Source organism: Mobula hypostoma, chromosome X2 (genome assembly GCF_963921235.1).
Source record: "Mobula hypostoma chromosome X2, sMobHyp1.1, whole genome shotgun sequence".
Taxonomy (NCBI): Eukaryota; Metazoa; Chordata; class Chondrichthyes; order Myliobatiformes; family Myliobatidae; genus Mobula; species Mobula hypostoma.
This window is the reverse complement of record NC_086129.1, coordinates 46,373,562-46,517,740: the sequence shown is the minus strand read 5'-3', so window position 1 is coordinate 46,517,740 and position 144,179 is coordinate 46,373,562. Positions and strand designations below refer to the sequence as shown.

The 144,179-nt window shown below is 43.4% G+C and overlaps 2 protein-coding genes across 2 annotated transcripts; both read left to right on the top strand.

Moving 5' to 3' along the window:
- The first annotated feature begins 25,155 nt into the window (after positions 1–25,155).
- Positions 25,156–112,448, top strand: LOC134340887 (uncharacterized). Its single transcript, XM_063038460.1, has 30 exons — positions 25,156–25,191; positions 26,195–26,378; positions 28,936–29,098; positions 33,695–33,883; positions 38,795–38,987; positions 39,563–39,702; positions 41,265–41,399; positions 42,366–42,577; positions 48,983–49,140; positions 51,610–51,828; positions 54,868–55,185; positions 63,063–63,473; positions 73,560–73,730; positions 75,523–75,680; positions 76,164–76,304; positions 78,807–78,948; positions 80,186–80,370; positions 83,084–83,209; positions 83,339–83,534; positions 84,144–84,300; positions 85,629–85,722; positions 89,663–89,914; positions 92,300–92,506; positions 93,484–93,666; positions 94,370–94,507; positions 95,880–96,059; positions 101,423–101,590; positions 105,060–105,227; positions 108,344–108,548; positions 112,396–112,448. Exons 1-30 carry the CDS (start codon positions 25,182–25,184, stop codon positions 112,446–112,448), a joined length of 5,256 nt encoding a protein of 1,751 aa, XP_062894530.1. The 5' UTR covers positions 25,156–25,181.
- An 8,476-nt stretch (positions 112,449–120,924) lies between these two features.
- On the top strand, positions 120,925–143,853 carry LOC134340886 (uncharacterized). Its single transcript, XM_063038458.1, has 6 exons — positions 120,925–121,095; positions 124,235–124,321; positions 127,786–127,932; positions 128,713–128,910; positions 132,618–132,721; positions 143,339–143,853. The coding sequence occupies exons 1-6, from the start codon at positions 120,925–120,927 to the stop codon at positions 143,529–143,531; spliced, it is 900 nt and encodes a 299-aa protein (XP_062894528.1). The 3' UTR covers positions 143,532–143,853.
- Positions 143,854–144,179: the final 326 nt, after the last annotated feature.

Sequence of the window (144,179 nt, the reverse complement as noted above, 5' to 3'; positions counted from 1 at the left end):
GAAGGCAGGGATGCTTTCAAGATTGATATAGATTTTTGTTTGTGTAAGGTACTGAGTTAGAATGGGTAAATGGGCCAGCTGTGTGGTATTAATGGTCTGACAGAGGAAGATCTACTGACTGCACAATCTTCTCCTCTCCCTTCCTTACCGTGGCTACGTTGGTTCTTTCTTTGTCGCATAGGATCTGTTTCATCAAGAGCATTCATTTGCCCATCTGGCTTCCAGTGTCCCCCTGGTTCTGCCTTCCCTCAATCCTGCCCTGCCGGCCAGTTCACCAGTCGCATGGGGGAATCCAGCTGTGAAGTATGCCCACCTGGGTAAGTGCTGATGAATGCCATTACAATGTCAGTCTTTTCGCTCATACCACTGAGGTAGCACACTAAGAAATCAGTCTCAGCTTGGGAATGAGTTCTGAGGGTTAAATTCTGGTGAGGAGTCTTCGATTTGCTGCATACACTGTTTCTCTTTCCATGGAGTCAGGGAGAGGATGCCAGAGAAACCCTCAAGCCCTGGGTTCACAGAGAATTATCTCCATTTTGGTACTCATTTGTACCACCACCAAGCCACCAAAAAAAACCCTCTTTCTAACATCCAGTAATCACTGAGCACACTATGAATGTGCATGTATGCTTTATGTACACTTGGATGAAGCAGGCCTGTAAAATTAATTTCTGGTGTATGCTCCCGTTTGAAAGCTTTTGGTGAGAATTTCTTGGTTTATTCTGTACCTGTAAGTACTTAGCATTTATCTATGTCCAGAAACCACTTTTACAGGGCAAAAAAAAATCTTTTTTTTAATCAGAAACCAGATTTTGGGATTTGAAAATAAAATCATGTAACATCTTGTGAAGAAATCTCATTAGCCCAAAACGCTAACTGTGTTACCCACTCCACTAACCAGGATATTTCCATCTGTTTCTGTTTTTATTTCATGGATGGGTTTGCAGCAGTACTGGTGTTTCCAGACTGATAGATAGATAGATAGATATACTTTATTGATCCCGAGGGAAATTGGGTTTTGTTACAACTGCACCAACCAAGAATAGAGCATAAATATAGCAATACAAAAACCACAAACGATCAAACAACAAAATGCAAACTATGCCAGATGGAAATAAGTCCAGGACCAGCCTATTGGCTCAGGGTGTCTGACCCTCCACGGGAGGGGCTGCAAAGTTCGATGGCCACAGGCAGGAACGACCTCCCGTGCCGCCAAGTGTTGTATCTCGGTGGAATATGGCCGGAGTCCAACAGTAAAAAGTTCAATATCCGGTTTACAAACAGGTTCCTCGATCGTAATATGACCAGGATTGCACCGTCCGTTGTTAACCAGAACAGTAAGCCCCCAACTCCTTTACGCTTACCACTCTCAGTGCACTTCCAGTCAGCCCGAACGGTCTGGAAGCCGTCCATGGAAAAGTTTTGGTCAGGATGTGTTGCAAATGTAATTGTAGCAGGTTTTCACTGTACCTCAGTAAATGGAACAATAATAAGCCAATTCCAATTCCGACTGAGAAACCAGTTCCTGTTATAACTCTGTAACAGGCCAAGCTCAATCTTGCCTCCTGTCTGAACAAATACATTCAAGACTGTTTCATACATTATACAGTAAAGGATAATATTTTTAGCACAAGTATTAACTTGCTGTAAATAAGTGCTCCACTGTGTAAAACAAAAAGAAATCTCTCTTAATTTCATTCAATACAAGGAGCAAATAATGAATACTCAATTTTGCTGAGGGGTCTTCAACCTGAAACATTAACTCCATTTCTCTTCCTGGTCTGTCTGTTTCCAACAACTTTTAGCATCACATCAGATTTCTAACATCTGCCTTGATTTACTTTCATGCTGAAGCAAAGCCCATTGTAATTCCAACCACAGGCAATTCCCTAGTGCTCCCATATATTTGCAGATTGAGTGCCCAGAAGCATAAGAAAATGTCTGGAAGGGCTGTTATTAATTCATAGCCATAGTCTACCTGGCAACAAACCTGGGATTCCATCGGTAGAGTGTAATTCTATAATAAAATCAAAAAACACAGGAAGTCCTCAGGAGGTCAGGTAGCATCTGTAGATAAAGAAACGAAGTCAACGTTCCATATTGGTAAACTTGCATTGTTAGTCAACAAAACTAGTATAAACTTCAAGGTAACTTTTAAGCTTCTGAATATGATAAAAATTCTTTCACTGCCTTTCAGGAACTCTCTGAGATTATCCAGTGGTTTTTAAACAGAAGTTGAATTACTTGATCATTGCATCCAGAGAAACTGTTGCATATGATCACTGAGGTTGATGGGACAGCATCTGGCCTTATTTCTCACCAGAGAGCTGATAAAGACATCGGTAATTATTGGTACACCCAATTCCAATACAGTAAATTCTGTCTTAATAACAGTAAAACTTTATTAGGTTAGCTTTACTATTTGTCACATGTGCATCAAAAAATTGAAGCATACAGTGAAAGGCATCATTGGCATGAGACCGAGGAGCTGCTGGGGTAGTCCACAAGTGACATCGTCATAGGGACTAACATAGCATGCCCACAACTCACTAACCCTAACCCATACATCCTTGGAACGTGGGAGGAAACCACAGCACCCAGAGGAAACCCATGTGGTCACACGGAGAACATACTAACTCCTTACAAACAACAGCGGGAATCCAACCCTGATCACTGGCTCTGTAAAGCATTACGCTAATGTTAGCACTACCATAGCGGTGTAGAACAGGAAATACTCAGCACTGTTTCTTTTAGATCCCCCCATTGATACTGCTCTCTCTTTTCTTTTGAAATGAAGATTCTCCTCTATGCAAACAAAAGCCCAGATGATGCTGATTATGAAATTACTGAGGTTGTTGTTTTTCTTTGATGGTTAGCCCAGTTTTGGTATTTAGTACATGCTTTCCCCAGGCCAGTGATAACAATTGGAATCCAATGAATATTGGGCTTGGTATAACAGAATTGACAGCTATGAAGCAATTAAAATGTTTTAATTTCATTATTCATGTTTCATCAGAAAGATACAGGCAACAGCAGATGGTTCTGTCACTCAGAATGAGTCACTATTCTAGGTGAACAAGTTACTGGAAATGAGTGAGTCATTAATCTTGCTCATTATACTCAAAGGTTATACATCCATCCTGGGAATGATATTGTGGCTGGGCTCAGATTGAGCTGTTACACTTGGACCAATAAGCCAGCCTTTGTGTAAGTAAAGTAGCAAATAAAATCCAAAGTCAAAATAGCAAACACTTGCTATTTCTATTATAGGCATCCATTAGTCTCATGAGACCATGGATTTGCGCCTTGGAAGGTTTCCAGGGCGCAGGCCTGGGCAAGGTTGTATGGAAGACCAGCAGTTGCCCATGCTGCAAGTCTCCCCTCTCCACGCCACCGATGTTGTCCAAGGGAAGGGCATTAGGACCCATACAGCTTGGCACCAGCGTCGTCGCAGAGCAATGTGTGGTTAAGTGCCTTGCTCAAGGACACACACGCTGCCTCAGCCAAGGCTCGAACTAGCGACCTTCAAATCACTAGACGAATGCCTTAACCACTTGGCCACGTGCCAACAATAGTATTCTATATACTAATATATCAGTGTATATATAATTACTCCTTAGTATTGGTCCTTACTGTTATATAGTAGAAGATAATCATCATTATGCGCCGTGTTGTATGATGTGGGTGATCATGGTCTTTGGCCATGGTTGTTCTTGGCAAATTTTTCTCCAGAAGTGGTTTGCCATTGCCTTCTTCTGGGTAGTGCCTTTACAAGACAGGTCACCCCAGTTATTATCAATACTCTTCAGAGATTGTCTGCCTGGCGTCAGTGGTCGCATATTCAGGACTTGTGACGTGCACCAGCTGCTCATATGGCCATCCACCACCTGCTCCCATGGCTTCACATGACCCTAATCGAGGGGGCTAAGCAGATGCTACACCTTGCCCAAGGGTGACCTGCAGGCTAGCAGAGGAAAGGAGCACCTTACACTGTGGATTTTCACAAATAAGATGATGTGAAGTGTTTTGTGCTTAAGAAAAGCCATGACAACTCATTTAATGTACTCCAAACTCTGAACAAAAAGCATAGTAACAGTACTTTATGCAATTATGTCATCACATTAGAGCAGCCTCTTAAAGTGAACCCCAACTCAATGTCAAATAAGAGAAAATCTGCAGATTCTGGAAATCCGAGCAACACACACAAAATTCTGGAGGAACTCAGTAGGCCAGGCAGCATCTATGGAGAAGAGTGCAGTCGATGTTTTGGGCCAAGACCCTTCAGCAAGTCTAGAAAAACAGATGAGAAGTCAGAGCAAGAAGGTGGGGAGGGGGAGGGGAGGAAGAAGTACAAGGTGGTAGGCGATGGGTGAAAATGGGAGAGAGAGGGGTGAGGTAAAGAGCTGGGAAGTTGGTTGGTGAAAGAGATAAAGGACTGGAGAAGGGGGAACCTGATGAGAGGACAGAAGACCACGGAAGAAAGGGAAAGGGGAAGAGCACCGGAGGGAGACGATGGGCAGATTAGGAGATAAGGTGCCCGCCCAGTTATACTGCTGGACATTTGATTGCACCATGACATAGCAAACTCTGTACGAACAGGGATGCTATGTGAAGCAGTAGTGTAGGAGAGGCCATATGCGAGTGACCTCCTGCATGGCCAGCCAAGCCATGATCCTGCAGCCATCACCTACACCCAGAAAGGAGAGGCTGTGGGAGATGTTTCGCCTTCCTTAAGTGAGCAGGACATCCAGCCACAGGACTTAACCGTACCCACGATATATTTTAGTATAAATATACTAATATATTAGTATAAGCGTACTTCTTTCTGTGCTCCTTGCTGCTATTTGCTCTGACCTGACTGCATTATTTATGAATGGCTAAACCAGTTGAAATGTTGTTTTCAATTGCTTCCATTTGCATTGCCATGCTTTAAACACTGGGCTGATATTTGGTCTCAGTCCATAAGTGGTTGCAGCAATAATCTTCATCGAGTTATTTTTATTAAAATTGTTGGACTGATTTTTAACAGAGGTAGCATCCCTCCCCAACCCTGTCACCCTCATCAATTTTATTTTGATTGAAGTTACATCTGTCTTGAAAAAAATGGATAACAGGCATCTTTGATGTGAAACTGAGTGAAGAGGCCCAAATAATCTCCCTACTTAAAATAACAGATATAAAGCAAGACTGTACTTTAATTGTAGCTTGTTCTAAAGTGCTTTAGCAACATCAATGTATAAAAATGCACATTCCTGCATTAACAGGGTTTGATAGCAGAATGCCCGAGATAATAAACTTTAGATGAACTCAGTATAATGTAAGCTTCAGGATTGATGTGCAGTACATATTTAATCTTCTCATTTTTATCTTATAGCTTTTACTGCCTGCCAGTAACCTTTTCACCAAGGACCAGGCAGCATTACTACAGGAAGTGTCCCGCAGGGTATTACTGCCCACCTGGAACAGGCAGAGACTGGCTTCCATGTCCTGCTGGTACCTACAGCAACCGTAGAGGCCTTTCAAAGGTAATGCCTAGTGTCCAAGCTAGAATGATTTACCAACAAACAGATTGCTCAATTTCCAACAAGTCTGTCACCCCATTTATCATATCATGGAACTCATAGAGTCATATAGCATAGAGACAGGCCCTCCGACACAAATGGTCCATGCCAACCAAGATGCCCCATCCAAGCTAATCCCATTTTCCAGCCTTTGGCCCATAACCTTTTCAGGCCGAGACCCTTTCAGGACTCAGTCCTTGAACCTGGTGGTACATGGCTTCAGTCTTTTGAGTGTTCTACCTGTTGGGAGAGGGGAGGGGATGAGTGGGGTCTTTGATTATGTTGGCTGCTTTATTGAGGCAGCGAGAAATATAGAGGGGAGACTGGTTCCTGTGATGTCTCCACAACTCTCTGCATTTTCTTGCAGTCACATGCCGAGCAGTTGCATATCCTTCCTATGGTGTATCGATTGAGGGTCAACAGGGGCATACCAAATATCTTAGCCTTTTTGAGTTCCTTTAGCACTGGTTTGGTGTTGGAAGTGTCCTTCAACTGGAACTTGGCACTTTGTGAAAGGGAAGTGATTTGATTTTTGCGAAAAGCCCGGGTGAGGAATGTCACTCGTCTCAGTCACAATCTTTGAGCAAAGCTCCTTCCTATATTTTATCCTCTTATCATTTCAGTCTAGTGGTGATGCAGATGAACAATATGGGGTAACTTACATAATAAGTTACAAGGCAGTGATTGATGAAGTCATCAAGGGAAGAGGTGTGAGCAATGGAATGAATAGGAAATAAATGTGACTGGAGCAGATGATTTTAGTACAATGACAAGATAAAGTCATGGAGTCACAGAGCACTATTACACAGAAACAGGCCCTTTGGCCCATCTAGTCCATACTCAACTAATATTCTGCGTAGTCCCATTGACCCCCACCTGGACCCCTCCCATTCATGCACTTATCCAAACATCTCTTAAATGTTGCAATCGAACTCATATCCACCACTTTCACTGGCAGCTCATTCCACACTCTCACCACCCTCTGAGTGAAGTAGGTGCCCCTCGTGTTCCCCTTAAATATTTCACCTTTCACCTATGACCTCCAGTTCTAGTCTCACCCAATCTCAGTACAAAAAGCCTACTTGCATTTATCCTATCTCTATCCTCATAAGTACACCTCTATCAAATCTCCCCTCATTCACTTACCCTCCAGGAAATAAATCTGAACCTGTTTACCTTTTCCTTGTAAATCAGGTCCTCCAGTCCCAGCTATATCCTTGCAAATTTTCTCTGTACTCTTTTTTTTGTAATTCAAATTTTTATTATTATTTATTCTTATTTTACAAAGCAGCACAGCATATCACAGAGCAGATACAGTACAGCATACTTACACAGCCATTCCATGATAGGGAAACAAGTAAAACTTAGAGACAGAAAGAAGTTCTAATTTAAGTTTAAATTAACATACAACCAAAATTGATCCCATGCATCTTGCACTTTTCCCTCACTGTTAATTCTTCCCAACATGTGTTCATATGATGAAATTTCTCAGTCCATGCCTTCACAGTGGGACATCTGGGTTTTTTCCAGTTTTGTAATATAATTCTTGCAACTGTGATGAGACCCACCTTTAAAATAGTAAATTTGTCATTGTTTACATTAGGTATCATTGTCCTATCACCCAAGGGACAAAGCCATGGGCACAAGGGCAGTGTGGAACCCGACCAATTCCCCAACAAATCAAGAACTTTACACCAAAATGGATGAACTATGGAACACTCCCAAATCATGTGAAAATATGTGCCCACCTCATTTTTACATTTCCAGCATAAATTATTATCATCTATTCCCATTTTGTAGAGTCTAGTTGGTGTCCAATAATTATCTGTGTACTATCTTATACTGAATAAGTTTCCCTCTCGCTTCCCTAATATGTCTACCCACATTTGATAAAATATTTGATCACTCATTATCTTCAATATTGCTTCCAAGATCCTTCTGTCGTACTGCTTCTGCCATCCTATACTATTTCACTCAAGGAGTGTGTGGAGTACAATTCATAAAGCCTGTAGAATGTCACATTTAAACCAGTTATACTCCTCTCTCTGGAATAACTCTGAGATATGCATTGGGAAAAGAATGGCGTACTGGAAAGAATGGAAGATTAAAGGTGTAAATACAGCAGGTGATCTCTATGAGAATGGGATTTTTATGTCATGTGGATTTACCGAGGAAATATAACTTTGTAGATAAAAGGAATTTTTGGAAGTATTTACAAATAAGACATCGCATTAGTAGCATATTCAAGAACGGTGACCCACAAAGTAACCCTTTAACTGAATACTTTACATTACCACAGGAAGCTCATAACGCATCAGTGTTTTATAAAATGTTCAAGCATTCTGTGGGTGAATCGTGTAACAATCTCAAAGCAGTGTGGCAGAAGGATCTCTGTACTCTTTCAATCTTATTGAGACCTTTCCTGTCGATAGGTGACCAGAACTGCACTCAATACTCCAAATTAGGCCTCACCAATGTCTTATACAACTTCAACATAACATCACACAGTAGAAAATCCTTAAGGTTTTGACAATGTACAAAACATCAGGTTTCATTCAGTAATTAAGAGGGAGGGGAGACTTGGAGAAGAAGCCATCAGAAGACCTGATATTGTGTCCACAAGGCTTCAGGACTGATAAATGTCGTGTTTGGAAAGACTGTCTGCCTTGAACCATTCTCCTGCAGGTGGAGCAATGTAACATCTGCCCAGCTGGGTTCTACTGCGACTCAGAAGGTGGGACCAGCACCACAGGACCATGTGCCCCTGGATATTATTGCCAGAGAGGGGTCAATGTACCTCAACCTACCATCTCCTCCAGGAATGTCACTGATGAATCCACATTCAGTGGCCATACAGGTGGGATAAATCATGCACAATGCACATATTCCAAATTAGACATCTGAAACAATACACTGCATTCATATCTGGTGGTTTATGTAAATACAGTATATTTTAAGAAAGACACAGAGCATCAGACACAACATTCACAGGCAAAAAGTAAGTGAATCATATATTGTACACAATTTTTACATGAAAGAACACATTTAGAACAAAGTCCATTTTGGTGCAAAGTGATCAAGGCATTCATAGCAACACACACAAAAAAGTGTTTTAAGTGTTACTGAACTATAGTGATTGAAGTTGTGTTAGTTGGTTCAAGAACCGAAAGGTTGAAGTAGCCTGCAGTAGCTGTTCTTGAACCTGGTGGTGTGGGACTTCAGGCTTCCTTACCTCTTTCCCCAATTGCAAAAGGTGACATGGGCTAGATGGTGGGGATCTTTGGCATTCCTGAGACAGGGCCTCCTGTAGATACTACAGATGCCCATGATGTGTTGGGCAGAGTCCACTATTCTCTGCAGTTATCCATAATTTATAAATTTGTTGTTTAATTCTCACAGGCTCTGGAGGGATATGTCCCAAAGGGCATTTTTGTCCCTTGGGGACCACCACACCACTGCCCTGTCCAGCTGGCAAGTACCAAGATACACAAGGGCAAAGTTCCTGTAAGAGCTGTCCATCAGGTGAGAATTGTTCTTTGAGTTCTGACAAAAGGTCAACAGCCAGAAGCATTAAGTCTGTTTATGTCAAATTTCCAGTGCCTGCAGTATTTCTCTTTTGAGACATTGCCCTTTGTAAAGCATCCAAGTATCAGTTTTTCAATGATACATATATCTTTGTTGTGAACTTGCTCATGTCAATAATGAGTTTTGTTAAAAGCAGTGGAAAAACTTGGGCTGTGAATTGTAAGTCAAGTAGAACAGGGGTGATGGCCCTTTATCCAGTCCATGGGGATGTGCTACAATAGCTGAGAGCTGTGACTGCAGAGGGACCTTTGGTTTGCCAACACCTTTGAATGCCAAGCAAGAGAAAATCTGCAGATGCTGGAAATCCGAACAACACACACAAAATGCTGGAGGAACTCAGCAGTCCAGGCAGCATCTATGGAAAAAAGTACAGTTGACGTTTCAGGCCGAAACCCTTCGACAGGACTGGAGAAAAAAAAGCTGAGTAGATTTGAAAGGTGGGGGGAGGGGAGAGAGAAACGCTGGCAATAGGTGAAATTTGGAGGGGGAGGGATGAAGCAGAGAGCTAGGAAGTTGAAGTGTGAGTCTATTGGGGTCATATACTGCGTTCGGTGCTCCCAGTGTGGCCTCCTGTATATCGGCGAGACCTGACGTAGATTGGGAGACTGCTTCGCCAAGCATCTGTGCTCCGTCTGCAGAACAAATGGGATCTCCCAGTGGCCACCCATTTTAATTCCACTTCCCATTCCCATTCCGATATGTTCATCCATGGCCTCCTTCACTGTCAGGATAATGCCACCCTTAGGCTGGAGGAACAGCACCTTATATTTCGTTTGGGTAGCCTCCAACCTGATAGCATGAACATCGATTTCTCAAGCTTCCAGTAATGCCCCCCACTCTCCCCCCTTCACCATTTCCCATCCCCTTGTCCCTCTCTCATGTTATCTCCTTGCCCGCCCATCGCCTCCCCCGGTGCTCCTCCCCCCACACCACTTTTTCTTTCTTCATGGCCTTCTGTCTCTTTCACCAATCAACTTTATCCCTCCCCCTCCAAGTTTCTCTCTCCCTTCCCTCACCTTTCAAATCTACTCCTCAGCTTTTTCTCTGCAGTCCTGCTGAAGGGTTTCGGCCTGAAAATTCAACTGTACTTTTTTCAGACATCCCACCTCTCCCGGAAGTTCCGGGAGTCTCCCGCATATGAATAATGGCTCCCTGATGCCCGCAAATTATATACAATATTACGGAAATCAATTTTTTTTGAGATCGAGCGAGAGAAAGCAAGCGAGAACGAGAGAGCGCGCGAGTGAGAGAGAGACAGCGCGAGAGCAAGCAAGCAAGAGAGAAGGTAAGCAAGAGCGCGAGAGAGAAAGCAAGCGAAAGCGCGTGAGTGACCACGAGAGCGAGAGCGCGCCGTGGCAGAGTGTTCCAGAAAAAAAAGAAAATATAAAACGTACGTCACCCCAGACTACACTGAAGTGTACCCCTGCCTAATAGGGGTCAAAATAATGACAGTGTTGCTCGCTGCACTGTTGCAACAGTGACTTTTCTATTGCCCATGGTGGGTTAAGACTGTAAAAGACATGTTGAGGTGAGTTTAACAGGTGTCATTTGTTCATTAGCATAGCTAACGTTATTTAAACTAGCTGGCTGGCTGCTAAGGAGCTACTCTATTGCAGACATCACACCTCTCCAGGAAGTCTCCCGCAAATTGATGGTGCTACCTCCCTGAAATGAGCTTTTGCAGGATGGGACGTCTGTTTTTTCCTGGCCTGCTGAGCTCCTCCAGCATTTCGTGTGTGTTGTTACCTTTGAATACCAGTTATGTATGCATGACCCAGGTCCCCCAAGTGACCTTGATTGATACTCATGAACATAAAACTAAGAACAGTACAGTACAGTATGGGCCCTTCGGTCCTCGAAGTTGTGCCGACCTTTTAACCTTTCCTAAGATCAATCTAATTGCCACATAGCCCTCCATTTTTCTATCATCCATGTGCCTATCCAAGAGTTTCTGAAATATTCTTGATGTATTTGTCTGCACCACCACCACAGGCAGTGCATTCCACATACCCATCACTCTGTGTGTTTTTAAAAAAACACACAAAACAAAACTTACCTCTGACATCTCCCTATACCTTTCTCCAGTCATCTTAAAGTTAAGATCCTTGTATTAGCCATTTCTGCCCGGGGGGGGGGGGGAATTGTCTATCAACTCTATCTATTGCCTCTTATCTTGTACCTCTCAATCAAGTCACTTCCCATCCTCCTTTGCTCCAGAGAGAAAATCCTTAGCTTGCCCAACCTTTTCCTGAAGACATGCTCTCCATCCAGGCAGCATTCCAGGAGAAAAGACATCCATTCATTTACCAAATCAATGAATGAAAGAAACATGTGTAATTGATCATCTGTCAGGATCCATCTTCCTGGAACTATGAGTAGGATGCACATGAGAGCTACAGGCTATTTGGCCCACTGAGTCCTTGCAGAAGGTGTGAAAGGTAGCAGGGTCCAAAAAGCAGAGGGTGAACAGCATGATAGGAAAGGAAGAGTCAGATGGAAAATGCAGGAGGAACTCGATAGGTCAGGCAGTGTCTTTACGGGGAATAAACAGATGACATTTTGGGCCAAGACCCTTCATCAGGAGTGCAGAATCCCTGTGTTTATAATAGAAAATACATAGGCTGACAGAGAACTATCTCTCACCCTGATGATAGGATGTACTGTACATGTAAGATGAAACAGAAGGGAATCCGTTACCCTAATGCTGTTCCCATGGCACTGCTCATAAGCGTGATATTCCCATCTTGTGATAAAACTCCTTCCTGGCTCCACTCCCCCTCTCCTTCTCTTGCTTAATTCTCAACTCTCCCACCTCCCTTTGCCCCAACCTACAATCTGCATTTTATCCTCGTAAAAGATGGTGGTCAACTTTGTCCATGTTTTTGTTTGATATTAATGTAAACTCAGGTTTAAAATGATACAAAAGGAAATGTGTGTTGGCCAAGTGTAATTGATTTATTATTGTCACATGTACCAAAATACTTTTATAGATCATCCGTACAGATCATTCCAAAACATAAGTACTTTGACATAGTGCAAAGAGAAAGTCAATAACAGAATGCTTGGAACATATCCTCTCCTGTACCTCATAAAGTGGCCACTGAGTGTATGTTCATGGTCTTCTGCTGCTGTACCCATCCACTTCAGGATTCAACATGTTGTGCATTCAGAGATGCTCTTCTGCACACCACTGTTGTAACGCATGGTATTTAGACCATAAGATCATAAGATATAGGAGCAGAAGTAGGCCATTTGGTCCATCGAGTCTGCTCCTCCATTCAATCATGGGCTGATCCAATTCTTCCAATCATCCCCACTCCCCTGCCTTCTCCCCATACTCTTTGATGCCCTGGCTAATCAAGAACCTATCTATTTCTGCCTCAAATACACCCAATGACTTGGCCTCCACAGCCGTTTGTGGCAACAAATTCCACAGATTTACCACCCTCTGGCTAAAGTAATTTCTCTGCATCTCTGTTCTAAACGGAGATCCTTCAATCCTGAAGTTGTGCCCTCTTGTCCTGGACTCCCCTACCATGGGGAATAACTTTGCCATATCTAATCTGTTCAGGCCTTTTAACATTTGGAAGGTTTATATGAGATCCCCCCTCATTCTCCTGAACTCCAGGGAATACAGCCCAAGAGCTGCCAGACATTCCTCATACAGTAACCCTTCCATTCCTGGAATCATTCTCGTGAATCTTCTCTGAACTCTCTCCGATGTCAGTATATCCTTTCTAAAACCAGAAGCCCAAAACTGCACACAATACTCCGTGTGGTCTCACGAGTGCCTTATAGAACCTCAACATCACATCCCTGCTTTTATAATCTATACCTCTAGAAATGAATGCCAACATTGCATTTTCGTCTTCACTACCAACTCAACCTGGAGGTTACCCTTTAGGGTATCCTAACCAAGGACTCCCAAGTCCCTTTGCATCTCTGCATTTTGAATTCTCTCCCCATCTCAACAACGGTCTGTCATTTATTTCTTCCACCAAAGTGCTTGACCATACACTTTCCAACATTGTATTTCATTTGCCATTTCTTTGCCCATTCCCCTAAACTATCTAAGTCTCTCTGCAGGCTCTCTGTTTCCTCAACACTAACCACTCCTCTACATATCATCGGCAAATTTAGCCACAAATCCATTAATCCCATAGTCCAAATCATTGACATACATCATAAAAAGCAACGGTCCCAACACCAACCCCTGTGGACCTCCACTGGTAACCAGCAGCCAGCCAGAATAGGATCCCATTATTCCCTCTCTATGTTTTCTGCCGATCAGCCAATGCTCCACCCATGCTAGTAGCTCACCTGTAATTCCATGGGATCTTATCGTGCTAAGCAGCCTCATGTGCAGCATCTTGTCAAAGGCCTTCTGAAAATCCAAGTACACCACATCTACTGCATCTCCTTTGTCTACCCTGCTTGTAATTTCCTCAAAAAAAGATTGCAGTAGGTTAGTCAAGCAAGATTTTCCTTTCAGGAAACCATGCTGGCTTTGGCCTATCTTGTCATGTGCCTCCAGGTACTCTGTAATCTCATCCCTAACAATCGATTCCAACAACTTCCCAACCACTGATGCCAGGATAACAGGTCTATAGTTTCCTTTCTGCTGCCTCCCACCCTTCTTAAATAGCGGAGTAACATTTGCAATTTTCTAGTCATCTGGTACAATGCTAGAATCTATCGATTCTTGAAAGATCATTGTTAATGCCTCCGCAATCTCTCCAGCTACTTCCTTCAGAACCCGAGGGTGCATTCCATCAGGCCCAGGAGATTTATCCACCCTCAGACCATTAAGTTTCCTGAGCACCTTCTCAGTTGTAATTTTCACTGCATCTACTTCACTTCCCTGACACTCTTGAATGTCTAATATTCTGCAGGTGTCTTCCACTGATGCAAAACTCGCATTCAGTTCCTCTGCCATCTCTGCATCTCTCATTACATATCTCCAGTGTCATTTTCCATTGGTCCAAATCTACCCTCAACTCTCTTTTACCCCTTATATATTTAAAAAAGCTTTTAGTATCTTCTTTGATATTAGTCACCAGCTTCCTTTCATAATTCATCTTTTCCTTCCTAATGACCTTCCTAGTTTGCTTCTGCAAGTTTTTAAAAGCTTCCCAATCCTCTATCTTCTCACTAGCTTTGGCCCTCAATCTTTTGCTTTTACTTTGGCTCTAACTTTATTTGTCAGCCACAGTAGTGTTCTTCTTCCTTTCGAAAATTTCTTCTTCTTTGGAATATATCTGTCTTACACTTCCCTAATTTTTTTCGCAGAAACTCCAGCCATTGCTGCTCTGCTGTCCTTCCTGCTAGTGTCTCTTTCCAGTCAACCTTGGCCGAGTCCCCTCTCATGCCATTGTAATTTCTTTTAATCCACTGTAATACCGACACATTGGAATTTAGTTTCTCCTTCTCAAATTTCAAAGTGAACTGGATCATATTGTGATCACTGTTCTCTAAGGGTTCCTTAACCTTAAGCTCTCTTATCACCTCCGGATCATTGCAAACACCCAATCCAGCACGGCTGATCCCCAAGTGGGCTCACCAGCAAGCTGTTCTAAAAAAGCCATCCCTTGGACATTCTACAAATTCTCTCTCTTGAGGTCCAGTACTGGCCTGGTTTTCCCAATGCACTTTCATGTTAAAATCCCCAACGATTATCGTGACATTGCTCTTCTGACATACCTTTTCTATCTCCTGCTGTAATTTGTAATCCACATCCCAGCTGCTGTTTGGAGGCCTGTATACAACTGCCATTAGGGTCCATTTATCCTTGTCATTTCTTAACTCAACCCATAGAGACTGTACACCTTCCGATCCTATGTCATCCCTTTCTAATGATTTAATTTTATTTCTTATACACAGGGCCACACCACACCCTCTGCCTACTAACCTATCTTTCCGATACACTGTATATCCTTGGACGTTCAGCTCCCAATGGCAGCCATCCTTTAGCCAAGTTTCAGAGATGGCCACAACGTCATAATTGCCAATCTGTAGCTGAATTTCAAGATCGTCCATTTTATTTCTTATGCTGTGTGCATTCAAATATAACATTTTCGGTCAAGTATTTGTTGCTTTCTGTTTTAACTGTACCATGTCTCTATTGCCCTGTAATTCATCCCACTGGCTGTGATTATGCCTCATCACCTGCCTGTCCTTTCTATCATCTCTTTTGCATGCTATCTTTGATTTATTCCTGTTTTCCCCTTCCTCAGCCCAATCACTCCGGTTCCCATCTCCCTGCCAAATTAGTTTAAACCCTCCCTAACAGCTCTATTAAACCTGTCTGCTAGGATATTGGACCCCTTTGGGTTCACGTGTAACCCGTCCTTTTTGTACAGGTCGTACCTCCCCCTAAGAGGTCCCAGTGATCCAGGAACCCGAAGCCCAGCCTCCTAAACCAGTCTCTCAGCCACGCATTAACATGCCTGATCATGCTATTCTTGCACTCGTTAGCACTGAACACAGGCAGCAATCCTGAGATTGCTGCCCTGGAGGTCCTGCTTTTCAGCTTCCTACCCAACTCCCTGAAATCTCTCTTCAGGACCTCCTCCCTTTTTCTACCTATGTCATTGGTACAAACATGTACCAAGACTCCTGGCTGTTCACCCACTCCCTGCAGAATACTCTGCACCGGATCTGAGACATCCTGTACCCTGGCACCTGAGAAGCAACACACCATGCTCAGTAATTTGGGTTACTGTCACCTTCCTGCCAGCTTGAACCAGTCTGGCCATTCTCCTCCGACCTCTCTCATTAACAAACAACAGGAATTCTGCAGATGCTGGAAATTCAAGCAACATACATCAAAGTTGCTGGTGAACGCAGCAGGCCAAGCAGCATCTATAGGAAGAGGCGCAGTCGACGTTTCAGGCCGAGACCCTTCGTCCTGACGAAGGGTCTCGGCCTGAAACGTCGACTGCGCCTCTTCCTATAGATCTCTCATTAACAAGGTGTTTTCACCCACAGAACTACTGCTCACGGGATATTTTTTGTTTCTCACACCATTCCTTGTAAACTTTAGAAGCTATTGTTTGTAAAAATCCCAGGAGATCAGCAGATTCTGAGACACTCAAACCAACTATCATTCCACACTCAAAGTCACTTAGATCACATATCTTCCCTATTCTGAGGTTTGGTCTGAACAACAACTGAATCTTTTGATCATGTCTGCGTGCCTTTATACATTGAGTTGCTACCACATGATTTGCTGATTAGATATTTGCATTAATGAGCAGGTGTGCCTAATACAGTGGCCTCTGAGTGTAGAAATTTGATCCTGGGGATTTGTACTTCACTTCAAACAATGCATTTTTGTAGAATGCTGTGCGTGTAGGAGCTGACATGATAAGATGAGAAACTCTGTGTTCTAGGTTATTACTGCAGTATAGACTTGCCCCATTTACCCTGCCCTGCTGGTTATTACTGCCCAGAGGGCTCTTGGATTCCAGTTGAATGTCCAGCTGGCCATTACTGCCCTCAGGATATTGTTGTCGGCCATGAAGGTTCCAGATGGGGTAAGCACATTATAATTTGACTGAGCTTATTTCACATTAAATATGAACTACTTTAAAGTCTAATTTAAAGCAGATAAGATGGTAGACAAGTGTCCATGATCAGATGGAACAGAATGGGTATTTGGCCCAGGAGATTTCTGAACAGTCCATGAATACTATCTCTTCATTGTACTATTTATTTATTCTTATAAGTTATAGTGACTTTATATCTTTGGACTGTACTACATTTAAAAGACTTTAGGATATGAGCCAACATCGGACATATGGGATTAGCTTAGTGGGCACCATGGTCAGCATGAATGAGTTGGGCTGAAGGGCCTGTTTCTAACGACAAGTTTCATGTCACCTAACTTACTTGCTGCCTATTACGCCGCTGGTGTTTAGAGCAGCAATGAAGTTCCTCCATCTCTGTCTGTACCATCGGACACAGATATTGCTATTTCCGTAATGATTATTTTTTGACCAGTCAGGGTTGTTGGTCCTGAGTTGAAACCCCGAACCTGGAGGACCAGTGGACCACTCTTATTCTGGCCTGTACCCTTTGATCTGTTTAGCATGAGTGACCCTACCAAGAGGCAAAGCATAAAGCCCTGACTCCAGCCAACATAGCTCTCCGGGTCATTGTGGCATGCAAATCTCCAAGGTTGTGGTCCGCTTGGAAGATGTCACCTAAGTCAGTGATAATAAATCTGATTCAGAGGAGACTTATCTTATTCTATGCCTTAATTTGGTTTACCACCACAAAGGAACTGTGTATATGTACCGGCAAAGAAAAATATTTAGCTACAACACTGAAATAGTTTTAATTTTTTGTCAGTCATTGGTGCTATGAAGCCGGTGAAATGCCCTCTGGGTTACCGGGAATACAATGGATCCAGTAGGAACACTTTCAACAACACTTGTGAGCCTTGCCCAGCTGGTTACTATGGGAACCACAGTGATCGTCGGGACTGTGTGGAGTGCCAAGAAGGTGTGGTCTGCCTTCAAGGAGCTATCACCACTGACCCGCCATCAACCATGACACTGTATGAGATTACAGCAGTCAGATCTTACATATGTCCAAAAGGTGGGTCCATTTTTGAAGAACAACCTTCCCTTTCAACTGAACAATAGTATCTGATCTAGGATACAATGCATCAATACAACTGAAGTTACTTTCCATTATATTTAGAGAGTTTGACAATGTGAATATTTGGGGAAAAAACATGAGCCTTAATTCCTGTTATTCATTGATACTATTTCACATAACATGCTCTCCTGTAGCTCACAAAGGCTTCGAGTGGATGTGGAAAGGATGTTTCCTACAGTGGAGGAGTCTAAGGCTAAAGGGGCACAGCCTCAGAATGGAAGGATGTTGCTTCAGAAGGGGTTAGGAGGAATTCCTTAGCTAGAGGGTGGTGAATCTATGGAATTCCCTGCCACATTATCTGTGGAGGCCAATTTGAAGAGTTCCTGATTAGTAAGGGTGTCCAGTCCAGGAAATTCAGGAGGAAAATGAAATGAGGTGTATACAAGTATGGGAAGTGGACATCAGTTCCCAAACTTTGCAAGTGAAAATAGAAAGATCAGCTTTATCACATGTACATTGAAACAGTGAAATGCATCGTTTGTATCAATGACCAGCACAGTCTGAGGATGTAAAGTGTTACGCTATGCTACCATACCACCCTGTGTATAATTGGCTGATCTGCCTTACGAGCATTAGCTCTTTTCCTCTGAATTTCCTGGATTGCCTACAACAAAAAACTTTCTAAATATTGGCCTTGAAATACCAATGTATCATATTTAAGTACTTTATAGTAGGCAAGGGCAGACTCCTTGGACAGGCTGTTAAAAATATTAGCAAATCCACAAGACAGTGTTCACAATGGTAAATATTTTAGCCAGAGGTAAAGAGCTAATGCTTGTAAGGCAGATTAGGCAATCTTCTGATCAGCAAAATGAACTTGGCGAACAGATGGCCCTTGCAACGGAACTGATTCCAAGTAATCCACTATGCCAGGAATATCAGGAATAACTGCTTTTAGAATCTCTAATCTCAATCCACGTCTTGAGCATTCTAATGACCATAACATATAGGAGCAGAATTAGGCCATTTGGCCCATCAAGTCTGCTCAGCCATTCTCCTGCCTTGTTCCCATAACCTTTGACACCCTTAGTAATCAAGAACCTATCAAATAGGCCTCCACAGATAATGTGGCAGGGAATTCCACAGATTCACCACCCTCTAGATAAGGAATTCCTCCTAACCCCTTCTGAAGCAACATCCTTCCATTCTGAGGCTGTGCCCTCTGGTCCTAGCCCCCCTCCCCACCCCCCCATAGGCAACAACCTTTCCACATCCACTCGAAGCCTTTCAATTTTCAGTAAGTTTCAATGAGATCCCCCCTCATTATTCTAAACTCCAGCGAGTACAGGCCCAGAGTCATCAAAAGATCCTCATCCGTTAGCCCTTCCATTGCCAGGAATATTCTTGTAAACCTCTTCTAGACCCTTTCCAACACCAGCACAGTCTTCCCTAGATATGGACCCAAAACTGCTGGAACACACTGTAGATAAAAAGGATGAGAAGAAATCACTTGCATGGGCAATATAGGTGCAGCAAAGCTGGCGGGGTGGTTTTTAAATGGGGAAAATCAATCACTGCTGCAATGGAATGGATAGGTATGAGTGAACTTACTTACAGCCCCTATTTTGTAGAGAGTGTATGGCCAGGCAAGGCCATTATTCCTTAGAACATAGGTGAATGAGGAGCAACTTTATTGAACTGTTTAAAACAATGAGAGGCACTTGGATAGGTACATGGAGGGTCCAATGCAGGAAGTTAGGACTAGCTGACTGGGTACTGTTTGGCATGGACTAGTTGGGCTGAAGGGCCTGTATCTGTACTGTGCTGTCTCTGACTCCGTGACTCTACTGTCCATTTTCACCCTCAGATCAGTGGAAATCTAGTGGGCTGGTTTGAATCTGAAGCTTTTACCCCATTAGATGTTACATTCCAACAAAACTCTCCAAAATCACAGCTCAGGTCATTCAGTTCAGGCTCATTTAGGGATGGTTAATGTGCTGTCTAAAGAAAATTTCAGAAGTGTCAGAGGCCTTCAGAGAGACATATGAACATGCAGGAGATGGAAGGAACTGGATCACATGCCAGCGGAAGAGACTCAGTTTAATTTTCATGTACAGACATAGTGGGCTGAAGGGCCTGTTTTTGTGCAGTAGTTCTATGGTTTATGTTCTAAAATAGATTTGTCAGAAATATAAACTCATTAAAGGTTCACCTTCTGTGTAACCATTTGCAGGTCACCACTGTCCTAAAGGGAGTGCTGAGCCAATTCCTTGTCCTGTGGGCACTTACAATCCCAGTGAGCGAGCAGGCAATGTGGAGAGCTGTCTGAGATGTCCCATCAACTACTTCAGCCATTTAACAGGGCAAGCTGCATGCTTCACCTGTGGTTCACAGGCCGTACAACCTGAAGAAGGTTGCGACCGTTGTATCTGCCTTCAGTCTGATCAGATATTCCAGGTGAGGACGTTACTTTCATTCTTGGAGAGATCACCTAACTGCCATCCACTGTTCACTGTGTACTTTGAATGCAACACACCCACCCAGTCACTACTAATTTGTATAAATCCAGGAGGTGCTGGGAAGGCAAGACGCCAGATTTAAAGACAAGTACTATGTTTCAGTGACATCCATTTTAACAATGGGCTAGGCTGTAGTTCAGAAAGTTTGCAACCTCTCTGTAAAGTTAGTAAAAGTCGTGTATAATTTATGTTTCTCTTGTGAATGCTTGTTATATGATGCTAAGTGTCCTTGACACTTCTGCAAGTGAGTTTGTCATTGCATCTGTGCATCCCATGTACTTGTGCCTACGTCAATAAACTCAATGTTGGCTTTGACTTCTGAACTATTTTGAGATCAGATCACAGAAGGCCAGCCCAAGTATCCCTAGTCAGGTATTTGCTGACCACCCTCCTCATGTCTCTACTGGTTCCTTAAGCCTGACTTCTTGTACATAGGTTTATACCTAAGTTTTGAACTGAAGTCCTTAACTTTGACCTTTTATGGAAGTAGAGTAATCGGATTACATCAGAAAACATGTTGTCAAATAGCACATGAGCCCCTGTTGGAATTGGAATTGATTTATTATTGTCATATGTACTGAGATTCAGTGAGAAGCTTGTCTTGCATACTGTTCATACACATCAGATCATTACACAGTGCATTGGGGTAGAACAAGATAAAACAATAGCAGAATGCAATTTTTTCCTTGTGCTGTTACATTAAAAAATAAATGGATGATGTGCTTTTGTGCATTTAAGTAATGCATCTGACACCTAATCTTTCTCAGCCCAGTGACTCACAATGTGTGTGTGCTGCAAGACATCAGATGGTATCTGAAAGAACAAGAGTGTGTGTCGGAAAGCTGTATGATATTTGTCGAGAGGGAGCCAGCAGAAATCAGGATGGGGCTTGTCTCACGATGAAGGAGTGGGAGGAATATTGTTCGCTAAAGGTTAGTATCACAGAAGGAAGGTGCCATTATCCACAAGATGCCCCAAGGTGCCATGCCATAGAAGAACTTCAGCAATTCTAGATACCTGATAAAACTGGTAAGCAAATTTCACACTGCTTTCATCTCAATGACCGGGTAATTTGTGTTAGGGGAAATAGAAGTTCACCAGGAGATCTTCCTTTGAGAAGTAAAACACTGCTGATGCTGAAAACCTGAGAAAATATAAAGTGCTGGAAATGCTCGGCAGGTGAAGTAGAATCTGGAAAATTACATGTCACATTAATAATCTTTCATTGGAACCGTTCCAGGTCACTGGCTTTCCATCAGAGCTGTAACCCGAGAAGTAAATTTTATTTCTATTTTCCTTTGATTGACCTGCTGAGTTTTTCTTCTGCATTTTATTTCTGCCTTGCTTTGAATGCCACCCTGAATTTGTTATAGCCACCCATAAGGGCAGGTGTGGGCTCGGTCACCGAGGATACTCACCTGGAGCATTTCCTTCCTTGTCTTCACTTCCAAATCAATATGGAAGTCAGCGTATTCCACCGAAGTAGGAGTGGTTAGTGGGTTCACTTATAATTATCGACCATAGGGTGCCGGTTCACAGCTTATTAACATATTGTTTCACTTCACTGTGGAGGACCTCAGCTCTAGAATTCACTCCCTAAACTTCACCACATCTTTCTCCTTCTTTGTAACTCTGTAAAGATGATCATTGCCAGGAGATTACAAAATCATTCAGCTTAAAATGCTGTTTGATAAGCTGTTGTGTAATATCTTGGGATAATTTACTGAGAGCACTAGGCAAATTCAACTTATTGTGTGGACTATTTCATTTGAGAGACACTCTGTGGTACTTGCCCACAGTGTCACCTCGGACCTGAACAGTCCCTTACTGTATGGCTTTCCGAGCGATTATTTGCTGTTACATGCTGTGCTGTTTTGGCCACTCTTATGTCATTAGTTATGGGATGTTCCATTACTTTCCAGGTTTGTACTTCCCCTGCAGATTACCAGGGCTTTGATGGAGATTTGGGCCTTTGCTGCTGCCGGGTTGAATCCTTGGATTCCGTGTGCGATGAGCAATGCAGACGGTTCCAACGTAGAACACTGCAGGCAGTCTGCAACAGAGCACCTGGGCTTCGCATTACCTACAGAAATGATTTGAAGGTAACAACAGAGCATCTAAATGGAAAGTACATTTAATAGAGACTTTTAAGAGATGTTTAGACAGACACATGATTGTGAGGAAAATGGAAGAATATCAATATTGCTTAGGCAGGGTGGATTAATTTAGTCGGCCGTTTGATTACTAATTTATTTGGCTTGTACAACATTGTGAGGTGAAGGGCCTGTTCCTGTGCTGTACTGGTCTAAGTTCTGAGTTCTACGGTTTATGGTTTATTTATTTAGCAACACAGTGCGGAGTAAGCGCTTCCAACTCTTCAAGCTATGCCAACCCAGCACCTCTCAACAACCCTGATTAACCCTAACCTAATCACAATGACCAGTTAACTTTCCAGGTAGGTCTTTGGACCGTGGGAGGAAAGCAGAGGACCCGGGGAAAACCCGCGCATTCCACACGGAGGACATAGAGAGACTCCTTACAGAACAGCACCGGAATTGAACTCCGGAATGCCCCGAGCTGTAATAGCATCGTGCTAACCACTACGCTGCCGTGGTGCCATGGTTAGCTGGGTTAACAAGTCAAAACAAGGATTAGGCATTTGGACTGTGTTTAATGTTTAACCAGCAACAGTGAGCAATATAACTAGAATTACTCTCAGTTCCTGTGCTTACAAAGGAAGGGGGGGGAAGCCAAACAGAGTTTCCACTCACTCTATGGGATAGGATTCCTTCTCATGGCCACAGGAGTAATCCAGCAGAGGATATGGACTCTCTTAGAGAACCTAGCACACAACTCACTTCAAACCTTTACATCCCACTGGGAAAATCCATCCTGCCTCTGCACTATGAACATAACTAGGTATCAAGTAAAGATAGAATTAGACTTAATCCTTAAGTGGCTGAGGCAGATACAATAGTATAATTTTAAGAAGCACTTGAATAGGTGCATGGACAGCAAGGCTTAGAGAGATATGGACTGAACCCAGGAAACTGGGACTAGCTGGGTGGGCACTGTGTACATCGTCAACTCATCGGGCTGAAGGGCCCGTTTCTGTGCTGTATTTTTCTATAACTATGTCTCTGATAAACAAAGTTAGCTATGCATTGCCCAATGCGAATGTTGGAAATGGTTAGCTGCTTCAACCCTGGCAGGGACCAAGGAAGCTCTTGTTAAGTAAGAAGTTAACTCTGAGGCTGACAAATACTTTGGCTTACAGGTTGACATGCCTTTGAGCCACATTCGTAGGATCCTGAACATCAGAAATGTCCTGGAGCAGAGCCAGTGCCAACCACATCATAACGTCATTCAGCCTGTGTACCTAGTCGAGATGTCTGGTGAGACCTCATTACAAGTTCTCAGGCCTTGTAAAACAAAAACCAACAGATGTTCTCAAAATCACCTGCTAGATTGTACTCCTTCCTCTTCTTATTCTCTTCCTCCTTCCAGTCTTGATAAAGGGTCTTGGCTCGAAACATTGACTGCTTATTCCTCTCCACAGATGCTGCCTGACTGACTGAGTTCTTCCAGAATTTTGTGTGAGTTGCTCCAGATGTTCTCAAAATTCAACTTTCAAAACAGAGAAATAAAAAAAATCTTCATTGTGTTTGCCAATTTCCATTTATCCCGGAAAGCTCAGAAACAAATAAACAATCATGCTGTCTGATACATCAACGACTACCACAATTGTCATTTACAGAGTAGTAAACCATACTTAAATTAAGAAGTATTCATTTGTGATCAAATGCTTATGTTCTTGCCATTGTGTTGAGTGTTGTAGGATGAAAACAATGTCCCTCGTCCAGCAAGCAACACTTCCGCATTATATGTACTTTTACCTGAAAGGCTGTCAAAATAAAAGTTGGTTCAATGCAGGTAGTGCTGAACTTACTCACAATCTAACCAAGTTGGGTCATATTTAATCTTAAAAAACACAAAGCAGTCTAAATTATATCCCAATCCATTATTTCTCATATCTTATTAAAACAGGTAGTCTCTCTGTCAGTGTGAACATCAGTGATGATGCCTATTGTCCCTCTATAGATGCAGAGTGGAGAGTACCCTAATTGATTCATCACAGCCTGGTATGGGAACATCAATGCCCTGGAAAGGAAGACTACAAGAAAGTGGTGGACATAACCTAATCCATCACAGATAAAGCACTCCCCACCACTGAGCACATTTATATGGAGTGCTGCCATAAGGCAGCAGCATCTATCATCAAAGACCCCACCATTCTGCTGATACTCTCTTTTTGCCGCTGCCATCGGGCAGGTCCCATACTACCAGGTTCAGGAAAAGTTTCAACAATCAGATTCCTGAACCAGTGTGGGTAACTTCACTCACCTCACCTTGCAAGTCAGGCTGACTTGCAAGGACTCTTTACAACTCACGTTCTTTGTATTATTTTTTATTTGCACTATTTGCCCTCTTTTGCACATTGGTTGTTTCTCAATCTTTGTTTCTGTATAGTTTTCATAAATTCAAATGTGCTTCATTAATTTTTCCCATGAATGTCTGTACAAAAATGAATCTCGGGGTTGTATATGGCAACATACAGTATATGTACTTTGATAATAAATTTACTTTGAACTTTGAAAGCTCTCTCCACACATGCTGCCTGACCTGCTGAGTCTCTGCAGTATTTTTTTTATTTTAGGTTTCCAGCATTTGTATTTTTGATATGGATTTAATATGTTTGTGAATTAGGATGCTTGGGAAGATAGCAAGTAATGTTCTTGCTTTATTGTGTTTTACAGAGAAAGGTTTCCTGGGTGTATATGACCCAGATCCCATAAAATTAAGGAGCTTGCTGGAAATCAGTTTGGCTCGACATCCATCATTGGACTTGAAGATGTCTCCAGGTAATTGTGCCTGTGACAGACTGCAGACTTGCCCTGACTTTGACATTCTCTGTACTTACTGTGTCCTCAACTTTTTCCATCAATGCCTTTTAATGAGCCTCAGCGTATTCATGCTGTTGGACAAAAGATACATTTATCTTCATGTTTATTCGGCCATGACAATCTGCCACAATGTTGGTTGTGTAGTTATTTACTGCCAGCCAGTGGACAGGCATTGATCATGTGGTATCGCTTACAGTCTACACTTGCTGACCAGGTTATGATAACAACCTAATCAAGACCAGAATAAAGACACAAGGTGCTTAAAAAAAACTCAGCAGGTCAACTAGCATTTGGGGAAAAGGAAACAGTTAACATTGCCAGTTAATGCCCCCAAAACCTGGAGAATATTATTGTTATTTTATTCATTGTTCTGAAAGCCTTCACATGCAGAGGAACATTCCAGTTCTGACGAAGGATCATTGACTTGGAATGTTCACTCTGTTTCTCTTTCCACAGATGCTGTCTGACCTGCAGAGTATTTTCATTGCAGATTTCCAGTTTCTGGAATCCTCAGGTGGCATCCAATATTAAGGACCCCCATCACCCAGGATATGCCCACTGCTCATTGTTATCATTGAGGAAGAGGTACAAGAGCCTGAAGACATACACTCAATGTTTCAGGAACAGCTTCTTCCCCTCTGCCATCAGATTTCTGAATGGACAATGATCTAACCCAACAATTTTTTTGCTCTTTTTTCCATTACTAATATATACCACTGTATATGTGTACACAGTATATGTGCGTGTGTGTATGTTTTCTGTATATTCTTATTGCAATTGATAGGTTTTTCATGTATTTCAATGTACTGCTGCTTCAAAACAACAAATTTCTCAACATATGACAGTGATATTAAACCTCAGTCTTTTTCACATTCAGATTTACATTAAAAACTGAAGAAATGTATTCTTTGGTATGTAGATCCATATTGAGGTTAATCTCGAAGTGCTTTGTAAATTTTAGGAAATGCAACCAGGCACGTGACATCTGCCAGCCTCAAGGACCCTGAGACTCAGGAGTCAGGTGTTCACCAACTTTTTGTTAACGGCACATTGTTTTCTGGCATCTTCAACCCCACCGCCTGCTTCCACACGGGAAGCATCGTCCTGTTCACGGTAATCAGTGAGTATTACCCTGTGTATGACAGGTAAGTACAATTCTGCTTCTCATTACATAACATGGTTCCCACAATATACTTAATCCAAAAAGCTCAAAATATGTAATTGTGTGAAACTTACTACCTTATGTTAGGCACTAAAAATTACTGACCATGAGAATATTGTTGTTTAATACCACAATGGGCTTTTAGTATGTCCTTCAAATGTATAGGAATAGCTCAGTGGCATAAACGGAAAGAAGTGAATTAATCCAGTAGCTCAGAAGCCAGCATTTATCCCATGGGCTAACTGTTCTCTACCTGCACTGTGTAATCCTTTTGAGTAAAACCCCTCACCTGGTTCCACCTATCACCTATCAGCTTGTACTCCTTCACCCCCCCCCCACCATCCACCTTCTTATTCTGGCTTCTTCCCCCTTCCTTTCTAGTTCTGATGAAGGGTCTCAGCCAATACAGCAATTGTTTATTTCCTTAGAATAAACAGTCGATGCATCAATGGAAGCAGGTCAAGCAGTATCTATGGAAATAAATAAACAGTCAGCGTTTTGGCTCGAGACCCTTCTTCAGGACCTCACTTTATATGATACTTTTTCACTACTTCTGTTCATCCCAAAGTGTTCTACAGCCAATGAAATGCTTTAATGACAGAAACACAGCTACCTATTTGAGTGTAGCAAGATCCAACAAAAAGGAATGTAATAATGTTCAAAAAAGTCTGTTGACTGAGTTAAACATTGGTAGGTTTCTGAGATAACTCCATTGATGCTCTTTGAAACAGTGGCATGAGATCTCTTACATTTGAGGACATCCTTGTTAAGGTAATTTGGATCCTGGGTTGAATGTTTATTTGCGAACAGCGACTGCCACAATGCATCTGGGAACATAAGCATGGAACTGGGTGTTCAAGTTTCATATCAGGAGCTGAAACCAAAAAAGACAACAGATTCTACAGATGCTGGAAATTTTGAGCAGAACCCACAAACTGCTGGAGGAATTCACAAGTCAGGCAGCGTCTGTGGAAAAGTGTACAGTCAACGTTTTGGACTGAGACTCTTCAGCAGGGTTCCCTTCCACAGATGCTCCCTGACTTGTTGACTTCCTTCAGAGTTTACGTGCATTGCTGAAACCAAACATCTTTGACTCTGAAAATGGTATGTCCACTCCTTGTCAGGTTTTAATTGATGTTAAGATTGGGAATGCATAGAAACAAAGAAATCTACAGCACATTACAGGTCTTTCAGCCCACAGTGTTGTGCCAACCATCTAACCTACCCTAGAAACTGCCTAGAATTTCCCTACCACATAGCCCTCTATTTTTCTAAGCTCCATGTACCTTCCTAAAAGTCTTCTAAAAGACCCTATTGCATTCCACACACCCACCAATCTCTGTGTGAAAAACTTATCTCTGACATCCCTCTTCTACCTACTTCCAAGCACCTTAAAACTGTGCCCCCTTGTGTTAACCATTTCAGCCTTGGGAAAAAGCCACTGGCTATCCACACGATCAACGCCCCTCGTCATCTTAAACACCTCTATCAGGTCATCTCTCATCCTCTGTAGCTCTAAGGAGAAAAGGCCGAGTTCACTCAACCTATTCTTATAAGGCATTCTCTCCAATCCAGGCAACATCCTTGTAAATCTCCTCTGCACCATTTCTATGGTTTCCACATCCTTCCTGTAGTGAGGTGACCATAACCAAGCGGGATCTAACTAAGGTCTTATATAGCTGTAACATTACCTCATGGCTCTTGAACTCAGTCCCGCGGTTGATGAACAGCAACACACCATACACCTTCTTAACAACACTGTCAACCTGCACAGCAGCTTTGAGCGTCCTATAGACACATACCCCAAGATCCCTTCGATCCTCCACACTGCCCAGAATCTTACCATTAATACTATGTTCTGTCTTCAAATTTGACCTACCAAAATGAACCACTTCACACTTATCTGGGTTGAACTCCATTTGTCACCTCTCAGCCTAGCTCTGCATCCTATCGATGTTCCGCTGTAACCTCTGACAACCCTCCAGACTATCTACAACACCTCCAACCTTTGTGTCATCAGCAAACATACTAACCCACCCTTCTACTTCCTCATCCAGGTCATTTATAAAAATCACCAAGAGAAGGGGTCCCAGAACACATCCCTGCGAACACCACTGGTCACCAACTTTCATGCAGAATACAAACCATCTACAGCCACCCTTTGCCTTCTGTGGGCAAGCCAATTCTGGATCCACAAAGCAAGGTCTCCTTGGATCCCATGCTTTATTACTTTCTGAAGGAGCTTTGCATGGGGAACCTTATCAAATGCCTTACTGAAATCCATATGCACTACATCCACTGCTCTACCTTCATCAATGTGTTTTGTTACATCCTCAAAGAATTCAGTCAGATTCATAAGGCATGACCTGTCCTTGACAAAGCCATGCTGACTATCCCTAATCAGATTATATCTCTTTGTGTCAAAAGGTGTTAGCATGATCTCCCCAGCTCCAGGACATTGTCAAAGGCCTCAGGGGATAAATCAGAAAATGGATAAGTCAAATGTTCAAAATAAAAGCAAAGTACTTTCTTTTTTCTAGTGTAAATCTTTACAACACTGACAGCGACTTTGACTGGGGAGCATTCCGTGACCTTGTGAAGAAGATGGAATTTGCCTCAAACTCATCCTGGCTCTTTATTTATCGCTTCAACCAACCTGGTGTTCATGTCTTCCAACTGAGCAGCAATCCTAACAAGAAAATGGTGTGTGCCTATTTACTAATCATAATCCTTCCTTGGATTCAGGTTTGCTCAGAATCCTTAATGGTGTAAAGATGTCTTCTGCTACTGTAGCCCATCCACTTCAAGGTTCGATGTGTTGTGGACTGGAGATGCTTTTCTGCACACCGCTGTTGTAATGCGAGGTTATTTGAGTTACTGTCGCCTTCCCATCAGCTTGAACCAATCTGGCCATTCTCCTCTGACCTCTCTCATTAACAAGACACTTTTGCGCACAGAATTACCAGTCACTGGATTTTTTAATTTGTTTTTCACACCATTCTATATAAACTCTGAGACTGTTATGTGTGAAAATCCTGGGAGATTAGCAGTTTCTGAGATACTCAAACCACCCCATCTGGCACCAACAATCACTCCATTCTTCCTCATTCTGATGTTTGATCTGAACAATAACTGAGCCCTTGACCATGTCTGCATGCTTTTATGCATTGAGTTGCTGTCACGTGATTGGCTGGTTAGATATTTGTATTAATAAGCAGGTGTGGTCATTGAGTGGATATTTACATCTCTTAGGAATTTGCTGTGGTGTGACATGCAGCAAAAACAGCAACATACAGGAACTAGAAATAATAAAAGTATATAAAAATAAAAAAGCTATATATAAATAAAAAAGCTAATAAATTTAGAGGTTGAAGGATCTGGGATAAAATATGCTTAAATGAATACCAGCATGTAATCTCTAAGTAAACAGCATTGTAAAAAGTGATTTAAAGTTTCTTCAGATTAACTGCCCGGGAGCAGAAACTTTTCAGATGACATGAAGCTTTGTTTTAATAGCCCTGTAGCACTTTCCAGAAGGGAGCTTTTCGAAAAGGGAGTTTACTGTGTGAGAAGTGTCCACTGTGACTTTTTTTCTGCTCGCTGCTTTGTCCTGGACGCACACAAGTCCCGAGTAATGAGTTCAGATAAAGCAATGCCAAGTACCAAATAACCTTCACTCCACACTATGCCAGTATTGTGGCATACCCTGCCATAATGAGGTAAAAATGATGCTTCCATTTCCCAAACTCTCTCATTTCAGATCTTTCTCAATTTAATTTTGACACAAGAGGGACGGCAGATACAGGAACCTGGCGCAAAAACCAAAGCATTAACAATTGTTCCCAACCACCCCCTCCCACCGCCACCACTAGAGCTGCTCAGTCCACTGCATTCCTCCAACAGGATATTTTTACTTGGCATTCAGGTTGAAATTTTAATGTCATGACATTCCCTAAACTGTTGTGTTTTAGACAATACTGCAACATGAAACAACATAGAAAGGTAAGAGACTAAATTCTTTGTCAAACAGATGTGTTCTAAGAATAATCATGTATTTCCATTTTAATCTCTGCACACCTGATTATTCAAGTGAGGTAACTAAAAATATTTGATATCTAGAACAGCACAGTACAGGTCCTTTGGTCCGTAATATTACGCCAATCTTTAAACCTACTCCAAGATCAATATAACCCTTCCCTCTCACAGAGCCCATCCAACATCTTGCTGTGCTGTACTGTACTTTCCTCCAATCACCTTAAAATTACGCCCTCTTGTGTTAGTCAATTCCACCCTGGGAAAAAGTCTCTGGCTGTCCACTCATCTCTGCATTTTATCATCTTATATACCTGTATCAAGTCACCTCTCATCCTCTTTCACTCTGAAGAGAAAAGCCCGAGCTTGCTCAACGTTTCCTCATAAACTATGCTCTCCAATCCAGACAGCATCCTGGTAAATCTCTTCTGCTCCTCTCTGGGGCTTCTACATCCTTCCTATAATGATGTGACAAGAATTGAACACAATGTTGTGTTGGTACTGGGTTCCCAGTCCACAAAGCTGTAAACTCAAAGGAGATTTTAAGCCTTATCTGGTATAGATATCTGCAGGTTCCTCACTATAGGGAGGTTATATCGTATCCACCTTCTCATCAAGGACTAGCTTATTTCCCTGTCTAGCCAGTGCAGCCAGGTTTAGCTGTCTGAGTGGTGGGCTCCCCCTCCCTGCCAAGGAGGGACTACTCTCAGCTAACAAAGTAGTTTCAACATCATCCATTTATTTTATTTTTAAAGACATACATCTAACTTTTGGACAAGAAGCTCTTAATTCACGTTTGACACTCGCAGAGGATTTCTGATTTATAAAAGATTTCAGAATTACAAAAGATTTTAAAACAACAAAGGATTTCCAAACACTGGTACAATTCTTATGAACGAGAAGAACATTCCAACAAGTTACAGATGAATAAATTATCCGTCACAGAAAACAAAGGTTGAGGAATGAATTCTAGTTCTTCATTCTATAACTCCTTTCTGTCGCTCTTTTGTCATTTGGAACAATCCCTAATGTGTTCTAATATTTGTACTATTTTCTGCTCGATGACATCATTGTAAAGAACAAAATTGGTTCTCTTGAAGATCAGAATGGTAATCTGTCAGTCGCTCGGCATTCAAGATGAGGTAGTAAATTGGATTAGAATTGTCTTTGTGGGAGAAGCCATAGAGTGGTAGTAGATGGTTGCTTCTCTGACTGGAGGCCTGTGACTAGTGGAGTGTCACAGGGATCGGTGCTGGGTCCTTTGTTGTTTGTCATCTATATCAATGATCCGGATGAAAATGTGGTAAACTGGATCAGCAAATTTGCATACAACACCAAGACTGGGGGTGTACTGGACAGCGAGGAAGACTGTCAAAGCTTGCAGTGGGATCTGGAAAAATGGCTGACAAATGGCAGATGGAATTCAATGCAGATAAGTGTGAGGCTTTGCACTTCAGTAGACCAACTAGGGTAGGTCCTACACAGTGAGCAGTAGGGCACTGAGGAGTGCGGTAGAACAAAGGGATCTGGGAATACAGGTCTATAATTCATTGAAAGTGGCATCACAGGTAGATAGGACGTGAAGAAAGCTTTGGCATATTGGCCTTCATAAATCAAAGTATTGAGTACAGGAGTTGAGATGTTATATTGAAGTTGTATAAGATGTTGGTGAGGCCTAATTTAGAGTACTGTGTGCAGATTTGGTCACTTACTTACAGGAATGATGTAAATAATATTGAAAGAGTGCAGAGGAAATTTACAAGGATGCTGCCAGGTCTGCAGGGCCTGAGTTATAAGGAAAGATTGAATAGGTTCGGACTTTATTCCCTAGAACATAGAAGATTGAGGGGAGATTTGATAAAGGTATATAGAATCAGGAGGAGTATCATTCATTTGTTATGTGCTGTGTTGTATGGCATGGGGGATCATGGTCTTGACCATGACTGTTCTTGACAAATTTTTCTACAGAAATGGTTTGCCATTGCTGTCTTCTGGGTAGTGTCCTTACAAGACAGGTGATCCCAGAGGGAAAGAGTGCCTAACACCTCCTATGGTAGAGACGTATCTCCACCCCACCACCCTGTGAGGGGTATTAAATGTAAGCAGGGTTTTTCCACTGAGGTTGGGTGAGACTAATACTAGAGGTCATGGGTTAAGGGTGTGAGGTGAAATGTTTAAGGGGAACATGAGGGGAAACATTTTCAATCAGCGGGTGGTGAGAGTGTGGTATGAGCTGCCAATGCAAGTGGTGGATGTGATTTTGATTTCAATGTTCAAGAGAAGTTTAAATAGGTGCAAGAATGGGAGGAGTACAGAAGGCTATGGTCTGAGTGCAGGTTGATGGGAGTAGGCAGTTTAAATGGTTCAGCATGGACATGAATGTTTGAATACATTTGACGAACTTGATCCCATCTAGTCCTTTTATAGTATGGGAATCCCGGTCAATATGTGGAAAGTTAAAATCACCTACTATAACAAACTTGTCACACTATGCTCGACCTTTTGATTCCTGAATTTGTCTGAGGTCTTAACAATATCTTTCTGCACAACCTCTCCACTATCTGTTCTGGCACTCTGGTTCCCATCCCCCTGCGACTCTAGTTTAAACCCCACTATGCAGAACTAGTAAACCTTCCCACTAGGATATTAGACCCCCTCCATTCAGGTGTAAACTGTCTTTTCTGTACAGGCCCCACCTTCCCTGGAAGAGAGCCCAATGATCCAAAAATCTTACGCCTTCCCTCCTACACCAACTCCTTAGCCACACGTTAAACTGTGTGATCTTCCTATTTCTGGCCTCACCAGCACGTGGCACGAGTAGCAATCCTGAGATCACAACCCTGGAAGTTCTACCCTTTAACTTAGCACCTACCCCCCTGAACTCACTTTGCAGAACCTTGTCACTCATCCTACCCATGTCATTGGTACCTACATGGACCAGGACCTCTGGCTGTTCACCCTCCCACTTAAGAATGTAGGGGTCTCGATCTTATTCTTGTCTAGGGTTTTATAAAGCTTTACCTTGCGTCTTTAAACTTAATACCCTGACTAATGATGCCATTTTAACCACCCTATCAGTTTGCTTGGCAACTTTGAGGGATCTAGGGATGCAAACCCCAAGATGCCTCTATTCCTCCACACTTTTTAACAATCCTCTCATTAACCCTGTATTCTGCCTTCAATTTCGACCTTCCAAAGTGTATTAAATAGATACAATCCTGAATTTCTGTTTGATGAGAAATCTAAATGGACTAATCTCTTTCTCAGTATGTCCGAGTGATGCCTGTTGGTGGCCAGTGCTATGAAGAGGGGCCCTTCTTCCCCACCAGCCCCAGCAGCTTTATCCGCATGGGCATCCGCAGGGCCCAAGACCTACACTTCAATCCTGATTGGTTCATTATTTCCAGTTTACTGGCGGCAGTGATGGCAACAGTCGGTATCTGTGCAGGATTGATGGTGAGCAACTGAAACTGGTTTAATTATAGCTTGTTCCACCATTCAGAAATTTTGGTTCTCGATCTCATTGCTCTAACACCATTGGGCTACATTTCTTTTAATGTTACCTTAACAGGTGAACTGCATGTGTGTAATTTATTCACTTTTAGTTCAGAGACAAGAGACAGCAGAAGCAGCAAACAATCTGACAGACAAACTCAGCAGGTCGAGCAGCAAGTGTGGGAGGAAAGGAATTGATACTTAAAAGTTTAGCTTTATTTGTCACATGTACATCGAAACTTCGAAACATTCAATGAAAGTTGTTACTTGCGTCAATGATTAACACAGTCCGAGGAAGTGGTGGGGGCAGCCTGCAAGTGTCGTCACGCTTCCGGCGCCAACATAGCATGTTTACTAAGCCTGACTCCTACGTCTTTGGAATGTGGGAAGAAACTCTGCAACAATTCCTTTCCACCCACAGATGCTGCTTGTCCCGATGGCTTCTTCCAGCAGATTGCTTGTTGCTCCAGATGTAGTTAGTATCATTCAGTATAGTTCTAATCTATTTCTGCTGGAATTCAGAGCCCTTGGGAAAGCAAAAGTTTATAGAGCACAGTATAATACAGTATCGCGCAACAGACTATATCTTCTGTTATCTCACCGCTTCCCACATGAGCTTCTAATGAAATAAAGTGATGTCAATTTTATAAAAGCCCATTCTAAAAAAAACTCGTAGCAAATGACTAGGTGTTAATTAGTTGCTATGATACAGAAGTAAAAAAGATTAGCTTTATTTGTCATGTGTACATCATAACATGCAGTGAAATTTTCAGAATGGCAGGCGGTGACTAGTGGGGTACCGCAAGGCTCAGTGCTGGGACCCCAGTTGTTTACAATATATATTAATGACTTGGATGAGGGAATTAAATGCAGCATCTCCAAGTTTGCGGATGACACGAAGCTGGGTGGCAGTGTTAGCAGTGAGGAGGATGCTAAGAGGATGCAGGGTGACTTGGATAGGTTGGGTGAGTGGGCAAACTCATGGCAGATGCAATTTAATGTGGATAAATGTGAAGTTATCCACTTTGGTGGCAAAAATAGGAAAACAGATTATTATCTGAATGGTGGCCGATTAGGAAAAGGGGAGGTGCAACGAGACCTGGGTGTCATTATACACCAGTCATTGAAAGTGGGCATGCAGGTACAGCAGGCGGTGAAAAAGGCGAACGGTATGCTGGCATTTATAGCGAGAGGATTCGAGTACAGGAGCAGGGAGGTACTACTGCAGTTGTACAAGGCCTTGGTGAGACCACACCTGGAGTATTGTGTGCAGTTTTGGTCCCCTAATCTGAGGAAAGACATCTTTGCCATAGAGGGAGTACAAAGAAGGTTCACCAGATTGATTCCTGGGATGGCAGGTCTTTCATATGAAGAAAGACTGGATGAACTGGGCTTGTACTCGTTGGAATTTAGAAGATTGAGGGGGGATCTGATTGAAACGTATAAGATCCTAAAGGGATTGGACAGGCTAGATGCAGGAAGATTGTTCCCGATGTTGGGGAGGTCTAGAACGAGGGGTCACAGTTTGAGGATAGAGGGGAAGCCTTTTAGGACCGAGGTTAGGAAAAACTTCTTCACACAGAGAGTGGTGAATCTGTGGAATTCTCTGCCACAGCAAACTGTTGAGGCCAGTTCATTAGCTATGTTTAAAAGGAAGTTAGATATGGCCCTTGTGGCTACAGGGGTCAGGGGGTATGGAGGGAAGGCTGGGTTCTGAGTTGGATGATCAGCCATGATCATAATAAATGGCGGTGCAGGCTCGAAGGGCCGAATGGCCTACTCCTGCACCTATTTTCTATGTTTCTATGTTTCTATGAAATGTGTCGTTGACGTTGAGGACATGCTGGAGGCAGCCTGCAAGTGTCACCATGTTTCTGGCACCAGCATTCCATGTCCACAGCTCACTAACCTTAACGCATATCTCTTTGGAATGTGGGAAGAAACCAGAGGACCCAGAGAACCCTAACCTACGCAGTCACGGGAGAACATACAAACTTCATGCAGTCACTGACAGGAATTGAACCACAATTGCTGGCACTGTAAAGCGTTACGCTGACCGCTATGCTACAATACCACCCAAAAGAATATCATTCAGCTAATCAAGGCTGATTTAATTACATTTTCACTATTATTTCCTGATAACCCTGCAATTTACTCTCTCACACCCACCCTTTTTACCTACACTAGAGATATTTACAGCGGCCAGTTTACCCATTAGCGTGTCTTTGGGATGTCGGAAAAACCCAGAGCAGTCAGTGCATCGGGGAAACACGCAAGTTCCAGGCTAACAGCACTGGAAGCAAATATTAAAACTGGATTGGTGGTGAGGCATTGTGCAAACACACTGACAAAATATGCATTGCCTATTATTGCGAAGAAATTAGAATCAAATAAGCAATCCTTGCTTTTGTTGTTACTGCTTCTAAAAGACTCTGCCCTGGTTTACAAAGTGCAGTTTGCATATTTGTACCTAAAAATAATTTTTTACTTTGGAGATAAAGTTATCATAGTTGTCCACGACAACCAAGTTGCCTAGCTGAGCTGGTCCCGATGGTCTGCGTCTTTCCTTTCCATTTCATTGTGTAAGTGCCTTTAAACATTGTAGTTGGCCAGCAAAAATGTAGCAGATTGATGTCTGAGGAGTGAGGGCTGTCCTATGAAGAGAGAATGAGTAGGGTGGGCCTATATTGACAGTGTATCAGAAAAGTGAGAGCTGATCCCATTGAGACACACAGGGATTAACAGAGAAACACTCAGCTGCAGGTTACACTGGCTGGAGAATCTAAGGCCTAGAGACACTGTCAAACTGAGTCATAGAGCACTATAGCACTGAAACAGGTCCTTTGGCCCATCTAGTCTGCGCTGATCTGATCTTCTCCATAATCCCATTTATCTGCATCCAGACCAAAGGGTTAGATCGATCCCTCCGAACCTCTCTCATCCATGTACTTATCCAAACTTCCCTTAAATGTTAAATGTTACATCCACCACTTCCACTGGCAGCTTGTTCCATACTTGCACCATTCTCTGAGTGCAGAAGTTTCCCCTCAGGTTCGCTTAAATATTTCACCTTTCACCCTTAACCTATGACTTCTAGTTCTAGTCTCACCCAATGTGAGGGAAAAAAGCCTGCATGCATTCACCCTATCCATCCCACACAGAGAGGATCGCTCATGAGCCACAGAACTGCTGTCTCCCAGTTCAATCCTTCCCCACAGTACTGACTGTGTGGAGTTTGTACATTTTCCCTGTGACTGCTTAGGTTTACTCCGAGTGCCCTGGTTTCCTCCCACATCCCACAGACATGAAGGCTTACTAACAACCTGGTGTGTAGGTGAGGGGTAGAACCTGGGCAGAGTTGATGGGAAAGTGGAGGAATACAACAGGACTACTGTAGGATTTGTATAAAGAGATACACAATAACTAGCACAGCTTGTCAGCTGAAAGGCCCATTTCCATTATGACCTAAATGAGGAAGAATATTGCTACTGAAAAGATGAGGAATGTTAGGAATTCTGCACCTCAGAGAGCTGGGGATGTTTCTTCACTGACTACATTGAGCTAGACACATAGATGATAGACAATTGGAGAGCTATGTAGGAGTGAAGGGTTAGTTTGATCTTCAAGTAGGTTAAAGGATCGGCACAACGTCGGGTCGAAGGCCCTGGATTGTGCTGAGGTAACCTACGTGCTCTGTTCTATGCATATTGAGCACTGAGATTATTAGACTCTTACAGGAATTAAATCAAGGAATGCAGGATGTAAACAATATGGTGGAAGATCATCCACGAATGATGGAATGAAAGTCCTGCACCAGCCTCTACTAACATAGCACAGTACAGGCCTTTCGGCCTATGATGTTGTACCAACCTTTTAACCTGCTCCAAGATCGATCTAACCATTTCCTTCCCCATAGCCCTCCATTTTCTTTTCGTCCATGTGCCTGTGTAAGAATCTCATAAATGTCCCTAAAGTATCTGCCACTACCACTGTCCCTGGCAGTGCATTCCAGGCACCCACCACTCTCTGTGTGAAAACAAAAGTCCTGCCTCTGACATCTCCAATACTTTCTTCCAATCACCTTGAAGTTATACCCCCTTGTATTAGCCATTTCTGCCTTGGGATAAAATCTCTGGCTGTCCACTCGATCTATGCCTCTTATCATCTTGTACACCTCTGTCAAGTCACTTCTCATCCCTTTCTCTACAAAGGGAAAAGCCCTAGCTCACTCAAACTTCTCAGAATTTTAACGAAGGCTTTCCTGTAGTGGTCGGATGCACTGAGTGACTAAACACCAAACCACAAGCACACCAGTGCCTATGGTTCAGTCCTGGAACTCACAGGTGGTGAAGGCATCGTCTGATCTTATCCAGGTCAGTGGTGGGGTGGGGTTGTGCGACTGGGATTTGACACCTCTGCGTTCATGAGAAGCCAAGAAAGCAGGGTCCCAATCTCCACACTGCTGTGCTAACTCCTTCAAACAGGGAGGAATATCAACCCATAGTTTTTTTGTGAGACATTGGGCCACAACTCACGTTCTCAGTGTTATTTATTTATTTATTTATTTAATTGTTGTATTTGCAAAGCTTGTTGTCTATTGGACATTAGTTGTTTGTCAGTCTTTGTATGTAGTTTTTCATTGATTCTATCTTACTTCATTGTTCTACTGTGAATGCCCGCAAGAAAATGAATTTCTGGGTTGTATATGGTGACACACATGTACTTTAATAATAAATTTACTTTGAATTTTGAACAAATGTGCCTGTCTGTGGAGTGGAGTTTCAGTGTGAGTGACTGTCTCTGGAGAGGAAGGAATGATAAAGGGAGCAATATTAAAGACTGGAAGAATTAACCTATATTCAAAACCTTCAGCTCCTCTTCAGGAAGAGCAGTTGGCCCAAGAAAGTGATAGTTACTCCGAGGTACCAGCACCTCCAGAAGGCATATAACTTTGATGATTATTCCTCAAAAGAGGCTGCCATCATTGCTGTGAAAAAGACTCACCGGAGTCTGCAGTTTGCAGAACAAACTGGGGAAAGGGATGAGAATGGAGGCAGAAAGGAAGGTGAGAAATCAAAAAAATAAAACTACAGCCACTGTAAACCTGAGAGAAAATCAAATCATGCTGGAAGGAAATGGTTTCAGTATTTCAGGCTAATGACCTACCAATGAAGGAGGTCACTGACCTGAAATGTTACCTCTGTTTCTATCTCCACAGATGCTGTCCGATCAGCTGAGTATTTCCAGCATTTTCTATTTCTGTCTTGAATGAGTATCTCAGCATTTTCTCCACAGAATCAGAAATGATAGGAGCCCCGAATCCCATCAAATCACTGGAATGCTTGATAAGACTTTGTACTGTAACTGGGGTGGTATCAATCTGTTGGGACTACAAGTATCTAATATCATGCTTTTTTTTCTAGTAAGTCTTCAGCTAATTTATAAGTTGAAAGCAAACTTGTAAAGAAAGGCCATTACATCTGTTGAATCACCAGAAGGCCAATTGTTTTCATGAAAAAAGCTGGTATTGAAATGATGCACAGCAAGATCTCACAATATGTGGGTGTGATGATCTATAGGATTTACTTTTCTTCAATTTTGCAGTTTCTGTGAAAAATAAACCTAATTATTCTATTTTAGATTCTGTCTCAAAAAACAGAGAATTTGGGAATTATGATGAACAGATTGATTTGGAATTGTTTAATACCAACACGTTCTATCAAATTCTACTGAAACAATCGTTGGCAGTGTCAGTCAGATTAAGCCAACACAAGAAGGAGGTAAGACTCAAAACAAAGCCTCCATAGTAGTTTTTAATTAAATAAATATCATTGCTTTTTCCAGCACAAAATGTTCTTGATAAGTAATTTTATATTATTTTATCACAGATTTACACACAGTGGCCATTTTACTAGCTACTTCCTGTATCTAATAAAGTGCCCACTGAGTGTATGTTCATGGTCTCCTGCTGCTGTAGCCCATCCACTTCAAGGGTTAACATGTTGTGCATTCAGAGATGCTCTTCTGCACACCACTGTTGTAACGTGTGGTTATTTGAGTTACTGTCACCTTCCTGTCAGCTTGAACCAGTCTGGCCATTCTCCTCTGACCTCTCTCATTAACAAGGTGTTTTCACCCACAGAACTGCTGCTTACTGGATGTTTTTTGGTTTTTTTTGCACCATTCTCTGTAACTTATAAATTTGTGTGTGAAAATCCTAGTTTCTGAAATACCCAAACCACCCCGTCTAGCCATATCTGCACCTCTTGACCATATCTGCATGCTTTTATGCATTGAGTTGCTGCCACATGATTGGTTGATTAGATACTTGCATAAACGAGCAGGTGTACAGGGGTACCTAATAAAGTGGCCACTGAGTGCACATTGTTCCTTCAGTGCTTCAATGTATAATGTGCTGGATTGGGTCTTTGGCATTCAGATTCCAATAAGACCACCTCTTCTGAGGTGTCTCAAGACAGATTGAGCAAATTGATTGCTCTTTAGAAAGAAAATGGTCAACTAAATGACATTTTCCTTGTATTCTATGGTGTACACAGGTAATCAGGACCACAGTCTCCATGAGAGGAAAGGTTAAAAGTCACTAGCAACAGAAGTTGTCTATTGATAGTGATCATTGAGATACAAATTATTTTGTCTGACCTGATGGACCCTCCAGGTCACCAGTGCAGTTTTTTTAAGTGAAACATCATTCCGTATTTATAACACCTTTTATGGCCTCATCATATCCCGAAGTATTTCCTTCCATCAATGTGTGGTCACTTTGTAATGTGGAAAATATGAAAACATAGAAAACATACAGCACAATACAGGCCCTTCGGCCCACAAAACTGTGCCGAACATGTCCCTACCTTAGAACTACCTAAGCTTACCCATAGCCCTCTATTTTCTAAGCTCCATGTAGCCATCCAGGAGTCTCTTAAAAGACCCTATCATTTCCGCCTCCACCACTGCCGCCAGCAGCCCATTCCACACACTCACAACTCTGCGTAAAAAAACTTACCCTTGACATCTCCTCAGCAAGATTCCACAAGGTTCAATGTAATTGTGACTGGATAATCTACTGTTGTAATGTTGATTGTAGGATAAATATTGATCAAGTCACTGGTGACATCTCTTCCACCCTGCAATACAGGAATCCTTTTATATCCACTCAAGAGAGCAATTGGAGTCTTCCTTTAATGCCTCTTCCAAAACTAATAACCCCTCTTATGATACAACACTACCTTGAGCTTCAGGTGAATGGCTATCTAAGGTGCTGAAGGGAGAAAATTGAAACCAGTTAAAAGCAGTTAAAATTATTTTCTAAATGTGTTCCTTTTAGGTAAAGATGTTGTATCAAAAAATAACTGAAGTGACTGAGTCACTCAGGGAACACTGGATGGAGAGAACGAACTTCGTTGGAAAGCATGTAATTAAAAAGGCTGACCTGGAAGTGTATAAGAAGATGTGTTACAAGGTTCTACAGTTTATTTTCTTAACTGTTTTTAAGTTATTGCAGTCTTTGAGAGTTAAAACCGAGTTGTGTATTAATTGTATTAATCTTCTTGTGTACTAATTCCAAATACTGCATTATGTAGCTGAGGAACCATCACTGTATTGTGAGCCATAATATAGGTCTGAGAAGGATGGATCTGAAAATGGTTGAAAAAATTCCTCACACTGAATGAGGAGATAAACACTTAAAACAAATAGGAGTGTAGTGGAGGGAAATGTGCAATACAACATGTGACTATTTTTAATCCAGGTGACAAGGGCTTGCATTTCTCAGCCGCCATATCCACACACTTGTGAATATCTGTGAATACAAAATGCAGGCCGAGCTTATTTATTCCCTCAGTTCAAATCCCCCTATGGACATGAGGCATGAGGCAAGAGCGGAATTAGGCCATTCGGCCCATCGAGTCTGCTCGCCCATTCCATCATGGCCGATTTATTATCCCCCTCAACCTCATTCTCCTGCCTTCTCCCCATAACCTTTGCGTTGGTTGTTAACGCAAACGACACATTTCACTGTGTGTTTCGATGTACGTGACAAACAAAGCTAAAGCTGAAATCAATGACCTTTCATCAGAACAGTCTTTCCAACTATTATTTTGATTCTGCTCAGTGGAATCTGACCTGCTATAGAAATGGAACAAGCTTGGTATAGCACAGAGAAAAACATAACAATTGAAGTTTCTCATGGAGAACATGTCCCCAGATTGCTCTCCACTTGCTTCTGAAAATGTTCCCAGCTTGCTCAGTGCAAACAGGATTAATTTTAAACTAAACATAACCGAGAGTTGTTGAACCATACCACCACCCTCTGGAGACAGTGAAAACTAATTTGCAGAAAAATAGAAAAAAAAACATATAAATTCACAACCCAGTGAAGGGATAGAATTGAAGCCATTTCCGATTCAATCCCAAACTGTGTTTCCAGGTAAGGCTGGAGATTAAGAGGCGGAAGGACATTGGGCTGGAGCTTGAAGAAATCCTGGACAAACAGCAACAACTATTCCAGGCAGACTGGAACCATCGAGAGGAACATCACATCACCTTCAGTGTAGCCCTGAGAGAAGCGGTCAGATTATTGGAAGAACCTCTGAACCATGAGGAGAACTCAGCAATGGAAACCAGCCCAGTCAATCAGCGGTATTTAGTTTTCACTCTTGTACAAAGAAGTAGCTGTAACACAAGCGTTTATTGTCACTTTTTGTCTGAAGGTCACCATGTTAGTGCTATATTTCCAGCATTCACTTTCATTCTTTACGGCAGGAAGATAGGAACAGCAGTAGGTCACGTATATCCTTGATACTGTTCACTGTTCTGTAAGGCATTTAGATCTGAACTGCTTTGTGCCCCAAGTCCACCTTTGTCCCATAAACCCCACTGCCAAAGGTCCATTGATTCAAGTCTTTGATGTTTCAGTTGATGTAACATCCCAACCCCTACCCTGTCCCCAGTCCAACACCTACAGGAGGAGAGGGCTCCAAGTTTACACTCCCCACCGTACAAATAAATGCTTCCTCATCTTTATGCTAATTGGCCAGCTCATTTCAAGATGAACACTATCATGTTCTGGAGCAACGCTGAGGCACTGGAGGAACTCAGTAGGTCAGGCAGCATCTGTGGAGGGAAATGGACAGAAGACAAGGAAGCAGCACATGCAGAGCACAGGGAGAATGTGCAAGGTCTGTTGTCACCGATTAACAGAACTCTGAAAACTCACACTCATTCCTCAATCACTATTTACTTGTATCATAATGATGTCCATTTAAAACAACCCCAACTACCTGCTCAGGGTCTGTATCCGGCCATTTCTCTGCCTATTCATGCCTAAGTGCCTCTTAACCATTGCTGCCGTAACTGCTTCCAACATCTCCCCAGACAGCATGTTCCATGTAACTGCCACATTGTTGTCACCAATTAACTGCACTCATTCCTCAATCACACTTCACTTACTCGTGCACAAGGAGAACACTATGGCCCCTGTCACCAAACTGCTCTGACATTTGAACAGAGAAATCTGTGTTTTATACAGAATTGACTGGCAGCTGCAGTTATTTACCATTTGGTAAGCTATCTATATACTACTAAAACTCTCATGCTCTGTCCGTCTGTCTGTGACCTCCAATTAGTGCTAACGCTGCATTACAGCGGCACTTTTTTTTGGCTAAATCGAATTAAAATGTGCTAACTTGCAGAATGCAGGCAAGGTTCAGGGTTATATATATGTGTATAAAATTGCTCATTCGCCAAATCGACAAACTGCTTTTCACCCGAGACTCGATCAGCCATCATGGACATCGGGACACGACAGCCCGACGCATGCGCACGGCCAGCCTCAGCAGCGACACCTACCGGAGCAAAAGGGCAGGACAGCTCTATTTCGAGGGGTCACATTTTGCTAATCGCCATCAGCATGTGCAGGATTGGGACAGATCTAACTGCCACCCATCAATAAGAGACAATTAAATCTCATTGTAATGACGTACTTCGAGACACCCATAAAACCCTTTGCTGCAGGCAAAAGACAGCAGTGACTATATCACGTCCATTTAGGAGAGCACCAACCACATCATCAAGAATAATAGAAACATAGAAAATAAGTGCAGGAGTAGGCCATTCGGCCCTTCGAGCCTGCACCACCACTTATTATGATCATGGCTGATCATCCAACTCAGAACCCTGCACCAGCCTTCCCTCCATACCCCCTGATCCCCGTAGCCACAAGGGCCATATCTAACTCCCTCTTAGATATAGCCAATGAACTGGCCTCAACTGTTTCCTGTGGCAGAGAATTCCACAGATTCACCACTCTCTGCGTGAAGAAGTTTTTCCTAATCTCAGTCCTAAAAGGCTTCGCCTTTATCCTCAAACCGTGACTTCTCGTTCTGGACTTCCCCAACATCGGGAACAATCTTCCTGCATCTAGCCTGTCCAATCCCTTTAGGATTTTATACATTTCAATCAGATTCCCCTCAATCTTCTAAATTCCAATGAGTACAAGCCCAGTTCATCCAGTCTTTCTTCATATGAAAGTCCTGCCATCCCAGGAATCAATCTGGTGAACCTTCTTTGTACTCCCTCTATGGCAAGCATGTCTTTCCTCAGATTAGGGAACCAAACCTGCACACAATACTCCAGGTGTGGTCTCACCAAGGCCTTGTACAACTGCAGTAGTACCTCCCTGCTCCTGTACTCGAATCCTCTCGCTATAAATGCCAGCATACCATTCGCCTTTTTCACCGCCTGCTGTACCTGCATGCCCACTTTCAATGACTGGTGTATAGTGACACCCAGGTCTCGTTGCACCTCCCCTTTTCCTAATCGGCCACCATTCAGATAATAATCTGTTTTCCTATTTTTGCCACCAAAGTGGATAACTTCACATTTATCCACATTAAATTGCATCTGCCATGAATTTGCCCACTCACCCAACCTATCCAAGTCACTCTGCATCCTCTTAGCATCCTCCTCACAGCTAACACTGCCACCCAGCTTCATGTCATCCGCAAACTTGGAGATGCTGCATTTAATTCCCTCATCCAAGTCATTAATATATATTGTAAACAACTGGGGTCCCAGCACTGAGCCTTGCGGTACCCCACTAGTCACCGCCTGCCATTCTGAAAAGGTCCCGTTTATTCCCACTCTTTGCTTCCTGTCTGCTAACCAATTCTCCATCCACATCAATACCTTACCCCTAATACCGTGTGCTTTAAGTTTGCACACTAATCTCCTGTGTGGGACCTTGTCAAAAGCCTTTTGAAAATCCAAATATACCACATCCACTGGTTCTCCCCTATCCACTCTACTAGTTACATTCTCAAAAAATTCTATGAGACTCGTCAGACATGATTTTCCTTTCACAAATCCATGCTGACTTTGTCCGATGATTTCACCGCTTTCCAAATGTGCTGTTATCACATCTTTGATAACTGACTCCAGCAGTTTCCCCACCACCGACGTTAGGCTAACCGGTCTATAATTCCCCGGTTTCTCTCTCCCTCCTTTTTTAAAAAGTGGGGTTACATTAGCCACCCTCCAATCCTCAGGAACTAGTCCAGAATCTAACGAGTTTTGAAAAATTATCACTAATGCATCCACTATTTCTTGGGCTACTTCCTTAAGCACTCTGGGATGCAGACCATCTGGCCCTGGGGATTTATCTGCCTTCAATCCCTTCAATTTACCTAACACCACTTCCCTACTAACATGTATTTCGCTCAGTTCCTCCATCTCACTGGACCCTCTGTCCCCTACTATTTCTGGAAGATTATTTATGTCCTCCTTAGTGAAGACAGAACCAAAGTAATTATTCAATTGATCTGCCATGTCCTTGCTCCCCATAATCAATTCACCTGTTTCTGTCTGTAGGGGACCTACATTTGTCTTTACCAGTCTTTTCCTTTTTACATATCTATAAAAGCTTTTACAGTCAGTTTTTATGTTCCTTGCCAGTTTTCTCTCATAATCTTTTTTCCCCTTCCTAATTAAGCCCTTTGTCCTCCTCTGCTGAACTCTGAATTTCTCCCAGTCCTCAGGTGAGCCACTTTCTCTGGCTAATTTGTATGCTTCTTCTTTGGAATTGATACTATCCCTAATTTCTCTTGTCAGCCACGGGTGCACTACCTTCCTTGATTTATTCTTTTGCCAAACTGGGATGAACAATTGTTGTAGTTCATCCATGCAACCTTTAAATGCTTGCCATTGCATATTCACCGTCAATCCTGTAAGTGTCATTTGCCAGTCTATCTTAGCTAATTCACGTCTCATACCTTCAAAGTTACCCCTCTTTAAGTTCAGAACCTTTGTTTCTGAATTAACTATGTCACTCTCCATCTTAATGAAGAATTCCACCATATTATGGTCACTCTTACCCAAGGGGCCTCTCACGACAAGATTGCTAATTAACCCTTCCTCATTGCTCAAAACCCAGTCCAGAATAGCCTGCTCTCTAGTTGGTTCCTCGACATGTTGGTTCAAAAAACCATCCCGCATACATTCCAAGAAATCCTCTTCCTCAGCACCTTTACCAATTTGGTTCACCCAATCTACATGTAGATTGAAGTCACCCATTATAACTGCTGTTCCTTTATTGCACACATTTCTAATTTCCTGTTTAATACCATCTCTGACCTCACTACTACTGTTAGGTGGCCTGTACACAACTCTCACCAGCGTCTTCTGCCCCTTAGTGTTACGCAGCTCTACCCATATCGATTCCACATCTTCCCGGCTTATGTCCTTCCTTTCTATTGCGTTAATCTCTTCTTTAACCAGCAACGCCACCCCACCTCCCCTTCCTTCATGTCTATCCCTCCTGAATATTGAATATCCCTGAACGTTGAGCTCCCATCCTTGGTCACCCTGGAGCCATGTCTCTGTGATCCCAACTATATCATAATCATTAATAACAATCTGCACTTTCAATTCATCCACCTTATTACGAATGCTCCTTGCATTGACACACAAAGCCTTCAGGCGCTCTTTTACAACTCTCTTAGCCCTTATACAATTATGTTGAAAAGTGGCCCTTTTTAATGCTTGCCCTGGATTTGTCGGCCTGCCACTTTTACTTTTCTCCTTAGTACTTTTTGCTTCTACCCTCACTTTACACCCCTCTGTCTCTCTGCACTGGTTCCCATCCCCCTGTTGTGAACTAACTTCCTCTCGCCTAGCCTCTTTAATTTGATTCCCACCCCCCAACCATTCTAGTTTAAAGTCACCTCAGTAGCCCTCGCTAATCTCCCTGCCAGGATATTGGTCCCCCTAGGATTCAAGTGTAACCCGTCCTTTCTGTACAGGTCACGCCTGCGCCAAAAGAGGTCCCAATGATCCAAAAACTTGAATCCCTGCCCCCTGCTCCAATCCCTCAGCCACGCATTTATCCTCCACCTCATCGCATTCCTACTCTCACTGTCGCGTGGCACAGGCAGTAATCCCGAGATTACTACCTTTGCGGTCCTGTTTCTCAACTCCCTTCCTAACTCCCTATATTCTCCTTTCAGGACCTCTTCCCTTTTCCTACCTATGTCATTGGTACCTATATGTACCACGACCTCTGGCTCCTCACCCTCCCACTTCAGGATATCTTGGACACGATCAGAAATATCCCGGACCCTGGCACCAGGGAGGCAAGCTACCGCCCAGGTCTCCGGACTGCGCCCACAGAATCGCCTATCTGACCCCCTTACTATCGAGTCCCCTATCACAACTGCCCTCCTCTTCCTTTCCCTACCCTTCTGAGCTACAGGGCTGGACTCTGTGCCGGAGGCACAGCCACTGTCGTTTCCCCCGGGTAAGCTCCTTTGGTGTTAGTGCTTCGTATCTTCTATCCAGCATTAGGGTAAAAATGGTCAGCCTAATTATGCCGCACGGAAAGGGGAGGGAGACATTATGGTCAAGAGATAACTCCAAACATCGTCGGGAAGTGGCAAGGAGAGGGAAAGAACAAAAATCGGATGAGGCCAGGGCCGCACGACTCCAGGATCAAAGAGTCAAGACAAAAAAAGATGAGAGAAGAAGAGACAGAGGAGGAGAGGCATGCACGTCTCCAGGATCAGAGACAAACAACAAACAGCAGAAGAGATGAAGAGACAGGGGATGAAAGGGCTGCACGTCTCCAGAATGACAACGAGAGGCACAAGGGTGGCAGATAAACCAGAAATGATGCCATCAAAGGTGCCCTTCGTTAAATGAGGAGCATCTATATTTGCTTGGTTATGTGTCGTTCTTCTTTAATAAACTGAGGTTTTCTACTTCAGTTTCCAAAGCAAAACGATACCATTAGCATTCAGGAAAATTTAGTGTTCATTCTGGTCACATCAGACTGCACTACCCTTCTCTCAAAGGGTGCCCCAACAGGTCACCCCATTGTCTAGTGTATGTTCACATTCCTTACTTCCGAGATCAATCGCCATCCACAGTACAGGTGGTAAAGCTGACAACTGATGGTACTTTGAATTTAGTAAAGCACAGGTGGTGTGTGTGTTTCACATCCTTCTGTTACACACTTGGCTCTAGTAAGTGAAACGGTTCCGGTAACCTACTATGCAAAGAGAAGTTATGCTCATCAAAGACCTTGCGTGCCTGGGCTGTCTGCAGTCTATCCTTACCTGGACGTTATGTTAACCCTTGTCTTATCACAATTTCCATAGCTCCACACGTATAGTCTCTGAGGTCAGGACTGAACAGCAACTGTGAGGTAGTGCCTTTCCTACCTGTGCCATTGCCCTGCCCTTTATAAATCAGCACTGATTGGCACTGTGACATAGATGTTCATTCTGTACAGTTTGTCAGTAACAAATTGTCCTACTGGTGCTTTTCTGAGATGTGATATTGGAATATATTGGAGATTGAGGAATGTGAGTCAGGGATCTTCATTCTGTACTGGGCAGATTTACCAGGAGGAGACCCACACTTAAAACCTAAAGTGGAAGCATTCTAGCCTTCATATTCACGGTCCTCACTTTACTAAGGAGAATAGAATATGAAAAAAACAGAAGCAAATATGATCTTGCATTTCCAACTTACTCTGATGTTCTCTCTCAGAGATTCAGAACAGGTTGAGGCATTATTATTACAAATGTCGGATGCCATCGCAAAGGAGTGTGAGCGACTGAGTGTCTGGTCTGTGCTGGGGAAAGGAATGGGAGCCCAACTTGTGGAAAAGGAGACTTTGAAAGTTCTCTCCAAAGAGGAATTAATTGGTAAGAAAATTTCTATCAGAATCATGGAACTAATAATGCAGATGGAAGCCATTCAATCCAGCAAATCAATGCCAGCCCACATCAAAGCAATCCCATCGGTCCCATTCACCTGCTCTCCACATCTCCCCAAAGTGAGATTACTGGAATTGAATGCAATATACTAATTGTAACAGCTTCCACACCACTGTTATGAGACTCTCAAAGAGACCTCTTACACACTAAAGATGAACTCTTAATCGCTTTACCTACTTTGTCCTGTTTCTCGCACCTGCACCACTCCTGCCCTGTAACTGTAGCATTGTATTTGACATCACACATGCATCATGGTTCTGGATTCTGCCCCCTTCCTTTCCAGTCCTGATGAAGGATCTCAGCCCAAAACATCGACTGTTTATATGCCTCCTTGATGTTACCTGACTTGCCGAGTTCCTCCAGCATTTTGTGTGTGTTGCTCAAGATTTCCAGCATCTGCAGAATCTCTTGTGTTTATATTGTTTTTTTACCATTTTAATGCTTAATTGTTCTTATGTGTGGAAGGGTATGTCTGGAAGGCAAACAACAACTTTTCACTTTACAGTAACTCCATACGAGTGACAATAATACACTATTTAGCAATTACCAATTTAGCCAGCTTGATACAGGGTTAACATACCTCAGTTTTGCATCCAGAAGTTCATTTTGACAAAACTGTGTACTACTGCAGGGATGATAGCAAACCGAACACCTGGATCTACATTGTGGAACAGGCTGTTGTATTTGTATTCTGTTCTCACCTGATATGCTTTGAATGAAGGAGAATTGCAAAGGGCCTTTAATCCAAGTTGACGACAAAAATGAAGTTAACTTTCCTGTAGTCAGTTGAACTATCTTTCAGAAGTAGAGTTCAATGCATGACTTAAGTCACATTATGCACTGAGGTCACAGTGGAGTACAAACTCCTTGTAACCCACTTTCCCATCACCTTCTTGTTCTGATTTCAAGATTAGATTAGATTATGAGGACACTCAGTCCTCGTTTATTGTCATTTAGAAATGCATGCGTTAAAAAATGATACAACGTTCCTCCAGAATTATATCACAAGAAAACACAGGCCAAACCAAGACTAAAACTGACAAAACCACATAATTATAACATATAGTTACAACAGTGCAAAGCAATACCGTAATTTGATAAAGAGCAGACCATGGGCACAGTAAAAAAAAGTCTCAAAGTCCCGATAGACTCATCATCTCACGCAGATGGTAGAAGGGAGGAACTCTCCCCGCCATGAACCTCCAAGCGCCGCCAACTTCCAGCACCATTGGAAGCACCCGACTGCAGCGGACTGAGTCCATCCAAAAACTTCAAGCCCCCAACCAGCCCCTCCGAGCACTATCCTCTGCCGAGCACTTCGACCCCGCCCCAGCCGCCGAGCAACAAGCAAAGCCAAGGACTCGGGGGCCTTCTCTGCAAATTCTGGACCACACAGCAGCAGCAGCGAAGCAGGTATTTCAGAAGTTTCACCAGATGTTCCTCCGTTCTCTCACGTCCACCTCCATCAAATCAGGATTGTGCACAGCACCCTACTTGACAAATAACGAACATCACCACCAGAGTGGCCGCTGTGAGCTGCATTGTGCCATCATCTTCTCCTCCCTCCAGATAAGGTCTTCCGTTCCAGGACATCTCAATTTTTCCTTTGTTGAGAAGAATGTCTCCCCTTTTGCAATGGTTAATAGAGCCCACTCTTGCATCTCTGTTATTCCTCATACTTCTCTTCTCGCCCCACCTCCCTCCAGACCACCGTTCCCCAAAGTTCTATCCCACTGCTGCCCTTCCAATTCCATCTCTGCCACAAACTTCCTGTCCACCAGGATATAGTGCTGATGAAATTACACTCAGTAGCCACTTTATTAGGTATAGAAGTGTATTTCTATATGTTCGCGATCGGCTGCTGCTGTAGCCCATCCACTTCAAAGTTCAACGTGTTGTACATTCAGAGCTGCTCTTCTGCACACCACTGTTGTAGTGTCTCTGGTCGCTTCAGTTACTGTCATCCTAAACTAGTCTAATCATTCTCCTCTAACCTCTCTCATTTACAGGGCACTTTTGCCCCCAAAGAACTGCTACTCACTGGATTTTTTTTTTGTTTTGTTTTTGTTTTTTGCACTATTCTCTGTAAACTTAAGCTACTGTTGGATGTGAAAATCCCACGAAATCAGGAATTCCTGAGATACTCAAACCACCTCATCTGGCACCAACAATCAGTCAATCAGTTAATCACTTAGATCATATTTCTTGCCCATTCTAATGTTTGGTCTGAACAAAACTGAACCTCTTGACCATGTCTGCATGCTTTTATTGCATTGAGTTGCTGCCACATGATTGGCTGATTCGATATTTGCATTAACGAGCAGGTGTACAGGTGTACCTAATAAAGTGGCCACTGAGTGGATTAACTGTTTTTGAAACTATGACTTACTGTAACAGGAGCTGATATAGACCATGGACTCCTCCAGGTGGATCAGCTGACGGGGCTGCTCACTCCAAGTCCTGACGTTGTTATGCTTTTAGACAATAAATACACCATGCCTGTGCCCGACAGCTTCTTCCTTCACCCTCAGACTGGACGAGTGCTCCCCATGGCTGGTAACGTGTGTTATGACACCATGAGGTCCTGTCTCCTTCCTGTCACAGACTTGGCAACAGGTCAGTTCCCTGAAGCAAAAGAAAACAATCGTCAAACTTTGAAAAGAAAATGCATCTCAAAGGCTGTTAGCACAGCAAATCACACTGTGAACCACCAGCAAGGATTTATGTTTAGCTCTATATTATGTAATGGAATATTAGCCAATAGAATATTTATCATTGAAAGTATGATGATTGTCACCTGTTCCCAACTATCCCAGAGATGAGTTGCTTGCAAGGGCAGTTCCAGAGTGAAGTAAGCGTTTAATTGGAGTAAGAGGATATATGAGGCTATCAGGCAGGAACTTGGAAGCATAAATTGGGAACAGATGTTCTCAGGGAAATGTACAGAAGAAATGTGGCAAATGTTCAGGGGATATTTGCACGGAGTTCTGCATAGGTACATTCCAATGAGACAGGGAAAGGATGGTAGGGTATAGGAACCATGATGTACAAAGGCTGTTGAAAATCTAGTCAAGAAGAAAAGAAAAGTTGACGAAGGGTTCAAAAAAATAGGTAATGATAGAAATCTAGAAGATTATAAGGCTAGCAGGAAGGAGCTTAAGAATGAAATTAGGAGAGCCAGAAGGGGCCACGAGAAGGCCTTGGTGGACAGGATTAAGGAAAACCCCAAGGCATTCTACAAGTATGTGAAGAGCAAGAGGATAAGATGTGAGAGAATAGGACCAATCAAGTGTGACAGTGGAAAAGTGTGTATGGAACCGAAGGAAATAGCAGAGGTACTTAATAAATACTTTGCTTCAGTATTCACTATGGAAAAGGATCTTGGCGATTGTAGTGATGATTTGCAGTGGATTGAAAAGCTTGAGCATATAGATAATAAGAAAGAGGACGTGCTGAAGCTTTTGGAAAGCATCAAGTTGGATAAGTCACTGGGACCGGAGGAGATGTACCCCAGTCTACTGTGGGAGGAGAGGAAGGAGATTGCTAAGCCTCTGACAATGATCTTTGCATCATCAGTGGGGACGGGGGAGGTTCTGGAGGATTGGAGGGTTGCAGATGTTGTTCCATTATTCAAGAAAGGGAGTAGAGATAGCCCAGGAAATTATAGACCAATGAGTCTTACTTCAGTGGTTGGTAAGTTGATGGAGAAGATCCTGAGAGGCAGGATTTATGAACATTTAGAGAGGCATAATATGATTAGAAATAGTCAGCATGGCTTTGTCAAAGGCAGGTCATGCCTTACGAGCCTGATTGAATTTTTTGAGGATGTGACTAAACACATTGATGAAGGTAGAGCAGTAGATGTAGTTTATATGGATTTCAGCAAGGCATTTGATAAGGTACCCCATGCAAGGCTTATTGAGAAAGTAAGGAGGCATGGGATCCAAGAGGATCTTGCTTTGTGGATCCAGAACTGGCTTGCTCACAGAAGGCAAAGAGTCGTTGCAGACTGGTCATATTCTGCATGGAGGTCAGTGACCAGTGGTGTGCCTTATGACAATAGGCTGAGTGAAATCGTCCTTTTTTCCTTGGAACAACGGAGGACGAGAGGTGACCTGATAGAGGTGTATAAGATAATGAGAGGCACTGATCGTGTGGATAGTCAGAGGCTTTTTCCCAGGGCTGAAATGGCTAACACAAGAGGACACAGTTTTAAGGTGCTTGGAAGTAGGTACAGAGGACATGTCAAGGGTAAGTTTTTTACGCAGAGAGTGTTGAATGTGTGGAATGGGCTGCCGACGACGATGGTGGAGGCGGATACAATAGGGTCCTTTAAAAGACTCCTGGATAGGTACATGGAGCTCAGAAAAATAGGGGGGTATGGGTAACCCTAGGTAATTTCTAAGGTAAAGACATGTTCTGCACAGCATTGTGAGCCGAAGGGCCTGTATTGTGCTGTAGGTTTTCTATGTTCCTATGTTTAAAGATTTAAATATAATGGAGGGTGTGGAGTTTGGTGTAGATCCAACCTCCAGCACCCCAGGTAAAGACATCACATTTCTTCCTCTGAACCTAGTGAGATCTTACAATAATCTTGTGGTTTGTTATTAAGCTTAATAGTTTATTTCAGATTCCATTTTTTCAATTTAAGTTCCCTATCTACCATGTAAGGATTGAGACACATGGTTCCAGGCCATTGGCCCAGGCCTATCAATTCTAATAACTTAACCAGCAGGTTAACAATACAACTGACAAGTGATGGGAATGGGTTTTCACCACCAACCAGATGGAGGATATAACCATAAGCTTGTCCTAGGATCGTAAAATAACATGGCATAGAAGGATGCCATTCAGTCCACCATCATGATGCTAGCTCTTTGAGAGAGAGATAACCAGTTTACTCATGCCATGTCCTTTCTAGGTGATCCTGAAAATGCATCCCTCCATTCGATTTGTTTTTGAAAGTTAGTTTCAAAATCTTCTACCAACAACCTATCAAGCAACAGTCTTCTGCACACCACTGTTGTAACGTGTGGTTATTTGAGTTAATGTCACCTTCCTGTCAGCTTGAACCAGTCTGGCCATTCTCCTCTGACCTCTCTCATTAACAAGGTGTTTTCACCCATATAACTGCTGCTCACTAGATGTTTTTATTTTGTTTTTCACACCATTCTCTGTAAACTCTAGATGGTTGTGTGTGAAAATCCCAACAGATCAGCAGTTCCTGAGATATTCGAACCACCCCATCTAGCAACAACAATCATTCCACAGTCAAAGTCACTTAGATCACATCTCTTCCCCATTCTGATGTTTGGTCTGAACAACAACTCAACCTCTTGACCATGTCTGCATGTGCAGATATGCATTAAAGTGCTGCCATGTGATTGGCTGTTTAGATATTTGCATTAAGGAGCAGATGTACAGGTGTACCTAATAAAGTGGCCACTCAGTGTATGTCTCTGTTAAAGCAGAGTCTGATAGGTTTTTGATTATTGGGATGTCAAAGGTTGTAAGAAGAAGGCAGATGAATGGGGTTGAGAGGGATGATAAATCACTTCTGATAGGCCTCAATAATGGGCCGAATGGCCAAAGTCTGCTCCCATGTCTTATGGATTAATAGTCTTATGGTCTTACCTTTTGTTCTTCAATTCTTAGGTGTGGTTTACCAGAGTGAGGAGAATTTGATTCCATATGTACCGTACCCACTGTGTCCAGAGGCCAGTCTCCCACAGAAGCTACATCAGAGTGATGTGAAATTGGGAGAACCGATGCCAGATCCAGAGACGGGAATTAGAGTGCCGGTCATAGCCATGACTATTCACCTGCAGACTGGCTTGGTCCATCCTCTAGGGGGAACCTATATCAGCCCGATCACAAGAATGTTGGCACCAATTGAACTGGGTGCTCCAATGGTCTGCAAGAAGACTGGTCAGATGGTACCCATCATAGGGGTTGGTCTGAACACCACAACAGGTAAACATAATGGTCCTATTAGATGTGGATAGCAACAGTAGTAAATGCACAGTTGTGTCTCAAAGTGTGGTAACTCACACCAGAAGATTTGAGGGAGACAATAGATGACAAAGAAGGTGGATGTTGCACAGGGCATAGTGCAGATTATCCTAACTGGTTGCATTGCAACCAGGTACAGAAGCACCAATGGAAAAGTCTACAGAAGGCGGTGGATACAGCCCACACAGGCAAAGCTGTTTCCATCGCAGAGTCACTGGTAAATTGTAATCACATGGATTACACTACAGAGAAAGTCATTGTTTTCCATACAGCAAACAACAGGAATTCTGCAGATGCTGGAAATTCAAGCAACACACATCAAAGTTGCTGGTGAACGCAGCAGGCCAGGCAGCATCTCTAGGAAGAGGTACAGTCGACGTTTCCGGCCGAGACCCTTCGTCAGGACAGTGCAGAATACAGCTTTACAGTTATAGAGAACGTGTAGTGCAGGCAGACAGGTAGGATAGGTCCTGAAGAGAGATTTTAGGGAGCTAGGTAGAAAGCTGAAAAGCAGGACCTCCGGGGTAGTAATCTCTGGATTGCTTCCTGTGCCACAATCCAGTGAGGGTAAGAATAGGATGATTTGACAGGTGAATGCATGGCTGAGGAACAAGTTCAGGGAGCAGCATTTCAGATTTCTGGATCATTGGGATCTCTTTTGGGGGAGGTATGACCTGTACAAAGGGACAGGTTGCACCTGAACCTAATCATGCTGAGGATGAGGTAGCTGGTTTACAAACAGAGGCAATGTGTAGTGAGGAGAGGCTGTTGATGGGGCAAAATGGCAGTCAACAGGATGAGTTTCAATGTGAAAGGCAGACAAAATCAAAAAGAGTGAATACAAGACTTAAGGTGTTATTTTGAATGTGTGCAGTATACGGACTAAGGCAGACGAACTTGTAGCACGTAGAACTATAGAACACTACAGCAGCGGTCCCCAACCACTGGGCCGCAAAGCATGTGCTACCAGGCCGCGAGGAAACGATATGATTTGGCGATAGGAGTCAGCTGCACCTTTCCTCATTCCCTGTCACGCCACTGTTGAGCTTGAACGCACGTGAAGTCATTACGCACGTGAGGTCATTACCCACGCGTCATCCACGTCAGCGCGGGGAGAAGATCAACTCCTCAAGCTTGCAAATGACGGCGGGCTGAAAAGTATGTTTGACATAACATCTCTGCTGGCATCCTGGATCAAAGTCAAGGCTAAAAATCCTGAAATAGTCACGAAAGCACTGAAAACGTTGCTTCCATTTCCAACATATCTCTGCAATGAATGCAGCGAAAACTAAATTGCGGAATAGACTGGACATAAGGAACCCATTCGAGTATCGCTGTCTCCCATCACCCCTCGATAGGACCGTCTCGTTGCAGGGAATCAAGCCCAGGGCTCCCACTGATTCAGCGATATTGGTGTGTTGCAATGATTTTATATGTTGATACGGGGAAAATATGTGCTGTGTGTTTAATATCCAAACATTACTTCAAATGTTATGATGCTATTGACTTATAAGTGACTTGTATAACCATATAACAATTATAGCACGGAAACAGGCCATCTCTGCCCTTCTAATCCATGCCGAACTCTTACTCTCACCTAGTCCCACTGACCTGCACTCAGCCCATAACCCTCCATTCCTTTCCTGTCCATATACCTATCCAATGTTTCTGTAAATGATAATATCGAACCTGCCTCTACCACTTCTACTGGAAGTTCGTTCAACACTTACTTCAAGCTCCCCTGTCCTCCCCTGATAATTGACTTATCACCATATTCATGCGAGGAAAATATGCGCTATGTGTTTAATATTAAATTCGTTAGATAAACCCTTTTAGAAATGAAATTGAGTGTATTAGCCACTATCACCTATATTCCAGTCGTGATTAACAACCCCCCCCCCCGAACAGAACCGCCAAAAACGATTTGCAGGGGAAAAAAATCGGCAGGTACACGCATGCGCACTGGTGCCTGCGCAAGGCTTCATGGTCATTGTAGTCTTTCTCGGGGTAAACACAACATTTTGACCGCTACTCTTGTCTGTTGGCAACCCTACCCCCCCCCGACCCCGGGGTCGGCCAGTCCGCAAGAATATTGTCAATATTAAACCGGTCCGCAGTGCAAAAAAGGTTGGGAACCCCTGCACTACAGCACAGAAAACAGGCTATTCGGCCCTTCTAGTCTGTGCCGAAACTTTATTCCGCTAGTCCCATTGACCTGCACCCAGTCCATAATCCTCCAGACCTCCCACATCCATGTACCCATCCAATGTATTCTTAAAAATTAGGAGTGAGCCCGCACTTACCACGTCAGATGGCAGCTTGTTCCATACTCCCACCACTCTCTGAGTGAAGAAGTTCCCCCTAATGTTCCCCCTAAACCTTTCCCCTTTCACCCTAAAGCCATGTCCTCTCGTATTTATCTTTCCTAATCTAAGTGGAAAGAGCCTATTCACATTTACTCTGTTTATACCCCTCATAATTTTGTAAACCTCCATCAAATCTCCCCTCATTCTTCTATGCTCCAAGGAATAACGTCCTAACCTGTTCAATCTTTCCCTGTAACTCAACTCCTGAAGACCCGGCAACATCCTAGTAAATCTTCTCTGTACTCTTTCAATCTTACTGATATCCTTCCTATAGTTAGGTGACCAGAACTATACACAATACTCCAAATTTGGCCTCACCAATGCCCTATACAACCTCCCCATAACATCCCAACTCCTATTCTCAATACTTTGATTTATGAATGCCTGGATACCAAAAGCCTTCTTTACAACCCTGTCTACCTGTGACGCCACTTTCAGGGAATTATGTATCTGAACTCCCAGATCTCTTTGTTCCTCCACACTCCTCAGTGCCCTACCATTTACTGTGTATGTCCTACCTTGATTTGTCCTTCCAAAATGCAACACCTCACACTTGTCTGCATTAAATTCCATCTGCCATTTTCTGGCCCATTTTTCCAGTTGGTCCAGATCCCTCAGCAAGCTTTGAAAGCCTTCCTCACTGTCCACAACACCTCCAATCTTAGTGTCATCAGCAAACTTGCTGATCCAATTTACCACATTATTATCTAGATCATTGATATAGACAACAAACAACAATGGTCCCAGCACAGATCCCTGAGGCACACCACTAGTCACAGGCCTCCAGTCTGAGAAGCAATCATCCACTACCACTCTCTGTCTTCTCCCACGTAGCCAATTTCCAATCCAGTTTACAACCTCTCCATGGATACCTAGTGTCTGAACCTTCTGAACTAACCTCCCATGTGGGACCTTGTCAAAGGCCTTACTAAAGTCCAAGTAGACAACATCCACAGCCTTTCCTTCATCTTCTTTCTTGGTAACCTCCTCAAAACTCTACAAGATTTGTTAAACATGATCTACCATGCACAAAGCCATGCTGACTATCCTTAATCAGCCCTTGTCTGTCCAAATACTTGTATATCCGATCGCTCAGAACACCTTCCAATAATTTACCTACTACTGATCTCAGGCTCACCAGCCTGTAATTACCTGGTTTACTTTTGGAGCCTTTTTTAAACAACGGAATAACATGAACTACCCTCCAATCTTCCGGCACTGCAGCCGTGGCTAAGGACATTTTAAATATTTCTGCCAGGGCCCCTGCAATTTCTACACTAGTCTCTCTGAAGGTCTGAGAAAGTATCATGTCAGGCCCGGGGGATTTATCTACCTTTATTCGCTGTAAGGCAGCAAGCACCTCCTCCTCTTTAATCTCTATATGTTCCATGACACTACTGCTTGTTTCCCTTCCTTCCATATACACTCTGCCAGTTTCCTGAGTAAATAATGATGCAAAAAAATTGTTTAAGATCTCCCCTATCTCGTGAGGCTCCACGCATTGATGACCACTCTGATCTTCTAGGGGACCAATTTTGTCCCTTACTATCCTTTTACTCTTAATATACTTGTAGAAACCCTTCGGGTTTACCTTCACATTATCTGCCAAAGCAACCTCATGTCTTCTTTTTGCCTTCCTGATTTCCTTTTTTAGTATTTTCTTACATTTTCTATACTCTTTAAGTACCTCATTTGTTTCTTGTTGCCTAAACTTGCTATACACCTCTCTCTTTTTCTTAAGCAGATCGCCAATATCCCTTGAAAACCAAGGTTCCCTGTGCCTGTTAACTTTGCCTTTAATCCTGGCAGGAACATGCAAACTCTGCACTCTCAAAATTTCACCTTTGAAGGCCTTCCACATACTGAACACATCCTTGCCAGAAAACAACTTATCCCAATCCACTCTTCCTAGATCCTTTCTCATTTCCTCAAAATTGGCCCTTCTCCAATTTAGAACCTCAACTCGAGGACCAGACCTATCCTTATCCATAATTAACTTGAAACTAATGACATTATGGTCACTGGACCCAAAATGTTCACCTACACATACTTCTGTCACCTGACCTGTCTGGTTCCCTAACAGGAGATCCTCTCTCGTTGGTACCTCTGTATATTGATTTAGAAAACTTTCCTGAACACATTTGACAAACTCCACGCCATCTAACCCTTTCACAGTGTGGGAGTCCCAGTCAATGTGTGGAAAGTTAAAATCCCCTTCTATTACAACTTTCTGTTTCTTACATCGGTCTGCTATCTCTCTACAGATTTGCTCCTCCAATTCTGTCTGACTATTGGGTGGTCTATAATACAACCCTATTAGTGTGGTCGCACCTTTCCCGTTCCTCAGCTCCACCTATATGGCCTCTGTAGACGAGCCCTCCGGGCTGTCCTGTCTACACACAGCTGTGATATTCTCCCTGACTAGTAATGCCACTCCTCCCCCTTTCATCCTTCCCTCTCTATCACATCTGAAACAACGGAACCCCAGAACATTAAGCTGCCAGTCCTGCCCCTCCTATAAACCAAGTCTCACTAATAGCAATAATGTCGTAATCTCATGTGTCAATCCACACCCTGATCTCATCTGCCTTACCTACAGTACTCCTTGCATTGAAATAGATGCACCTGAGAACATTTCTATCTCGTACAAACCTTTGATTACTGTCCATACATGCAGTCCTCGCATGACCTTTATCCTCCTCCACCTCACTATCTGCTCTAACACTCTGGATCCCCTCCCCCTGCAAATCTAGTTTAAACCCCCGTGAGCAGAACTAGCAAACCTACCCGCGAGGATGTTAGTCCCTCTCCAGTTCAGGTGCAACCCGTCCTGTCGCAACAGGTCCCACCTTCCCTGGAACAAGGCCCAATTGTTCAGAAACATGAAGCCCTCCCTCCTGCACCAACTCCTTAGCCACGTATTCAGCTGCATTATCTTCCTATTTGACAGTTACAGATTGTCAGGTATGATGTTGTAGGCATCACTGAATCATGGTTGAAATAAGATTACAGCCAGGAGCTTAATGTCTAAGGATATACGTTCTTTCAAAAGAACAGGCAAGTAGGCAGAGAGGGTGGCATGGGTCTGTTGGTAGAAAATGAAATCAAATCCTTAGAAAAAAGAGACACAGGATTGAAAGGTGTAGAATCATTGTGGGTAGAGCTGAGAAGCTGCAAAGGTAAAATGACCCTGATTGGAGTTATATACAGACCTCCAAACAGTAGCAAAAATGTGGGATGCAAATTACAATGGGAGATGGAAAATGCATGTCAAAAGGGCAACGTTATCATAGCTATGGGGAATTTCAATATGCAGGTAGATTGGGAACACCAGGTTGGTGCTGGATCCCAAGAGGATGAATTTGTAGAATGCCTATAAGATGGCTTCTTAAAGCAGCTCATGGTTAGAGCACACTAGGGGACCAGCTATACTGGATTAGTTGTTGTGCAATGAATTAAAGAGGATACCAAAAGTTTCTTCAGATACATAATGTAAAAGAGAGGCGACTGCTGGAAAACAATGCTGAAGAGGTAATAATGGGGGAGAAGGAAATGGAAAACAGACTGAATACGTATTTTGCATCAGTCTTCACTGTGGAAGACACTAGCAGTATACTGAAGGTTCAAGAGTGCCAGGGGACAGAAGTGAGTGAAGTTGCTATTACTAGGGAGAAGGTTCTTGGGAAACCTGGACCAGATGGACTACATGCCAGTGTTTTTGAAAGAGGTAGCTGAACAGATTGTAGAGGCATTAGTAATGATCTTTCAAGAATAATTAGATTCTGGAATGGTTCCAGAGGACTGGAAAATTGCAAAAGTCACTCCATTCTTTAAGAAGAGAGAAAGATAGAAGTAAGGAAGTTACGGGCCAGTTAGTCTGACCTCAGTGGTTGGGAAGATGTTGGAGTTGATTGTTAAGGGTGAGGTTTCAGGGTGCTTCACATGATAAAATAGGCTGTAGTCAGCATAAGTTTCATCAAGGGAAAACTTTGCCTGACAAATCTGTTGGAATACTTTGAGGAAATAATAAGCAGGATAGACAAAGGAGAATTGCTTGATGTTGTGTACTTGGATTTTCAGAAGGCCTTTGACAAGGTGCCATACATGAGGCTGCTTCACAAGCTGTGAGCTATTCTAGCATGGATAAAGCAGTGGCTGTTTGACAGGAGGCAAAGAGTGGGAATAAAGGGAGCCTTTTCTGGTTGGCTACTAGTGACTAGTGGAGTTCCACAGGGCTCTGTTTTGGGATTGCTTCCTATTACATTATATATCAATGATTTGGTTGAAGGAATTGACGTCTTTGTGGTCAGGTTTGCAAATGATACAAAGTTAGGTGGAGGGGCAGGTAGTATTGAGGAAGCAGAGAGGCTACAGAAAGACTTAAACAGATTAGGAGAATGGGCAAGGAAGTGGCAGATGGAATCCAGAGTCTGGAAGAGTATGGTCATGCATGTTGTAGAAGAAATGAAAGAGTTAACTATTTTCTAAATGGTGAGAAAATACAAAAATCTGAGGTGCAAAGGGACCTGTGAGTCCTTGTGCAGGATTCACTAAAGGTTAATTTGCAGGTTGAGTCTGTGGTGTGGGAAGACAAATGTGATGTTAGCATTCATTTCAAGAGGACTAGAATATAAAAGCAAGGGTGTAAAAGTAGGATATAAAAGTAGAGGGTTTAGAAGGCACTGGTGAGGCCTCATTTGGAGTATTGTGAGCAGTTTTGGGCCCTTATTAAAGAAAGGATATACTGACATTGGAGAGGGTTCAAAGGAGGTGGAATGGCTTGCCATATGAAGAGCTATTGATGGCTCTTGGCCTGTATTCACTGGAATTCATAAGAATAAGTGGGGAGGGGGGAAGGAGGATTTCATTGAATCCTATTGATTGCAGAAAGGCCTCGATAGAATAGATTTGGATGTTTTCTATAGTGGGAGAATCTAAGACCAGAGGACACAGCCTCAGAATAGAGGGACGTCCATTTAGAACGGATATGAGAAGGAATTTCTTTAGCCAGAGAGTGGTGAATTTGTGGAATTAGTTGCCGCAGGCAGCTGTGGAGGCCAAGTTGTTGGTTAATTTAAAGACAGAGGTTGATAGATTCTTGATTAAAGGATTGAGGGGATATGGGGAGATTGAGGCTGAGAGGGAAATGGATCAGCCATGATGAAATGGTGGAGCAGGCTTGATGGGCCAAATGGCCTAATTCTACTCCTATATCTTATGGTTTCATGGTCTACAATAAGGTCCAAGGCATGACAAGGTACAGTAGATTGTGAAGTCAGGAGTCCCTCTCATCATACCTGGAGACTTATTACAGCAGGATAGAAGCTGTCCTTGAGCCTGGTGGTATGTGCTATCATGTTCTTCTGTTCTATGGAAGAGGTGGGAAGGGAGAATGTCCAGGATTGGAGGGGCCTTTGATTATGCCCAGCTGCTTTACTGAATGCATATCTTTACGTTCTTGTTTCCTTTTAGGTGCAGTGATACCTCTGGGAGGTGTGCTGAAGTCTTCCAATAAGCCCATGTTTCTCGGGTACAGCTTTACAGAGCCTCTCAGTGGAAGATCTGCTCGAATTTCAGGTGCTTATGTTCAAGACACTGAAGTGATGCCTCACGCAGGAGGCTACCAGGCATTGCTCGATGGTGCCGTGCTGGTGAATGAAGCCCAGATCCTGGAAACATTGAAGGACTGTAAAGACTCTGTGACTGCACAAGGCTCCGGAGTGTCCTCCCTAAACCAGAAACAGCGAGGCACACTGAGGGAAGCACTAGGTGACTTAGTGAGGGCACGCAGAAGGTCCTGGGCACACATTATTCACACCATGCACAACTTGGAGAGACAGAGGAAGGAAGCAAAAGATCTTGCAAACAGAGGTGGTAATGTTGGTAAGATACCTAGCATAGTCGCAGGACAAAAAGAGGTCTTTCAGCTGATTGCACCTAAAGAGATTTTTAAAAAGGATTACCTTTATCTGTTACACGTACATCAAAACATCTGGTGAAATCAAGAATCCACATGGTACCAGTACGTGCTGGGGGCAGCCGACAAATTTTTCCACAATTCCGGCACCAACATAGCATGCCCACAACTCACTAACTCTAGCCTGTATGTCTTTGGAATATGGGAGGAAACCAGAGCATCCGGAGGAAAACTGCACAGTCACAGGGAGAACTTACAAACTTCTTACAGACAGCAGCAGGAATTGAACCCGGGTCACTGATCACTGGTACTGTAAAGCCTTGCACTAACCACTATGCTACCATTCTTCCTTAAAATGTAAATTCAAAACCTATAACACCCATGCTCAGAATTGAACCCAGGTCACCAAATCTTTGAGGTAGCGGCTCCTTTTTCTGTATGTCTGTGCTGCCATGTGGGATGGGTATATGATGATATTACAGGGAAAGTTCAACTTAAGCTTGGAGTCAGCATGTCAATAGCTGCACAACCTGATGGAAACCAACTTCGATCCATCTCCGGAGTTTGATGCTGTCAGCTACTCACCGAACATCTGCCATAGATCGCTCACCGCGTGACATCGGGAGGTCAGCTGGGATCTCATGTTGAGTGGCTTGCAGGTTGGGCCAGTAGGGTCAGATGAGAAGTGTTAGGAAGGTGAATCAATAGCTTGTGCACCACACAAAAATAATCCCCATCAATATTTCTCCACTTTCCAGCTACCACATTCCAATCATCCCATTCAGGGCACTCTATTCATTTACACCTTACTCTTGCAGTTGGAGTTCCTCTGCCAACAAATTCAAAACCAAAGTAAATTTATTATCAAAGTACATGTATGTCACCATATACAAACAGGGCCATTTTTCTGGTTGACTGCCGGTGACTAGTCGTGTTCCACAGGAATCTGTGTTGGGACAACTTCCTTTTACATTATATGTCAATGACTTGGATGAAGGAATTGATGGCTCTGTGGCCAAGGTGCAGATGATACGAAAATAGTTGGAGGACTGGTAGTTTTGAGGAAGTAGAGAAACTACAGAAGGACTTGGACAGATTAGGAGAATGGGCAAAGAAATAGCAGATGGAATACAGTGTTGGGAAGTGTATGGTCATGCACTTTGGTAGAAGAATTAAAAGCACAAGACTATTTTCTAAATGGAGAGAAAATACAAAAATCTGAGGTGCAAAGGGACTTAGGAGTCCTTGTGCAGAATTCCCTAAAGGTTAATTTGCAGGTTGTGTCAGTGGTGAGGAAGGCAAATATAATTTTAGCATTCATTTCAAGAGGACTAGAATATAAAAGCAAGGATGTAATGTTGAAACTTTATGAAGCACTGGAGGCCTCAGCTGGAGTATTGTGAGCAGTTTTGAGCCACTTATCTTAGAAAGGATGTGCTGAAACTGGAGAGGGTTCAAAGGAGGTTCACGAAAATGATTCCGGGATTGAATGGCTTGTCATATGAAGAGTGTCTGGTGGCTCTGGGCCTGTATTTACTGGAATTCAGAAGAATGAGGGGCAATCTCATTGAAAGTTTTTGAATGGTGGATAATAGCCTTGATAGAGTGGATGTGGAGAGGATGGTTCCTATGGTGGGAGAGTCTAAGACTTGAGGACACAACCTCAGAATGGAGATGAGGATGAATTTGAGGGTTCTGCTGAGGGAATTTGAGAAGCTAGGGACTAAATTAAAAAGCAGAACCAAAAAGGTGGTAATTTCTGGATTACTACCTGAGCCACATGCAAATTGGCACAGGGTTAAGAAGATTAGAGAGTTAAATGCATGGCTCAAGGATTGGTGTGGGAGAAGTGGGTTTGAATTCATGGAAAATTGGCACCAGTATTGAAGAAGGAGGTAGCTGTTCTTCCATTGGGACGGGCTCCACCTGAACCGTGATGGTACCTGGATCCTAGCGAATCGCATAACTAGGGCTGAGAATAGGGCTTTAAACTAAATAGTGGGGGGGGGGGGTAAAACAGATTGGAGAGGTATGGATAAAGTAAAAGAGAAAAGTGTGGATAAAGTAAAAGCAAAAGTTAAAAAAAGAGAAAAGTAAGGGTGGAGTGCAGAAAAGTCAAGTGCATAAGAGACAAAGATTAGTTGATTTTAAAACAGTGGTCCCCAACCTCCGGGCCACGGACCGATACATTGCCGCGAAGAATGCAGTGGTGCAGCGGTAGCCGGGACGCACCCAGCACATCTTTAAGAAAAAAGCCGAAATAAACAAGCTAATTAATTAGGTGCCACCCGGCACATAAATGTCGGCCCAGATCAGCAGCGATGCAATCGGCAGCTTGTTTATTTTGGCTTTTTTCTTAAAGATGTGCTGGGTGCATTCCGACTACCGCTGCACCCCTGCATTCTTTGCGGCAATGTATCGGTCTGGGGCCTGGAGGATGGGGACCGCTGTTTTAAAGGCATGACGAGTGTAAAGGCACTTTATCTGAATGCCTGTAGTATTCGTAACAAGGTCAGTGAACTTGTTGAATACACTACTTGCTGCGTGTGGTGGTGGTAGAATTGGTTGAAACAGGGCCACGACGTGAACGCTTCTACCTTGGAGTCACCCTTGACAGATGCCTCACTTTTAAGAAGCACATCAATAAGACAAAGGCAAAAGTGAGTGCACGAGACAACATTCTGAATAAGCTCACTAACACAAAATGGGGAGCAAGCTCAAAAACATTGCGAGCCAGTGCACTTGCTCTTTGCTATTCCACTGCCGAATACACCTGCCCTGCATGGGAAAGATCTACTCATGCTGAGAAGATGGATGCCGTTCTGAATGCAAGCTGCCAACTCATCACAGGTTGTTTAAAACCAACAAACACCAACAGCCTATATATTCTGGCAGGTATCGCTCCCCTGATATAAGAAGAACGGTAGCCAGCAAGAAAGAACGATTCCGTCAAACATCAGATGAGAGGCACCCTCTACATGGTCATACACCTACACCCAGCCGCCTAAAGTCAAGGAAGAGCTTCATGAACAGTGTTGTTCCATTACAATCAACCCCATCTGAAGCCCCCATCGCCTTGTGGAAAGACCGGATCGCCAGTCTCAAACAACCCCCAACGATGGAAATTCCACCGGATGGAAGCCTTCCCCCAGGAGCTAATTGCAACTGGGCAACCTGTAAGTGCCTTAACAGACTTAGGACTGGTGTAGGTCATTCAAAGGTGTCACTGAGCAAATGGGGATATACAACCAGCCCGACAACTTGTGAATGTGGAACTGAGCCACAAACCATGCAACATCTCCTGCAATGCCCATTGCTAGAGGAACCCTGTACAGTTGCAGATCTTGCCGAATTCAACAACAAGGCGCAAAAATGTGTCCGGTTCTGGCTGGGCCATGTATAGACTGTCCGTGGACACGATAAGAAGAAGAAGTGAACTTGTGACACAAATCAGTCCAAAGGTGAATGATTTAGTGGCTATTACAGAAATGTGGTTGCAGGGAGGAGAGGATTGGGAATTAAGTATCCAAGGATATCAGGTAATACGGAAGGGTTGACAGGACTGTAAGGGAGGTGGAGTATCGCTCTTAATCATCTTAATTAAAGATGAGATCAGGGCTATAGTGAGAGATGATACAAGATATAAGGAGCAGAATGTTGAATCCATCTGGGTAGAGACTAGGAATAGTAAAGGGAAAAAATCACTGTTGTGAGTTGTCTATTGGCCACTGAATAATATCATTACGGTGGCACAGACAATAAACAGAAATATCTGAGGCATGTAAGAGTGGAACAGCAGTTATCATGGGGGACTTTAACTTGTGCATAGATTGGGTGAATCAAGTTGGTCAAGGCAGTCTTGAGGAGGACTTCATAGAATGCATCCGTGATAACTTTCTCGAACAGCATGTTACTGAACCTACAAGGGAACGTGCTATCTTGGATCTGGTCCTGTGCAATCAGACAGGTAAAATTAGTGATTTTGTAGTTAGGGATCCTCTTGGAAAGAGTGATCACAGTATGACTGAGTTTCTCATACAAATGGAGGATGCAATAGTTCGATCTAAAACCAGTGTATTATGCCTAAACAATGGAGACTACAATGGGATGAGAAAGGAGTTGGATAGGATAGACTAGGAACACAGGCTATATGGTGGGACAGTTGAGAAACAGTGGAAAACTTTCAAAAAGATTTTTCGCACTGCTCAACAAAAGTAGATTCCAGTTAAAAGGAAGGACAGTAAGGGTGGGAAGGCATCAAACTAAATGCTTGTGCATACAAAGTTGCCACGAGTAGTGGGAAACTGGAAGATTGGGAAAACTTTAAAAAGCAACAAAGAACCACTAAGCGAGCAATAAAGAAAGGGAAGATAGATTATGGAAATAAACTGACACAAAATATAAAAATTGATAGTAAAGGTTTTTATAGTTATGTAAAGTGGAAAAGGGTGACCAAAGTGAATGTAGGTCTCTTGGAGGAAGCGAAGGGGGAATTGATATTGGGTAATGAGGAAATGGCCAAGGCTTTGAATGACTATTTTGTGTCGGTCTTCACAGTGGAGGACTCATCTAATATGCCGAGGAGAGATATTATGGACGCGATGGGAGGTGAGGAGCTCAATACAATAACTATCACTGAAGAGGTAGTGCTGAGCAAACTTGCAGGCCTGAAGATAGACAAATCCCCTGATCCTGATGGAATGCATCCCAGGGGTACTGAAAGAAATGGCAGAGGTTATGGTAAAGGCTTTGCTGATAATTTACCATAATTCTCTGGACTCTGGGCAGGTCCCAGCAGATTGGAAGACAGCGAATGTCACACCACTGTTCCAAAACAGATGTACGCAAAAGACAGGTAACTATAGGCCAGTTGGTTTAACATCTTTAGTTGGGAAAATGTTTGAAGCTATCATGAAAGAAGAAATAGCGAGACATCTGGAAAGAAATGGATCCATCAGGCAGACACAGCATGGATTCAGCAAAGGCAGGTCCTGTCTGACAAACTTACTGGAGTTCTTTGAGGATATAACGAGCGCAGTGGATAGAGGGGAACAGATGGATGTTATTTACTTGGATTTCGATAAGGTGCCACATAAAAGACTTATCCATAAGATAAGGATGCATAGAGTTGGGGGTGATGTATTAGCATGGATAGAGGATTGGTTAACTGATAGAAAGCAGAGAGTTGGGATACATGGGTGATTCTCTGGTTGGCAATCAGTAGTGAGTGGTGTGTCACAGGGGTTGGGGTTGGGCCTGCAACTGTTCATGATATACATTAATGATCTGGAGGAGGGGGCCGAGTGTAGTGTATCTAAGTTTGCTGATGACACTAAATTGAGTGGAAAGCCAAATTGTACAGAGGATATGGACAGTCTGCAGAGAAATATAGATAGGTTGTGAGTGGGCACGGGTCTGGCAGATGGAGTACAATGTTGGTAAATGTGAGGTGATCCACTTTGGAAGGAATAATAGAAGAGCAGATTATTATTTAAATGGTGAAAGATTGCAGCATGCAGTTGTGCAGAGGGACTTGGGAGTGCTTGTTCATGAATCACAAAAAGTTGGCTTGCAGGTACAACAGGTTATAAAGAAAGCAAACGGAATGTTGGCTTTCATTGCTAGAGGGATTGAATTCAAGAGCAGGGAAGTCGTGCTGCAACTATACAGGGTATTGGTGAGGCCACACCTGGAGTACTGTGTGCGGTTCTGATCTCCATACTTGAGGAAGGATACACTGGCTTTGGAGGCAGTGCAGAGGAGGTTCACCAGGTTGATTCTAGAGATGAGGGGATTAGACTAAGAGTAGAGATTGAGTCGCCTGGGACTGTACTCACTGGAATTCACAAGAATGATAGGAGATCTTGTAGAAACATATAAAATTATGAAAGGGACAGATAAGATAGAGGCAGGAAAGTTGTTTCCACCGGTAAGTAAGACAAGAACGAGGGGACATAGTCTCAAGATTCGGGGGAGTAAATTTAGGATGAAGATGAGGAGCAACTACTTTCCTCAGAGAGTGGTGAATCTGTGGAATTCTCTGCCCAATGAAGCAGTGGAGGTTTCCTCAGTAAATATATTAAGACAAGATTGGATAGATTTTTGCATAGTAGGGGAATTATGGGGGAAAAGCAGGTAGGTGAAAATGAGTTCATGTCCAGGTCAGCCATGATCTTATTGATTAGTGGAGCAGGCTCAATGGGCCAGATGGCCTCCTCCTGCTCCTATTTCTTATGTTCTTATGAATTTTTTTTAACCAGAGAGTGCCTAATCTGTGAAATTCTTTGCCACTGGCACCTGTGGAGGCCAAGTCTTTCTGTATATTTAAGGCAGAGGTTGATAGATTCTTGATTGGTCATGGCATGAAGGGATATGGGGAAAAGGTAGGAGATTGCGGCTGAGAGGGAAAATAGATCAACCATGATGAAAAGGCCTAATTCTGCTCCTATTTCTTATGGTCTTATGGTCTTTATTAGTGCTTGTTAATGCAAATATTCAATCAACTAATCACGTGGCAGCAACCCAATGCATGAAAGCATGCAGACATGGTCAAGACATTAATTTGTTGTTCAGACCAAACCATTAGAATGGGGAAGAAATGTGATCTAAGTGACTTCGACTGTGGAATTGTTGATGTCATTCAGGGTAGTTTGAGTATCTCAGAAACTGCTGATCTCCTAGGATTTTCACTCACATCAGTCTCTAGAGTTTACAGAGAATGGTGTGGAAAACAAAAAAAAAAATTCCAGTGAGCAGCAGTTCTGTGGGTGAAAACACCTTGTTAATGAGAGAGGTCAGAGGGGAATGGCCAGACTGGTTCAAGCTGACAGGAAGGTGACAGTAACCAATTAGCCGTGCATTATACAGGATATATCTCATAAAGTAGCCACTGAGTGTATACTACCTTGAGATTTTTTGCAGGCATTTATAGAAAAATTAAGAAATGCAATAGATCTCATGAAAAACTGCACGTAAACAAAGACTGACAAACAATCAATGTGCAAAAGGAGACAAATTTTGAACAGCAAAATAAAAAAAATAATACAGCGAACATGAGTTGTCAAGTCCTTGAAAGTGAGTCTACAGGTTGTGGAATCAGTTCAGTGTTGAGGTGAGTGAAGTTATCTATTGTGGTTCAAGTGTGATAAATACACTGGATATTCAAGCAGTTGGGTGGAGCGGAAGTTGTATCAGATGGGTCTGGTTTCCCCGCGTGACTGATTTAGCCCACCTCCTCAGATGCTCACCTCCAACCTCCCACTCTCGAGTGAGAGGATAATGGCAGCACTTGAAAATTGCACTGCTCTGTGAGATGGAGTTGGGTTTCCCATTTGGTGGTGTCATACTTCTACTTCAATTAAAAGTTGATCTGACATTTATTCTGCTGCTGCTCTCAGTCCATCTTCAGTCAGCAGTAGAAACTCTTCTCACTACTACCATCGGGAAGGAGGTACAGGAGCCTTTGGCTCAGGAATAGATATTACCCTTCAACCATCAAGCTCCTGAACCAGTGTGGATAACTTCACTCACCTCAACACTGAACTGATTCCACAACCAATGGGCTCATGTTCTCAGTATGATTTATTTATTTAGGTTTTACGTGTTTTTATTTGCACAGTTTGTCTTCTTTAGCACATTGGTTGTTTGTCAGTTTGCTTATGTATAGTTTTTCCTTGATTCTGTTGTATTGCTTTGTTTTCTGATGAATGCCAGCAAGAAAATGAATCTGAAGGATGACATATAAGTACTTTGATGATAAATACACTTTGAACAGCTGATGGTGAGGAAGATCATGATATCAATACTGATTATGACACAGAATGGCAGGCCGATACTTCCGATCTTCATGTGAGCATTGATGTATATGTGGGATTGGTGACTGGTTACACTGGAAAGAGCATTGAGGATGTTACCGTGATTAAACACTACACTGCCAGGACAAACCAGAAACCATTGGGGAGTGCAGATCTTCGTGCACTGCTTAGGGATCAGAACGTTGCCTTCAGATCAGGGGACAGGGCGACTCCAAGGTTAGCAAGAGCCGCGCTCACCAGTGCCTTCAGGAAGGCAAAGTGTGAGAGTGCACAGAAAACTCACAGACATCTTTGTGACAGCAGGGACACGCAGCGCGTCTGGCAAGGTATACAAACCACAACCGGTTTCCAGTCCACCCCGTACATCAACAACAGCGACGACTCCCATCCTGATAAGCTGAATGCTTTCTAAACACAATTTCATCAATGGAATGATGTGTCACCATTGAGGAAAGCCCCCTCTCCCCTGAGGAATGAGGCCAGGAGGACCCTAGCCAGGGTAAACCCACACAAAGCTGCTGAGGCGGACAACATGCCTAGTCAGGTGCTGAGGGACTGTGTGGATCAGCTAACAGAGGTCTCATTCAGTATCTCTCCGAAACAGTCCACTCTCCCTGCAGGCTTCAAGGCAGCACCCATCATTCCCGTGCCCAAGAGAGCAACAATAATTGGTTGAAATGATTATCGCCCAGTAGCACGGACTTCAACAATGGTGAAGTGCTTTGAGCATGTTTGGTACTGGATCATATAAAATCCCACCTTCCAGCTACATTGGACACTTTCCAGTTTGCCTACCGCTCAAACTGGTCCACTCATGATGCCATAGCCTCGGCCATCTACTCCGTCCTGTCCCACCCAGAAAACTATGCCTCATACACCAGGGTGCTGTTCGTCAATGTCAGCTTGGCATTTAACATGCTCATCCCTCAGAAGCTGCTGGGTAAACTGTCCTCATTGGGACTCAACAGCCCTCTGCATAACTGGAGCTTGGGACTTCTTGACAGGAAGAGCCAGTCAGTCAGAGTTGGCAGCAACATCTCAAGATCCATCACGTTGAGCACTGGTGCCCCCACCCCCCCAGGGCTGTGTGCTCAGTCTGCTGCTGACTCACAACTGCACTGCCAGACTCAGCTCAAACCACATCAGGTTTGCTGCTGATACTCCAGTGGTTGGCCTCATCAGCAACAATGATTAGCCGGCAAGTTTGTACATTCCTTCCTGTGTGGCATGGTTTCCTCCGACAGTCCAAAGACGTATCGGTTAGTAGGTTAATTGTTCATTGTAAATCGTCCCATGATTAGGGCAGGGTTAAATCGGTGGGTTGCTGGGTGGTGTGGCTCAAAGGGTCAGAAGAGCCTGTTCTGCATTATCTCTAAATAAAATACAAGAGATTCCCATCCATTTCAGTTTGTCTTCCCGGCCTCATTCTGTCACGTTGATCCAATGGCTACCTCTGCAGTCATGATGAGGCCGTGGAGGAAAAACACCTCATATTCAGTCTGGGTAGCCTCCAATCTGAACATCAAGTAATTTCTCCACCCATCTCTCTTTTTCCATTCCCCATTCCAGCTCCCTTCTGACTTGCCTATCACCTTGTTCTGTGCCCCTCCTCCTTCCCTTTCTCCTGTGGTCCACTGTCCTTTCCCATCATGTTCATTCTTCTTCAACTCTACCTTTTCCAACTATCACCTCCCAGCTTCTTACTTCATCCACCCACCTCACCCTCTCACCTGCTTTCATCTATCACCTGCCAGCTTGCACCTCTCCACCTCACCCCCCACCTTCCTTTCCAGACCTGGTAAAGGGTCTGGGCCCAAAACATCCCTTCCATAGATGCTGCCTGACCTGCTGAGTTCCTCCAGCATGTTGTATGGTGTGTTAGTTAGAATATTTAGGCATTTAATTACCTGTGTAATTAGTTTGGACAATATCATGGGCTGAAGAGCCAGTTCCTATGCCGTGCTGTTCTGTGTCTTTGGAATGTGGGAGGACACCAGAGCACCTGGGGAAACCCACCTGGACACAGGGAAACTATAGAACAGTCAACATCAGAGGTCAGGACTGACCAGGAAACTTGGCGATGTGAGCCAAGACATCTTCTCACATAAGACAATAAGACATCTTCACTGTCCCCTGTGTTCTCTCAATCTGCAAGAGATTAGACACAGGTACAGCGTTGAGCAAGTTTATAATGGACAAGCGTAGTTACCTTTACTGATATCTTTAATCCTCCCATAGGAATGATACCATTTGCTGCCACGGATTTGTTGTTTCCTGCTGTTGTCGGGATGTATATTCCTGATCCTGGAGGCTCTGGACTAGAAGTGCCAATTTTAGGGGTGGAATATGACTCAGACACTGGCCGGCTAATCCCACTTGCTGGGACCATGGAGGATTCTGACGGAAGAGGTACTTTCTGCTTAAACTCCACAAAATATCTTATAGTTGACAAATTTCTCTTTCATTTCAAGATTCAAGTTTATAACATTCAGTTAGATCATGGTTGATCCAATGTTGGCAGCAGTTTTCCTGCCTTGTCTCAGGATATCTTTACAATAAATGTCCCCGTATCTCCACCCTGACCTTACCTCCCCAAGCCTCGGGAGTAGAAAATGCCAAAGGTTTACAGCACTCTGAGAGAAGAAATTCCTCATAATGTCAAGCATATTTTGTAACATAGAGCTATTCCTTTCCCTCCCCCACCCACATATACAGATGTAACTGTAAAATAAAGTTAATTACATCTGAAATAAAAGTGATTCATTGTAATACGTCTGAAAAATATGGATTAAACTTCCATGTAGAATCTTGCTAAAGGAGGAATATTTGAGTTTCTAACCAATCTTGTTTTCTGTTTAGATACAGTGAGTATGTAAGAACACTGAAAACAGCAGCAAAGTATCAGCTAGTCAGCCACTTAAATCTACTCGCTCTTTTGTTCAATTAGACCATGGCTGATCCAATCTTGGTATTAGTTTTCCTGTTCTCTCCCAGTACCGCTTTACACCTAAATGCCTATTTATCTCCATTCTGACCGTATCTCCACACACCTCTGGAGTAGAGAATGCTGAAGGGTTGCAGCACTCTGAGAGAAGTTCAAAGTTCAAAGTACATTTATTATCAAAGTATGTATACTATCTACAACATGAGATTTGTCTCCTTCCGGGCAGCCACAAAACAAAGAAACCCAATAGAACCCATTAAAAATAGAAGACCATCAAACACCCAATGCAAAAACAAATCATGCAAACGATAAAAGTAAGCCAATAACATTCAGAACTGAAGCTCACGAAACTGAGTCAGCAGTGACGAAGCTGGTCACAGCCGGTCCAGGAGCCTGTTAGTTACAGGCCACAGTCTCAGTTCAGCACAGAGACAAGTGAGTCGAATTGGCCCGTCCCTCAACTCCGGCCTTGACACCCTGACCTTTACGATCTTAAGTCAGCCAAAAGTCGGATTGTTCCTCGCTCTTGGGTTGCAGGTACAAATACCAACGCATTAATACACTGTACTAACAACAAAGAACGAATTTCTATCTGCTCTGTTTTTATGATGTTGGAGTCATTGTGCCATCACATCTTTTTCTAGGAATTTCACAATTATGGAATCTTTATTCCATGAATTTTCCTTTCCGATTGGGACTTTAAAACAAAACTGTATGTAGGAGCCATGCACCCGTTCTCCATCTGCGTTGTATTCAGTGTTGCGTGTTTATTATGTGTAGTATGGTAACTGGTCACGAGTACGGGTGCGGTAAAAGCATGGGAAATCATTCACGTCTTCGTGCTTTGTTCGTGGCAGTTTGTAGCTGGAGGCTGACAGATAGCATATCTTTTGTTGACTGCTCAATTGTGCTTAGTTTTTCTTAAGTTTCATTGTTTCAAGATTGTACATTTGCTAATTGCTAATAAAGGATCAAATACATATCTTCGACTTTGGAACAATCATTATTGGAGCTGGGGGCGCATCATACAAGTATAACCAATCTGTAGAGTCGCCAGCAGCGGCAATTGGTTTGGTTAGAATTGGCCGTTGCATTGTACTTTCAATAAGTACTTGATCTTCACTCCTCTTCTATTTCCTTCCAAACCTTTGCAGCCTCGGTGACAGCCGCTTACAATGTGGATTTTTCAAGAAGTATACCAGACATATTTCATCTGCTCTGTTTGTTTGAGCTCTCGTGTTTTTTCCTGTTTTCCAGGGCTGATACCAATTGCTCTTGGTGCCAGAGGCATTGACCCCATCACCGGTGAAACTGGCCCGGTTGTAGGAGCCCGTTTAGATGCACGGACAAAGATTGTGCTGCCAGTCATACAGGGATCAAGAGGCATCATGAGGCGAAAGCTGGATGGAGAAATGGTAATATACTTGGGAACACACAAGATATTGGAGGGACTCAGCAGGTCAGGCAGCATTTATAGAGAGGAATAAACATTTGACGTTTTTGGGTCAAGACCCTTCATCAGGAATGGAAAGCAAGGAAGCAGAAGCCAGAATAAGAAGATGGCGGGAGGGGAAGGAGTACGTTGATAGGTGAGACCTAATGAGGGGAAAGGTGATGAAGTGCGAAGCTGTGAAGGGATGGGTGGAAGAGATAAAGGGCTGAAGAAGAAGGAATATGACAGGCTAGGACAGTGAACTATGGAGAAAGAAAAGGAAGAGAGAAACCAGGAAGAGGTGATTGGTCGGTGAGAAGAGAAAGGATGAGGAGGTAACTAGATACATATTGGTTGTTTTTAAAACCATTTCAGAGGTCTATCACACACTGCTGAAGGTAGTCACAATTTAAGTTGTATAATAGCTCAGTGCTTCAGGGTGATGGTTCCATGTGTATCTGTTTAGGTCAAAACCCTGGATGAAGAACTCCACTGTAGGCGTGAACACTGGCATCATCAGCAACAGAAGGAAGAAGCCCTTTTCATTGCTTTGAAAGATTTACTGCAGGAGGTCACTGACACCAAAACTGATTGCAGATTCACAAAGGTACAGTATTGTGATAAACAGGTCTTTAATGATGGAGTCTAGAATCATTGGTTTATTTTTGCATGAATATGTTTTATTACCTGATTAAAAGGAACAGTATTGTGATGCAAGGATCATTTTGTATATCTCTTTAATGTTGGAGTCAAGAAACATAGGTTTATTTAGCTTGCATAGGTTTAATTACATACTTTAAAGGTCAGACCCAGAACTGCATGATGGTTGGTTGGGTTTAAATCTGTTCAGGTAATTCTGAGAAGGCTTCAGGCCTTTAGTGAGTTGAATAATTCACTGTGATTATCACATGAGAAATATTTCTCCCTGTCCCCATGGTCCTGAACAATCATAAAGGTTCACATCCATATCTGGAAAATTGAGTTGATAATCAGTACCTTATCAATAGCAAACAACAGGAATTCTGCAGATGCTGGAAATTCAAGCAACATACATCAAAGTTGCTGGTGAACGCAGCAGGCCAAGCAGCATCTATAGAAAGAGGTGCAGTCGACATTTCAGGCCGAGACCCTTCGTCAGGACTAACTGAAGGAAGAGTGAGTAAAGGATTTGAAAGTTGGAGGGGGAGGGGGAGATCCAAAATGATAGGAGAAGACAGGAGGGGGAGGGATAGAGCCGAGAGCTGGACAGGTGATAGGCAAAAGGGGATACGAGAGGATCATGGGACAGGAGGTCCGGGAAGAAAGACAAGGGGGGGGGTGACCCAGAGGATGGGCAAGAGGTATATTCAGAGGGACAGAGGGAGAAAAAGGAGAGTGAGAGAAAGAATGTGTGCATAAAAATGAGTAACAGATGGGGTACGAGGGAGAGGTGGGGCCTTAGCGGAAGTTAGAGAAGTCGATGTTCATGCCATCAGGTTGGAGGCTACCCAGACGGAATATAAGGTGTTGTTCCTCCAACCTGAGTGTGGCTTCATCTCCACAGTAGAGGAGGCCGTGGACAGACATGTCAGAATGGGAATGGGATGTGGAATTAAAATGTGTGGCCACTGGGAGATCCTGCTTTCTCTGGCGGACAGAGAGTAGATGTTCAGCAAAGCGGTCTCCCAGTCTGCGTCGGGTCTCACCAATATATAAAAGGCCACATCGGGAGCACCGGACGCAGTATATCACCCCAGTCGACTCACAGGTGAAGTGATGCCTCACCTGGAAGGACTGTTTGGGGCCCTGAATGGTGGTAAGGGAGGAAGTAGCTCCCTACGTAGCTGTCTTGTCCATTCGTTCCCCCCCATCCCTCCCCACTGATCTCCCTCCTGGCACTAATCCTTGTAAGCGGAACAAGTGCTACACATGCCCTTACACTTCCTCCCTTACCACCATTCAGGGCCCCAGACAGTTCTTCCAGGTGAGGCAACACTTCACCCAGGAGTTGGCTGGGGTGATATACTGCGTCCGGTGCTCCTGATGTGGCCTTTTATATATTGGCGAGACCCGATGCAGACTGGGAGATTGTTTTGCTGAACACCTACGCTCTGTCCGCCAGAGAAAGCAGGATCTCCCAGTGGCCACACATTTTAGTTCCACATCCCATTCCCATTCTGACATGTCTGTCCACGGCCTCCTCTACTGTGGAGATGAAGCCACACTCAGGTTGGAGGAACAACACCTTATATTCCGTCTGGGTAGCCTCCAACCTGATGGCATGAACATCGACTTCTCTAACTTCCGCTAAGGCCCCACCTCCCCCTCGTACTCCATCTGTTACTCATTTTTATGCACACATTCTTTCTCTCACTCTCCTTTTTCTCCTTCTGTCCCTCTGAATATACCTCTTGCCCATCCTCTGGGTCACCCCCCCCCTGTCTTTCTTCCTGGACCTCCTGTCCCATGATCCTCTCGTATCCCCTTTTGCCTATCACTTGTCCAGCTCTTGGCTCCATCCCTCCCCCTCCTGTCTTCTCCTGTCCTTTTGGATCTCCCCCTCCCCCTCCAACTTTCAAATCTCTTACTCACTCTTCCTTCAGTTAGTTCTGACGAAGGGTCTCGGCCTGAAACGTCGACTGTACCTCTTCCTATAGATGCTGCTTAGCCTACTGCGTTCACCAGCAACTTTGATGTATGTTACCTTATCAATAGCTCTAGTTTTCCTTATTGAGGAATCTAGAACACTGCAGCACAGAACAGGCCCTTCAGTCCACCATGTTGTGCTGACCTTATAAGCTGTGCTCAGCTCAATCTAACCTTTCCTTCCTGCATAGCCTTCCATTTTCCTATCATCCATGTGCCTGCAAGTTTCTTAACTTTGCCTAATGTATATATTATTCAATAGTTATTAATTATTGAACAAGCATTTTACTTCAATAAGATTTTGAATTAGTCCTTTAGCTACTCTCTTTATATTTAATTGTTATTCAGGTATAGGTTTGCAAGATTACAGTATCCTTTCTGAACTTTGAGACCTGAGCCTTTGCCTTTATGATCATTGTGTCTCCAGTTCTGTTAATGATGATCGACCATGCAGATCTGAACCTTTTCACTTGATTATCTTCAGGTTGAGGATAAGGTGAGAGCTGTTGGTGAAAAGATCATCCTTTTACAAGACTGTGCCCAGAGTGAAGCACAGCGCAGGCACATGGAGGAATCTAACTTAGCATCCTTGATGCCAACTGACGTCATTGTTTTGTTGTCAAAAGGTAATTCCATGTCCAAAGGCTAACTCCTTCACTATTTTCCAAACACAAGTGTGTTGAAGTTAAGGAGCACTGGACTTTTGTTTCTCCTTTCTTGTCTATACTTAACAGGCAGGTAAGGCAGTGAACTGTAGGATGTTTGAACAGGTCACAGTCCAAATTCTGCCTGTCTTCTCAACTGGTGGTCGGATAAGTGTTTGGCCTCCATCTCCAAAGATAATAGTTGCATCACTTCCAGGGCGATGTGGACTTAACCACGTCGGTTGGCAACTGCCCCAAATGGCAGTTGCCTTCTGTACAAGTATACACCACCTCATAACTGCCATCTCAAGGCTTCACATCACTGAATTAGCCATGTATATTACAAAGAACGAGCGCGCCAGCACCGATCCTTGTGGGACACCATTAGTTGCAGTTGCTCTACCACCACCCTCTGTCTCCAATTGCCAAACCAATTTTGCCCAAGGTTCCACGAGCCCAAACCTTTGAACTGTTGTTCCATGTGGGACTTAGTCAAAGGTTTTACTAATGTCACATACTGCATATTGTCCTCCCCTCATCAATATATCATGTTACCTCTTCAATCAATTTGGTCAGATTGGTCAGACATGACCTAGATTTGATGAACCCTTTCAGGTATCCTCCCTCAATACTGAAGTAATGCAATCTTTCACCATCAGTGCAAAGGCTCCTTGGCTCTTACTCCCCCTCTCTTTTACCTAATAATTCTTGTACATCCTGGGATACTGAGTTGTCAGTTTTTAATCACATCTCAGTGATAGCAACAGTATCTTAGACCCACCACCACCCCCCATGTTAGTTAAAGTGTTGAGTTCATCTACTTTATCTCTTTCTCCTGCCAGCTCAGTTTAAACCTTCCCCAGCATGCTAATTCATTGAAAATATTCAAAGTCAAAGTACACGTATGTCACCGGATACTACCTTGAAATTTTGGCTGATGTTTAGGCACTATGGGAATCAAAGTATACAGGGATCGGATGGTAAAGCAGACAAGGCCTAGAATTACCCATGGTGCAATGGAATGGTGGAGTAAGCTGGGCAACCACTATGTCCCTCTACTCCCGTTTTATGTTCTTAGTCATCATGTAGGAAGAAAAGGAATCTTCCTACACTGACTCTGAAACAATGCAGGGTCGCTGCAAGTTTTTGCATTTCTGTCTGGCTCTTCCCTTCTGCCAATTATATTGTTGCACTCTCTCCTGACTTCTTCACTGTGCAGTGGACAAGGAGGAAGCGGAGCAGCAAATGTTATTCTTAGCTGCTGTTCAGACAATACTTGAAAAGGTGACCCAGTTTGCCAAAAAAATGAGTCAAGATGAGTCTCGCCAGAGGGGTCAACTGCGGCAACCATGGGAGGCTGCCTTTCAACAGGCAGAAGAAGCTTCTCCAATAGGGCACCCTCAGGTGGGTACTCTATGTGTGTACAGCTCACATAAAATTTGTTCCATAGAAACATAAAAAACCTACAGCACAATACAGTCCCTTCAGCCCACAAAGCTGTGCCAAACATGTCCTTACCTTAGAACTACCTAGGCTTACCCATAGCCCTCTATTTTTCTAAGCTCCATGTACCTATCCAGGAGTCTCTTAAAAGACCCTATCGTTTCCGCCGCCACCGGCAACCCATTCCACGCACTCACCACTCTCTGCGTAAAAAAACTTACCCCTGACATTTCCTCTGTACCTACTTCCAAGCACCTTAAAATGATGTCCTCTCATGCTAGCCATTTCAGCCCTGGGAAAAAGCCTCTTGACTATCCACATGATCAATGCCTCTCATTATCTTGTACACCTCTATCAGGTCACCTCTCATCCTCCGTCGCTCCAAGGAGAAAAGGCTGAGTTCACTCAACCTATTCTCATAAGGCATGCTCCCCAATCCAGGCAACATCCTTGTAAATCTCCTCTGCACCCTTTCTATGGTTTCCACATCCTTCCTGTAGTGAGGTGACCAAAACTGAGCACAATACTCCAAGTGGGGTCTGACCAGGGTCGAATAGCTGTAACATTACCTCTCGACTCTTAAACTCTTATCCCACGATTGATGAAAGCCAATGCACCGTATGCCTTCTTAATCAGAGTCAACCGGCGTAGTAGCTTTGAGTGTCCTATGGACTCAGACCCCAAGATTCCTCTGTTTCCCCACACTGCCAAGAGACTTACCATTAATACTATATTCTGCCATCATATTTGACCTATCATAATGAACCACCTTACAATTATCTGGGTTGAATGCCATCTGTCACTTCTCAGCCCAGTTTTGCATCCTATCAATGTCCTGCTGTAACCTCTGACAGCCCTCCACACTATCCACAACACCCCCAACCTTTGTGTCATCAGCAAATTTACTAGCCCATCCCTCCACTTCCTCATCCAGATCATTTATAAAAATCACGTAGAGTAAGGGTCCCAGAACAGATCCCTGAGGCACACCACTGGTCACCGGCCTCCATGCAGAATATGACCTGTCTACAACCACTCTTTGCCTTCTGTGGGCAAGCCAGTTCTGGATCCACAAAGCAATGTCCCCTTGGATCCCATGTTCCAATTTTAGGTTCATTCTGTTTTTCAAAGGTTTCACTTGCTTGACCATCAAAGTTGTTCTTTCACCCTAAGCAACAAATTATTTTACTGTTTCTTTACCAAAGTTTCTTTTTTGCACAGCCAAAACTTGCAAAAGCTTTGTAAAACTTATTTTAATTCAGCAGCCAAGATCAGGATGCTCCATGCATTATAGGTAGATCGAGTCATAAAGAGAGCTTTTGGCACATTGGCCTTCATAAATAAAAGTATTGTGTATAGGAGTCGGGATGTTATGTTGACATTGGTGAGACCTAATTTAGAGTATTGTGTGCAGTTCTGTTCATCAACATACAGGAATGATATTAATAAACTTGGAAGAGTGCTGGGAAAATTTACAAGGATGCTGCCTGGACTTGAGGAACTGAGTTACAGGGAGAGGTTGAATTGGTTCGGACTTTATTCCCTGGAGCGCAGGAGAATGAGGGGAGATTTGATAGAGGTAGACAAAATTATGAGGGGCATAGATAGGGTAAGTGCAAGCAGGCCTTTTTTCCCTCAGTTTGGCTGGGATGAGAACGAAAGGTAATACACTTAGGGTGAAAGGTGAAATATTTAAGGGGAATCTGGGGGAGGGAGCTTCTTCACTCAGAGGGTGGTGAGAGTGTGGAATGCACTGCCAGTGGAAGTTGTGCATGCGAGTTTGACTGCAACATTTCAGAGAAGTTTGGATAAGTGCATGGTTGAGAGGGGTAAGGATAGCTCTGATGCAGGTACAGGTAGTGAGACAAGGCAGGCCAGGCTGGCATGGACAAGATGGACAGAAAGGCCTGTTTTTGCACTGTGGTGCTCTATGACTCCATAATATTATTTGAAGGGGGTGGAAAGGGCTGTTGGTTAGAAGTGAATTCAATAAGAATCATCAAGATGAAATGATAATAACATGAAGAATATTAGTTGAATGGGGAAGATGTGGAGGGCAAAGGGAATATTGGATATTGCCTTAAAAGCATTTGCATGAATGCAATGGCCTGAACGGCTTTATCCTTCTTTCAGCTCTCCAGCAGCCTTTTGTCACTGTGCTCTGATAGGTGTTTGCGTAAGGTGATAAATGAATTTTCCTCCAGGAAGCCTGCAATAAATAGCTGTTTAAAATGCTGTGAATCACTCTGCTGCTGGCAGTGTAATGAGCTGATCATTGGAGACAGCGGGTTGCTATGGCTGCCGATGCCATTTTGAGGCTATCACCCATCAGTTCCTGTCTCACCTCTCCCCCGCACTTCTATATACTGGCCATCTTTTCTCTTTGCCCTCAACACCCCACCTCCCCCCCCTCCAAACTTGATCTAGGATCTCGACCCAAAACATCAGCATATGCCTTTTGCCTCCATAAATGCTGCTCAACCCACTGAATCTTCCCACTAGTGTATTTGTTTTGATCCGGATTTCAGCATCTACAGTCTGTCATCTCTCTATAACCACCATTTCAGTCATCATGGTAGGCTTGGATGTCATTCTGAACAAAAAGTATCTTATGATTTTATTCCCAAGAAAGCCTTGTCCTGAATGCTGACTGTCCATTTTCACTTACTTACAGTTGAAAACACTTCTAACTCAAGAGTTTCAGGAAAATATAATCAGCCAATGGACTGACCTTGACATGGTCTACATCAGACTGGAGCATTTGCGAGAGCTAGCAGAACAGTGTGCACTGGAAGCCAAGGTAAGATCTCGATAAATGAATGGCAGATAGTTCACTATCTATTATAATACAGACAAGAAGAAAAAGTGTTGTGATCTAATTAGTCTGTCCCAATGTATACACTTCACCTGGAGTAATCTTCCATTTCAGGTTGTCCTATCTGGAGATGTCTATTGTTTTGGTGACTGTCAGCTGACCGGGAGCCAAAATGCTGGTGTCTTCCATGGGCCATCAGATTCCACCAACCGGAAAATGCTCCCTCTTATCAAACAACTAATAAATCTTTTGGATACTGACAGGAACATTATCCTTTCCCCAGACACTCTGAACCTTATATCAAACAAAGGTTGGACAATTCAGTTTCTATTAGTTTCTTGGTTCTTTACCTTCAGTATATACAGTATGTGTCTCATGGCTTATGTATGTTATGAAGCGCAGTGTCTAACTCCACCAATAGCAAAGGAAAAAAGCCTAAACTGCTGGAGAAACTCAGCTTGTCAAGCAAAATCTGTGGAGGCAAAGAGATAGTCATCATTTTAGGTCAAGGCTATTCAGCCGCCTGACCATCAAGCTGCCACTTACACCAAACCTACACTGATCTAATTTTATTCTCACTCCACTCCTCTCAACTACCTGTACCACCAGATTCTGCCTCTCATCCTCACGTTAGGGGCAGCTTTACAACATAGATTAACTGACCAACCAACACCTCCTTAGGATCTGGGGGGAAATTGATGTGGTCACAGGAGAACTTGCAGACTCCACGCAGGCAGCATCAGAGGTCAGGATTGAACCCAGATCACTGGAGCTGTTGAGGCAGTAGCTCTTCTACTTGTAGCACTGCGTCGTCCCCCAGCCTGCTGAGTTCCTCCATCACTTTGTGTGTGTTGCTCAAGATTTTCAGCATTGGCAGACTCTCTTGTGTTTTTGATATACAGTATTTTCTTCTTAAAAGGTCATACAGCCAGCAGTAGGCCACAAGGAGGTTGGCTGCCATACCCAGAGCCTCCTGGAATTCCTGAGAGATCTCTCACTATGGCTCCTGACACATCAATTTCTGGATCATCACCGCCAAGTAATAACATATATGCAGAGAGGCAAGCGTTAATTAGGTGGGCATTCATCAGAGGAGCAGCCTGGTATAATTGAAAACGAGAATCCCGTGGAAGTATTTAAAATTCCAAAGGCTCCCCTCCATTTTAGACCATGAGACAGAGGGGAAAAATTGGGCCATTCAGCCCATCGAGTCACTGCCATTCCATCTTAGTGATTTACTATCCCTCTCAACCCCATTTTCCTGTCTTCTCCCCGTGACATTTGGCACCCTGACTTACCAAGAACCTATCAACCTCCACTTTATATATACCTCATGAACTGGTCTCCACAGCCATCTGTGGCAATTTTCTGAGACATTTTTTTGGGGAATAAGCATTAAGGTAGAGAAGAGAAAGCATTAGATCTGTACTTCAAGTCATAAAATCAGAGGAATGTAGGCCGATATTAAGGTATACCCAATTCCAACCATACTGAACAACAATTCATCCCACTGTTATAGAGTCGTACAGCGTGGACATAGATCCTTCAGCTCCACTAGTCGATACCAACCATCACACACATAGTTACACTAATTCCATTTTATCCTCTCCACATTTCCCCAGATTCTACCACACTTTCGTAAGTTTAGGGAAATTTGTACTGGCCAGTTCACCCACCACTCAAGTTTATTCACAATAAAAATATCCACAAGTGTAAAATTATAATAAATTTACAAATGTTTATTCGTAACGATTTTACAAAACAAGATGTCTTACATTTGTAAGAACACCTTTTCATTTTTACATTTACAGTCAATGCTCTCAGTACTGTTCTGTTACATTCCTACACATCCATAGAACTGTTGCCACTCCTGTGACCCCCTCTGCGGTACACTACTACAATAATTGAGGGGCTTTCTCACCCAACCCAGCCCCTCCGTCTCCAGTAATGAAAGTTCTATACACTGTTGTCTTTCCATGCTCTTGCTATAGTGTCAATGTCCCCAGACTCCTTGGCAATCACAACTGGAACCCTCCCCAAACCTAACGCCTCTTATCTAAAGTGAGAGGAAGAGAACTTTAAAGGAGATGTGCTAGGCAAGTTTTTTTTTACACAGAGAGTGGTGGGTGCTGGGGTGGAGGCATTTAAGGGGCTTTTAGATAGGCACATGAATATGTCAGGAATGCAGGGCTGAGGATCATGTTCAGACAGAAGCGACTATTTAATTTAGTATCACAGTCGGCACAGACATCGGGGACTGGAGGGCAGGTTCCTGTGCCTCTCTGTTGGATGGTTTTCTCATCAGTTACAGGGTGATGAGATTAAGCTGCAACTTTGCCACTTTTATTTTCAAATGAAGTGATCATTTTCTCATTTGTTCCACTTACTACCCGCGCATGGTAAGATTTCACATTGAGAAGCAGGCGTCCGAGGCAGCACACCTGGAGATCGCCTTGATATCGGATGAAGTGAAGCAGATATGGAAGCTGCTGGAAGAGGTACGTGAAGGGTAGAGGACACCAGGCAGACACAAACCATAAGCAGTGAGGTACTTTCCTTTGACTGCTGGCTCTCACTGGGAAATTTGGGCTCACTGTGGCGAAGATCCTCAATAGTGGATGCTACCTTCTTGAGGCATTGCCTTTTGAAGATGTCCTCGATGGTGGGAGAGTAGTGCCCATGAGGATTCAGCCAATGAGGACAAGCATCAGATGTTAACAATGCCAAGCTTAAGCTGCAGAAACCTGTGGACTGTTGAACAGAGATAAGGAGTTGTAATATGTTTCTTTAGCAAAGAAATAAGATGCTGGAGGAACTTGGCTGGTCAGGTAGTATCTACAGTACTGGTGAGGGTAGCCGATGGGTCTCAAACCCTCGGTGAGATAGGGAGTTGTCTATCCCAGCATGTGAAGATAGACTCCGGCGGATTGAGCGGACGAGACCAATGGAAGGTCCAACGGTCAAGAAGGCGGTCTCTGCAAGCGTCGTGGAACGTGTAGAGCAGGACAAGACACAGAAGACGTCCTGGTCATCCACTGCGCCTAGTCCCATCTCCAGCCGTCTAGACTCTGTCTTGCCACTGGATCCAGATGGGAATTGGGAAGAGAGAGTGAGGCTGACGCTGCGCAACTCTCCCTCACTTAAATCCAAATCACGTGCTAGTCTCAACACCATCATAATGGTGTCGAGGTCCTCATCAACGACGATGGACGAACAACAACAACAGTACTGTGCAAACGTCTGAGGCGCATATATATAGCTAGGGTGCCTAAGACGTTTGCACAGTACTGGAGTAATTTTATGTATTACGCTGTACTGGTGGCCCAAAAATAACACTAATTTCATGACATATGTGAGTGATGATAAACCTGATTCTGATATGGGTCTCTGTTGTAGACTAAGAGTGAGAAGGGGACAGGGAGAGGGGAATCATGGTTGGGAAAAGGGGAAAGGAGAGGGGAGGGAGCAGAAAGCACCAGAGAGACATTCTGTAATGATCAATAAACTAATTGTTTGGAATCAAATGACCTTGCCTGGTGTCCCAGGGTTTGCATCCACACCATCCCCGTGCCCCGTCACTCCTTTGCCACCTGTCCCACAACCCTCCTGTGGCACTCCACCCTCGTCATTTTCAAGACCCTTTTCTTCCACCAGATTTACAAACTCACTCTCAGCTCCACGTTGACAAATATAGCACTGTGCTAAAGTCTTAGGCACCCTAGCTATACATATATGTGCTGAAGGCTTTTGCACTGTGCTGTATGGAGGGAAGTGGACAGTCAATATTTTGCGTCTGGACTGAAAGATGGAAGGAAGCTCGTAAGAGCTGGCAGGCAATAGGTGGATCCATCTGAGGAATGGCAACAGGCAGATAGAAGACTGGAGAGTGGAAATCACAGCAGGAGATGTTGGGTATAGGTGACAATAGGCTGAAGATGATAGAATGCAGAAGGAGAGGAAGGTGGAGAATGGAATCAAGGCAGCGAAGGTGATGAGGACATGTGAACGTTAGGGGTGGGACCCCAGTGGGAGGATTTTGTGGGTGGTGGACAGAAGAGGTAGCTGCAGGACGGGAAAGAAGCAGGGTTTCTTTGTTCAGAATCGGAACAGGTTTAATATCACTGGCACATGTTGCGAAGTTTGTTGTTTTGCCCATCCCTATTTGCCTGTATGGAGAGCACCTGAGCATGCTGTGGTTGTAGCTCCCCTTCTCTGAAGGACATTAGTGACCCGACTGTGTTTTTACAACATTCTGGGAGCTTCATGATACTTTTTCTTTATTCCAGATTTATTTAATTGTTTAAAAATATCCCCAGTGGAATTGAAAGCGTGAGATCAATAACTCAGCCTTCTGGCTTATACTTTTGTAACTGATGTTGTGATAAACACCCTGTAACTAATGTGCTGTAAAGAGACAGAATATACTGATTTCCACACAAACCCAGAGAGATCAAGGTGTGTAAAATCTCATCTTGGAGCTTGAATCAAAAATTGATTAGTGCATCACCACATTTATAAAACAAAGTCCATGTTCTCTCTGAGGAAGGACATTGTGCAAATTTGTTAAACGCTGTTGCTCCGTGCTTTAAAAAACACGAGATGGTTCCTGTCTTATTTTATTTGACTATCTTGCATTGGACTTTTTGTTCAGGGTCTCTCTTTCCCCCCCCCCCCCCCACAATTGATCTTTAGTTCCTGTCCTTTCCATCACAGAGCTCTCCTCAAAGAAGAGCTCTGGACTGAGCAGAGAGAGATTAAGAGAGAGAATAGCATTATTTGTCACATGTACAGTGAAATTCGTCGCTTGCCTCAAAGACCAACACCATTTTTATATCTGCTGGGGGCAGCCCACAAGTGTTGCCACATGTCTGGCACCAAAAATGCATGCCCACAAATTACTAACTCTAACTTGTACATCTTTGGAATGTGGGAGGAAACCCATGTGGTCACGGGGAGAACATACAAACTCCTTGCAGACAGAGGCAGCTAATGAACCCCAATGGCTGGTTGCTGCCGCTCAGTGCTATGCAGTAAGTTGTTCACTGTGACTACTCTCTGTCTAAATAGGATCTTCTTTTCAAATATTTTTATCTGAAGGGATACCCACAAGCTCCTACTTTGCAAGAGATAAGAATAAGCCACTTAGCTTGATAGGTAGTGAAGACACTACGTTTGTATCACAGGGCTAGTGAAACAGTAAGGAGACATGAGTTCACAGTTCGTTCATTAAGACTGACATCAAAAATCTCTTATCAATGATTGTTAGATGAAAACACAGCATGTAGTTATTACCAATAGAAATCTGCCATCCTCATCTGGTCTGACCTATATATAAATCTGTAGCAACATGATTTATTGAAATAAGAATCTTAAAAAAAAAACTTCAGAAGATGGAAATCCAAAACAAAAAAGATGAAAATGCTGGAAACACTCAGCAGGTCAGACTGCATCAAGGGCCAGTACTACCTTTTGCAGATGCTACCTGACCTGCTGAGTTTTTCCAGCATTTTCAGATTTCTTGTTTGGGCCTCTGAGCTAGCTCAGCAAACCATTGAGTTTGAACAAAGAGGCATAGCCAATAGATCTTGGCCATGCCCACATCTCATAAAGAGAACAAAAAGTGGGGTAGTGATCATGGTCTCTTTAGAAATCTGATGGCAGAGGGGAAGAAGCTATTCCTAAAATGTTCAGTGTGTGCCTACAGGTTTCAACAATGAGAAGAGGGCATCTCCTTGATGGTGAAGGTCCTTAATGATGGATGCCACCTTCTTGGGTCAACGCCTTTTGAAGATGTCCTCAATGCTGGGGAGGTTATTGTCCACGGTGGAGCAGGCTGAGTTTACAACTTTCTGCAGCTTATTTGATCCTGTGCTGTGGTGCCTCTATATCAAACAGTGATGCAGCCTGTTGGAATGCTCTCCATGGTATATCTGTGGACATTTGCTGGAGTCTTTGATGACAAACCAAATCTCCTCAAACTCCTAATGAAATATAGCTGCTGGTGTGCCTTTGTAATTGTACCAATATGTTGTCCCCAGGATAGATCCTCAGAGATAATGAGACTCAGTCCCATAGTGTAATTTTACCAAGGCAGGCGGAGCAGGCAATAGTTATGTCTTTACAAATTTTGCTCACACCTTGCAAAAAAGTTCAAGTTTATTGTCATCTGACTGTACATACATACAACCAAACGAAACAATGTTCTTCCATGGGTGCACCATGGTCTGGAAGAATGTTGTTTTGTTTGGTTGTACAGTATGTACAGTCAGATAACAATAAACTTGAACTTGAAGATTATATGTAAATACAATCCCTTTAGAGCTCAATCCCCAGATACAAAACTGAGTGAAGATTTAAATCATTGCTACAAAATAATGCACAAGCTGAGAATGTGGACAAAATACTGAAAAATGTTTGTTGCTGTTCAATTATTTACAGGAGCAACAGAAGGGAGAGGATAGTGAGAGACTGGACCAGATGGAGAAACTGCTGAGGGATTTGTTGGAACAACATAGAAAATCAGTCCTGGCTCTGTATGCCCAACACACGGTGGAACTAATGGAAGTGGGGCTTGACCCAAACCTAGCGATGCCCCAGAACATCCTTGGAATGGAGAAAGATATAATGAGTGGTTTACAGCTGCTGGTCACTGATTTCCAAAAATTCTATGCAAGGAGCAAGCACAAACAGGTCAAATTAACTGATTGATTGAATAGACACCAAAGCATAAGAACATTCTTTCATGAGAAAGAGAAGCAGGACGATGTCATTCTGTCCTCAAGGCTGCTCCACTTCATGTCTGTCTCAGCTTCACTTTTCCCCTAAATCCTCCAAACTAAAAGTCTGTCGATCTCACTGTCCAACGGATCTATTGATGCTCTGTGTTAGAGAATTCCAAACATTTAGTGCCCTTTGAGAGAAGAAACTCTTCCTCTTCTCCATCTTAATTGGTACCCTTTGTGCCACCCATTCTCAATTCTCTTCATGATGGGATTCATCCTCTTAGCATCTAGCTTGTGAAGCCCCCACAGGAGCATGTAGGAACGCTTTCCTAATGAGTACTGGCTAAGCATTCTCAACTTTAACTCCTAGGGAACCACTCATCTCAGGAATCAATGTAGTAATTCTGCCTCCAGTACAAGTGAATCCCTCCGTAAATAAGGAGACCAATAATTGTTTTACAGACAAGTTAGAGTCGCCCCACTGACCTGGATAAGAGAGGAGTGGTATTAGAGGAGACCAATACATTCAAAATGCCAGAGAAACTCAGCAGGTCAGGCAGCATCAAAGGAGAGGAATAAACAGTCGACGTTTCTGGTCGAGACCCTTCATCAAGAGTTGGTATGAAATGTCAACTATGTATTCTTCTCCATAGCTGCTGCTGATCTGTTGAGTTCCACCAACATTTTGTGTATGTTGCTCAAGATTTCCAGATCTGCAGAATCCCTTCAGTCTATTGGAATATGCACTGGGTTTGATAGAGCTCAAGGCTTCAGAGCCAATCGAAACTATACATTTTACATACTGGAACTACCACTTGCACTTAGCTTTCAGGCCAATTTGCTGGCCTGGAGATCGTTTGACCTGATTGTCAAGGACCCGCACAAGTCCACAATCACATGTAATATGACTAGTTGGCTAAAGTGAGCAACACACACAAAATGCTATTTAATTTTATTTAGAGATGCAGCACAGTAACAAGCCCATCTAGTTGTGCTACCCAATTACACCCATGTGACCAGTTACCTGCTAACCCACAAGTCTTTGGAATGTGGGAGGAAACTGGAGCACCTAGAAATGTGGAGAATGTGGAAGCACCTTACAGACAGTATGGGTGCTGTGCTAACCACTACACTGCCATGCCACCCCTCAGCAGGTCAGGCAACATCTGTGCAGGGAAATAAACAGTCAACGTTTCGGGTGACATGCTGAGTTCCTCCAGCGATTTGTGGGTATTGCTCAAGATTTCCAGCATCTGCAGAATCTCCTGTGCCTGTGATTGGTGAATGGCCTATCCACTAGGCTTTTGACCAACTTCACAGTCACAACCATAGCATTGCCATTGGTCAAAAATTTCTGAATGTTCCTGAACTAATCATTGAAAACATATTTTTAAAAATACTCATTTAAAAAATTATTTGCTTAAAAGCTGAAAAATAATGTAATGTAAATGTGATTAATATAATTAAATTTAATGATATAAAGAATAGCAAATAAAGATACAAACATGCCAGTAAAGTGGAAGCTGAAATATAATAAATAAATCATTTTAAAGTATTTAGTTTTAAGATCCTATATTTTACATATTCATAAATAGACATTCCTGTTCTTGACATAAAATTTGTTTTTGAGGACTATAAATGTGCTAATTTGCAATGATCATTTACTACTCCATCGCTAACCTGAACCTAAGATTGAACATGCTGTCTGTGAAAACTTGTTAAACAGTGATGGCCAGTTCAGGATTCCTGGTAATGTATGCAAACAGAGAAATTCTAAAAATTGCTAAATTAGAGTAACTTTATTTGCCATATATACTTCAAAACATGTGTTATTTATGTCAGTAGATGTGAAACATGGTCTGAGGATATGCTGGAGGCAGCCTGCAAGTGCCACCATGCTTCCAACACCGTGCTCACAGCTCACTAACTTTATTGTATAGTATAGTATAGTCATACTTTATTGATCCCGGGGGAAATTGGTTTTCGTTACAGTTTTGGAACATGAGAGGAAAATGGAACACCCAGATAAAACCTACAAGTTCACAGGGCGGACATACAAACTCATTACAGACAGCACGGGAATTGAACCCCAATCTCTGGTGCTGTAACAGTGTGACACTAACCTCTGTGCTACCATGCTGCTGTCACGGGATATTGGCAGCAAGTTCTAACAGTTTCACCATCATAGCTACTACCCATCTGTTGAAGTAATACCCAGTTCTTGGATCAGGAGCCTCTCAAATCTGAGTCAGGAAGGCCGCAATGGCTCTTGGTCATCTTTGCTTTCAGCAGCCTTGTATATGCTGAAACTGTAAGGAGCAGGTCTGTGAGTTTCTCCGTGCTCTCTCCATAGGACGTCCCCTTGCAGTCTGAGACAAATGAACGTAATGTGGAAGCCCCTGTTGCACAGTGTCTGGACACAGAGGGCAGTCTCACCTATCACTCGCTTGAGACTCTGCAAAGTTGGGAATTGTCACTGGAAGCCTTAAAATTAGTGACGCTCGAAGTCAGGAAACTGAGCCGAGTGTATAAGACAATAGATATGTACAGTAAGTTACAGGTACAGTTCCACTTATTTACCTCATATTTATCTCTGTAAATTCTCAAAACTATATTTTAAAGACCTTTTTAAATTCACTAATGATTTTTTTTCTGAGAAGGGAAATTTGAGAGCTGCAGAGCAAAGCCTGGGATCCCATTGGCTGAAACCAGCACCTAAATGCAGTACTCAGCCCAGAAGCAACCAGGCCAATGAGCAAGTGAGACTGAGAGGGGCTGAGGACTGGAAGAACTGTAGTGGTGTAGATGACTCCGGGGTGCAGGATGGGAGAGGCCAATGAAAAGATACATTCTTCATCCTCATTAGCAGGATGTCCAAAGCCTTGCGCACAGAGCAGGCAGTGTTTCATGCGGTGGTGTGTATCTCAGTAATTTATTTTTGTTTAGTGATACAGCAGAGTAACAGGCTCCTCTGGCCCAGTGAGCCTGCACCGCCCAAGTACGCCCATGTGACCAATTAACCTACTGCTTTAAAATAGTCTTGGAGAGAAAATGGGGCAGCAGGTTTGACATTTGGCCAATGCCTATTATAGTCAAGTCAAGTCGCTTTTTATTGTCATTTCGACCATAAATTGCTTGTACAGTACACAGTAAAAACGAAATAACGTTCCTCCAGGACCATAATCCAACGAGTGTAACGCTTAGCAACAGGCAACCTGCCGGAACTGAGCAGGTCAAGCAGCATCCGTTGTGGGGTGGGAGGAATTGTCAATGGGGATACGAGAGGGGTCCTTTTACACCCAGAGAGTAGTACGTACCTGGAATGCGTTGCCTGAGGGAGTGATAGAAGCAGGCACTGGCTACTTTTGAGAGTATCTAAAAGAACATTGGAACCACCTGGGTAAAGAAGACTGAGGCCCGTTGCTGTAAAATGGCATTAGTAAAGTTTGTTGCCCACTGGTTTGGATGAACATGGTGGGCCAAATGGTCTGTTTCTACGCTGTACCTTCTCCTTCGTGTTGTCTGGTCCACTTCCAGGTGCAGAGTTCAGATCAAGCTCTTTCCCAACTTCTCAACAAACAAGATTGGCCACTGGGCGAGCAGACAGCTTTGAGAGTTGGGAGGTATCTAGAGGAGGAGCACATAAGAAGACTGTCTGATCTCCTGAGGCTGCAGAGGGAAGAGAGAAAGCGATGGGTAAAGGCAGATGGAAAGCCACATGTAAGAATGGCCCTCACCTAAATATGTACACCCTCCACAAACAATCCATATTCAGTACAACCCAGTCATTCTCTCTTTTTCAGCAGAAGATGTAAACAGCACTAGCTTCAAGGACAACTTCTATCCTCCTGTTATAAAACCCTTGAACAGATCTGTTATGATAAATATGAACTATTAATCTTAGTCTATCTTGTCATGACTCTTGCACTTTATTTGTCTACTCACGGTGCTTTCTCTATGACTGTAACACTGTATTCTGCATTAGAGTCATAGAGTACTACAGCACAAAAACACATTTTATGAGTAATTAATGCAGAAAAGTTTTTCTTGCAGCTGTACATTCTGTTTTTTTTACTATTTGCATGATTTCTTTTTTTTGCACATGGGGAGGGTTGATATTTTTCTTTGAATGGGTTCCATAGTTTTCTTTGTTTTGTTGCTGTCTATGGGAAAACGGATCTCAGAGTTGTATACTGCATTCATACTTTGATAATAAACGTACCTTGAATCTTTGTATGATATGATCTGACTGGATAGCATACAAACCAAAAACTTCTAACAGTAGCTCAGTACATGTGAGCCGTTACCAATTGCATTTATGATTACAGTAATCACATACTGTAGCTACTACCTGTGTGCAGAGATAAGCTGTGAAATGTGATGGAGCAGTGTTTAATAACCATGAATTTTATTCTAAGCGCAGGAAGGAAATGAAGGTTTATGTTTGACTGAGAAATTAGTTGGAGAGGATTCAATACCGCATTCGAGTAAACACAGTGCAGACCTACAGAAAGAGCTTGCCCTGCAAATCGAGGAACGCGAGAACCTCGTAGAGGAACAGGTGATTCTTAATGTGAATAAAATAAGCATGGAAAATGTAGATTTCAGACTCAGAATCAAGTTTATTATCACTGACATACGAAATTTGTTGTGTTGTGACAGTGCAATACACAAAAAAAAATACTCTTAAGTTACAATAAACAATATAAAAACAAATAAGTGGAGCAAAAAGAGAACTTTCATGGATTCATGGACCATTCAAAAACCTGCTGATGGAAGAGAAAAATCTGCTCTGAAAACATTGAGTGTGTGTCCTCAAGCTCCTGTACCACCTTCGTGATGGTAGCAATGAGAAGAGGGCATGTCCTGGATGGTGAGGGTCCTTAATGATGGATGCTGCCTTCTTGAGGCACCGTCAATCGATTATGTCTTCAATGCTGGAGAGGCTAGTTCTCATGAAAGAGCTAGCTGAGTTTACAACCTTCTACTGTACATCTTTTTCCGATTCTGTGCATTGGCACCAATACCAGACGGTGGAGCAACCAGTTAGAATGCTCTCCATGGTACATCTGTAGAAATTTGCCAGAATCACGGGTGACATACCAAATCTCCCCAAACCTCTAATGCAATATATATATATAGCTCTGGCACGTTTTCCTTGTAATTGCCTCAATATGTTGGACCGAGGATACATTTTGAATGAGAATCCCAAATGTTCATGTGTCTGGTGGTAGTTCATGGAAATGTGACAGAAAATGTCACTCGCATTGGTCTGCATGAATCTTGCTCAAGGAGCAATGGAAGATTGAGAGGATTTCAGGACCTGTACCTTGCCCTGCAGAAAATGGCTGTGTTGGGATTTTTATTTTGAATGAAATCCAAAATACCAAATGGCCAAGTTATTATTTCAATAGAGTTTGGATATTGGGCTTGTCTGCTTTAGTAAAGAGACTATAACATTTCCTAAAAGACATTATTCTGCCCAGTCCCCTTGACTCACATGTGGACTATAACCCTCCATAACACTCGCATCCATGTACCTATCCAAATTTCTCTGAAACGTTACAATCGAACCTGCATCCACCATTTCTGCTGGCAGCTTGTTTCACACTCACTCTACCCTCTGAGTGAAGAAGTTCTCACTCATATTCCTCTGAATTGTTGGGGAATTGGTGACATTGATCCAGGTTACATTCTCCAATGTTGTAAGGATTTCAAATCACCAGGGGGGACAGCAGGAGAAGGGAAGAGAATGACGTGACACAAGGCAAAATTCATTTGCTCAAAGGGTTGAAATTAACTGGAACAAACTACTGAAGCAGTGATAACCAGAGAGAGAAGGGATTAAAGGTTGTTGTGAAGATATGCTATAGATTTGGGCTGCATCCAGCCTTTCTGGTCTGTCTGATCTTCAATTTCTCTCCTATTTTCAGTTGCAGTTGCAGGAGGAACAAACAATCATGGAAGCAGAAGCAGGAAATGGGATTGGTGACATTGGAACTGTGGTTTACGATATCCAATTGTTACGTCACCTGCGGCAGTACGTTCTCCTGGAGCAAAGACTCAAGCAGCAGCGGCAGGAATGCAGGGAAGCATCACACAACTGTATAAAGGTCAGTCTATCTGCCTTCCTCACCCAAGACCTCCATAAGTTTTAAAGTTATATACTGTAAAGTTGGAACAGAAAATACTGGAAATACTTGGCAGGAGAGGCTACATCTGCGGGAAGAGAAACAGAGCTAACATTTCAGGTTGAAAACTGGTTTTGCATGTAAAATAAATCTGCAAGTCAACTGGGGAATTGAAGCCGGATGTCTGCTAGTCCTGTGGAGGCTGGAGGCCCAGAGGCTGAGGTTGGAGGAGAGTGTGTGTCCGTGTCTGTGTGGGTGCTTTCTTTCCCCACGGTGGGACTGTCTAAGTCAGAGGTATAACTTATAGGGAAAGTAGAAAGGATCCAAAGTTGATGTCTGTTCCCACAGACAGTGATTGGAGTCCAGAATGCACCAATTGAAGTGGGGATGGAAGCTGATACTCTTAAAACACTTAAGCTGCTCTATTCAACCAACAAACAACAGGAATTCTGCAGATGCTGGAAATTCAAGCAACACACATCAAAGTTGCTGGTGAAAGCAGCAGGCCAGGCAGCATCTATAGGAAGAGGCGCAGTCGACGTTTCAGGCCGAGACCCTTCGTCAGGACTAACTGAAGGAAGAGCTGCTCTATTCATTTGTTTACTTAGAGTAGTGGTCGCCAACCTTTTTAAGCCCAAGATCCCCTACCTCGGCCTTAGTGAAAGGCAAGATCGACCTGCTAAGTCGTTTAGTCACACACATGCGCAACAGTATATGAAGACTGAATATTTGAATGGACAGTTTCCTTTGTTAGACTGAACGTTGAATCTGCCACGTTTTTCAGGTGTTTTGTATTGGTAAACTGTTACTGAGATACTAGTATAAGTTTCAGAGGTACACAAGATAATGACACCATTGTTTTTTTGTTTCCCAGTTATTTACATTTGGGGAATGTTGGAATTTAAAGGGGGAGAAGTGTTGTAATGTGAGCATTATAAAGATAAGTTAATACAAATTAGGATAATGGTAATATAGCATTACCCCCGCTACGGAAAGCTGTTTGTAAAGAGAGGTTGCTTCCGGGTTACGGGGTTTTACTTCCGGTCTTTTCTACCGCGGTGCATGGCGGGGGAGCTACACACATGCGCACTGGGCAGAAAGAATGGAACTAAAACCCCCGCAACCCGGAAACAATCTCTCTTTACAAACAGCTTTCAGTAGCTGGAGTATTGCTGTACTACCATTATCCTAATTAGTATTACTTATTTTTATAATGCTCACATTACAACAGTATTTGTGTATTTATTTTTCATTTTTTTCGGAATCTACTGGGAAAGTCTCAAAGATCACAAATTTAGAGATACAGTGTGGAACAGGCCCTTCCGGCCGATGAGCCGCACTGTCCAACAACCCATCAATTTAACCTAACCTAAACACAGGACAATTTACAATAGAAACAAAGAAACATAGAAACATAAACCTACAGCACAATACAGGCACTTCGGCCCACAAAGCTGTGCCAAACATGTACTTACTTTAGAAATTAACTAGGCTTAACCGCAGTCCTCCATTTTTCTAAGTTCCATGTACCTGTCCAGGAGTCTCTTAAAAGACCCTATCGTATCCACCTCCACCACCATTCCACGCACTCACCACTCTTTGCGGGAAAAAAAAACTTGCCCATGACGTCTCCTCTGTACCTATTCCCAAGCACCTTAAAACTGTGCCCTCTCATGTTAGACATTTCAGCCCTGGGAAAAGCCTCTGACTATCCAAACAACCAATGACTCTCATCATCTTATACACCTCTGTCAGGTCACCCCTCATCCTCCGTCGCTCCAAGGAAAAAACACCAAGTTCACTCGACCTATTCTCATAAGGCATGCTCCCCAATCCAGACAACATCCTTGTAAATCTCCTCTGCACCATTTCTATAGTTTTCACATCCTTCCTATAGTAAGGTGACCAGAACTGAGCACCGTACTCCAAGTGGGGTCTGACCAGGGTCCTATATAGCTGTAACATTACCTCTCAGCTCTTAAACTTAATCCCACGGTTGATGAAAGCCAATGCACTGTATGCCTTCTTAACCACAGAGTCAACCTGCGCAGCAGCTTTGAGTGTCCTATGGACTCAGACTCCAAGATCCCTCTGATCCTCCACACTGCCAAGAGTCTTACCATTAATATTATATTCTGCCATCATATTTGACCTACCAAAATGAACCACTTCACACTTACCTGGGTTGAACACCATCTGCTACTTCTCAGCCCTGTTTTGCATCCTATCAATGTCCCGCTGTAACCTTTGACAGCCCTCCACACTATCCACAACACCTCCAACCTTTGTGTCATCAGGAAATTTACTAACCCATCCCTACACGTCCTCATCCAGGTCATTAATAAAAATCATGAAGAGAAGGGGTCCCAGAACAGATCCCTGAGGCACACCACTGGTCACCGACCTCCATGCAGAAAATGACCCATCTACAACCACTCTTTGCCTTCTATGGGCAAGCCAATTCTAGATCTACAAAACAAGGTTCCCTTGGATCCTGTGCCTCCTTACTTTCTCAATAAGCCTTGCATGGGGTACCTTATCAAATGCCTTGCTGAAATCCATATGCACTACATCTACTGCTCTTCCTTCATCAATGTGTTTAGTCACTTCCTCAAAAAATTCAATCAGGCTCATAAGGCATGACCTGCCTTTCACAAAGCCATGCTGAGTATTCCTAATCATATTATGCCTCTCCAAATGTTCATAAATCCTGCCTCTCAGGATCTTCTCCATCAACTTACCAACCACTGAAATAAGACTGACTGGTCGATAATTTTCTGGGCTATCTCTACTCCCTGTCTTGAATAAGAGAACAACATCTGCAACCCTCTAATCCTCCAGCACCTCTCCCGTCCTCATTGATAATGTGAAGATCATCGCCAGAGGCTCAGCAATCTCCTCCCTCGCCTCCCACAGTAGCCTGGTACATCTCATCTGGTCCCAATGACTTATCCAGCTTGATGCTTTCCAAAAGCTCCAGCACATTCTCTTTCTTAATGTCTGTATGCTCAAGCTTTTCAATCTTAATTGTAAGTCATCCCTACAATCGCCAAGAATCTTTTCCGTAGCGAATACTGAAGCAAGGTATTCATTTAGTACCTCTGCTATCTCTTCCAGTTCCCTACATACTTTTCCACTGTCACACTTGATTGGTCCTATCCTCTCACGTCTTATCCTCTTGCTCTTCACATACTTGTAGAATGCCTTGGGGTTTTCCTTAATCCTGCTTGCCAAGGCCTTCTCATGGCCCCTTCTGGCTCTCCTAATTTCATTCTTAAACTCCTTCCTGCTAGCCTTATAATCTTCCAGATCTCTATCATTACCTAGCTCTCTGAACCTTTCGTTAGCTTTTCTTTTCTTTTAGACTAGATTTACAACAATCTTTGTACACCACAGTTCCTGTACCCTATCATCCTTTCCCTGTCTCATTGAAACATACTTATGCAGAATTCCAAGCAAATATCCCCTGAACACTTGCCACATTTCTTCCATACATTTCCCTGAGAACATCTGTTCCCAATTTATGCTTCCAAGTTCCTGCTTGGTAGCCTCATATTTTCCCTTACTCCAATTAAACGCTTTCCTAACTTGTCTGTTCCTATCCCTCTCCAATGCTAAGATAAAGGAGGTAGAATTGTGATCACTATCTCCAAAATGCTCTCCCACTGAGAGACCTAACACCTGACCAGGTTCATTTCCCAATACCAGATCAAGTACAGCCTCTCCTCTTGTAGGCTTATCTGCATATTGTGTCAGGGAACCTTCCTGAACACACCTAACAAACTGTACCCCATCTAAACCCCTCGCTCTCGGGACATGCCAATCAATATTTGAGAAATTAAAATCTCTCACTACGACAACCCTGTTATTATTACACCTTTCCAGAATCTATCTCCCTATCTGCTCCTCGATGTCCCTGTTACTATAAAAAACACCCAGTAGAGTTATTGACCCCTTCCTGTTTCCAACTTCTACCCACAGAGACTCAGTAGACAATCCCTCCATGTCTTTCTCCTTTTCTGCGATTGTGACACTATCTCTGATCAACAGTGCCACGCCCCCACCTCTTTTGCCTCCCTCCCTGTCCTTTCTGAAACATCTAAAGCCTAGCACTCTAAGTAACTATTCCTGCCCCTGAGCCAACCAAGTCTCTGTAATGGCCACAACATCATAGCTCCTAGCACTGGTCCACACTCTAAGCTCATCCACCTTGTTCATGATGCTTCTCGCATTAAATTAGACACATGTCAAACCATCGGTCTGAGCATGTCCCTTCTCTATCACCTGCCTGTCCTCCCTCTCGCACTGTCTCCAAGCCTTCTCTATATGTGAGCCAACTGCCCCTTCCTCCATCTCTTCAGTTTGGTTCCCACATCCGCCCCCAGCAATTCTAGTTTAAACTCTCCCCAAAAGCCTTAGCAAACCTCCCCGACAGGATATTGGTTCCCCTTGGATTCAAGTGCAACCTGTCCTTTTTGTACAGGTCACACCTGCCCCAAAAGAGGTCCTAATGATCCAAAAATCTGAATCCCTGCCCTCTGCTCCAATCCCTCAGCCACACATTTATCCTCCACCTCACTCTATTCCTATTCCCACTGTCCCGAGATTACTACCTTTGAGGTCCTGCTTCTCAACTTCCTTCCTAGCTCCCTGTAGTCTGTTTTCAGGACCTCCTCCCTTTCCTACCTATGTCGTTGGTACCAATATGTACCACGACCTCTGGCTGTTCACCTTCCCACTTCATGATATCAGGGACGCAATCAGAAACATCCCAGACCCTGGCACCTGGGAGGCAAACTACCATCCACGTTTCTTTTCCGCATCCACAGAATCGCCTATCTGACCCCCTAACTATAGAGTCCCCTATTACTGTTGCCTTCTTCCTTTCCCTACCTTTCTGAGCCACAGGGCCAGACTCTGTGCCAGAGGCGTAGCCACTGTTGCTTCCCCCAGGTAGGCCATCCCCCGCCAACAGTAATCAAACAGGAGTACTTATTGTTGAGTATGAACAATCAACCTACTAACCGGTACATCTTTGGGCTGTGGGAGGAAACCAGAGCACCCAGAGGAAACCCAAGTTATCACATGGAGAATATAGAAACTCCTTATAGATGGTGCCGGAATTGAACTCTAAACTCTGGCACCCCCATCTATAATAGCATCTTGATAGCTACGACACCCAAATCTAGACAAGAATCGGCAAGGCATAGAGGTTATGGAGCTAAATGGCATTGGTGTAGATGGGCATGAACATGATGGGCTGAAGGGCTTGTTTCTGTGCTGTATAACTCTATGACTGTTAAAATGGCATCTGAATAATGACACATTCAACACTTGTGTTCCAGCAGTTGTTGACAGAGGACAATGATGGTGACATGAAATGCTTGTACAACCAAGCCAAGGGCCATAATCAAGCTTTTATGGGCCTAAAATCTGCTGCTGCCTTATTGGAGCTAAGAGAAAAAAACCTTCAAGAGTTAGCCGATAGGTTGAAGTCTTTCACCTCTGACAAGGTTAGTAACGTGGAAATATCCGAACAATCTACTGGTGAACTGAGGCTGTGATTTCTTCTTGACCTAAAAAAAAGTTGGTATCTAGAGTCATCAAGTAATACTACACAGAAGTAGTCCCTTCGGCCCAACTGGTCCATGCTGACCACATCACCCTCCCTGCTAATCCCAATTATCCACACTCAGCCCATAGCTCTGCAATCCCCTCCTTCCAGGTACCTATCCAAATGCCTCTTATTTGTTGCAACTGTATTCACCTTGACCACTTCCTCTGGCAGCTCATTCCTGTACCCATTACCCTCTGTGTGAAGATCTCACCTTTCAGGTCTCTTGTAAATCTTTTCCAGCTTATCTTGCATCTGTGTCCTTGAGTTTTGGACTCCCCAATCCTGGGAAAAAGACAATGATTGTCCCCCTTTACCAAACCCCTGAGGACTTGATGAACTTCTGCAAGGTTAATCTTTCACTTTATAGTTTTCAGCCTTTACACTAATTACTTTTGGTTGGGTGACAGACTCCCAACTATAAAACAGACCCTAAGATATCGAACCACATGCTGTGATTGTGGTCCTGTGACATCCAGGTGCATGACACTCTGAATGGAATCCCTCTAGGCTGTCATGTTTTTAGATCCTGTGCCGAGAACACAGTAGCATAGCGGTTAGTGCAATGGCATTGGAGTTCGGAGTTCATTTCCGACATCACCTGTCAGCAAGGTTAATTGGTCATTGTATCAATAACCGTGGCATTTCTCTTCCTGACGAACTTAACGTATTCTACGCAAGATTCAAACAGAAGAGGAGCATCCCGCTCCCTCCGGATGAACCGGACCTGGTGGCATCGAGATTCATCGTCACCGAGGAGGATGTTAGAAGGGCCTTCCTGAAGATAAATCCAAGGAAGGCGACGGGCCCAGATGGCGTCCCAGGACGGGTTCTCCGGGCCTGTGCAAGCGAGCTAGCTGGAGTGTTTGCTGACATCTTCAACTGCTCCTTGCTTCAGTCTAAGAGCCCCTCGTGTTTTAAGAAGGCAACAATAATCCCAGTGCCGAAGAAGAGCAAGGTGGCATGCCTGAATGACTGTTGACCTGTGGCTCTGACATCAATTGCTATGAAGTGCTTCGAGAGATTGGTTATGGCACACATCAACCACAGCCTACCGGTCAACCTCAACGCTCTGCAATTCGCCTACCGGAGCAACAGGTCAATGGCAGATGCCATTTCTCCAGCCCTACATTCCTCCTTTGAACACCTGGAGAATAAAGACGCATATGTAAGGCTCCTTTTCATTGACTACAGCTCTGCCTTTAATACCATCATTCCAAATAAACTGATTCCTAAGCTCCGGAACCTGGGCCTTAGCACTCAGATCTGCAGCTGGATCTTCAACTTCCTCACAGACAGGACCCAGGCTGTAAAAATAGGGGACAAGCTCTCCTCCACAATCACTCTGAGCACCGGTGCCCCACAAGGCTGTGTACTCAGCCCCCTGCTGTACTCACTGTACACCTATGATTGTGTAGCCAAGTTTCCATCAAACTCAATATATAAGTTTGCTGATAACACAACAATTGTAGGCCGTATCTCAGGTAATGATGAGTTGGAGTACAGAGGGGAAATTACGAACCTGGTGGCATGGTGCGAAGACAATAACCTATCCCTCCCGAAAGAAGCTGCAGAAGATCGTGAACACGGCGCAGCACATCACATAAACCAATCTTCCATCCTTGGACTCACTTTACACCGCACGCTGTCGGAGCAGTGCTGCCAGGATAATCAAGGACATGACCCACCCAGCCAACACACTTCTCGTCCCTCTTCCCACCGGGAGAAGGCTCAGGTGCTTGAAGACTCGTACGGCCAGATTTGGGAACAGCTTTTTTCCAACTGTGATAAGACTACAGAACGGATCCTAACCCGGATCTGGGCTGTACCCTCCAAATATCCAGACCTGCCTCTCAGTTTTTTTGCACTACCTTACTTTCCATTTTTCTATTTTCTATTTATGATTTATAATTTAAATTTTTAAGATTTACTAATTTTTACTATTTTTAATATTTACTATCGATTTGTTATCCAGGGAGTGGGAAGCGCAGAATCAAATATCGCTGTGATGATTGTACATTCTAGTATCAATTGTTTGGTGACCATAAAGTATAAAGTAAGTCGTCCTGTGATTAGGCTAGGGTTGAAAATAAGGAGTTGCTGGGTGGTGCGCCTCTGTGGGCTGAAAGGGCCTGTTCTGCACTGTATCACTGTAAGTAAAAATAATAAAGGAAAATCTTGATGGCAAAGCAATTATTGGCCTTTGGTGTGGTCTCCTGATCTCAGCTTCAAGCCTGATATGGGCTGATGCTCGTAAGCACAAGAAATTCTGCAGATGCTGGAAATCCAGAGTAACACACACAAAATGCTGGAGGTCAGGTAGCATCTATGAAAATGAATAAAGAATCAATGTTTGGGCCGAGACCCTCATCAGGGCGAAGCATTTCAGGCTCAATGTATGGCTGCTGAGCTAAAAGGCTTTAGACAGGGAAGCATGAAGACTACAGGAACAGCTCCGAAATATCAATGCAAAGAGACTACTGGAGCAAGAAACAAGGAAAATGGCCTTAATAAACGAGGCATGTGGACCACAAAAAGAACAGCATTTAATGGTGCTTTAAATATTCCTGCTATCTTGATTCTATCCACACACTCATTTAGCTTGCAGAGGGAATTACAGAGATTGACCTTATTTTGACCAAATGGAGATCTCAACATGCACATTAAAAATACAGGCCAATATGGGCTGCTACTTCACAACATAGATACAATGCAACACCACTCTGATTGAGATTGAACTACTTTTTATTTGTTATCAAAGTATGTACAGTATACACTCAGTGACCTCTTTATTAAGTGCCTCAGTCTACCTCGTCATGGCCCTTATACTTTATTTGTCTACTCACTGTACTTTCTCTATAACTGGAACACCACACTCAATGACCACTTTACTAAGTACCTCTTGTACTCAATAAAGTGGCCACTGAGTGTATGTTCATGATCTTCTGTTGCTGTAGCCCATCCACTTCAAGGTTTGATGTGCTGTGCGTTCAGAAATGCAATTCTGGACACCACTGTTGTGGTTATTTGTGTTACTGTCGCCTTCCTGTCAGCTTGAACCAGTCCAGCTATTCTCCTCTGACCTCTCTCATTAACAAGGCAATTTCTCCCACAGGACTGCCACTCACTGGATGTGTTTTTAATCTGTAAATTCTAGAGACTGTTGTGTAAGAAAGTCATAAGTGGTCAGTGGACTGGTCTGGGACACACTTCAACATTCCACCCAATCTCAGAAACAGAAGTAAATCATTTGGCCCCTTCTACCTTTTAATTGGTGTTGCGGTTTGACAACAATTTGTTGTCCTTTCAAATTCTCCACAGTGTAAATCTTCAGTTTATAACATTCATGTCTATTGATCACTGTGTAGATTAAGGAACTTGAGGCCAGTTTAGCAGAAGAAGAGAAGCTGGAGGGAGAGATGGTCGCACAAGACCTGCTGAAGAAGAAAAGACAGCAGAACCTGTGGATGACGCAGATAGAAACCAAATTACAAGACCAACTGGAACGAGGAGAGCTGACACGCGAGCATAGAGAGGTGTTGTTTTGTTACTTTGATTGACCTATTCATAAGATTTTGAGCTATGATCATGTACTTTTACAAATCCATCTATGCCATGAAATGATGGCAAATGCTTTGCAACACAGAATCTGGTTCAATATCACTGAACACATGTTGTGAAATTTGTTGTCTTTGCAGCAGCAGTACAATGCGATACATAATAATAGAAAAAACTGTGAATTACACGTAGCCCCCAGGTCCGGTGGGCTGCGTTAGTCTGGGGAAAGACGCTCTCCGGCCCGCCAAACTTGTGAAATCTCGTTTGTGTGGATGCTGCGTGATGTTTTCCCTCGTTACAAATCAGTACCACGAAATAACAAACAGTACACCATAAGCAATTGAATGATTTAGCTTTATAATTCTCAATTTGACTAAAGGGTTAGTAAAGAAAGCAAAAAGAAAAGGGTCCATTTTAATGGAACAGTCTAATGCACAGCGTTGGAGCTCATGATTTTCCCGTCCGCTTGTTCTCCATTGATTTCCCCCAGGCGCCGTCGACTCCCGACCCCATTCCACGTCCACTCCGTCCTGCAGTCTACGACCTCTCCAATCTGGCATCTTCTCTCTCCATCTTCTGCCAAGCAAAAGTCCGCGAATCCCTCGCTCTCGGGCACACAAGAAAGAAAACTACACCTCTCATTGGACGCCGCATATTCCAAAGCCCCCGTTATCTCTAGTCATAACCCAACCACACTGCTGCTACAGAGGAACCATTATATTAGCAGTGAAATCTTTCCCAGGGCGTTATACAGAAAGTAGATGTATATTAAATAGTTACATTAAATAAATAGTGCAAAAATAAAACTTTAAAAAAGTAGTGTTCATGGGTTCAATGTCCATTAATAAATCAGATGACAGAGGGTAGGAAGCTGATCCCAGATCATTGAGTGTGTGCCTTCAGACTTCTGTACCTCCTTCCTGATGGTTGCAATGAGAAGAGGGCAAAACCTGGGTGATGGGGGTCCGTAATGATGGACGCTGCCTTTTTGAGGCGTCGCTCCTCAAAACACACAAGATGCTGGAGGAACTCAGCAGGTCAGCCAGCATCTATGGAAATGAATAAACAATTAACGTTTTTGCCCAGGACCCTTCGTATTAGGACTGATGAAGGATCTTGGCCCAAAATGTCATCTGTTTATTCCTTTCCATAGATGTTGCCTGACCTGCTGTGTTCCTTCAGCATTTTCTGTGTGTTGCTCCGGATTTCTAGTATCTGCAGAATCTCTTGGCTTTATGGCAAATTCTTTAATACTTTGTACCTTTAGGTGCTTGAACATGAGTCTGGAAAATATTCTGGATAGATGTTGCTGTAGAGTGTCATGATCAAATAAAGATTATGTGGAACTTCAGGTCCTGTTCTGACAAACAGCGTGAGAAATGATGCTTCATCTCTAGCCCGTATTCCAGTATGAATCTTGTAGCCTTTCATACAGCCAAAATCCACCTTGAATGCAAGATTGTTTAATTCAACATTGTTAAATGTCATTTTCTGTACACAAGTGTAAAAGAGAATGAAATAATTGTTACTCCAGATCCAATGCAGCACAAAAGAACAATAAGATACAAGTGTACAATAATAAAAAAACACAATAAGTACAAATACATAAGATAGTTTATCTACATAAATTGATTGTATGTCCATAAAGTGACAAGAGGCTATACATAAAGTGTCTATACATAAGGAACCCTGACAGGAAATGATAAAGTAATGATGGTGGTTGGGTGTGTAATGGGGTGGCTTAGTGGGTGGAAGTGTTGATCAGCCTTACTGCTTGGGGGAAGTAACTGTTTTTGAGTCTGGTGGTCCTGGCGTGGATGCTACGTAGCCTCCTCCCTGATGTGAGTGGGACAAACAGTCCATGAGCAGGGTGGGTGGCATCCTTCATGATGTTACTGGCCCTTTTCTAGCCCTTTCTCTATATATATATATATAAGTGTCCTTGAATGTGGGTAGGCTGGTGCCAGTGATGCATTGGACAGTTTTGACTACCCGCTGTGATCCTTCCTGTCCACTGTAGTGCAATTTCCGTACCATGCAGATAGGATGCTCTCTACCTGTTCATCCATAGAAGAATGTGAATATAGACGTGCATAGTCCATATGCTTAGTAACTAAATGTCCACAGATTTCTGACAGAGGAAATTCCAAAGGTTCTCAACTCCCTCATCTCACTTTTAATCGGTGAATCCCTTATGCTGAGTTCCTTAATCCTCAACTCTCCAGTCTATGGTCTTACCAACAAATTTACTTCTTAATCTTCTAAACTTCCGTGAGTATAGGCCAATCCTAGTTAATTTCTCTTTATAGACCTCCTACCCAACCCAGAAATCAGCTTGGTGAATCACTGTTTCACCACCTCTGAGTTAAGAGGCCAAAGCTGCATATAATACTCCAGATTCCATACAATCTCAGCAAGACTTTCTTGCTCTTGTCCATTTCATATAATAAAATGGTCTTCAAATTGCCGCTTGCATGATGAAAATGCTCTGGAAGAGTAAAGGGTTTGAGTATTGTGAACAGTTTGAGGACCCTTATCTAAGAAAGGACATGCTGGCATTGAAGAGGAGGCTCACAAGAATAATCCTAGGAATGAAAGGGTTAACGTATAAGAAGCATTTGATGGCTCTGGGCCTGTACTCATTGGAGTATAGAAGAATGAAAGGGCATCTCATCAAAACTTACCGAACATTGAAAGGCCTAGTCAGGATGGAAGTGGAGAGGACGTTTCATATAGTGGGTGAATCTAGGACCAGAGGGCATAACCTCAGAACAGAACAGAAGGACATCCCTTTAGAACAGAGGTGAGGAGGAAATTCATTAGCCAGATGGTGGTGAATCTGTGGAATTCATTGCTATGATCTGCTGTGAAGCCCAAGTCATTGGGTATATTTAAAGAGGAGGTTGATAGGTTCTTGATTAGTAAGGGCATCAAAGGTTACAGGAAGAAGGCAGGAAAATGGGGTTGAGAGGGATAATAAGTCAGCCATGATGGAATGGCAGAGCCTCAATGGGCAGAATGGCTTAATTCTGCTCATATGTCTTATGTTCTTATGGTCTATTCGTAGTTAAGTTTTAAAATTTCATTCCTGCAGAACCTTAATAAAGAGCACAGCATAAGGCTGTGGCTGCAGGAGAAGAGTCTTCAGCAAGAGATTGAGCAGATTGAGAAGGATCAGGAGGTGAAGTGGAAAAGGGAAAAAGATGACAGCCAACTAAGAATTGCAGAAAGGAAAGCGGAAGAAGAGCAGAAAGCAGAGGCAAGCCACTCTCAGCAAGTCCGACAGCTTCTAAACAAAGGTATGAGTAAGGTGTTTTCTTGGGAATGTGCACCAAAAATTAAAACTATGGATGGTTTGAAGGTATCATCTTCCCAGGATCTTGTTGCTATCAAAACTGGTTGCCAGAGAATCTATCACATTACTTTTAGAATAACCCATTAATTTCTGCATGCGTAAAGCTTGTGTTTGTTCCCAACCCAACAATCCCTAAAATCTAATTCATCATTGCTTGTAAATATTTATGGGCATTGCCCTTCCCTTGTAAACTCCTTCAGCTCTACAAGCCACTGAGATCCCTACTTTTTTCCAATTTTGCTGCCTTAGACATCCTCAATTTTGACTGCATGGCTATAGATCCCCAGGTCTCGGGTTTATGAAATCCCAGGTTCTGTCATTGCCTCACTAACGCTTACCGTCTCTCTTGCCTCTGTGGCACTCTTTTTGTCTCTTTATGCACCTCGTTTTCTTTGCTAACGCTCCTGGGAAGCAATTTACTATACTGACAATGCTGTCCCAGTCAAGGCTTTGTGGCTTCAGGGAAGTCAGATATAGTTTATATTTCCTCACAAGTGATCTACATAGAACATTATAGCACAGTACAGGTTCATCGGACACTATGTTGTGCTGACCTACTCTAAGGTTGATCTATTGCTTCCCTTCTACATAGCCCTCCATTTTTCTATCATCCGTGTACCTATCTAAGAGTTTATTAATTATCAAGGGGGATGTGAGGGCTAAGTTTTTTACTTAGAAAGTCGTGGATGCCTAGAATAAGCTGCCTGGTATGGTGGTAGAGACTTTAGACCATAAGACATAGGAGCAGAAATAGGCCATCTGACCCATCAAGTCCTCTTGAAATGAATGCTAACATGGCATTTGCCTTCCTCACCACCGACTCAACCTGCAACTTAACCTTTACAGTGTTCTGCACAAGGACTCCCAAGTCCCTTTTCATCTCAGATTTTTGGATTTTCTCCCCATTTAGAAGATAGTCTGCACATTTACTTCTACTACCAGAATGCATGACCATGCATTTTCCAACATTGTATTTCATTTGCCACTTTCTTGCCCATTCTCCTAATCTGTCTAAGTCCTTCTGCATCCTACCTGTTTCCTCAACACTACCTGCCCCTTCACCAATCTTTGTATCATCTTCAAACTTGGTAACAAAGCCATCTATTCCATCATCTAAATCACTGATATACAGAATAAGACATATATTTAAGGTGATTCCTCCAATCACCTTAAAATTATGCCCCATGTATGAGCCATTTCAACCCTGTGAAGAAATCTCTGGTTATCCATATCATACCTGATCTATGCCTCTTATCTTGTTATCCTTTATCGTCACCTCTCATTCTCATGGGTCTGCAGTCCACATAGACAAATGTTATGTTCAGGTAAAAGTCGGCATGCATAGTGCCCTTGAAGTTTCATCGAGGAATTCTGACTTCCCTGGCAAAAATATTTCATAAAAGCAATTATCTCCATCACTGATAAATGTGATGTTAATTCTATTACAAGTAAAGACAGTGTTGGATGTGTGGCCAAGTGGCTAAGGTGTCGGTCTAGTGATCTGAAGGTCGCTAGTTCGAGTCTTGGCTGAGGCAGTGTGTTGTGTCCTTGAGCAAGGCACTTAACCACACATTGCTCTGCGACAATACCGGTGCCAAGCTGTATGGGTCCCAATGCCCTTCCCTTGGACAACATCGGTCTCGTGGAGAGGGGAGACTTGCAGCATGGGCAACTGCTGGTCTTCCATACAACCTTGCCCAGGCCTGCGTCCTGGAAACCTTCCAAGGCGCCAATCCATGAGACTAATGGATACCTAAAAAAAAAGTAAAGGTAGAAAATGCTGTAAACACTCAGCCAATTAGGGAGCATCTGTGGCAGAGATGCATATTTAAAGTTTCATGTGAAAGACTATTTGACCCTGTTTTTGTTTCAGGTTTCTAGCATCTGGATTCTTTTTATTCATTTTCACTCTTTTGTAGTTGTGACTCTGTGGGTAGTACTGTTGTTTCTTAATCAAAGAGCTAGGAGTTTTAAAACACAAAAAACCGAGGCTGACACTTTAATATGTACTGAGGGAGTGCTGTGCTCCTGGGGATGCGACCTTAAACTGAAATCCTATCATTTCCCTTGCGTGCGAGTGTGTGCGCGCGCGCGCCTGTGTGAAATCAGGTTTATTATCACTGACATATTTATCATTAAATTTGTTCTTTTGCAGCAGCAATACAGACAATTACGATAAATTACATTAAGAATATATATAGGTATTCAATACATAAATAGTGCCAAAAGGGAACAAAATAGCAAGGTAGTGTTCATAGGTTCATGGTCCATACAGAAATTTGATGGTGCAGGGGAAGGGGAAGAAGCTAACCCTAAAACGTTGAGAGTGTGCATCTTCAGGCTCCTGTACCTCCTCCTTGATGACAGTAATGACAAGAGGGCATGTTCTTGGTGGTGAGAGCCCTTCATGATGGATGCCGCCTCGTTGAGGATCAGTGGTAGGAAGGCTAGTGCCTATGATGGAGCTTGCTCAGTTTACAACTGTGTGTGTATGTAAAAATATAAAGGTGGTCTTCACAAGAAGAGCAAAACTGATCGTTCTTTCCCTCTTGATCTAACCATGCCTTTCTCGCAATGTCCCCAATGCTGATTGTCCATACAGTATCATATCACTGTTTGGGTGATCTAACTGTGTTATAAATTGGCTGCACAGTGACAGCACTACCTAATTAACTGTAAAGTGATTAAAAATGATGGAGATCATAAAAGGTACCTAAATAGACAAGAGTTTCTATTTTAAGATTTCCATAAATAAACATTTTTTTTCCTTTCTTTTGCTCAGCCACCATAGCCTTTGAACAAATGGCAAGTTTTACTGTACGGAATTTTCCTGTGCTCCACCTAAAACCCAGACCCATCTTGGATAAGTATGACTGAGTCAGGTGAAGCTTTACAGAGTTGTGTAAATGACTGTTCTCTTCGCAAAGAGTTTGTGAAACTGATTCAGATGACAAAGGTACAGTCGATGTTTCAGGCCGAGACCCTTCGTCAGGACTAACTGAAGGAAGAGTTAGTAAGAGATTTGAAAGTGGGAGTGGGAGGGGGAGATCCAACATGATAGGAGAAGACAGGAGGGGGAGGGATGGAGCCAAGAGCTGGACAGGTGATTGGCAAAAGGGATATGAGAGGATCATGGGACAGGAGGTCTAGGGAGAAAGACAAAGGGGGGGTGACCCAGAGGATGGGCAAGGGCTATAGACAGAGGGACAGAGGGAGAAAAAGGAGAGTGAGAGAAAGAATGTGTGTATAAAAATAAATAACGGATGGGGTACGAAGGGGAGGTGGGGCATTAGCGGAAGTTAGAGAAGTCAATGTTCATGCCATCAGGTTGGAGGCTACCCAGACAGAATATAAGGTGTTGTTCCTCCAACCTGAGTGTGGCTTCATCTTTACAGTAGAGGAGGCCGTGGATAGACATATCAGAATGGGAATGGGACGTGGAATTAAAACGTGTGGCCACTGTGTGTGTGGCCTCCGTCCATCGTGGTCAACCATGGGTATCGCGTCTCTGGTAGTCACTGGTTTGTCAAGCCGTGTTGACTGTGGCTATTGAGACTGATCCTGGAACAGCAGGCTCTGCCACAGTTCCTGCATGTGTAGGGCATCATGGAATTGTTGTCCACTGTCCGCTGTGCCCTCCGTTTAGCCCTCCGCTCCGCAAACTGACTCCGGATCACTCTTTCGCCTCGCTCTCGGTGTTGCTGAAGAATACCTCGCCATTTGTTGTGGTCATCTGCTGTACCCTCCCAGCACTCGTGTTGATTTTTAAGGCTTTCATGTCGCGCTTGCAGAGGCCCTTGAAGCGAAGCTGGGGTCCACCAACGTTCCTCTTGCCTGTTGCTAGTTCTCTGTAGAGGATGTCCTTTGGCAGTCTACCATCCTTCATACAACGGATGTGGCCCAGCTAGCGCAGTCTGCATTGTCTTAAAAGCATGAGCGTTGTGGGAAGTCCAGCGCAGGAGAAAACTATTGAGTTTCCTCTCCTGCTTGGAGTAGATGGTCCAAGTCTCGCTACCATACAGGAGGGTGCTGATAACACCTGCATTGTACACAGCAGTCTTGGTCTTTGTAGTGAGTTTCGGATTCTCTCAGCCCCACGAGGAGAGTCGAGCAAGGATCGATGCTGCTTTGCCGATACACATATTGATTTCAGCGTCGAGGGAGAGAATGTTGCTCATGGTCGACCCCAGGTATGTGAACTCGTGGACCACTTCCAGTTCGTAATTGTTGATGGTAATGACTGGTGTCTCCACTACATTCTGGGCAAGGACATTTGTTTTCCTTAGGTTGATGGTAAGCCCAAAGTCCTTGCATGCCTTAGAGAAGCAGTCCATGAGAGGTTGTAGTTGCTGTTTGGTGTGCGAGGTTATAGCAGCATCATCGGCAAAGAGCATGTCACGTATTAAGATCTTTCGCACCTTCGTTCTTGTTCTCAGGTGTGCAGGGTTGAACAGCCACCCATCAGACCTGGTGTGCATGTAGATGCCTTCTGTCGACATCCCAAACGCGTGCTTCAATAGCATAGAGAAGAAGATGCCAAATTAATGTTGGGGCCAACACTCATCCTTGTTTGACTCCACTACGAACAGCGAAGGGTTCTGATGAGCTGCCATCATACCGAACAGTAGCCCTCATGTCGTCATAGAATGACTTGATGATACCTTGGAGTTTCGGGGGACAGCCGATCTTGAGGAGAATCTGAAAGAGCCCATCCCCGCTGACAAGGTCGAATGCCTTGGTCAAGTCGATGAAAGCGACATAGAGGGGTTTCTGTTGTTCCCTGCACTTCTCCTGGAGTTGATGGAGTGAGAAAATCATGTCCAGTTGACCTCCTTGCGCGAAACCACATTGGGACTCAGGGTAGACCCGTTCTGCCAGAGTTTGTAGACGTGCTAGAGTTACACGAGCAAAGACTTTGCCGACAATACTGAGGAGGGATATACCCCTGTAGTTGTTGCAGTCGCTCCTGTCACCCTTGTTCTTGTACAAAGTGACGATTTTGGAGTTGCACATATCCTGTGGTACGGCTCCTTCCTTCCAGCACTGACGGAGGACCTCGTGTAAAGGTTGGAGGAGTGAGCTCTTGCAGTGTTTGATCAGGTCTGGAGGAATCCCATCATTGCCAGCAGCTTTCCCTGGGGCCAGACTGTCAATTGCCTTGCTGAGGTCCTCAATGGTTGGTTCGGAGTCGAGTTCATCCGTGACTGGTAGGCAATCGATGGCATCAATGGCTGAGCTAACAACAACATTTTCCCTTGAGTAGAACTCGGAGTAGTGTTCTACCCAGCGTTCCATCTGCTTGCTTTTATCAGTGATTATTTCACCGCTGGATGACTTCAGGGGTGCTGTCTTGCTCTGTGATGGGCCAAGGGCCTTCTTGATACCATCACACATCGATCTGATGTTGCCTGTCACAGCTGCTGTCTGAATGTCCTCACTGAGCTGGAGCCAGTACTCACTTGTGCACTGCCTTGCAGTCTGTTGCACTTTGCTTCTAGCAGCTCGAAGTGCCTGGAGTGTTTGGTCGGATGGTGAGCGCTTGTAGTCTGTGAGAGCTGCACGCTCGGCTTTGATGACAGGAGTCATGATGTTGGACTTTGCCTCAAACCAGTCACTGCTCTTTGTGGTCTTTCTTCCAAAGATAGAGAGTGCTGATTCGTGGATGATATCGCAAAGGTATGACCATTGTTCTGTTGCAGTATCTCCTTGTGAGGAGGTAGTCATAGCACCCTGTACTGACTTGGCAAACTGGTCAGCCTTTTCTGACTGTTTCATCTCTGTTGTGTTGCTGTGAGGTTTTCCAGTTTGTTTGGAGTGGTGGAGTTTCTTCAGACATAGTTTGATCTTGCAGCATACTAAAGCATGATCCATATCGCAGTCTGCATTGTGGTATGAGCCGGTGATTAGTATAGAGTTGATGAAAAGGCGTCTGGTGATGATCATGTCTAGTTGGTGCCAGTGTGGATGTCGCCATGAGACCTTGTACTGTGACTTCGTCTGAAAGTAGGAGTTAGTTACACACAAGCCGTGATAGGAGCAGAACTCCAGGAGACGTTGTCCATTGTCATTTATTTTGCCAGTTCCAAAGTGGCCAAGACAAGACGGCCAGGAATCGTTATCGGCTCCCACTCCGGCGCTGAAGTCACCAAGGAGAACGAGGTGCTCATCACTGGGAATATTCCTGACAACAGCTTCTAATTTGTCGTAGAACATGTCTTTTGCCTAAGAGGTGGAGTTCAAGGTAGGGGCATACACACTGACGAGAGATCCTGGGCCATGACTGGTGTGCAGGCGGAGAGTCATAAGTCGTTCTGATCCATTTTCTGGTGGCTCCACCATTTGCAACAAGGAGTTCCTAACAGCAAAACCCACTCCGTGCTCGCGGGGCTCATCTTGGTTCCTTTCCTGCCAGAAAAATGTGTAGTCCCTTTCCTTCAGTGTACCTGAATCCGCCAGACGTGCTTCTTGTAGGGTAACTATATCTACCTTAAGTCTTAGTAGCTCATTGTTAATGACCGCTGTTTTTTGTGCATCTTCAATATCCTTGAGGTTTTGGTCAAGTCCAGTCATCATTGTGTGGACATTCCAACATCCCAACTTGAGGGGTGTTGTCTTATTTGATATGTTTTCTTTCTTTTCTAGTGCAGTAGTTACAGTCAGCTCTTCGTGGAATAATCCATTGTCCACATCCACCCACTGAGGAAGACTGACTGTGGCGGGACAGCACCTTATTGGCTGGGGGCTGCCCAGCTTCAGGCGGGCGGTAGCTATGCAGTGAAACGCGATGGTCTCTCTCACCGTCGGAAGCAACCCCTGGCGCCATGCTCTACGCCAATCAAGCATTATGACTTATAACCGGTAACTGCTGCTTCCCGTGTTTGTCTGACGCTATAAGGCGAAGTTGGAGTGGCCTCTCCCGGGTGCAAGCCAGGGCAGAGTTGATATGGAGATCCGTCTGTTGCCCATGCCGTGGGACTCCCCCTCTCCATCCTGATGACAGGTCCAAATGAACGACGAAAGTCGATACAGTTTGGTGCCAGCAGCATCGCAGGAGTTGCCGTGCTGGTGCTGGGTACAGCAGTCAGCCGCCTTTGGGACTCCGACTCTGGATTTTTCCTTGTGGTTTACTCCCAAAGCCTTTCCCGTGAGTGGGTATAGCCGCAAGGCAGCAGAGGTTTGAAATCGGAGTTTTCCCTCTCCTAGGTGAGCTACCATCCATGATTAACGAGCCCCATCTGCCCGGAGCAACTGGTTTTAAGGCGCCAGTGGCCCGCCCACCTTTGCCCCTTCTCCTGTCAGTGAGAACAGCCCTGCCGGGCATAAGAACTATGCCACATGTGAAGGCCAGGAGTTGGACTTGGTTGTCAGAGGCTGTTTGAGACGCACGGCATGAAGAGCATTTGTTTAGCAGTGGGAGCTTGTCCCCACTACCACCCTTCGGCTATGACTACCTTTGGAACTTCTTATTTAAAATGATTCCAGTTTAAGACGGCACTGGTGAAACACAGCAATGACTTGTTGGCAGCAAACTACTAATTACTTTATTAATTACACTGTTTCTCAAAAATGATCATTGTAATTTCCCTTTTGAAGTTGGGCTTATGAACCGCCTGTATGACTTGGCAGTATTGCGGTGTGTATTGAAGTCTCAAAGGTGCAGGACAGTTGTGGTGTGACGGGCACGGGCCGAATCGAGGCGGCAGGGCCCATCCCACACCTGAGAACTGGGAATGAGCCAATGTTTAGCCATCGCTGGAGCGGGCATGGAACTGATTCGAAGTGGCAGATCTGAGTCGAGGTGGTGGGGCCCGGAACCAAGAGCAAGGAACAAGCCGATGTTTGAATGTTTGACTGATTTAAGTTCCAGGCCAGGTTGGGTACAGGCCGAATTGAGACAGCGGGTCCCAGGCCCGAGAGCATATTGAAGTGGCAAAGCCTGGGTCTGAGAGTAGGGCTGTTTGGCTGATTTAAGTGCCACGCCAAATTGAAGCGGTCAGAGTGTTGGGGCCAGTGGCGTGGGTCGGGCTGGTGTTCAGTTCACTGCTCGGTGAGGTTTACTTGTCTCTATGCTGAACTGAAGCTGTGACCTACAACTAACTGACTCCTAGATCGGCTACGACTAGCTTTGTGGCTGTGAACTCACTTTTGTGAACTTTAGTTCTGAATGTTATTTACTTACTTTTACTGCTTGCATGATTTGTTCTTTTTTCTTGCATATTGGGTCTTCTTTTATTTAAATTGGTTCTACTGGGTTTCTTTGTTTTGTGACTCCTGTAAGGAGACAAATCTCAAGGTGCACATAGTATACATACTTCGATAATAAATGTACTTTGAACTCGGGAAAACTCAACCCATCTCAATTAATCTAATCAATACCTGCCTGGCACCGGTGTGCTTTGGAAGTGTAGATGGGAATTCTGTGTGGTCAGGACAATGCAATGTTGACTTAATGGTATATCTTTTCATTTCTGTAGAGAAGAACTTTGCCAAGCTGCTTCTCCAAGTTCCACTCTTCAAACTCCTTACAGAAATAAACAAACATCTGAAAGCAAACCGAAAAGCTGGAGAGATTCCACAAGCTAAAATGGACCACCAGGGAACAAATCCATCCAAAGTCAAGTACGAAGGTAGAAGGACATGTTTATTGATCATTTCCATGCCAAATTATAACCTTGACCTTCTGCATCCTCATATGAAATCCTTTATCTGCCATTCTCTCCACATCCCATTGTTGACTCACTCAGGTTTAACTACCCATTGCTCAGTGATGTGATGGGTCATTAAAACTGCCTAATGCATCACCGGCATTTATACGGAAAGGTGCAGAGAAAGGCCAGCAATATCACAAAGGATCCCAGCCACCCTGCTCATGGACTGTTTGTCCCACTCCCATCAGGGAGGAGGCTATGTAGCATCCACACCAGGACCATCAGACTCAAAAACAGTTCTTGAATCTTGATTTTGATCAATTTTAGCATTCTAATCTTTATTTTCAAATCCCTCCATGGTTTTACCCACCCGTCATGGTATGTTCCTCCAGTCCAACAATCCCCTAAGGCATTGTTTCTCTTCCAGTTTTGTCCTGAGTATCCCTGATATCAGGCATCCATTACTAGTGTCTGAGTCTTCAGCCACAAAGTCCCCGAGCTCAGGATTTTCGTTCTTAAAGCCCTCTATCTCCCCGTCTTCCTTGAAGGCATGCCACAAAGCTTGTGGTGGATCAATGGCTAGCATCTTATGTCTGAGCTGAATATTCTGGGTTTAATTCCCAATTTAGCGTCTTGTTGACATTCCAAGGAAAATACTGTGTTGTCAGTGGTGTTAACTGTGAGATGAGATGTCAATCTGAAAGTTTAACCAATATTCATAAAATTGAATTATCAAAGTTCAAAGTAAATTTATTATCAAAGTACATACATGTTAACATATTGTACACTACCCTGACATTTGCCTTCCTGCAGGTGTTCACAGTAGGGCAAAGAAATACAATAGAATAGCCGGGCCAATGGCGTCAGTACTGATCTTCCAGGCAGATGGTCCTGAGTTCAAATATGACCAGGTCCCAAACTGCAGAGCAGCATTATCTGCATGGACAACTCGACGGCAACCCACAACAACAACAAACTTTCCTTGACCCTGGTCAGACCCCATTTGGAGTACTGTGCTCAGTTCTGGTCGCCTCACAACAGGAAGGACGTGGAAACTATAGAAATGGTGCAGAGGAGATTTACAAGGATGTTGCCTGGATTGGGGAGCATGCCTTATGAAAACAGGTTGAGTGAACTCGGCCTTTTCTCCTTGCAGTGACGGAGGATGAGAGGTGACCTGATAGAGGTGTATAAGATGATGAGAGGCATTGATCGTGTGGCTAGTCAGAGGCTTTTTCCCAGGGCTGAAATGGCTGCCACAAGAGGGCACAGGTTTAAGGTGCTTGGAAGTAGGTACAGAGGAGATGTCAGGGGTAAATTTTTTTACACAGCGAGTGGTGAGTGCGTGGAATGGGCTGCCGGCAACGGTAGTGGAGGTGGATGCGATAGGGTCTTTTAAGAGACCCCTGGACAGGTACATGGAGTTTAGAAAAATAGAGGGCTATGGGTAACCCTAGGTAATTTCTAAAGTACGTACATGTTCGGCACAGCATTGTGGGTGAAAGGCCTGTATTTTGCTGTAGGTTTTCTATGTTTCTATGTTTTAATCAATAAAAAACTACATACAAAGACTGACAATCAACGTGAAAAGCATGACAAATGGTGCAAATAAAAATACATAAATAGTAAATAAATAAATCATACTGAGAGTCCTTGAAGGTGAGTCTATAAGTTGTAGAATCAGTTCAGAGTTAAGTTGAGGTGAGTGAAGTCATCCGCACCGGTTCAGGAGCCTGATGGTTGAGGAGTAATAACAGTTTCAGAATCTGGTAGTGTGGGTCCTGGGGCTCCTGTACCACCTTCCTGATGGCAGCAGAGAGAAGAGAGCATGACCTGGGTGATGAGAGTCTTTGATGATGGACGCTGCTTTCTTGTGTCAGCACTCCTTGTAGATGGACAGGAGGCTTTGCTGTAATGGACTGAGCTGCATCCACTACTTTTTACATTCCTTTTCTGGGAGATTTTGATTACTACATTTCCTTCATTGCAACAAGGAAAGATTTCAAAAGGTCTTCATTTGCAACGTATAAGACACTACATAGAGACGAATCTTTCCTTCTACAAATTTGGTCAAGTTTTTGGTCATTGGTCACAATATCCCTATTTGTGGTTTGGTGACTATTTTTCTCTCAGAACCAGAATCAGGTTTATTATTCTGGAGGAGGAGGGAGGAGAAGGTGGCAGCGCGACGCAGCGTGCGCGGCCGTTCCGAATGGTATCGTATGTGTTAACTAGGGGGCCATGCACAATCCTGATTTGATGGAGACAGCCGTGAGAAGCAGGGAGGAACAACTGGAGAAACTTCCAAAATGCCCACTTCGTAGCTGCTGCTACTGTGCGATCGAGAATCTCCGGAGGGGAAGGCCCCAGATCCTCGGCTTTGCCTGTTGCCGGGGCTGGGGTTGAAGCGCTCAGCAGAGATGGTGCTCGGTGTTGGAGAGCTGGTCGGAGGCTCGGAGTTTTCGGACAGACTCAGAGTCGGACTGTGGTCGGATGCTTCTGGGTTGCTACATCGGCAAGTTTGCAGCACTGGAGGTTCTCCGTCTGCGTGAGATGATGGGACTTTCCAGAGACTTTGAGATTTTTTACCGTGCCTATGGTCTGTTCTTATCAAATTACGGTATTGCTTTGCACTGTTCTAACTATATGTTATAATTATGTGGTTTTTGTCAGTTTTTCAGTCTTGGTCTGTACTGTGTTTCTGTGATATCACACCGGAGGAATATTGTATCATTTCTTAATGCATGCATTACTAAATGACAATAAAAGAGGACTGTGTGTCCTCATAATCTTTAAAAAAAAATTATGACTAATGTACGTCATGAAATTTGTTGTTTTGCGGCAGCAGTATAGTGCAAGGCATTAAAAAAATTACTGTAAGTTACAATAAGTAATGCTGTGTATAAAGTATAAACAAGTAATGTGCAAGATGGTGAGGTAGTGTTCATGGGTTCATGGGCCATTCAGAAATCTGATGGCAGAGGGAAAGGAGCTGTTCCTAAAATGTTGAGTGTGTATCTTCAGGTTGCTGTACCTCTTCCATGATGATAGTAATGAGAAGAGGGCATGTCCTGGGTGATGGGGGTCCTTACTGATGGATGCCGCCTTTCTGAAGCATTGCCTTTTGAAATGTCCTCGATGCTGGGGAGGCTCATGCCCATGATGTAACTAGCTAAGTTTACAAGGCTTTGCAGCTTTCTCTGATCCTGTTCATTGTTACCCTCATACCAGACGGTGATGTAACCAGTCAGAATGCTCTCCATGGTACATCTGTAGAAAGTTTCTAGAGTCTGGTGACAGGCCAAATCTCCTCAATCTCCTAATGAAGTATAGCCACTGTTGTGCCTTCTCTGTAATTGCATCAATATGTTAGATATTCAGAGATACCCAGGAACTTGAAACTGATCACCCTTTCCACTGCTGATCCCTCAATAAGGACTGGTGTGTGATCCCTCAGCTTCCCCTTTCTGAAGTCCACAATCGATTTCTTGGTTTTACTTATGTTGAGTGCAAGGTTGTTGTTGTGACACCACTCAAACAGCTGATCTATCTCACTTCTCTACGTCTCCACGACGTGATTTTAAGATTTTTGCTAACAACAGTTGTGCCATTGGTGAAGCACCTCTGATGCACCTTTTGACGATCAGAAGAACAAAAGTTGTTGACTGAGAGATGTACGATTCTGTTACAGAAAAAGACAGACCGTACATAGATGCTGTGGATGCAGAATTCACATGTGAAGGAAACCTGGAACCACTAACTCCTGAGAAGATTTCTGTGACTGAGCTGGCTGTTTATCGGTTTGGGATCTACATAGTGCAGCGTGTGAAGAGAGTGATAAATGTGAGTTCCAGTGGCTTTGATGGAAATGTTAAATTGGTTTATTATTGTCACACCTACCAGAGTACAGTGAAAAGCTTGGCCTGGATGCTGTTCCTACAGATCAATTTGTTACACAGTGCGTTGAGGTAGAACAAGGCAAACCAATAAGAGACTGCAGAATAAGGTGTAACAATTACAAAGAAAGTACATTGTAGGTAGACAATATGGTGCAAGATCATAATGAGGTAGAATATGCAACCAAGAGTTGCTACTATCAGCATCATACTAGAAGGCAAACCTTGAACCTTAATTTGTTTTATCTATCTATCTATCTACAGTATCTACTTGTATATCTATATATTTAGAGCTACAACACGGTAACAGACCCTTTGGCCCAACGAGCCCGCCTGTCCAATTCCACCCATGTAACCAATTAACCTAGCAAACTGTACGTCTTTGGAATGTGGGAGGAAACCAAAGCACCCAGAGGAAACTCATGCAGTCATGGGAGAACATATAAACTCTTAACAGACAGTAATGGAATTGAACCAAGATCACTGGCATTGTAATAGCGTTATGCTAACCACTACTCTTCTATGCTGCCTCATGGTAGCATAGCAGTTAGCATAAGGCAATTAGCCTTTCTTGAAGACAAGATTCATCTCCTAAGTTTTGTTTCTTAAGATCTAAAACCATGAATATTTCTAACTTCCCCCTACATAGTTGTTGATCTTCACTCTAGCTAAAATGTAGATAGCCAAGAGAAGGGGGAAGAGAAATATTCAACGTCAGTGCTATAAGACAGATATTTTCAAACTGGGATCCTTACAATTGACATTTTCTCTCCTTAAATACATAAACATAAATAGTTCATTACATATATTTCAGTGATTAACAAAAATCCACTCAGTAGCCACTTTACTAGGTGCACTAGCTCATTAATGCAAGTGTCTTGTCAGCCAATCACGTGGCAGCAACTCAATGCATAAAAGCATGCAGACATGGTCAAGAGGTTCAGTTGTTGTTCAGACCAAACATCAGAATGGGGAAGAGATGTGATCCAAGTGACTTCGACTGTGGAAAGATTGCTGGTGCCAGACAGGGTGATTTGAGTGTCTCAATCTGCTGATCTCCTGCGACTTTCACATTCAACAGTCTCTAGAGTTTACAGAGAATAGTGTGAAATACAGAGAATAGTGTGAAAAACAGAAAAAGCATCCAGTGAGCAGCAGTTCTGTGGGTGAAAACGCCTTGTTAATGAGAGAGGTCAGAGGAGAATGGCCAGACTGGTTCAAGCTGACCAGAGGGTGACAGTAACTCATGTTACAACAGTGATGTGCAGAAGAGCATCTCTGAACACACAACACATCGAACCTTGAGGTAGATGGGCTACAGCAACAGAAGACAACATATATACACTCAGTAGCTACTTTGTTAGGGATCTCCTGACCCTAATAAAGTAGCCACTGAGTGTATCATTTTCATTAAACAAAGAAGAGTGTAAGTGTGCAAAAGCATTTTGCATCTGTTCATTTGGATAGAGGGAGTTGAAGAAATATTTCTTACCTGTAGGTGGTGATCTAGAACTTCCTGCTTGACAGGACAATGAACTTTTTTCTGCCGCAGTTTGAACATTCACAGAACTTTGGTTCTGTGTGACCATGCTATGGTTAATTCCAAATTTGTGTGCTACAAACCAATCAACATGGCCCATTAATGTAAGTATAGGGAGTCACTCTTCCTGCAGCAGATGCTACAAAGTAAGTGTAAACAGTTTGGCCAGCCTGTATAGAACGGGTCAAATGACTTCTTCTAAATTTCAAGCCATTACCATCTTTCTTTAACACTTTCACCCCACTATCATCAGATCATACAATAGTTTTACAATGAGAAATTCTCTTTAATTTCCAGAATAATAATTTTCAAGGATTAACTTTATTTGCCATACACAGTTACATGGATTAGGAATTTGCTGTGGTGTGTTGTTCAGGGTGCAACATGAAACAAAAAACATCAACATTCAAAAATTACAAGAATAAAAGATTATATTAAAAAAATAAAATTAAACATTAAGCTACAGATATGGAACAAAATGTGCATAATTACGTAAATACCAGCATGTATTGACAATATAAACAGCATTATAAAATGTGGTTTTAAGTGTTTACAGTACAGTGTAATGATGGGGTAATGGATAGGAGGTGGGAGGGTAACTAGAATGGCTGATCAGATTATCTAGCTAGAGGGAGGAATCTTTTAAGACGGCATAAAGTTTTTGTTTTAATAGCCCTATAACACTTTCCGGAAGGGAGCTTTTGGAAAAGTTAGGGTGAGTAGTGTCCACAATAATATTATTAATAATATTACTAATAATATTAAACCATTCAGAATATCACTATTAGTATTCCCCAGTATACTCAGCCTGCTCGTTATGCAATTTCCTGTGATGTAAAACTTTTAGTTTCCGTCACGTTAAACTGAAACGCAGTGGCAATTGAAGAATCTCGCATAGAGATGAGCTGTGTGCAATACAAGCAGAAACACTGCTGTAGTCCTGACTTAGTTCAGTGAGCCTTCACGCCAGCAGTAGAGTCTGCAGGATATCTATAATGGTGTAAAAATATCTCATTCGGAATTTAAGGGGCAATTTTAATAACTTTCACGACACATGCTGATGATAATAAAACTGATTCTGATTCTAAACTCGCTCAGCCAGATTTTACACTTCATTGAAACTAACTGTGTAATAATGGGAGAGATGTTCAGCCAAATACCATGCTCTGTGATTTTTAAAGATAAACTTTATTTGTCACATGTACATTGAAACATACCGTGAAATGTCCCGATTGCGTCAATGACCAACGCAGTCCGAGGATGTGCTAATGTGTTGGTGCCCACTTCCGGCACCAATGTAGCTTCCCCTCAGCTCACTAACCCTAACCTGTACATCTTTGGCATGTCTGAGACAACCAGAGCACCCGGAGAAAACCCATGTTGTCACAGAGAAAACTTACAAACCCCACACAGCCAGTGGCAGTATCGAACCCCAATCACTGGCACTGTAAAATGTTACCCTAACATGCCACCAGTTGTTCACATGCCGACTAGTTGTCATAATACTGTGTTGTGTAGCAATAACTTTTTCCTCATTTCTTGATAGGTCCCAGAGATAAACCTGCTTCTTGCCTCCAGTTTGCCGCAGAATAATTACACACACAATGCCTTCCGTAATTCCTTTTTCTACCAGGTTTGTAACTTTAGTCCAGTAGACTCTCAGGAAGGGATAAGTGATGAGTCAATAACATCCAGTGGGAAGTGCAAAGACAAGGACAGGCTGCACTGAGGAATCCCACATCTAATTTATGGGTCACTACACTAACCACTGGGATAAATTACTTAACTTGCAGGTTGAGTTGGTAGTAAGGAAGGCAAATATAATGCTGGGATTCATTTCCAAAAGAATAGAATATAAAAGCAAGGATGTAATGCTGAGGCTTTAGAAGGCACTGGTCAGATAGCATATGGACTATTGTCGGTAGTTCTGGGCCCCTTATCTAAGAAAGGATATGCTGGCATTGGAGAGGGTCCAGAGGAGGTTCATGAGAGTGATCCCGGAAATCAAAGGGCTAATGTATGAGGAGCGGTTGATGGCTCTGGGCCTGTACTTGCTGAAGTTTAGAAGAATGGGAGGGGGGAGGGTAATCTCATTGAAATCTACGGAATATTGATAGGCCTGGATAGAGTGGATATGGAGAGGATGTTTCCAATAGTGGGGGTGTCTAGGACCAGAGGGTACAGCCTCAGAATAGAGGGATATCCATTTAGAAAAGAGATGAGAAGGAATTTCTTTAGCCACAGGGTGGTGAATCTGTGGAATTCATTGCCACAGGTGACTGTGGAGGTCAAGTCATTGGGTATGTTTAAAGCAGAGGTTGATAGGTTCTTGATTAGTCAGGGCTTCAAATGTTACAGGGAGAAGACAGGAGAATGGGCTTGAGAGGAATAATAAATCAGCCATGATTGATTGGTGGAGCAATCTCAAAGGGCTGAATGCTTCTATGTTTTATGGAGAGATGCACAAACAGATGGGCACATGGTTCTACAAGGTAACAGGGACATCGAGGAGCAGATAGGGAGACAGATTCTGGTAAGGTGTAATAATAATAGGGTTGTCGTGGTGGGAGATTTTAATTTCCCAAATATTGATTGGCATCTCCCTAGAGCGAGGGGTTTAGATGGGGTGCAGTTTGTTAGGTGTGTTCAGGAAGATTTCCTGACACAATATGTAGATAAGCCTACAAGAGGAGAGGCTGTACTTGATCTGGTATTGGGAAATGAACCTGGTCAAGTGTTAGGTCTCTCAGTGGGAGAGCATTTTGGAGATAGTGATCACAATTCTATCTCTTTTACCATAGCATTGGAGAGGGATAGGAACAGATAAGTTAGGAAAGCGTTTAATTGGAGTAAGGGGAATTATGAGGCTATCGGGCAGGAACTTGGAAGCATAAATTGGGAACAGATGTTCTCAGGGAAATGTACGGCAGAAATGTGGCAAATGTTCAGGGGATGTTTGTGTGATGTTCTGCATAGGTACATTCCAATGAGACGGAAAGGCTGGTAGGGTACAGGAACTGTGGTGTACAAAGGCTGTTGAAAATCAAGTCAAGAAGAAAAGAAAAGCTTACAAAACATTCAAAAAACTAGATAATGATAGAGATCTAGAAGATTATAAAGCTAGCAGGAAGGAGCTTACGAATAAAATTAGGAGAGCCAGAAGGGGCCATGAGAAGGCCTTGGTGAGCAGGATTAAGGAAAACCCCAAGGCATTCTACAAGTATGTGAAGAGCAAGAGGATAAGACGTGAGAGAATAGGACCAATCAAGTGTGACAGTGGGAAAGTCTGTATGGAACCGGAGGAGACAGCAGAGGTACTTAATGAATACTTTGCTTTAGTATTCACTACGGAAAAGGATCTTGGCAATTGTAGGACTTACAGCAGACTGAAAAGCTTGAGCATATAGACATTAAGAAAGAGGATGTGCTGGAACTTTTGGAAAGCATCCAGCTGGATAAGTCTCTGGGACCGGGTGAGATGTACCCCAGGCTACAGTGGGAGGCGAGGGAGGAGATTGCTGAGCCTCTGGCAATGATCCTTGCATCATCAATGAGGACAGGAGAGGTTCTGGAGAATTGGAAGATTGCAGATGTTGTTCCCTTATTCAAGAAAGGGAGTAGGGATAGCCCAGGAAATTATAGACCAGTGAGTCTTACTTCAGTGGTTGGTAAGTTGATGGAGAAGATCCTGAGAGGCAGGACTTATGAACATTTGGAGAGGCATAATATGATCAGGAATAGTCAGCATGGCTTTGTCAAAGGCAGGTCATGCCTTACGAGTCTGATTGAATTTTTTGAGGATGTGACTGAACACGTTGATGAAGGTAGAGCAGTAAATGTAGTGTATATGGATTACAGCAAGGCATTTGATAAGGTACCCCATGCAAAGCTTATTGAGAAAGTAAGGAGGCATGGGATCCAAGTGGATCCAGAGTTGGCTTACCCACAAAAGGCAAAGAGTGGTTGTAGACAGGTCTTATACTGCATGGAGCTTGGTGACAAGCGGTGTGCCTCAGGGATCTGTTCTGGGACCCCTTCTCTTCGTGATTTTTATAAATGACCTGGATGAGGAAGTGGAGGGATGGGTTAGTAAATTTGCTGATGACACAAAGGTTGGGGGTGTTGTGGATTGTGTGGAGGGCTGTCAGAGGCTACAGTGGGACATTGATAAGATGCAAAACTGGGCTGAGAAGTGGCAGATGGAGTTCAACCCAGATAAGTGTGAGGTGGTTCATTTTGGTAGGTCAAATATGATGGCAAAATATAGCATTAATGGTAAGACTCCTGGTGGTGTGGAGGATCAGAGGGACCTTGGGGTCTGAGTCCATAGGACACTCAAAGCAGCTGCGCAGGTTGACTCTGTGGTTAAGAAGGCATACAGTGTATTGGCCTTCATTAACCATGGAATTCAGTTTAAGAGCTGAGAGGTAATGTTACAGCTATATTGGACCCTAGTCAGACCCCACTTTGAGTACTGTGCTCAATTCTGGTCACCTCACTACAGGAAGGATGTGGAAACCATAGAAAGGGTGCAGAGGAGATTTACAACGATGTTGGCTGGATTGGGGAGCATGCCTTATGAGAATAGGTTGAGTGAACTCAGCCTTTTCTCCTTGGAGCAACGGAGGATGAGAGGTGACCTGACAGAGGTGTATAAGATGATGAGAGGCATTGATCGTGTGGATAGTCAGAGGCTTTTTTCCCGGGGCTGAAATGGCTAGCACGAGTGGGCACAGGTTTAAGGTGCTTGGAAGAAGGTACAGAGGAGATGTCAGGGGTAAGTTTTTTACGCAGAGAGTAGTGAGTGTGTGGAATGGGCTGCCAGTGACGGTGGTGGAGGCGGATACGATAGGGTCTTTTGAGAGACTCCTGGATAGGTACATGGAGCTTAGAAAAATAGAGCGCTATGGGTAACCCTAGGTAATTTCTAAAGTAAGCACATGTTTGGCACAGCACTGTGGGCCAAAGGGCCTGTATTGTGCTGTAAGTTTTCTATGTTTCTATGTTTCATTTTTATTGTACTGTATTTCATAAAAAATAGAATCAATTTTACTACTTTATCACTTCAGAGATTATAAAGAGACCTTTGTATTACAGCATTCTCAGAATACACTGTTTATTCGACGACAGCGATTGGCATCTGTGGGTGACTTCTCCCTCCTCCTCGTGCACTGCTTGGCTCACCTTGCTGCGGGTGAGCTGAGTGACGATTCTGATGCTCTCTTCCTCAAGTTTTTTCATCAGGTACAGCAACAAATTTAAATTCCAATCAGACTTAAAAGTCCCTTCAACATTCAAATGATGAACACAAGGGAAAACCTGCAGATGCTGGAAATCCAGAGTCACGCACACAAAATGCTGGAGGAACTCAGCAGGTCAGGCAGCATCTATGGAAAGGAATAAATAGTCGGTGTTTCAGCCTGATACCTTTCATTGGGATGAGAAAAGAAGCAGAAGACTGAATAGTAAGGTGGAGGTAGGGGCAGGAGTACATGCTGACGGATGATAGGTGAAACCAGGAGAGGGAGAAGGTTGGTGGGTGTGGGATGAGGAATGAAGTGAGAAGTTGGCATGTGATAGGTGGAAGAGGTAAAGGGCTGAAAAAGAAGGAATTTGATTGGAGAGGACTGTGGACCATGGAAGAAGGGCACCAGAGGGAGGTTATGGGCAAGTGAAGAGAAGAGAATGGGTGAGAGGGTTACCAGAATGGGGAATAAAAGAATCGAGGAGGAGGGAGGGGGGAAATAACCAGAAGTTTGAGAAATTGATGTTCATGCCATCAGTTTGGAGGCTACCCAGACAGAACATGAGGTGTGCTTCTCCAACCTGAGTTTGGTCTCATCGTGGCAGTAGAAGAGGCCATGGACAGACATGTCAGATTAGGAATGGGAAGTCGAATTGAAATAGGTGGTCACTGGGAGATCCTGCCTTTTGTGGCAAACGAGTGAAGGTGCTGAACAGAGAGGTCCTCTGATCAAATAATCCTTTTTAAACAACAATATGAATCCTGTGTTATTATCCTAGGCTCTGAAGTGTATCTTCAAGGAAACATTCTTCACACGACTCAGTGTTTCTCCTGCGTTATGTGCACATGAGCCAACGGATTCTCCTTGGGACAATCTATTCCAAACAGAAGACTGCCTGGGCATTCATACAGATGCAATTTCTGATTTACTGAACATCAAGCTGAAAGACCCAAAATCTCTTGCAGATTTTGAAGAGGTAAATTTATGCTGTTAATTCATTTTATGTCAGTAGTCAGCAGTGCGCTGTGATCTCCACAGTTTAAAGAACTACAGTCTAAAGCAATTTAATATAAAGAAAGTGATACTTACATTTACATAGCACCTTGTCATCTCCAGTAAACATGTTGCAAAGCCTTTTGCATGTGTTAATTTTTTTTGAAACACAGCAACTGTTATGGAGGCAAACAGTGCATAGCAAGGTGAAAGTCAAAGTCAGGCTTATTGTCATATACATGAGTACGTGTACGCACAGGTGTAATGAAAAACATGCAGCAGTATCACAGGAACATAACATCAGATAAGTAGCATTTACGTGAATTCACTGGATTTCACAAACAGCAACAGAATTTGTTCATCTGCAATCAGTGTTGTGATTAAAAGGTTAAATATGTATGATCACACTATATAACACTATCCCATTATAACAATGACATCAGTTGAATTATGGAATAGGTGTGCTCTTTGGGTTCTTGACTACCAAAGAAAGTCCATTGCAAACTGTGTAGACAGTTCCTCAAGACACAAGTGGAAGGTTCTACGTTCTATGATAGTAGTGTTGAGGTAGAAAATGAGACATAACTTTGATGTACATTATGAGTTTATTCAAGACCTTATCATGGACAACCTCTGAAGCATTTTGTATATAGTTCTAGCCCAGTCATATATACATACGATCCTTGCTAGGATGACAGCCTTTAGCCAGAGGGTGGTGAATCTGTCGAATTCATTACCACAGATGGCTGTGGAGGCCAAGTCATTGGGTATATTTAAAAGGAAGGTTGATAAATTCTTGATTAGTCAGTGTGCCTAAGATTACAGGGAGAAAGCAGGAGAATGGGGCTGAGAGGGAAAATACACTCAATGGCCACTTCATTAGGTACAGGAGTGGAACTGACTTGGCTGTACCCATCCACTTCTAGGTTTGATATGCTGTGCATGCAGAGATACTCTTCTGCACACCACTGTTGTAACACGTGGTTACTTGAGTTACTATTAGCTTGAACGAGTCTGGCCGTTCTCCTCTGACTTCTCTCAGTAACAAGGTGTTTTCACCCACAGAACTGCTGCTCACTGGTTGTTTTTTTTTGTTTTTCACACAATCTGCATATTGCTGGGATGTGGGGGGAAATTGGAGCACCTGAGGAACATGCACATAGTGACGGGGAATATGCAAGCTCTGAACTCCATAACCTTAGCTTTCCCAATAGTTAATGATGTACTGCAATAAAGCATTATCTGGGTTTGCAAATAGCATCGGTAGATACTTTCTTTGGTAGTCAAGGACCCAAAGAGCACACCTATTCCATAATTCAACTGATGTCATTGTTATAATGGGATAGTGTTGTATAGTGTGATCATACATATTTTACCTTTTAATCACAACACTGATTGCAGACGATCAAATTCTGTTGCTGTTTGTGGAATCCAGTGAATTCACATAAATGCTACTCATCTGATGTTATGTTCCTGTGATACTGCTGCATGTTTTTCATTACACCTGTGCATGTAATGCAAATAGATCCCCTCCAGTTTGCCTACCAGCCCCGACGAGGAGTTGAAGATGCCATCGTCTACCTGCTGAACCGTGTCTACGCCCACCTGGACAAGCCAGCGAGCACTGTGAGGTTCATGTTTTTTGACTTCTCCAGTGCGTTCAACACCATCCGCCCTGCTCTGCTGGGGGAGAAGCTGACAGCGATGCAGCTGGATGCTTCCCTGGTGTCATGGATTCTTGATTACCTGACTGGCAGACCACAGTACGTGTGCTTGCAACACTGTGTATCCGACAGAGTGATCAGCAGCACTGGGGCTCCACAGGGGACTGTCTTGTCTCCCTTTCTCTTCACCATTTACACCTCGGACTTCAACTACTGCACAGAGTCTTGTCATCTTCAGAAGTTTTCGGATGACTCTGCCGTAGTTGGATGCATCAGCAAGGGAGATGAGGTTGAGTACAGGTCTACGATAGGAAACCTTGTCACATGGTGTGAGCAGAATTATCTACAGCTTAATGTGAAAAAGGCTAAGGAGCTGGTGGTAGACCTGAGGAGAGCTAAGGTACCGGTGACCCCTGTTTCCATCCAGGGGGTCAGTGTGGACATGGTGGAGGATTACAAATACCTGGGGATACGAATTGACAATAAACTGGACTGGTCAAAGAACACTGAGGCTGTCTACAAGAAGGGTCAGAGCCGTCTCTATTTCCTGAGGAGACTGAGGTCCTTTAACATCTGCTGGACGATGCTGAGGATGTTCTACGAGTCTGTGGTGGCCAGTGCTATCATGTTTGCTGTTGTGTGCTGGGGCAGCAGGCTGAGGGTAGCAGACACCAACAGAATCAACAAACTCATTCATAAGGCCAGTGATGTTGTGGGGATGGAACTGGACTCTCTGACGGTGGTGTCTGAAAAGAGGATGCTGTCTAAGTTGCATGCCATCTTGGACAATGTCTCCCATCCACTACATAATGTACTGGGTGGGCACAGGAGTACATTCAGCCAGAGACTCATTCCACCGAGATGCAACACAGAGCGTCATAGGAAGTCATTCCTGCCTGTGGCCATCAAACTTTACAACTCCTCCCCTGGAGGGTCAGACACCCTGAGTCAATAGGCTGGTCCTGGACTTATTTCATAATTTACTGGCATAATTTACATATTACTATTTAACTATTTATGGTTCTATTACTATTTATTATTTATGGTGCAACTGTAACGAAAACCAGTTTCCGCCGGGATCAATAAAGTATGACTATGACTATGACTATGACTATGACTATGTCTATGACTATGACTATGTCTATGGTAAGTGTTCAACTGCGAGGTAATTTATTTATTTGGAGATATAGGTGGAACAGGGCCTTCCAGGTCACTGAGTCTCTCTGCCCAGCAACCCACATATTTAACCCTAGCCTAATCACGGGACAATTTACAATGACCAGTTAACCTACTAACCGGTACATCGTTGGACTTTGGGAAGAAACCAGAGCACCCGGAGGAAACCCACACAGACATAGGACGGAATGTACAAACTTGCTTACAAAGGATGCCGGAAATGAACTTCAAGCTCTGACGGCCCGTGCTACAACAGCATCACACTAACCGCTATGCTACCGTGACGCCCCAATCAATGAAATGATACAGTACAATGCTGGTTTGCAAGCACACTGCTGTTTTCTGTGGAGCAGTGCCAAGATCTGTGACTTCTGCATTCACTCATCACTCTCCCCTCAGCACTCACTGCAAAGCTCTGCACATTGGAGCCTTGTAGCAACCCCAATGTGCAACTCTGTCTCCATGGAGACAGGAGGCCTTGGGGAATGGACCAGAATTCAAGCCAAAAGGATGTACAGGTGTACCTAATAAAGTGGCCACTGAGTGGATAGCTGCAGACCAGTCACATGACACAATCCTGACTGGTATGACAGACTTAAAGCTACAACTAATAGTCATAACCAATACAACATATACTACATTGGTGATCTTATGAACAATTCTTGATGCTTTAAAGAACTTTACACTTGTTAATAGGAGTAAGGAGAACACAATAGTAGTACGTATTAACACTTCCCGAAAATATTTGTAAATTAATCAAAGATGTTCTAAGTTAGATGTGTACTTGGAGGAAAGGGTACAATACTGGCTTGCTAACTGGAGAAATCTGCATATTTTTATGTATCTGCAGGAAGATAGAGAAATCAAAAAGGACAACAGAGCTTCAACCCAGTCAAAAGACCAGCAAAGTGAAACGATGAATGGACATCAGAGTCAAATAGAGAAAAACAATGAGTAAATGTGCAACTGCATTCACTGATATTTAGGTTCTGTAGTTTTAAAGCCATGTGTTTAGGAGAATGGGGGAGGGGGGTCTCAGAATAGAGGGGCGCCCATTTAGAACAGAGATGATAAGGAATTAATTTAGCCAGAGGGTGGTGAATCCGTGGAATTCATTGCCACTGGGTATATTTAAAGCAGAGGATGATAGGTTCTTGATTACTAAGGCAGCCAAAGGTTATGGGGAGGAGGCTGGAGAATGGAGTTGAGAGGGGAAATACATCAGCCATGGTAAAATGTTGGAATAGACACAATGGGCCAAATGGCATAATTCTGCTCCTATGCCTTATGGTCTTATGATAAGTTTTGGATCGCAGCAAAACAAGGATTATTCGAAAGTGCAGTTGAGGCTAAAGATTATATTAGCCACAGTTTCTTTGATGACAGAATAAGGGTTATACGTCATAAGACCATAAGGCGTAGATGCAAGAAGTGAGTCATTTAACCCTTTGAGTGTCCCCCACCATGGTGTTAAAATGAAAGATCATGATTGATCTTCTACCTCAGCACCATTTTCCTGAACTATCCCCGTACCTTTTGGTTCCCCTAATATCCAGAAATCTATTGCTGACTGAGACTGCACAACCTTCCAAGGCTGAAAGTTCAAAATATTCACCATGCTCTGTGCAAAGCAGTTTCTCCTCATCACAGTCCTAAGGAATTTTTTCTGAGATAGTGACTCCTGCTTCTAATCTCCTCAGACGGGGAGGCATCCTTCGTTAATCTAGTCTGCCAAGCCCTGTAAGAAATTTATAAGCTTCAGTAAGATGTCCTCATTCTCTGAACTTCAGCAACTCAATCACTTCTCATACAAGCCCACCATCCCAGGATCCAGTCAGGTGAATCATTTGTGCAGTTCTCTTTGGCAAGTATGTAATTTTATTTAGCTAATGAATCCAAAACTGCACACAATACTCCAGGTACACTAAGGCCCTATATATTTGAACATAGAATATAAACCTTAAGATATAGGAGCAGAAGTGGGCCATTTGGCCCATCAAGTCTGCTCTGCCATTCAATCATGGGCTGATCCAATTCTTCCAGTCATCCCCACTCTCCCGCCTTCTCCCCATACCCTTTGATGCCCTGGCTAATCAAGAACCTATCTATTTCTGCCTTAAATGCACCCAATGACTTGGCCTCCACAGCCACTCGTGACAACAAATTCCACAGATTTACCACCCTCTGATTAAAGTAATTTCTCCGCATCTCAGTTCTAAAAGGATGTCCTTCAATCCTGAAGATGTGCCCTCTTGTCCTGGACTCCCCTACCATGGGAAATAACTTTGCCATATCTAATCTGTTCATGCCTTTTAACATTCAGAATATTTCTATGAGATCCCCCCCACCCCATTTTCCTGAACTCCAGGGAATACAGCCCAAGAGCTACCAGATGTTCCTCATATGGTAACCCTTTCATTCCTGGAATCATTCTTGTGAATCTTCTCTGAACCCTCTCCAATGTCAGTATATCCTTTCTAAATTAAGGAGCCCAAACCTTCACACAATACTCCAAGTGTAGTCTCACGAGTGCCTTATGGAGCCTCAACATCACACCCCTGCTCTTATATTCTATACCTCTAGAAATGAGTGCCAACATTGCATTCACCTTCTTCACCACTGACTCAACCTGGAGGTTAACCTTTAGGGTACCCTGCACGAGGACTCCCAAGTCCCTTTGCATCTCTGCATTTTCAATTCTCTCCCCATCCAAATAATAGTCTGCCCATTTATTTCTTCCACCAAAGTGAATGACCATACACTTTCCAACATTGTATTCATTTGCCACTTCTTTGCCCATTCCCCTAAACTATCCAAGTCTCTCTGCAGGCTCTCTGTTTCCTCAACACTACCCGCTCCTCACCTATCTTTGTATCATCGGCAAATTTAGCCAAATATCCATCAATCCCAGAGTCCAAATCATTGACATACATCGTAAAAAGCAGCGGTCCCAACACCAACCCCTGTGGAACTCCACTGGTAACCGGCAGCCAGCCAGAATAGGATCCCTTTATTCCCACTCTGTTTTCTGCCAATCAGCCAATGCTCCACCCATATCTTTTACTCACTTGCGGTAACTTCCCTGTAATTCTATGGGCTCTTATCTCGCTAAACAGCCTCATGTGCGGCACCTTGTCAAAGGCCTTCTGAAAATCCTTTCAGGAAACCATGCTGGCTTTGGCCTATCTTGTCCTGTGCTTCCAGGTACTCTGTAATTTCATCCCTAACAATCAATTCCAGCAACTACCTAACCACTGATGTCAGGCTAACAGGTCTATAGTTTCCTTTCTGCTGCCTCCCACCCTTCTTAAATAGTGGAGTAACATTTGTAATTTTCCAGTCATCCGGTACAATGCCAGATTCTTGAAAGATGATCGTTAATGCCTCTGCAATCTCTCCAGCTACTTCCTTCAGAACCCGAGGGTGCATTCCTTCAGGTCCAGGAGATTTATCCACCCTCAGACCATTAAGCTTCCTGAGCACCTTCTCAGTCATAATTTTCACTGCACATACTTCACCTCCCTGACGCTCTTGAATGCCCGGTATACTGCAGATGTCTTCTACTGTGAAGACTGATGGAAAGTACGCATTCAGTTCCTCCTCCATCTCTGCGTCTCTCATTACAATATCTCCAGTGTCATTTTCTATTGGTCCTATATCTACCCTCAACTCTCTTTTACCCTTTATATACTTAAAAAAGCTTTTAGTATCTTCTTTCATATTAGTTGCCAGCTTCCTTTCATAATTCATCTTTTCCTTCCTAATGACCTTCTTAGTTTTCTTCAAATTTTTAAAAGTTTCCCAATCCTCTATCTTCCCACTAGCTTTGGCTTCCTTGTATACCCTCTCTTTTGCTTATAGAACATAGAACAGTACAACACAGCACAGGCCTTTCAGCCCACAATTTTGTACTGACCTTTTAACCTACTCTAAGATCAAACTAGCCCTTCCCTCCTACATAGCCCTGTATTTTTCTATCATCCATGTGCCTATCTAAGAGTTCTTTAAATGTCCCTGATGTATCTGCCTCTACCTCCACCACTGGCAGTATGTTCAATGCTCCCACCACTCTCTGCGTAAAAAAAAGACTTATCTCTGGCATCTACCCTATATTTTCCTGCAATTATGCTTCCTCATATTAGCCATCTCCGCCCAGGTAAAAAGTCTCTGGCTGTCTCACTTGCAGTAAGATATCTTCACCCCTGTGCTCAAGGCTACTTGTAATATAGGCCAAGATGCCATTTGTCTTTTTAGTTGCTTGCCAAACCTTTATGTTGCCATTTGGTGACTTGTCTAAAAGGCAATTTAGTCCCATTGAACATCAATTTCCCATATGCACCAAAGGAGAAAATCACTCACCCAGAATCAGAATCATGTTTATTATCACCAAAATATTTTATTAAATGTATTGTTTCGAGGCAGCAGTACAGAGCAAGACGTAAACATTACTATGAGTTACAAAAATAAATAAATAATGTAAAGGAGGAATAGTGAGGTAGTGTTCATAGGTTCATGGACTGTTCAGAAATCTTCCTACTTCCTCTTCCTTAAGTCTACAGTCAATTCTCTGATCTTGCTGGCATTGAGTGCAAAGTTATTGTTGCGACATCACTCAACCAGCTATCTCTGAGATTCTGCCAACAACAGTGGTGTCATTGGTGAATTTATGGGTGCATTTCAGCTGTGTCTTGCCACACAGTGATGAGTGTAGAGAGATTAGAGCATGGAACTCCACCATTTCATCACGGCTGATCTATTTTCCCTCTCAACCCCATCCTCCTGCCTTTTCCCATAGCCTTTCATGCCCTGACTAATCAAGAACCTATCAACCTCCGTCTCAAGTGACCTGGCCTCCACAGCTGCCTATGGCAATGAATTCCACAGACTCACCACACCCCGGCTAAAAAAATTCCTCCTCACCTCATGCTCTGTTCTAAATGGACATCCCTCAATATGTTCTGTATTTATAGCTTATTTATTTTTAATAACATTTCTTTATTTTTGTATCAGCACAGTTTGTTGTCCTTTGCACATTGGTTGAAGGCCCAAGTTGATGCAGTCCTTCATTGATCCTATTATGATTATAGAAACAGAAAACCTACAGCACAATACAGGCCCTTCGGACCACAAAGCTGTGCCGAACATGTCCCTACCTTAGAAATTACCTTGGGTTGTCTGACAAATCCAGGGCAAGCATCAAAAAGGGGCACTTTTCAACATAATTGTATAAGGGCTGAGAGAGTTGTAAAAGAGCGCCTGAAGGCTTTGTGTGTCAATGCAAGGAGCATTCGTAACAAGGTGGATGAATTGAAAGTGCAGATTGTTATTAATGATTATGATATAGTTGGGATCACAGAGACATGGCTCCAGGGTGACCAGGGATGGGAGCTCAACGTTCAGGGATATTCAATATTCAGGAGGGATAGACATGAAGGAAGGGGAGGTGGGGTGGCGTTGCTGGTTAAAGATGAGATTAACGCAATAGAAAGGAAGGACATAAGCCGGGAAGATGTGGAATCGATATGGGTAGAGCTGCGTAACACTAAGGGGCAGAAAACGCTGGTGGGAGTTGTGTACAGGCCACCTAACAGTAGTAGTGAGGTCGGAGATGGTATTAAACAGGAAATTAGAAATGTGTGCAATAAAGGAACAGCAGTTATAATGGGTGACTTCAATCTACGTATAGATTGGGTGAACCAAATTGGTAAAGGTGCTGAGGAAGAGGATTTCTTGGAATGTATGCGGGATGGTTTTTTGAACCAACATGTCGAGGAACCAACTAGAGAGCAGGCTATTCTGGACTGGGTATTGAGCAATGAGGAAGGGTTAATTAGCGATCTTGTCGTGAGAGGCCCCTTGGGTAAGAGTGACCATAATATGGTGGAATTCTTCATTAAGATGGAGAGTGACATAGTTAATTCAGAAACAAAGGTTCTGAACTTAAAGAAGGGTAACTTTGAAGGTATGAGATGTGAATTAGCTAAGATAGACTGGCAAATGACACTTAAAGAGTTGACAGTGGATATGCAATGGCAAGCATTTAAAGGTTGCATGGATGAACTACAACAATTGTTCATCCCAGTTTGGCAAAAGAATAAATCAAGGAAGGTAGTGCACCCGTGGATAACAAGGGAAATTAGGGATAGTATCAATTCCAAAGAAGAAACATACAAATTAGCCAGAAAAAGCAGCTAGGCGAGAGGAGGTTAGTTCACAACAGGGGGATGGGAACCAGTGCAGAGAGACAGAGGGGTGTAAAATGAGGGTAGAAGCAAAAAGTAGTAAGGTGAAAAGTAAAAGTGGCAGGCCGACAAATCCAGGGCAAGCATTAAAAAGGGCCACTTTTCAACGTAATTGTATAAGGGCTAAGAGTGTTGTAAAAGCAAGTCTGAAGGCTTTGTGTGTCAATGCAAGGAGCATTCGTAACAAGGTGGATGAATTAAAAGTGCAGATTGTTATCAATGAATATGATATAGTTGGGATCACAGAGACATGGCTCCAGGGTGACCAAGGATGGGAGCTCAACATTCAGGGATATTCAATATTCAGGAGGGAAAGACATGAAAGAAAAGGAAGCGGGGTAGCATTGCTGGTTAAAGAGGAGATTAACGCAATAGAAAGGAAGGACATTAGCCGGGAGGATGTGGTATCAATATGGGTAGAGCTGCATAACACTAAGGGGCAGAAAATGCTGGTGGGAGTTGTGTACAGGCCACCTAACAGTAGTAGTGAGGTCAGAGATGGTATTAAACAGGAAATTAGAAATGTGTGCAATAAAGGAACAGCAGTTATAATGGATGACTTCAATCTACATGTAGATTGGGTGAACCAAATTGGTAAAGGTGCTGAGGAAGAGGATTTCTTGGAATGTATGCGGGATGGTTTTTTAAACCAACATGTCGAGGAACCAACTAGAGAGCAGGCTATTCTGGACTGGGTTTTGAGCAATGAGGAAGGGTTAATTAGCAATCTTGTCGTGAGAGGCCCCTTGGGTAAGAGTGACCATAATATGGTGGAATTCTTCATTAAGATGGAGAGTGACATAATTAATTCAGAAACAAAGGTTCTGAACTTAAAGAAGGGTAACTTTGAAGGTATGAGATGTGAATTAGCTAAGATAGACTGGCAAATGACACTTAAAGGATTGATGGTGAATATGCAATGGCAAGCATTTAAAGGTTGCATGGATGAACTACAACAATTGTTCATCCCAGAGTGCTTAAGGAAGTAGCCCAAGAAATAGTGGATGCATTAGTGATAATTTTTCAAAACTCTTTAGATTCTGGATTAGTTCCTGAGAATTGGAGGGTGGCTAATGTAACCCCACTTTTTAAAAAAGGAGGGAGAGAGAAACCAGGGAATTATAGACCGGTTAGCCTAACGTCGGTGGTGGGGAAACTGCTGGAGTCAGTTACCAAGGATGTGATAACAGCACATTTGGAAAGCGGTGAAATGATCGGACAAAGTCAGCATGGATTTGTGAAAGGAAAATCATGTCTGACGAATCTCATAGAATTTTTTGAGGATGTAACTAGTAGAGTGGATAGGGGAGAACCAGTGGATGTGGTATATTTGGATTTTCAAAAGGCTTTTGACAAGGTCCCACACAGGAGATTAGTGTGCAAACTTAAAGCACACGGTATTAGGGGTAAGGTATTGATGTGGGTGGAGAATTGGTTAGCAGACAGGAAACAAAGAGTGGGAATAAACGGGACCTTTTCAGAATGGCAGGCAGTGACTAGTGGGGTACCGCAAGGCCCAGTGCTGGGACCCCAGTTGTTTACAATATATATTAATGACTTGGATGAGGGAATTAAATGCAGCATCTCCAAGTTTGCGGATGACACGAAGCTGGGCGGCAGTTTTAGCTGTGAGGAGGATGCTAAGAGAATGCAGGGTGACTTGGATAGGTTGGGTGAGTGGGCAAATTCATGGCAGATGCAATTTAATGTGGATAAATGTGAAGTTATCCACTTTGGTGGCAAAAATAGGAAAACAGATTATTATCTGAATGGTGGCCGATTAGGAAAAGGGGAGGTGCAACGAGACCTGGGTGTCATTATACACCAGTCATTGAAAGTGGGCATGCAGGTACAGCAGGCGGTGAAAAAGGCGAATGGTATGCTGGCATTTATAGCGAGAGGATTCGAGTACAGGAGCAGGGAGGTACTGCTGCAGTTGTACAAGGCCTTGGTGAGACCACACCTGGAGTATTGTGTGCAGTTTTGGTCCCCTAATCTGAGGAAAGACATCCTTGCCATAGAGGGAGTACAAAGAAGGTTCACCAGATTGATTCCTGGGAAGGCAGGACTTTCATATGAAGAAAGACTGGATGAACTGGGCTTGTACTCGTTGGAATTTAGAAGATTGAGGGGGGATCTGATTGAAACGTATAAAATCCTAAAGGGATTGGACAGGCTAGATGCAGGAGGATTGTTCCCGATGTTGGGGAAGTCCAGAACGAGGGGTCACAGTTTGAGGATAAAGGGGAATCCTTTTAGGACTGAGATTAGGAAAAACTTCTTCACACAGAGAGTGGTGAATCTGTGGAATTCTGTGCCACAGGAAACAGTTGAGGCCAGTTCATTGGCTATATCTAAGAGGGAGTTAGATATGGCCCTTGTGGCTACAGGGGTCAGGGGGTATGGAGGGAAGGCTGGGGCGGGGTTCTGAGTTGGATGATCAGCCATGATCATAATAAATGCGGTGCAGGCTCGAAGGGCCGAATGGCCTACTCCTGCACCTATTTTCTATGTTTCTATGTTTCTATGTTGGGCTGGCTGGTGGTGCAATGAGGTTGGCGCCGGACCGGGGAGCAGAGCTTCCCAGGTTCGAAACCGGTTGGGTCCGCTCCCGAGTACGTTTTCCATCCGTGCCGGGTTGAGTGTCGAGATCACAACTCGACCTCGTAAGATAAAGGGTAAAATACTGCGAAATTTCTGTGTGAGAAGTGGTGTGTCACACAGTCTCTCTCGCTCTCACTCTCTCCACGCCTTGTAAAGGTCATGAAAAAGACACACGCACAGACTCACACGCAGGCACGCGGCAAAAAAAAGAAATTACCTAGGGTTACCCATAGCCCTCTATTTCTTGAAGCTCCATGTACCTATCCAGGGTCTCTTAAAAGACCCTATTGTATTCGCCTCCACCACCGTCACCGGCAGCCCATTCCACACACTCACCACTCGGCGTAAAAAATTTACCCCTGACATCTCCTCTGTACCTACTTCCAAGCACCTTAAAACTGTGCCCTCTCGTGCTAGCCATTTCAGCCCTGGGAAAAAGCCTTTGTCTATCCACACGATCAATGCCTCTCATCATCTTATACACCTCTATCAGGTCACCTCTCACCCTCCGTCACTCCAAGGAGAAAAGGCCGAGTTCACTCAACCTATTCTCATAAGGCATGCTCCCCAATCCAGGCAACATCCTTGTAAATCTCCTCTGCACCCTTTCTATGGTTTCCACATGCTTCTACTATGATTCTATTATGAATTTGTTGAGATTGCCCACAAGAAAATGACTCTCAGGGTTGGATATGGTGACATATGTATATATACTTCGATAATAAATTTACTTTGAATTTTGAACATCTTCTGAAAATTCAAATACACCACATCCTCTGGTCTCCCCATTATCTATTTTTAATTGTCACATCCTGAAAACTCCCCAACAGAAGTAATGTTGTAGTTCTATAAAACTCTAGTTAGACCATACTTGGAGTATTGTGTTCAGTTCTAGTCACCTCATCAGAGGAAAGATGTAGAAGCTTTAGAGAAGTGCAGAGGAGATGTACCAGGATGTGTTAGAGAGCATGTCTTTATTCTTTCATTTTGAGATAGAGCATGGTGCGAGGCCTTTCCGGCCCAACGATCCCACTCCACCCAATTACACCCAGGCGACCAATTAGCCTACTAATCCATACGTCTTGGGAATCTGGGAGGAAACTGGAGCACCCAGGGGAGGGGGGGGAACCCACGCAGTCACGGGAAGAATGTACAAACTCCTTTCAGACAGTGGTGAGAAATGAACCCAAGTCACTGGCACTGTAAAGTGTTGTGCTAACCACTACTCTACTGTACTACCTATGTCTTATGAAGAAAGGTTGAGCGGGTTAGGGCTTTTCTTTTTGGAGCAAAGGAGGATTAGAGGCAACTTAACAGAGGTGTATATGATTATGAGAGACACACATAGACTAGACAACCAGCAACTTTTTCCTGGGGTGGCAATGGCCAATACTAGAGGACATCCGTTCAAGGTGATTGGAAGAAAGTTGGAGGGGATGTCAGATGTAGATTTACTGTATACACAGAGTTGTACTAGGTACCTAGAATGCATTGCCCTGGGGTGGTGGTGGACACTGATACAATAAAAGGCATCCGTTAGTCTTGCGAGACCATGGATCTGCGCCTGGAAAGTCTTCACTCTCCAGGGCACAGGCCCGGGCAAGGTTGCATGGAACCAGCAGTTGCCCATGCTGCAAGTCTCCCCTCTCCACGACACCAATGTTGCCCAAGGGAAGGGCATTAGGACCCATACAGCTTGGCACCAGTGTCGTTGCAGAGTAACGTGTGATTAAGTGCCTTGCTCAAGGACACAACGTTGCCTCGGCTGGGGCTCGAACTCACGACCTTCAGGTTGCTAGTCCAATGCCTTAACCACTTGGCCACGTGCCCACACTGATACAATAGGGACATTTTAAAAAACTTAGGTAGGCTTTGTGTAGGGGGAACGGGTTAGATTGATCGTGGAGTAGGTTTATATAGGTCACTGTAACACTATGGGCTGAAGGCCTCATACTGTGCTGTACTGTACTATGTTCATTGTTCTAAATCAATCAAACATGATTTTCCTTTCATAAATCCATAATAGCTCTTATTCTATCTTATTATTCCCTCATGCAGAGAATTGCTAATTTGATAATTGTTCAAGTAAAGAAATTTCTCCTCATCTCAATCCATTTTGACTTTTGTCCATTTGGAAGGAACAATTCTTGGTATATACCTGATCGATTTTGTTCAGATTCTTATTGACATCATCTTTTATTCTTTGACACACCAACGAAAATAGAGCAAACTTACTTTTGTTAATGTAAAACCATCTGAGTGGCTTGAAATTAGATGCAATGTTGGATAATGAGATTCAGAAATATAGAAGTGCAAACCAAACTATTTTGAATTCTGTACCCTGTACAGTCTTTGCTTAAGGAACTCTATTGGTCAATAATTGATATTTACATTGGCGACATTGGTAACAAATATTTCTGACATGTTGTGCTCAATCTACATGAGTTTATAAGTCTCAGCTTGCAAAACAGGGCTAGGTCACAGATTTATTTTCTTTAAAATCCTTTCCAAACTCTTTCTTAAAGCTAATTCTGCTCATTATTTTCTCCTAGTAAGTCTCCTTCAGATGAATTTGTTGCTTTGGCATTGGTTTCTTTCTTGCTTGAGCATGTGAATTTGTACATTTAAAACCTGTGCTATAAATGTAGGGAGACATAATTTTAGATCCTACTTCTAAGTAAAGAGCATTTCCAGAATTCACTTAATTTTGTGTCTATACTTGCAGAGCCTGCTTTGAATCAAGATCTGAACTGGATCTGCGAGATGTGCAAGAGAAGATAGATTATCTAACTGTGGAGCTTTCAGCACTCCTTGACCTGGAACAGAAGGTGCAGGACAGGGCAATCTCTCAAAGAAAAACATTCCTGTTTAAAGAAATTGAAGAACTGGAAACAGAATTAGATAGAAAGGAAAATTGAGCTCTTCACTCATGTACAGTATAAGCAGTGTCATTACTCCGAGTAAGAATACATACGCTGAAAAAAGGAAAATTCAGGGCGGTGGTCAAAGTCAAATTCATTATCAAAGTACATTTATGACACCATATACTACCTTGAGATTTTCTTGATGGCACTTAAAGGAAAAATGAAAAGCTGTACATATATAGAGACTGACAAACAATGTGGAAAAGAAGACAAATTCTGCAAAATATACTGTGTAACTGTGTGTGTGTGTGTGTGTGTGTGTGTGTGTGTGTGTGAGAGAGAGAGAGAGAGACAGAGACAGAGAGTGTGTAAGCATGAGGAGAACATGAGCTGCAGAGTCTCGATAGGTTGTGGAATCAGCTCACTGTTGTAATGAGTGAGGTTATCCACGCTGGTTCAGGAGCCTGATGGTTGAATGGTAATAACTGTTCCTGAACCTAGTGGTGTGAGACCTAAGGCTTCCGTACCTCCTTCTTGATGTCTGTAGCGAGAAGACTCCTGAACCAGTGTGGACAACTTCACTGATTATCTCTCGTATCCCCTTTTGCCAATCACCTGTCCAGCTCTCGGCTCTATCCCGCCCCCTCCTGTCTTCTCCTATCATTTTGGATCTCCCCCTCCCCCTCCAACTTTCAAATCCCT

What these genes read in the sequence shown, in the direction of transcription:
- LOC134340887 (XM_063038460.1), top strand. An exon ending in GAATGGAGGCAGAAAGGAAG is followed by an intron (nt 38,988 to 39,562) that starts GTGAGAAATCAA and finishes ATTCTATTTTAG; the next exon opens with ATTCTGTCTCAAAAAACAGA. An exon ending in TGGTCTGAACACCACAACAG is followed by an intron (nt 55,186 to 63,062) that starts GTAAACATAATG and finishes GTTTCCTTTTAG; the next exon opens with GTGCAGTGATACCTCTGGGA.
- LOC134340886 (XM_063038458.1), top strand. Translation starts at nt 120,925, where the DNA reads ATGTACGATTCTGTTACAGAAAAAGACAGACCGTACATAGATGCTGTG. An exon ending in CTCTTGCAGATTTTGAAGAG is followed by an intron (nt 128,911 to 132,617) that starts GTAAATTTATGC and finishes ATGTATCTGCAG; the next exon opens with GAAGATAGAGAAATCAAAAA. An exon ending in CAAATAGAGAAAAACAATGA is followed by an intron (nt 132,722 to 143,338) that starts GTAAATGTGCAA and finishes CTATACTTGCAG; the next exon opens with AGCCTGCTTTGAATCAAGAT.